This window comes from Amborella trichopoda, chromosome 8, assembly GCF_054954075.1.
Source record: "Amborella trichopoda isolate Santa Cruz 75 chromosome 8, AtrichopodaSantaCruz75HAP2 v2.0, whole genome shotgun sequence".
Classification (NCBI taxonomy): domain Eukaryota; kingdom Viridiplantae; phylum Streptophyta; class Magnoliopsida; order Amborellales; family Amborellaceae; genus Amborella; species Amborella trichopoda.
This window is the reverse complement of record NC_142343.1, coordinates 32,118,299-32,249,229: the sequence shown is the minus strand read 5'-3', so window position 1 is coordinate 32,249,229 and position 130,931 is coordinate 32,118,299. Positions and strand designations below refer to the sequence as shown.

Here is a 130,931-nt window from a genome sequence, read left to right as displayed (position 1 = left end):
GAAATCAAAATTTTTAGCTCGTTTTTTGTAGTTCTTCATAGTTTTGAAAAGTTTTGCCCGATTTTGGGCTCCTTTTTTGTTAATCTCAATCAAAATCAGGGCCTTTTGTAGATTACATAGTTGCTTAGAAGATTGCAGTCTTAATTTCTTCAAAAATAGCAATTTTGGTGCTCAATTTTTATAGATTATGGCTGCAACTGAGTGTTTATTTTTTTAGCAGATAAATGTCTACCCAACGATCGATTTTGGACTCGTTTTTTGTTGTTTCTCAATCAAAATATAGGTCTTTTGTAGATCATAGAGTTACTCATAAGATTGCAATCCTAATTTCGTCAAAAAGAGCAATTTTGGTGCACAATTTTTAGAGTTTAGGGTTGTGACTCAGTGTTTATTTTTTAGTTGAGAAATTTCCGTCAAACGATCAATTTTGGGCTCTTTTTTTATGATTTCTTAATAAAATTTTGGGCCTTTTGTAGATCAGAGAGGTCATCACAAGATTGCAATCCTAATTTGCTCGAAAGCCAAAATTTGGTGCCCGATTTTTAAAGTTTAGGGCTGCGACTCGGTGTTTCATTTCTAGGTTAAAAAATCCCTCCCAATAATCAATTTTGAGCCCGTTTTATATCATTTCTTAGTCTAGATTTGGAGCTTTTGGAAATCAGAGAGTGCATCACAGGATCACAGTGGTAATTTGGTCAAACTGAGCAATTTTCGTGCTCGATTTTGGGTAGAAATAAGATCCTGAGAAGAAAAACGGTGAAAAAACAAGGTATGAATTTCTTGTGACTTTTCATTTTATATTCTTTTAATATGTATTTTTAGTTGCTCGAGTAATTGTCTTTCAAATTATTTTGTTGAAAAAATAATAATGCAAAAAAGTAATTTTAAATTTAAAATAACTATCTTCAATTTTATCTCACTACCTTGCAATTTTTATTGGAAAGAACTCCGCTTTTTAAAATTTTGAATTTATCTCCAATTTTGTTTTAATGCTAAAAATCTAAACTTGCGGCATGTATTTTTTTTTTTTTTGTCTTTAATGATTTAATCTAATATTATGGTCATATTTTATTTTATTTTTTTGTTAATCGAAATTTGTTTTTGCGATACAATTGTTAAAAAATTTATTTTAAATATTAAAAAGTATATTTGTTCATTTACTTAGATGCATTAATGTACAATCGTGTACCCCTTATGTTCTTGTAGACATTGTAAAAAGTTATATTACCTATATTACTATTGCATGAACGTAATGTTGTGAATTTGAATGAAGTAATTTTAATTCTCTCATGACCAGGGCATGTTGAATGTTCATCTCTAAGTATCACTTTCTCACATGAGGCTCATGATTATTATACATAGATTTTAGCTGATATTTTGTGACTAGCAAGTAATGCAATTCCGCTGAATACCACATGGATGCATTTGTTGATTCAAATTCAAAGAAAATTTAGTTGGCAAGTCCAATTTAGTTGCAAGAAAATTCAAATTTGGTTGCAAGGCCAATTTAGCTTAGTTGAAAAGTGAAGCCATCGGGTGTTTCAGTTGATTCGAGGGACGTCTCTAGGCTTTAAAAGTAAAATTCTGATAAAATTCTGAAATTTAACATATATTTGCCATAAAATATTGAAAAATACTAACAAATAGATTTAAAAAATTGTTAATAAAGTAGTATTTGCCAAAAATGATAAAAATGTTAAAAAAAGTAGTAAAAAAATCTACTTTTTGAAAAATCTACATGTGATTAGGGTATTTTTTAAAAAATCCAAAAAATTGTGAGACCTAGTATTTATAGCCAAAATACTTCCCAATAATTGTCAAAAATCATAGAAACAATTTTTTAAAAAATATATCCCAAATTATAAAACATATCCTAAATAAATTTCTTATTTTTTTAAAAATATTATTTTTGAATTTTACTATTTTTTTAAACACCCAAGGAGCTTTGAAATTTTTATAACTTATTACAGGATGTACTATTTGTAAGATTGATAATTCTTTTTTTCTTTATATCCACACATCTCGAGTATTAAATGATTATTTCAAGGGTTACATGATCTTGAAACACTCTCTTTTAGAGGATTTTTGAGATGCGTCTTACTTCAATAGTATAACGTTGCAACCTTGTATAAACTTTTTTCTTATATTTATATGTACTACACTATTAGGTCAAAGTTAAGGGATAAACACATGTCGCAAGATTAAAAAAGGACCAAATCTTTAGAGAGATGGCATAAGTGTCAGACTCGTTTTCCCTAAACCCCATGTAGTGCATGCAGCCTGGTGCAAGATGTGCGGGTAGCCTGGAGCATGTGGGGTAAGGCAGCCTGGTGCGCTTGGCACAGGCAGCTTGGTGCATGTGATGTAGCTAGATAGTGCATGTGGAGCAGGTGGAGTAGCAGCATGGTGCATGTGGTGTAAGTCAAGTGGTGTGTGCAGTGTCGATGGCTAAGGGTCGAGTAACCCCTTGGTGCATCAAGCAGCACATATACCACTTTGGCAAAGTGGAACTACAACTCACGGAAATCCAGTTCTTTATGCTTAAAGCATAGTTAAGAAGGGTATGTAAACCTCTCCCTTAACCTGTGCGAGAGGCCGTGATATGTAGTGCTAGAAGCATGGTGCACGCACAGACGGTTGGTGGCTAAAGCCCCTTTGGTGGGAGGCCTTGGGCAGAGGATAATGTAGGCTGGTGGCTAAAAAATGGCTTGACATGACGAGACATGGTCAAGGGGACCATGTGTAAGAGACGAGCCATGCACTTGGCTGGACAGGTGTGTGAGACAACTATGAGGGTTCAAATAGTGTAACTGCCCAGGCATGGACTTATGTAACAGCGATAAGCCTTAATGCGTGAGTGGTAGTGCATGTGTGTGAGTGGACCCTCGTAACCGCACCATGTAGGTGCAAGATCAACCAATCCCTAGAGTAGTGGAATGACTAGGTGTAACCGAGCCCCTCCACTCAGGAGTTAGAGGACATGTATTTAGGGAGTGGGGAAGGTAGGCATAACAGCCATCATGAGTGTTAGGCAGTTACACCTTGCTGGCACAAAATGTGGGATGTGGGTGGTTAATGTCTAACTGGCCTAAGTGGTGGGCGGCTAGGTCGCTGATCCAGAGTGTGTGGTGGGTGGCCTCCATGCAACAGGTCATAGTAGTGGCATTACCTTTATATGCAATGTGTCATTTGAAATTCGAATGCAATATTGGCGCTATAATTACACTATACACATTACAATTGTATAGTGGAACACATTAGGCTGAGGCCCTTGGATGTAGTTGCTTTCGTGTGTGCGCCCTTGTGTGTGTGATTGACTCTATCTCTGTGCAGTGTGTGAAGGTTGGCCTAACCTTAGTCGTGCGAGGAATGAAGCTTGGCGTTGCATGGGGTGTAATGAGAGATTTACCCTTGATAGTTGGTATTAGAGCTTAAGGTTGGCACGATGAGATCGTGGCTGGTGGTAGGGCTGATCTACATGATCGTGTTGTACACCATGAGATGCAGTTAGAAGAACTCAGGCAAGGAACCCAGGATGGTGGGTTAAGGCAGAACCCTGCTGTCTTGGAGGCCCGGTTCAGTACTTTGGAGAAAAAGTGGAGGGGCATTGTGGTGCCTGTGATGCTCATATGGGAGGGCTCATAAACGACCTTAAGGCTTTCACTGAAACCTTCAAGGCAAATCTCTTGACCTTATAGGAAGACATGACACTTGCAAGAGGACCTTGGATAGCACTAGTTGCAGGTTAGACTCGGGTGCCAGAGCTACAAGTGTTCAAAGGCCAGCTGGACTCCAAGGTGTTGGAGAACTTCTTGTGGGACATGGAGCAGTATTTCGAGGTTGCTCATGTCCATGAGAACGATAGATTTGGCATTTGTACCATTTACCTCACCGAAGATGCGAAATTCTAGTGGAGGATGAGGGTAGTGGACACTTCAAGGCCCAAGATGAGCACTTGGGAGGCCTTGAAACAATAATTGAAAGAGCAGTTCTTGCCAAGCAATGTGGCTTGGGTGACTCATGAGGCTTTGGGAAAACTTCCCCAGACAAGTTTGGTGTGTGACTACATGAATAGGTTTGTGTAGTTGATGCTATATATACAAGCCATGACTTAGGAGATAAATTGTTCAACTTTGTGTCTAAGCTGCAAGGTTGGCCCAGGCCAAGTTGAAGAGGCAAGGCGTGTGGGATTTGACCACTGTTATGGCGACAACAAAGGGCCTAACATACCTTAATCTTCATGGGTTGGTGGGGTCAAACCATGAGAGTGTGCCATCGACTATGAATGGCGAGAGGGTGGCATGCAGAAATGGAGCTAAACCTGAGAAGGGGGATAGCCAAAGAGAGAGAGGCACCCCGGAAGGCCTGCTCAAGTGATTTCATGTGTGGAGACAACCATCGAGAGAGAGAATGCCTGCAAAAGCAAACCCTTAATGCGGTGAACCTGGTGCGGAGGACGAGGAAGCCCTAGTGCAATTGGGTACATTACAGTTGATGAATGCCATGCAACTAAGTTCAACCATGGCACTGGCTTGAGAGGAGGCTAGGTTGTGTACGGACTCTGAGGAGTCAAGTGATGACTCAGGTGGGGTCATCAAGAGAGGACAATCAGTGATGAAAGTGGGTGAGTGGGAGGGGTCCTCTGACTCAACGATGATCAAGGCATCTTTGGCTAGTGGGAGGTGTGATGGGGCAGGCCATCTATCGAACCCTAGTTGTACTAAGGGGAGATTTTTCCACCGGCACACGTATCGCATGCATTAGTCAATCTGTAGTGAGGCTGGTTTGAAGCCATCCTCTTGCTATCGCAAGAGGCCACATGAGTCGTGGTGCCAGTAACATAAATGACCATACACCCATGCATATGGTGGCAGCGCAGGAATCTGACCATGTGCATAAACGAGGGATTTGGTGACAGCAGTGGACCTAGCCAAGTGAATGAAATAAAAGGCTTGGTGGCAACAACAGACTTGGCCATGCGAATGAGCAAAGGACTTGGCCAAGTGTGACAAGGGCTAAGCAGAGGCTTGGGCAAACGAGCATGGGCGTTGCTTGGAGCTATGGTTTTATAAGGACCCAGTTAAGGGCTAGCATCCAACGAGGATGTCGGAGTTTACGTGGGGGAGGCTTGTCAGACCCCTTTTCCCTAAGCCCCATGTGGTACATGCAGCCTGGTGCATGATGTGCATCCAACCTGGTGCGTGCAGTGTAAGAAAACCTGGTGTGCTTAGCACAGAAAGCCTGATGCATGTGATGCAGCTAGATGGTGCAACTGGTGCGTGGAGAAGGTCGACTAGTAGCATGAAGCACATGGTGCAGGCCAAGCGGTGCATGCAGTGCCTTGATATCTAAGGGTCTAGTAACCCTTTGGGGCATCAAACAGCACATATGCCACTTTTGCATAACAGAGCTACAACTAATAGAGGTCCAGTTCTTTATGCTTACAACCATTGTTGAAAAGGGTGTGGGACCCTCTCCCTTGACTTGTGCAAGAAGCCATGGTGTGCAACACTAGAAGCATGGTGCATGTAGAGATGGTTGGTGGCTAAAGACCTTTGGTGGGGGGCCTTGGGCAAAGGACAATGTGGGCTGGTGGTTAAGAGATCTCTCGACCTGACGGGACATGGTGAAGAGCACTTTGTGCAAGATGCGAGCCATACACCTAGTTGGGCTGGTGTGTGAGACAGCCATGAGGGTTCAACTAGTGAAACTTCCCAGGCATGAGCTTATGTAATGGTCATAGGCATTAATGTAACGGTCATCAGCCTTAATGTGTGAGTTGTAGTGCATGTGTGTGAGTGGACCCTTGTAACAGTCCCATGCAGGTGCATAGCTAGTCAATCCTTAAAGTAGTGGGATGACTAGGCATAACCGACCCCTTCCACTCAGGAGCCAAAGGGCGTGGATTGAGGGAGTGTAGAATGTTGGCATAACATCCACCATGAGTGGTGGGCACTTACGCCTTGCAGTGCAGAACGTTGATGTGGATGGTCAATTTGTAACCGACCCAAGTGGTGGGCCGCCAGGTGGCCGACCCAGAGTATGTGGTAGCCAGGTGGCCTCCATGGCATGACTGTTACATGCGGTGTGTCATTTGAAATTGAATGTAATACTGGGGCTATAAGTTCTCCCTACCTGGTCCAAAGTGAGGGGAATGTGGCTGTATGTACATTATAGTTGTATAGTGAAACACATTGGGCTGAGGCCCTTGGCTATAGTTGCTTTTGTGTATGTGCCCTTGTGTGTGTGATTGACTTTAACTCTCTCTTGTGCATGGTGTGTGAAGGTTGTCCTAGCCTTAGTCGAGCGAGGACTGAAGCTTGGCGTCGCACGGGGTGTAGTGAGACATTTACCCCCGTGACAGTAAGGTAGGTGAGGGACTGTTCGATGTTGTGGTGGTTAATGGTTGTTGCATGTTTTTTCTTTAACATTAAGTAAATTTCATTGAGAGAATGAAAGGAATACAACAGCAGGAGAAAACAGAAAAAAAAAGGAGAATAGAGAAGAAAGAAGCATAGAAGTAGGATCACAAAAAACGAAAAATAGAGAAGAAAGAAATGGAGGATGGAGGGCTGAGGTCATAACCTACTAGCATTGCTACTGCCCCAAAGGATATACAAGGATAAATAAAAGGAACTAGGTAGCAGTGGCCTCTTAGCAACTACATCCATATCTCTATTGTGTTCCATGTTTGTGGTTTAAGAGCACCTCTCTTCCTTGTAGACCAAATGATATTTCATCCATAATTGTGCTCAAGAACCATGGAGAATAATCTAGATCTTGACACTAAGAGATCGCATTAGCTCAATCTCATTCCACAATCAAATATGTGTGACTTAGATCCAGTTTGGAAACATCAATTTTCAAAGTCCACAGCTCAGCTTCATTGATCCCACAATGGTGCGAACGACATCGATTTGACTGTTGAATAACTCCAATGGAGTCTTGCAGGAAGCCTCCATACGTAGATATCTGCTCCTCCACTCTAACACTACCATCAAATTTAAGTTTGACCCACCCTTCCGGATGTGGCTGCCATACTGTTGATCTTGAACATCTGTTCTTTTTAAGGAAGAGGATCTCCTTGAAATGAGTAAAGATGATTTCCTTTGGGAGGATTCTGTAAGTGCGGATTGCCTATGCCTAGAGCATAACAGAGGTCTTTATATCTTGACATATATGTGTGATGTCTCTCTTTCTTCCCTCGAACACTATAGTTTCTTTCCTTCCAAACATTCCACAACACTACCACAATCATAACTCTCTCTAAGATCAAACCTTGAGTTGTGAATATCGGGGACCAACCTTGCTCTAAAAATTGGTCAATGTAACATGGTTGAAGCCAACTCCAATGTGATAATTTACAAACCTAATTCTACAGCTCTTTCACAAAGGGGCAGTAAATAAAGATCAAATTGTCTGTCTCTTCATCATCTTTGCATGGTAAGCAAATATTTGTGATGATCATTCTTCTTTTGTGGAGCTGATCAATGGATAAGGTTATGTTTTACCCAAAAGCCATAAGAAGGCTTTCACTCTATGTGGCACCTGATAGCTCCAAAACTTATTAACATATTTTGTTGTCTTCAATAAAGTGGTCTCCATAGATGGTTGCATATGGATTTAACTGTGAAAGTACCACTAGGCTCTAGGTTGCAGACCAATCTATCCACTTTCTTAGGAAAATAGAAAAAGCCATACAAGGAGTTGATTAAGGAAACAAATTGTTTTTCGCACACACTATCCAGCCCTCTAATATCAAGTTTAACATCCCAAAATACCCCTTTAGCTTCTCCAATAACCATGGAAGTCATGTAGCGCTTTTTTCGATTGGACCTATTATAGAGTTCTGGATATTTGATTTCGAGCGAGAGTCTCTATAGCCACGTACTATGCCAAAACCTAGTCTTCACCCCATCCCAACCAGTAGCCTATTATAAGCCACAAATGAGGACCTCACCGATAGATTTCCTTTCCACACCATCGAAATGGATGCATTTCTTTTGCTCTAATTAGCAACAAAAGCCATCAAGATCTCTCCATTACTTCCCACATGTAATTTCCTCTTATAGGTGGCTATTCTGTCTTGAGAGTCTCCATTAATAGAAATAAAATCGAAAATAGGAAAGTGTATATTACAAGATAGGAAAGAGATATTGCTCTTTCCTTTTGATAGGAGAATATAATAAGATAGGAAAGTGTATATAGCATGTAACATGACAAGAAAGTGTATATTACACTATTATATATACCAATGCTATCAAATTCGTTTTGCTTCAGCCGAAGGGGCCGAAGCCTTCATATTTTAGGCATAAACCAAAAAGAAGCGAAGCATGGTGCTGCCCCTACTGCTTTGGGCTGCTTCGGACCGCTTCGGGTTTGCTTCGGCTAACAAAGAAATAGCTATATAAATGTATTTTTAAAATTTTTTTCCCATTATTTGTATATGTTATATATATAATTATCTAATTTATTTATATTAAATTAAAAAAAAGTCTAAAGACTTCCCACGAATCAGCCGAAGCACTGAATTGGTTCATTTTCTCGCTAAACCGAAGAAGACTCCGAAACGAATCTGACAAAATTAATGTATAAAATGAAAGAACCACGACAAAAGTAGTGTGGGGCACAATTATTTTCTCAAAGAGTTCATATCTCTCTAAAAATTCTTCATGATAAGACCTCTACAGAACATCTTTTTAAGATTCATTCAGATTTATGGGGTCATGCTCCAGTTTTATCTAATCAGATTTATCGCTTTTATGTGGTATTTATGGATGATTACACTTATTTTTCTTGAATTTATCCTTGAAAAAGAAAATCTGAATTTTTCTCTGCTTTTATGAAATTTCATCGTATGGTTAAAATGAGATTTGAGAAACAAATTTGAATTTTCAATGTGATGGAGGTGGCGAGTTAATTAAGAACGAATTCATTACTCATCTTACTGAGAATAAAATTTTGCAACAGATATCATGTCCGGGAACCCTTGAACAAAATGTAATAGCTAAAAGGAAACATAGAAATATTGTAGAATTGGGTCTTACAACGATGTTTCATGCAGAAATTCTTAAACGATTTTGGGTTGAAGCTTTTCATCCCGCAGTCTTTGTAATAAACATGCTTCCCTCGGCTAATTTGCAAATGGATTCACCATATTCTTTGTTGTTTGGCCGCAGACCAAACTATTCTTCACCCCAGATTTTTGATTGACGGTGTTTTTTGTACCTTCGAGACTATGCCGCAGAAAAATTTTCCTCGCTCTCTTCTATGTCTATTTTTTTGTTACAGTATTCAACATAAGGGTAACAGATATCTGCATCCACCTACAAGGCGAGTCTATATCTCTAGACATATTGTATTTGATGAAAATATATATTCTTATGCCGACCCAAGTCTTTGTTTGATAGTGCTCAGGTTCAGGGAGAGCTGTCCACCTAAGCAGAATGGTTAGAGTGTTATGAGCTTGATATACTTACTCATTCCCCTTCTAATTCATCACCTCCACATAAACCACCCATATGGGATGCACTTGATGTATTTGGTCCCTCAGGTCATGCTTTGCCCACCACTAATGATAGTTGTCCAACTTCTCTTATAGAGCAAGATGTCACCACTACAACATCAATCCAAGATGTCCGGGATGATGCAATACACAATCATGATGATGAAAATGTTGCCACTCAAGAAACCATTCATCTAACTTTTGACCAGCCTCTGAGCATTCGTGTCATCACATGGTCACTTAATCTCAAGTTGGTACTTAAAGACCTCAGATTCTCCCATTCATGGCAGCAATCTCAAGTGCTCTTACTTTTGATGCTAGCCCTTTTGAACCTAAGACCACTAAGTCTGCCTTGGTTCATCTAGGTTGGTGATGGAAAAGGAAATTTAAACCCTACATGTTAACTTAACTTGAGAGCTAGTTCCACATTTTTTAGGTATGGATATTGTTAATTGTCATTGGGTCTATAAGACTAAAATAAAGTTTGACGGTAGTCTAGAGATATTTAATGCCAGACTAGTTGCTAAATGATACATTTAGGTTGCTAGAATTAATTTATCTGAAACATTCAGTTCTATTATTAAGCCTGCTAATATTTGGATTGTGCTCACCATAGCTATTGTGAACAATTTGATATGAAAAATGCTTTCCTGCATGGCATTATTAAGGAACTTGTTTTTATGAAACAACCTCTTGGGTTTGTGAGCTCAAAATATCCACATCATATCTACAACTTACAAAGAACTTTTTATGGTCTCAAGCAAGCATCATGGGCCTAGTTTGATCAATTTAGTACCTATTTATTGTCATTGGGGTTTTATTGCTGCATAACTAATTCATCTCTATTTGTTTCTTATGCTACTCCATGCACTATTATTCTTCTCCTTTATGGTAATGATGTTATTGTTACTGGTCATAATTCAGATCTTCTAGATTGATTCATTTCCTAACTTGGAAGGGAGTTTGCAATGAAAGATCTTGGACTTCTTCATTATTTTTTTGGTATAGAAGTATCTTATTTTTAAGTGGGATTTTTCTCTCACAAAGCAAATATGCCTGAGATCTTCTTGATCTTGCTCATGTGCTCGATGCCAAACCTATTTCAACATCAATGGTAATGAAGATTAATATTTATGGGCATTCTGATCTATTTCCTAATCCATCTGTTTATTAGAGCATTGTTGGTGCCCTTCAATACATTACCATAACACGAGCAGATCTTTCTCATAGTGTTAATACAATGTGTCAATATATGAATGCCCTACAATTGCACAATTTCAGGTATTTAAGTTGATTCTTCGTTATCTCAATGGTACACAATCATGTGGTATAAGAATCTTATCTGGACAGTCAAGGTTTTTTAGGCTAGTGCCTCTCATGGACCTTGACACTCATTGCCTACTTTTTATTGTAAATTATTTTAGTAAGAGCACTTTTGGTGAGGTATAAAAAGTACTTTAAAAGATGACAATGACATTTTATTAGTTGTTAATAATTTATATTCTACGTGTGCAATGTTATACTTTATGTGAACAGTGTCATTTCATGTGGGTGATGTTGTTTCCCCACAATATTTTATAAATGCATATATTTTTGCCATAAATCCTACTTATCGCTATTAATTACTTAAAATACCCTTAGCCGTAAATTTATTATGTAGAAAAAGCAATGTCATTTTTTATTGTGACCATGGCTAAAGGAGGTTGTAAGTGGCACTGGAAAGAGCTACTCAATCTAGAAAGACACCGGAGCCATTAAATCTCAAACTCATTGTCATCTAAAAAGCTACCCCAGCAGGCCAAAACATATTTCAGGGTCTCACAAGAATGGTTGATGTTATCTGGGAGTGGACTCTTGACGATGCCTACTTCTTGGTCAGGGAATCCCATGCGGGTGATGTTGTTCCCCATAATATTTTATAAATATATTTATTTGTGCCATAAAATCACACTTATCGCTATTAATTACTTAAAATACCTTTAGACATGAATTTATTATATAGACAAGGCAATGCCATTTTTTTTATTGTGACTATGGCTAAAGGAGATTCTAAGTGGCATTGAAAAGAGCTACTCAATTGTGAGTGGCACCCAAAAGAGCCAGTAAATCACAAACTCATTGTCATCTAAAAAGCTACCCAACATCCCAAAACATATTTCAGGGTGTGATAAGAACAACTAATGTTATCTGGGAGTATATTCTTGAAGATGCCTACTTCTTGGTCAGGGATAGAAGTAAGCTTGATTTCCTTTTCGGTCTTTTTCTTTGATGTGTATGACACCTTTAACAAGTAGGTCTTAGAGGACATGCATAAGGCCAAGGTATTCTTTGGTGTCTTAGGCATGGTTTTGACGCCACTAGCACTACTTTGACTTATCTCCAATGTAAAGAAGTGGAATGCCAACCATATGCAATTGAACAAGCTTATGCTTGAGTAGTAATTGAAGATATTACCCATTGGGTTTTTATGGGCGGGAATTCTTTGGGCATGTTAGCTTGTATTTGCCATAAATAAGATTGATATTTGCCCATGTGCTAAGGCCATTTCAGTTGAGATTTTAGCTTGGGTAGGGTTTTTGGATTATCAGTTAAGACTTGGTTAAATCTTGCCAGGCAGGGGTTCATCATGGTCGTTATGATGTTGTTGTAATGCAATTAGTACTTGGTTTGGGATTGAAACTAGCCACGTACTCCTTTTCCCTTCCATAAAGTATGACCCTCTCAAGCATGATGTCAAAAAAGAAGGTTGTGCGACCTTTTATTGCCGAAAATTTATCCTTGGGGGTGATGCTGACCTTCATAGGATCAAATATAGTACATTCAGTGGTCAGTGAAGCAGCTCTTTTGAGCCGATAAGTGAAACCAGAAAATAGTCCACCATCATTTTACTTGATTGAAGTGTGTTCTCCTAATGAGATGGGTTGAGACTTGCTCTTATGATAGTGAGTCTCGAATTTACAAAACATCTCATTTGGAGTTGCTTGCATGTTCTCCTCATATATTCTTTATGTCGCATCAGGGGTCCCCTAACAGATAAGTAGTGACATGAGATTCTGGGTTACCCTTCCCAGAGAATCTATTTTGGAGCTTGAGGAGGATAAATCTTATCAGTTGGTCTTCAAGATTCTCGAGGGTCTCTTGAGTCTAACCTTTTGAGGTTCAGATGTCATGGACCCCCATTCGTAATGTGTTTTGAAGGGCTTTCATAGTCACTTCCATGTTGGCTAACTAAGCTATGGAAGAAGAGTAACTTGACTAGCCAGTTGGTTGTCTAATATGGACTGGTGCCTTCGAGTTCAAAGAATAATTTAGAGTGGTTGGACCTATGTTTGATAGGTCTGAACCCTTAGGCTGATTTAGTAAAGTTGTCCCAAAGGTTGAATTTGGATAACCAACTAGGTCGGGTAGATTGGTCATTGGCCAATGGGGCTACCAAGGTAGTTGAATTGAAGTTGGTTAAGCCCACGATTTGATCCTCAGAAAGTATAACCTTGTGACTCACTAAGTCTTGTAAGAAAGCTTGCAAGACGAGCTGCTCGCTGATACATGTTTGAAAATAACCCCAAAACCAATGTTTTAAAACACGGTCCGCTTGACGCCTAGACGTCCGCCTAGGCGGCCTGGACCAAAAAACCGTACACCCAGACCCAAGCGGCCCTACACGGGCGGATGTACTTGGGTAGGTGCTCAACACCCGTGGTCCCTTTTTTCGTTTTTTTAAATCGTCTAAAAGGGCAAAGTGGGTCATTTTGATCCCCAAGTTTGTATAAAAACATTATGGGGTTTATTTATGAGAATCTAAAGTAGTTTCTGAGAATCAAAAACATTTTTTGTGGATTGAAAATGGTTTCTTTTCTCATTGAAATTATTTTTAGGGTGCTATTGATGGCATTAGAAGACTTTTGAGTAGTAGCTTGATTGAGGTAACCAACATCGAAGATTAGAGATTGGGCAGAAAAAGTCAGTTTGTAATTTTTATTTGAGTTTTATTTGTCCAGTTTGAGATGTCTTCTGCGGGGTTTACTAGGAGTGGAGATCCATGATGGAAATATTGTGATAACCTGTATAAGAATGATAGGAATAAAATTATGTGCAAGTTCTGTGGACATGTTTCTAATGACGGCATAAATAGATTTAATAAATATCTTGCCGGTATTAGAGGCGATGTTGCCCTATGTAAGAAAGTCCTAGAGCTTATAAAGAAAGAAATTTTTGAACACATTGAAGGTGAAAAGAGTAAACAAATTCAAAACAAAAGGATATAGCATAATTAAAGTCAGGGGTCCATGTTTTTTATGATAATATTGACAATGAAGATGGAGAAGAAGAGATGGTTATGGTTGGTACTTAGAGCTCTAAGAGCAAGAGGGCTTTTGGGTCTAAGAAGCCTCATATGAGAGGGTCTATAGATAGTTTTTTTACACTAGCCCTAAGACACTAATTGAGAAAGGCAAGAGAGGAAGGGAAAAAAAAAAAAAAAAACAATTGAAAATAGATTTAAGAAGGAAAATAGAAGCAGAGTGATTTAATATATTGCTTGGTGGTTTTACCATGCGGGCATTTCTTTTAACACCGCTCGCTTAAATATCTTCTATACAATGTTGAAAACAATTGGGCAATTTGGGCCAGGTTTGAAAGGTCCAACTACCGATGAGATTGGAGAGCCACTACTGAAGAAAGAAGTTGAATATAATATGAATATCTTATAACCCACAAGGAGGGGTGGACTAAATTTGAGGTTTCTTTAATGACAGATATGTGGAATGATAGGAAGAGGAGGAGTAACATAAATTTGTTGGTAAATTATCCTTCGTGTATAATTTTTTTGCGAGCAATTGATGCTTCCAATGATATTCATGATGTTCATTATATATTTTCTTTCATTGATAAGGGCATTGAGGAGGTTGGGGCAGAACTTGTAATTCAAGTGGTCATAAATAAAGCTGCTCCCAATCTAGCTACATGTCATTTGCTTTAACAGAAAATGCTTCACATATTTTAGACTCATTGTGCTACACATTGCGTAGATATTATGTTTGATGCTGTTGGTGATTTGCTTACTATAAAATGAGTTATTTTTAAGGCTAAGGGGGTTACTGACTTCATAAACAATCACATACTTACCTTTAACATAATACACAAGTTTACAAAGAAAAAAGAGTTAGTGAGGCCTAAGGTCACTGGATTTGCTACTGCCTACCTTAGTCTACAAAGCATGCATAGGAGAAAGATTACATTAAGGTCTATGTTTGCTTTAGAGGAGTGGAGTAGGTATAAGTGGTATGGAGATGCCAAGGGAAAGAAGGCATGGGATATTGTTCTTTAGAAATATTTTTGGCGTGGGGTGAAGCATGCGATATTAGTATTTCTTCCCTTGGTGAAGGTCTTGCGCTTGGTTGATGCTGATAATATATGATGCAATGGAAAGGGCTAAGAATGAGATTGTAGAAAATTTGGGCAATGATGCAGCCAAGTACGACCCTATTTGGGTGATTATAGATGACAAATGGGATAGGCAGCACCATAGACCATTGCATACAATGGGGTACTACTTGAACCCCAAATTCTTTTATGCAGATGCGCATATTGAGTCAAAAGAGATAATTATGGAAGGTTTTCAAGAGTGCCTTTAGAAATTAGTTCTTCATCCACATATCCAAGATAAGATATCAACTGAAGAGCTTTTTTCATACAAGTGTTCTTTGATGTCATTTGGGAAAGATATGACATTAAGACAGAAAAACAAAGACGAACTAAGTAATATAGTTTTTACTTTTGTTTTATAAATTATAATTTTCTTTCAAGTTTCAAGTTTCTAAAATTATATAATGTTAAATATCTAAATTAATTATAAAGGTTGCCCACATATTGCAGCCCTATGGTGGAGACAACATGGGAGTACCGCTCTAAACCTCTAGAAGATGGCTATTCGGATGTTGAGTTTGACAAATGCCTCGTCTGGTTGTGAGCGCAATTAGAGTTCGTTTGAGATGGTATTTTACAATTTTATATGCTTTTCTTATTTATAAGTTCATTTTTCTAATATAAATTCATAGAATGTAAGAAGATCATAAACTCATAGTAGTTGCTTATGCATTTTTCCTTATAGGTGAATAAATAGACTTGAGCAAAAGAAGCTCAAAGACTTGGTTTTGGTTAGAGAGAATCAAAGGGCTCAATGAGAAGAAAAACCAGCCAAAGAATAATCCCATCTCTTCGAAAGGAATGCTTCAGATTGGCTAGCTGGTGACCTTGGCATAGAGGAGGTTTTCCCTGGGGAGGGTTTGACATAGGAACTGGTTGAGGAGGCTTTGGGGCAAGCTTCGGATCTTAGGAGGACCACTCGAGCAATGACTTCTGCTGGTACTTCACACTCACGGAGGCAGATAGAGGAAGATGAGGCAAATTTAGAAGATCTTTGGAAGAAGATGAATATGTTGAAGAGAGTGATGATTCTGATGATGACGACGTCAATTCTGATGCATATGCAAACAATGAAGATTATGATTCCATAGATGATGATTCTGATTCTTATTGATATCTTTTCTCTTCTTTTGTAGTAACTTTATTGCACTATCTTGGTTTGAGCTTTAAACATTTGGACTATTTTGTTATGCGGTTTATACTTTTTTTACCTTTTTGGACTATTTTATTCTGTGTTTTTTTATAGTTTTGGAAGTCAGTTTGTAGAAGACTTAGAGACTTGGATGTTATTATGGTTTATTTTATGGATATGGCATACAGAGAATATGAGAGTTGGAGACCTTAAAATAACCTATAAGACTTTAAAATGTTTTATATGGTTTGAAATTTTGAACAAGTTTATTCTCAACCTGAGATATGAGATATGTTTGTATATAAAAATTTATATTGTGAACTTGCGATAGTTTCAAATGGGATACATTACAAAATTGATACAAATATATGCATATATGTGCAATTAGATAGTAAATATATGAAAATATGCTAAGAATTTGTACTACAGGGCGCCCTAGGTTCTGGGCACCTACCTAGGAGTTGGGCGCTGGGCAAGTCACTTAGGGGCCACCTAGCGCTTTTTGAAACCTTGCCCATAACTGCAAGTATAATGGAGTTATATCTATTAGATTAAATATCTAAGTAAATGCAATGCACATATAGCCATCTAGGTAGCCACATATTTCATCTTTTATTGTAGCTTCAATATATTCATGTCATATCATGATTTATTTCTATTTTCTATTCAAAATATTCAAAGTTGGAACATGACGGTTCCCTGTAAGGATGTGTAAATAAAATGCTTGACTAGGTATGTAATAATTCTTGCTTGGGGTTTACATATACACATTGTTGTTGTTATAATTATGATTAATTTCATTTGAATATAAATTGATTATTGAATCAATGTAATTTGAATTGAAAAGAATTGATACTAATTAGTTGTGTATCAATTTGATTCTCTTGGGCCATTAAGGGAACATAGATTTGAGAACCATTCATGAATTCAAATTTATTCAATAATTAATGGTTCCAATTAGTCAGAAATTCTTTATTCTTCTGTGACTAGAAATTATTTTTTTATCCTTTTCAAACTAAAAAATAAGTGTTTAGGTGTTGTGATTGTGATAGACAACAATCGAAGAAAAAAAATTCAACTTGATCAATCAAATAAAAGGTGCATTTTTGAAAAGGGATAAGGGAAAGGAGATTCAGGATTCAGGATTAAGATGGAATAAAATAAGAAATCATTCAGTAATCCCCCCTCCCCGCCTCGAAAAACTGTTTATGTTGATTTTCATGTCGTTTTGGCCGCATGACCGAGTGGTAAGGTGGGGGACTGCAAATCCTTTTCCCCCTAATTCAAATATTTATCCCAATGAACCAGAGGTTTTTGATGTATACAAGTATTTTTTATGGAACACTGATACATAAGCAATGAAATGCTTATAGTGTCTCCATTCTTTGATACAAGGATTATTTCAATATCGGTATAAATGACCTTTCACTCGTGTTGGGCTATAGCTGAATTCCCCGAATCTAAAGCCACTTGGTGCTCCAACCCAGTTCCAACAATGCATTTCTCGGTCTGAGAAAGCAGAACTACTTGACGCTGCATATTAGAACTCATTCAAGCTTGATTAGCATCATTATGTTCGAAAAAAGGAATGAGAGAAGCTCCAATAGAAAAATATGGAAAGGGATAAATGCTTCGAAGCTCATTTGGACTACAAGATCAAATCAGATCATAGAGCAGGACCTTACAAGTAAAGTACAACAAATTGGGATTCATTTATCAATTGATTTTTTTCTTCCATTTGAACTCATTTCTATAATTCTTTTAGTTGTCTTGGTAGAGGCAATTGCTATGGCTCATGTGGAATAAAAAAAATAAGAAAAGAAATAATGTGAATTGGAAGTGTCAATTCAATCAAATATACAATGAAATATGAATATTAGAATAAATTAAATAAAGTCATGTTCTGTGTTTTTGTTGGAGTTTCGAAAACTTCTGGATAGTTATCCTTCACCTGAACTTAATTCTTTCTGGTTAAAGAATCTCTTTCTAATTGCTCCGGAACAAATAGGAGATTCTTCGAAAGAAATACGGGGTTCTGATTCTAGTGGCAACATGCTTTTGGGTGGCAGTCTCGCTTATGGGGTCAAATCAATACGTTCTAAGAAGAAAGATTTGAATATTAATCGAACCAATCTCATAAGTATCATACCAAATCCCATCAATCCGATCAGTTTTTTGATAAAATACGAGACGTTTAAGTCGTACGAGTAAAGAGATCTATTCATTGATAAGAAAAAGAAAAAACGTGAACAACAATTAGATTGATGGGAAAATAGAATGCTGGGTCGCGAATAGTGATTTGATTGATGATGAAGAAAGAGAATTATTGGTTCAGTTCTCCGGCTTAACGACAGAAAAAAGGATTGATCAACTTATGTGGAGTTTGACTCATAACAAATAGTGGTCGAGAAAGTCATAGTAGCAAAAGCCATTGGAATTTTTATTTTTTACATCGGAAGAATTTGTTTTGTTATTAATCAGGACGAAGGGAAACAATGACTGAAAGAAAAGAAATCAATTAGTTATTCATCTAAAGTTAAAGTGAAATTCAATCAAATTAAATGACTAGAGTTAGACGTGGATATATAGCTCGCAGATGTCGAACAAAAATTCGTTTATTTGCATCGACCTTTCAAGGGGCCCATTCAAGACTTACTTGAACTGCTACTCAACAGAAAATGAGGGGTTTGGTTTCCATTTATCGGGATAGAGGTAAGTAAAAGAGAGATTTTCATCGCTTGTGGATTGCTCAGATAAATGCAGCAACTCACGAGTATGGGGTATTCCATAGTTGATTAATAAACGATTTGTACAAGAGGCAGTTGTTTTTTAATCATAAAATACCTACATAAATAACTAGATACAATCTAAATTCCCTTTACATGACCTTCATGAATTAATTTTTGTTCTTTCATTCTAGGTAACCCCCTTCCTTGAAGTATCAACTAATATAGGATAAGTGGTATTAGCCAACTTGTCTCTCCTCTCTTTTTCATAAAATAACAGGAAGTTATAGATAAAATTTGTATATCAGAAGGATCACCATATATAACATAAAATCTTTCCTCTAATTCCTTATCGTCAAGCCTCTCGATCTGTCATTATACCTCGAGAAGTAGAACAAATTACAACCCCCATTCCACCTAAAATCCTAGGAATTCGTTGATAGTTGGAATAGATTCGTAGACCGGATTTTCTTATACGTTTTAAAGTATTTCTATATGTTCCTTTCCTATTCCTTCTATGTCGCGAGGTTAAACCTAGGAAATATTTGTTGTTATCCCGATGTGTTTCCTAATGTTTTCATTCTATCTCTGCTTATAAAAGGCCAAGTGATACAACAGGTATCACGATGCGAAGGTCTTTACTTAGAGAAATAGAAGGAACATGTATCACATATGCAAAATCTAATAGGGTACCACATGAATATTCTGCAATAGTAGGTATCAAGGAATTAGTACATGAAATAGTAAGTATTGAAGAATCGTCGAAAGAGGTCTATGGTCTGATATGGCTATTTATCCCTATTTTTACTCTTGTATCAGGGATCACAATAGGGGTATTAGTGATTGTGTGGCTAGAAAGAGAAATATATGCTCTTATAGAATCCCCCCCTCAAAATCGGACGTGAAGGTTTCCTCTCATATGGCTCAAGTAGTTGTACTAAATAAAGGGGTTCTCACTCCCAAATTTTACTATCGATAAATTCTAAAACTATTCCTTACTCAAGTTCTTGCTGAGGACGAATCAATATTTCATTGATTCATCTCTTCTCCTCAATGACTCATTCAATTATGACGAAGTGGAATTATTGAGTAGTCTCATTCCCTTCGAATGATGAATTCTCCTAAATTAAAAAAAACACTTTAAAATTCATAAAGGATTTACTTCTCTATGTATCTTTCCATCGATCTTTTAAGTCCCTACTTTGCCTCGACGGTTATGCCATGGTGTCCCTTGAAGTGAAGCATATATGCGATGGATAGACTCCTGTAACCACATAATATCTGCTTATTTGAACATAGTCTCTTTCTAAACTAAAAGAAATACAATGGTTGGTTTTAGTTCCATGAAACATGCGTTTTTTTATGAGGTACAACTAGAATTCCTTATCGACTGATCCGCTATGGAATCGACCATAGATCAATTCCTCTTTCATTTGGAAGTATCAAATCGACCCATAATTCTGAGCTTCACGTTACTTATCCTAAGAGACATGTCAGAGCTGAAGGCATCCCAATTGGATTGAATGGGATGACAATTTTTCATTATGAATTTGTAGAATTGTAATTTTGATCAAATCACACATCACAGTATACTAGGCCTTCTAATTCTTTTAAGTTTTGGATACGACAAAATCATTCTATTAGATCGAATAAGTACCTTGTCAGGATTGAGAAAGTCTACGGTTCGAATCTTGAGTATTCTCTTGTTTATCACCTGTGTCTACTATTTAGGCAAAATACCATCGCCTATTTTTACTGAAAAACTGAAAGATACCTCAGAAACAAGTGAAACCGAGTAAGAAACAGATGTAGAAATAGAAAGAACTTCCAAAACGAAGGGGACTAAACAAGAAAAAGAGGGATCAACCGAAGAAGACCTTTCCCTTTTTTGTTCGGAAGAAAGGGACATCCAAAAAAAATAGATGAAAGAGAAGGAGTGAATAGAAAAGAAAAAACAAAGGATCACTTCAACCTCTAAAAAAGATGATATAACAATAAGATTGTATACCGAGATCAAAAAGATAATACTGCATATGGGGATGAGATTCATGAAGATTGGGAGTTGAAAGCACTTAAACTTAAAGAAGAGAAAAAATTATTCTGGTTTGAAAAACCCTTTCTACTTAATTTTCGACTATCGACTATGTAATCAACCATTTCGATATATAGAAAATTATCAATTTGCAAATATTGTAAGAAATGAAATATCTCAATATTTTTTTAATATGGTAAAGAAATCATTTCTAGTCACAGAAGAATAAAAGAATTCATGACTAATTGGAACCATTAACTGTTGAATGAATCTGAATTCATGAACTGTTCTTGGTTCTCTATTTCCTTATTGGCACAAGAGAATCAAATTGATCCACAACTAATTAGTATCAATTCTTTTCAATTCAAATTGCATTGATTCAATATTCAATTCATATTCAAATGAAATTAATCATGATTATAACAATGACTCTGTGTATATGCAAATCCCAAATAAGAATTATTACACACTTAGTTAGGTATTTCATTTACACATCTTTACAGGGAATCGTCGTATTCCAACTTTGAATATTTTGAGTAGAAAATAGAAATAAATCATGACATGGAACGAATATATTGGAGCTACGATAAAAGATGGAATATGTGGCTAGCTAGATGTCTATATCTGCATTGCATTTACTTAGATATTTAATCTAATAGATATAACTCTTCTTATGCAGCATTCAAATGGGTTGAAATAAAAAATAAGAATAATGCTATCGATTGGCATTTGATACATTGTTGTTGGTAACGTTGGTAAATTAGGTGAAGGTATGGAAAAAGAGGGATACTAACCCTCGGTAAACAAAGCCTACATAGCAGTTCCAATGCTATGCATTGAACCACTCGGTCATCTCTCCTACGAGATCTTATGATTATGGCCCAAGAACCAAGTGAATTGCGAGTCATTCTTACAGTACAAATCCAACCAATCTATTATTATCAGTAGAATTAGAATATTCTAATTCTACTAATAAATTATAATATTCTAATTATTAGAAAATAAAAATTTCATGAAGAAAAGATCTTCTCTTCAAGGTTCAAGGGATAAAAAAAGTTGACCCATGAGATTCTCTTTACTTGTCCCAAATTCCTATTTAATTGGCATGGACATTGAATTAGGAGAAATCCCTACAAACTTTTAACTTAATCTTATGTTTTTTATCTTCTAAAACAACTATAGATTTTTATTACCAGAAATTCAATGCTTAATCTCAACATTCAATGTGTATTCCTGAATAAACTCATTTTTCAATTATTCAACCATTTCATTTTATCAAGTTCAGCGTTAGCTAGATTAGTCAACATTTATATGTTTCGATGCAACAACAAGATGTTATTTGTATCAAGTAGCTTTGTTGGTTGGTTAATCAGTCACATTTTATTCATGAAATGGGATGAATTGGTATTATTCTTTTTAATGAATAGATCCGATCACAACTTCGAATATGGAATTCAAAGGGATCAAATAGGAAATGATACTCTTAATCATATAATTATAATGAAATATACGATCAACAAACATTTATTGAATTTGAAAAAGAGTTAGAAGAAATGATTCAATCCTCTTATTTCTCGAACCAAGAGATCCATGAATCGGGATCCTAATGCATATAGATACAAATGGTCAAAGGGGAGCAAGAATTTACATGAATATTTGGAATATTTCGTTTCTAAACAGAAGAACCGTTTTTAAGAAGTGTTCGATCGATTACGTATTAATCAACATTTGATTGATTGGTCGGAATTTATCAATAAACAAGATTTGTGTAAGCCACGTCGTTTCTTTTTGTCCAAGTCACTTCTCTTTTTGTCCAAGTCACTTCCTTTTTTCTTTGTAAGTATCGTGAATATCCCCATTCATAAGTCCGAGATCCACATCTATGAATTGAAAGGTCCGAATGATCAACTTTGCAATTAGTTGTTAGAATCCATAGGTGTTCAAATCGTTCATTTGAACAATTGAAAGCTTTCTTATTAGATGATCACAATACTTCCCAAAGATCGAAATTATTGATAAATGGAGGAACAATAGCACGATTTTGGTTCAATAAGATACCAAAGTGGATGATTGACTCATTCCATACTAGGAATAATGGTGGGAAATGCTTTGAGAACATAGATTCCTATTTCTCAATGATATCCCCCAATAAAATTGGTTGAATCCCGTGAAACTTTCATAGGAGTTCATTGATGTTCTTTTTATAAAGCAAATCAACTTCGATTCTTGAATAATCCACATTATTTCTAGTTCCATTATAGATTCTCTTTTATGCAGAAAAGACCTGTATCAATAATTATGATCTTACATGTGGACAATTCCTCAATATCTCGTTCATTCGCAATAAGACATTTTCTTTGTGCGTTGTGCGTCAGTAAAAAAAATGTGTTTTTTTTGCGAGAGATACTATTTCACTTTGGTGACAATAGCGGAAGTGTGAGGAAATTTTGACATAGTTTCCCTTTAGAAATTTCATCAAATCAAAGTTCAAGGAGGTGAATTAATTGATTGATTTGGATCCAAAAGTTGCTGAGAAATCATTCAATAAATTCTGGAGAAAATTCAATAAAAACATCTTCAGAATATGATCAAAGAACTAGGCATGGAAGGCTTATACTCTAGGAACATTTGAATTCATAATCTCATGAAATAAGAAGTAAGGAGCCATAATTCCTTGTTGTAATTGGAGATTTATAACTATCAAAAACCTCCATGGATACATGGTTTGATTTGAGAATTCTTCAAAATTGAGTCACCATAGAGCTAGGTTTCGCCTCTAAGCTTGAGTTGAAGCTTTAATGGAGTTTCAATCTCTCTTCTCTCACTTATATGCCACATTCTACACCTTCCTTTCTCACTATAAAATGTTTTTACGAATGAAAAGAGAGAACAAGGAAACTAAAAAGGGGTGTGCTACGCTCTTCTTCTTCTTCTTTTTCACAGTTTAAGACTTTCATATGTTGTAAGAATAGATCAAAATGGGTGATCAAAAGCTCCAATTTATAGGCTTGTATAATATATGCATCTGCATGAGTTAGTCCAGGCCATTAATACAAGTTACTCATGGTATGAGAGAGGGCTTGATCCTAGCCATTCATCGCTTATCATGCCATCATTGTGAGTGGATAATATTCAACACTATTATCCTCCTAATAACCTTAAATTTACTTCAAATTTCTTATCATTAAGCTTAAACACAAATTCAAATGAAATTCAACTTGTTTATAAAAAATACCAATGCAATTTCATAGAAGTAGATAGTGAGTGCTATGTAAAGGTACGCCCCTCTTATAAACAAAATTAGTTTCCTAAAGAAAATTTGAATTTGAAATTCCCTCCAATTCTATGTCAAATTGATTTTGAAATTCCCTTCAGTTCTATGTCATTAAAGTGTGCATGCGCGACCAATTATATAATATCACATGGAGTAGTTGTTTATGGATGCTTAATTCCAAAAGGACTTAATGTTTCAATATTAATATCAAAATAAGAGTGGCAATTGGGACCAGTGGATCTGAGACCCGTCGGGTAGAACTGACATGGGTCCAGTATGGATCTAAGGGTCGGACCTGATGGTTTGGGTCTGAGTCCATTAGCATGGGACCCAAATTGGATCCAAGTCGGGTCGGGACTCGATCCAGGTAGCCCCGTGCTGACCTGAACTGAATTTATTAATAAATAGATTAAATTTTATTTTATATTTATATATTATTTGAATATTGATTAAGAAAGTGTTGATAAACTAAATGTTATAATTTAAATATTAACTAAGTATTAATCACTTTAAATAAATAACAATATAATATAATTTGTATTATATTATATAATAATTTAAGGTCTCTCCTCTCTCGCGTCCCAACGAAATCTTGAAAAGTGGACTATGTGACCAATTAATTTTTTTTATCTTTTTCTTATTGTATTGCCACCCCAGTCACTTACAAAGTCTCCAAATACAATAAAAATCAACTAAGATTGCCCATAACTCTCACTTACTTATAGTTAAAACAAAAGGAAAATTGTTTCATGCGGGCTGCATATATGGTCCAAAAAGTGTAAAAGCATCCATCTTAAAGATGGATGCAAGTAGGTGTTCCATCTAAAAACAGTGGAACCTTAGGGTCCAAATGTTTTCTTACAAGAATTATTATTTCTAGTTTTTAAAATTTACTAATTTTTTCAAATTCATGATCTTTATGTTAGAGATTATATGTCCTTAAAAATTAAGTCCAAAAATAAAATAAATTTATTAATAGGCCCGCATTTCTACATATGCGGGCTTGGTCGTATAGAAACTGGGTCCAAAACAAAATTACAAATATGGAAATGAAAGATGCAATGGAATAAAGAGAGTATAAACCAAGAGAATACCTTATACCTTGCCTCAGGTTACCCCAAAGGACGTTGCATCCCCTACACCGGGTTTCATCCACCAATGACACATGGGATCTAGGTTCAAGTTATCATCTCATAACTTGAGAAGCCTATGCAAAAACACCAGAGAGCATAACATGGGATATCCCTTGATCAAGGCTCCTAGGACTAGTCTATGTGGCTTGGGTGTGCCACCTTAAGGCTAGGTTTCTTTCCTAAACCCTAAGCTTTAGAGAGAGAAGAAGAGAGAAGTTTAGAGAGGGGCCTGCAACCCCTTAGAGACTCAAAGAGATAGAGAGAGAGAGAGTTGAGGTGTGTAGAGAATCAATCCCTATAGCTAGTTTATATAGAACAAGGCTAGGGTTTTGCCATTATTATAAAATTTAATCTTGACCGTTGATCTTGAAGTCTGGTGAGGTGAAGAGATCTCATATATTCAATCTTTAAATCAGCTATCATGATTAAAGAAATGAGATGGAACCATGATCCCCCAGTTTTTGTAACTTCATTCCCATCAAATATCGAGTAAAAACTCAAAACAACCCATGGCTTAATTACCATAATAGAAAACAGGAAAGTTTGGAGGAGGTGAGGGCGCACCACCGATGGATGGCCTATGTAGGCCCACGCCCCAAATATTGGTGGGCCCAATGAGCCCCAATAATTAAAATAATATTTTTAAATAATAAATTAATTTTATAAAGTCTCTAAATAATTTATTTTTCTCTTTGGTTAAAATAAATCCACAAAATTAATTTTTTATTTAAAAATTGTTTTTTAATAAAATAAAATACCTAGAGAGGTCTAAAAAATCATTTTAATTATACGAAAATTAATTAACATATATTTAAACATATCTAAGTATATTCGATGGGAATTAGATCCATAGAGTGAGGATTATGATAAATATACTAATGACTCCATCATCTCTAGAGACTGTATCGTACTGTAACTTCTCAAACTGATCCAATAGATCCCATGACCCACAACCTCTTTCAGGAGTTTATAATTGGACTGTCAAAGTCAACCAATAAAGTGTAAGATACGATTCTCGACCATGGATTACAAGTCCCCACCTAAGGAGAAGTCTATGTCCCATTTCAATAGTATGTTCTATGGGACCTTCCAATACAGTCTAATGTTATAGAGAATCATCTTTCTTTTCTATTCATGTACATGCCATACACCCATATCCATAAATGTCCGCTTCTCGAACGACTATCTCCCTTTATCCATAAATGGCCGCTTCCCGGAGGCTAACACGTACACGCCACAAACCTTTATCCATAAATGGCCACTTTCCGAATGGCTATCTAGTGTACATGCCGTATGATAGTAACGATGAAAATTTAAGCCTTTGTGCTCTCAGGCTATCCATCACACACAGGGGTCAAGTCCATATCCCCTGGCCAACTATCCTAGGCCCAACTTCGACGTCATCAAAGGATAACCCCACATCGAAAATCATTATCGATTGTGTGTTTACACGTGTCTAGGATTACAGGGTTTTAGACATTACATTAAATCATAGCCTATCAAAGCTCATGTGTCTATAAATTAGAAATGCTTTATAGTCCAATGTGGACCACACTCTCACTGGAACCAACATTTCACTATATGTTTTCAATACACACTTATAAAGCCTTTAAATGGCACAAAACCCTCCCCATCGCCCAAAACCCTATGCTGTTCCCAACGAAACCCCCAATTCCCCATCTCTCCTTTCTCTCTCTCTTCCCAACAAAACTTAACTAGGTCTAACGTCCCAAGACTCGGACCTAAAACGGAATTGATTAGGAGGAACCCAGATCCAGCCCAAACCCACCTTGAAGACCAATTCTTACATTTTTTTTTTTTTTAAATGTATATTTAACTCAAAACAAAGAGCAAAAATTTGTTGAAAACAGAGATTTTAGGAAAACATGGTTAGGGAGAGAAAAACAGAGATTGTTGATGGAAACTGAGAGAGAAAATTAGATTTTTGATGATAATATAGTGTGAGATTTGATGGAAATAGAGAGGGAGATTACGAAAATAGAGTGCGAGAGAGATATAGATTGGACAAAAAGTACAGAGAAAGAGACATTTGATGAACACACGGGGATTTATAAAAAATACAAAGATTTAACTATGAGAGAGATTGACAAAACACCAGAGAGATTTAACTAAGAGAGATTGACAAAACACCAGAGAGAGATTTAACTAAGAGAGATTGACAAAACACCAGAGAGATTCAACTATGAGAGAAAGTAGGGTTTCAATTTTCCTTTTCTTACATTTCAAGAGAGATTTCACCTTAGCAGGAGATTTCTCTTTACTTGTATTTCGTTGCCGCTAGGGTACAGTCGTGATTCAAAATCATATATTCCTTCTAGAAGATTTAACCCATGTGCACACGGTTGTGTGCATTTAGCCGTGCTCAAATTCCATTTTTATTTTCCCAAAACTCTCATAAATTAAAAACCCATTCAACAAACAATCAAATGACAAGAAGGCCCCACGTGGGGGCAAGACAATACCATGACATCCGCCCCATGTGGTGATGACATAGTGCCACATAATGCACATGTGGCACGTATTCGCTGTTTGGGCGTCAGGTGCACCTATTGGTTGTTTGGGTGCCGTGTGAGTCATGGAGTTATCCTTTATTGTCATTTTTGTCAAAATTTTTTTTTTCTAAAACTCAATTTTTTGCTCCAAAAAAATTCTAAAACATTCCCAAATATTCACCAAATCATTCTCCATCAACTTTTTCCAGTTTGGCGTAAAATAAGATTTTAACTAGGATCCGATGGAATAAGAAATCAAATACCATCAAAGCAGTCTCATCTTAGCTGACTCCGGGTGACAAACCAGTTGGCCCAGCTTCGAGCAAGGAAGCTCCCTTCATTTCATGTTATTTCATTTCCTTCGTTAATCGTTATTGCATTTTCATCTTTCATTTCTTGTTTCTTTCTTGCAATTTTCTAGCAGTTTTGATGTGAGATCAGCTGGCGTTGCTAGCAACCAATAGAGGTAAGTCCACCTATGGGTTGGAATTCAAGGGAAACCCTCTCTCTTTTAAACAATTGAATTAGAAGCAGACCTGTTGAGGGTCTATCCCGGATTCTGCTATAAACATGTTTGTCTTAAATGAATAAGTGAACTTTTGGAGAGAGAGAGAGAGAGAGAGAGAGAGAGAGAGACATAAGCGGATATGCGGTCTGCATGGAGGTGCAAGGGTACTCATGGGGTTGGGTAAGAATTGGTGTTGAATCCAATGCCATTATGTACTAGCATCTCATAATTAAAGAAGTCCCAGTCCACTAAAATATCAATAAATTTACATCATAACAGTAATGTAAGTAAAAGACATAAATTGTATAGTAGAAAGGGACCATTTACCTTTCGCAGAGATAACCACCAACTCGAATTCTTCATGCGTGAAATTGGGAAGGTATGCCATTTCTCTGCACAAGGTCCTATGGAATTTACTTTAGGGACCAAGATGAAAAAAATTACAATCCATTTGATGCGAATCTGCACAAGCCAGGGCATGTCATTTCTCATCGAAGTCCTGGAACTCTGTGAACTTTGAGCATCGTTAGTGACAAACCCCCAGCCATCCAAATGCTCGGGCCAGTTACAACAGCAGCCAGATTTTAGGCACATAAAATGGAATGAGGGAAGTTAAAGAAAATGAAAAGGCTTGGAGGATATTTACATTAATGGACTGTAGATTGTCTATGAACAGGATGATCGGCTAGTTATGAAAGGAATATATGCCCTTATAAACAGAGAACTAAGCTCGCTTTCTTCACTAGTTAAAACTTGCCCATAAGCATCTTCCTGACACCACCCGAATTAAAACCTCGATGTCAGCAAATAATTGGGTCTGGACCATAAGTCAATTTTGCAAGCTGTTCAGGCCTGCAACACAAATCTCACTCTTAGAGGAAAAGTGGGGATCAGAGAGACAGATGTGGGAGTGGAAACAAATATTAAAAATTAAAGGGCACTAATGACGAGCAACTGAGAGGCATATGTCCTGATAGTGGTAGGTGCTTTGGGTTGCGGTGAATTCGCGATGGACATTACCGTTGCTGAACACTGAGTATTCCGGTTCCAATCTGCATAGGTACACCCATGATGATGCACTCACTCACTCCTGCAATTGTGTCAACCCTCCCACGGGTTGTCGCATCGAAGAGAATGTCAGCCGTCCTCTCAAATGATGCAAGCATCAGCACGCTCTCTTTCATCTTGGTAATGCCAAACCTTTGGATGCCAAGCACCAAACCCTATTTATGATAAAAAAAAAGGAAGTAATCATCATCAAAATTATGAAAATACATACAAATTCACGCACCATAGTTACCGAAATTGCCCAAAGTGGCAATCCACTCCAGGATCTCACCCAGGCGCTTCAGAAATGGAGCAATCGCGACTAGGCTGATAGATACTGTACTTTTCTTTTCTCTTATATATAGATGGATAGAGGCTGGCATGGGTGGCGCTGCCCCAACCAATGCATGGAGGAAATCATTAATTTGCCACAACCTTTTTTTAACTCTTCAAGTTAAAAAAAAAAGAAAAGAGTGGGATGACAAAGGAGGCCAGGCCATTGCTGACGCAGGGTAGGCCTCCGTACTTGATGTTGGGGGGGGGGGGGGGGGGGGGTGTGTGTGTGTGTGAGAGAGAGAGAGAGAGAGGGAGATGTAGATCGTGCAAACCTAAGCCATTAGGCCTATATTATAGCATAGGCTGGCCAGCCCGCCATATATATAATGGATTTTGTTAAGCTGCTCCCTTTCATGGAGTATTCCCTAAACCCATACAACATATGTTAAACACTTATTACCCTTGCTTTGCAATAAAAAAACTTTTTGAGAAGGCAATTTGTGTCATCAGTGATGGGTAGAATTGATTGTAGTTGTTGCAAAGGAATTAATGCTCTATAAGGGTGATATCAAACCACATGTGGATGATTTTATCCCATATGGGTGATGTCATGGACTACTATAGTTAATAAGTTCTTTTGTTTCAACAAAAAATTTCTACTTTATCATTGATTAATTATTTAAAATAACACCAAGAAAGAGTATTAAAAAATGTTGATTAGGTCAAAGACATACTCCATAATAGAGAGTAGCCTACATCACTCACGCATGCACGCACGCACGCACACACACACACAGTAAGAGAGGTCGGGAGAAAGAGAGCTTGAGAGAGAGAGAGGGTGCGGGGTCGGGGTCGGGGTGGGGGTGGGGAAAGGGGTGAGAGAGGGACCTACCAGGGAAACCCTGGGATATCATGGGTAATCCTAGACTATTAAAATTGAGAAATGGGATTATCATACCCTGAAAGTCATCAAATCTGCAAGAAGCATCATATGACGTAGATCAATGCTCATTCCATGGCTTTTCATGGTGTATTGTATCTCATCAATTATACTCTTCCTTGCAGCCTCAATACCCAGTGTTCCCTCCACCTCAACAATATGATTACTAGTGGTATTTCTCCCGTCCACTCCTGGTGTACCCATTACAGCAAGGAGATTCGTACTACAATCATGCAACCAAATGTCATAGAAAAATCATGATATACATATTGCTTTAATTTTAGGAAGTGATATTCAAGATGATTTAAAAGATATTAGAACCTCTTTCTAAATAGGAAAGAATCATGGTAGAGTGTATCTCATTTAAATTTCACATATCACTTCCAGAGAGTATAGAAATTCTTCCAATGCCATTTCCTTACAACATATAGGCATCGAAAGGTCAAATTTTTTCGATGGGATTTTTCAACTTCATCATTACAATGGTGTATCATAAAGAAACTCCATTGATGTGTGTGTGTGAGAGAGAGAGGATATAGATGATGATTCGCAAAATTGATTGAGAAATCAAAATGCTAGTGATTACTCACTCAAAAAATATCAAAACGCTAGTGATTGCAACATAGGCGTACTGCAGCACAAAAAATGTCACAATCCAATGCACATAACAGTTATATAACCACCGCAAAGAATCCAACAAAATTATAGAAAGAAGTATTTGATTATGGTGTAAGTAGATATCTACTAGCTAAAGATTAATACTATATAAACAACATATCCTCCTCCAAGACATACATTTGACATCAGGGATATAGATGCAGCAGCTTCCAAGCAAGAGATTTAAAAACGGGCATGCCACCTTTTTAGGGGAAAAGGGCGGGGGGGGGGGGGGGGGGGGGGGGGGGGGGGGGGGGGGGGGGGGGGGGGGGGGGCGTTTAAGTTTTATTTTTAAAGATGGGAAATCTTTTGATCTTAAATTAGATTTGGTTTCCTATCATGTGGAAGTTTTTAAAATATAGATTATCTTAGATTATGGGAGATCCAAATAATGATAAGATACATATATTTTAAATTTAAATAGTAGTTGGATATGTCAAAATCTAAAGGGATAAGGTTCCTATCTTTCTATCCAAAATCATGTTGACTGATTTGTAGGATGAATGACTTTGATTAAATCTCTCAGCCCACAAATTTCCTAATTATCATAAAGGTCAAGCTGGATAATGGATAAGGCAAACTTAAATTGAATTCTATTCAAATTCGAGATAGATTTCATTATATTTAAAGACCTATTTGAACCTCTTTCAAATATGGACAAGATCTCTCTCACGCCCCAAGTTTTATCTCTCTCCAACATGCCAAAAGATTCTCCGTCTCTCTCACACACCTATTCTTCTCCATGTCACCCTCTCTCCTCTTAGAGAATCACGTGACCCCTCTTCTTGCCCAAGAGAGAGTCACGCAACCCTCTCTCTTCTCTTATTTTAAATGACTTCTATCAAAGAAAATAAAAAGAGAAAGGTGGGACTTTCAAACCATAGTTGTTGGAAACGCTTGGGAACCTGAATCGTTTTAGGAAGCGGAAACGCGGCCTGCTAGAGGATTCCTGTCTTAGGAATCATTGGCCGTACAATAGGAATCGCCAAGAACGAGATTCCTAGTTTTTGAGAATCGTGTTTCGACTGAAATAGATCCAAGTTTCATCCACATATGGAATCGAGATTTCGTCCTACTTGGAATTGAGATTCCCAATCCCCAGGAATTGACACTCCAGAATTCAAGATTCATCGCGGAATAGAGTTTTTGACATCTATGGAATCGAGTTTCTGACAAATGTGGAACAAAGATCCATGTCAGTTTGAGATCGGGATTTACAATAATATGGATTATGGAATGCATTTGATGACCCCTACCAGGAATCGAGATTTCATTTTTATGGAGAAGGAAGCCACAAGCACATCTTGAGCCTCATCAACTTTGGAACCTATATTGAATGTCTCTTATTAGAAGGTTTCCCAAATTTTAAAGTGATTGTATTGACTATTGAACTTACAGTCATTATATACAAAAGTAAAGTATTTCTAAATTGTGCTTTTGACTTCATTATTATAAAGACAAAATAGGATTATGCATATGCCATGGTTTTACTTTTTATTATATGTGGTGTATTTACCAATAAAGAAAAGGTCATCCTAGGCGGCACAAGTAAAATAATGAAACCCTGCAACCACTAGAAGCAATCAAAGAAAGATTTCTACTACAATTTGATGTGGAATCAAGATTTAATCCTCGCTGGAATCCAGATTCGACATATTTGGGAACGTCCACCCACAATTAATGGGTTCGAGTTTCCAAAGATGCGTTGGATCGAGAATCCGAAATTAAGGAATTGAATTTCCTTGGTTTCGATAAATGGTTTCTAAAGATGTGTTGAACCGAGATCGGTAACTTGATTCCGAAAAATGATTTCTAAAGATGTGTTGAATCGAGATTCCGAAATTAAGGAATTGAGTTTCCTTGGTTCCGAAAAACGGCTTCCATGGAGATTCCTTAATGGAAACGCGGAATTGGATTTAGAAACCAAAAACGCGAGGTCAGTGGAGAGATTCCGGTAAATATGTTTCAAACCCTAAGTGAAGTTTGTTGACTTTGAAGAAGAACAAAAATACTACAAGACATGAGAGAAATAAACCCTCAAGCCTTACCCTAGTTTGCTTTTTGAGCTCTCTAAAACCCTAGAGAAATAAGTATTGCCTTAATAACTTCCCATTTCATAATTCCAAGCAACACCTAAAGGACTAAAAGTGCCACAGCGGTCAAGGAATCAGGTGTGGGGTGTACCAAGACCTGTGAGGGTAACTCTAGACTTCTTCCAGTAAGTCTTCCCAGAAGTTTTAATTAATGTTCAACATTATTTCTTATTTTCTGTGAATTTTCAGGAACTTGTTTTGTACTAAATATTATAGAGGAAGTTCTTGTAAGGTCTTGGATAGTTTCAATTTCTTTTGGCAATGATAAAGAATCTAAGTTGTATCTAGGATATTATTTTTTATTTACAGCAATATTTAGGCCCATGTAACTGGAATTCAGGTACATTGAATAAAAGAATAATTTTTTTTGAATTTAATACCTTGAGTTCCACATAGCCACACCTTTCACCTTTTAGGTGTCAACAAGACCAGAAGAGCACAAGGACTCATGTTCTTATAGATGAACCCCCTATGTAGAAGCTCATTGACCTGTCTCTACAACTCATCATGCCCTTTGGGCTCATTCTATATGCGGCTTTATTCGGTAGGCTAGACCTTAGAACGAGATCCATGTGATGTTGGATGTCCCTCATGGGTGGTAACACCTCAGGTTGCTCATCTGTAATGCGGTGGAACCGAACAAATTGGCTACTTCACCACTTGGACCACTACAAACAACATCCTTAACTCCTCCAATGCCTCCATAAATTCTGCCAAAGAAAGAAGGCCGGCACACCCTTCATCGGATTTGGATGTACTTTCCTTCTTAAATGGACCTAAAACCACTTTAGCCCCATCTTTGACAAACGAACAAGTATTTCTAAATCCATAATCCATGTTACACCTATCATACTGCCATTGTCTATCCAATAAAAAATGATATGCATCCATAGGCACAACATCAACCCACACCTTAGCTTTATAATGCTTTGCAGTAGAAAAGAAAGTAGACAGCGCTTAGAAACTGTTAGCTCATTTCCCTTTTTGAACCAAGCTATCTTGTATGGTTTTGGATGGCTCTCTGTCTTCATCTTCAGCTTGTCTACCATCTCTTGAGAAACAATATTTTCATAGCTGCCCCCATCAATAATAAGATTGCAAACTTTCCCATATACTGTGTATCGAGTGTGGAAACTATTAGTGCATAACCAATCTGCCTCATTTACTACCTTGGATGTCACCATGCTGCGCCGGATAACCAAAGCCTCCCCATGGTCACTAAAGGTCGCTTCAGGCTCTTCTCCCTCAGGCTCTTCATCATAAATAGAGCCCCCATCAAAAGATAATTTGTTGTCCTCCTCGAAAAACTCCTCAACAAGGCTCACAAATTCTCTATTTGAGCATTGAGCAGAGACATGACCACTCCTCAAATACTTTTATGACGCTACTGTTTGGGTAACTAGAACTGGCTCCCCAAAACCCGCAATTTCCTGCTGTTTGGACAGACCAACAGGCCGTGAGGACTGTCTAGCCGCTAAATTTCAACCTTTTCCCTTAACTTCACTTCCATGGCCACTTGAGATACCTTAGCTTTAGCATGCAGCCACCTTGATTGGACAGCCTCAACTTCAACCTTAACTGCGAAGTTGTAAGCCTCATCTAAGATCCACTACCATTGTAAAACCACCACATCTTGTATAGACGATCTCAATCTACCAAGATAGTGAGCTAAGGACCGTTCTTCCCGTTCAATCACATCACTACGAGCCATCAACTCACAAAATTCATCAGTATTCTCCTCTACAGTCTTTTCTTCCTGACAAAGATTATTTATCTTATGATAGAGGGATGAGGGACTGCAAATAATTTTTAGGCAGGTATTTTGCTTTTAATTTCTTTTTCATCTTCTCCCATCTATTAATTTGGGGCTTCTCATTCTCTTTTCTAGCCCTATGCTAGTCCCACCAGGCTGAGGCACCCTATTTCAATTTTAATGCAATAATTTTTGCATTTTTATTTTCAGGAACCTCCTAATAATAAAAAGCCCTTACTACTCGATCTATAAACTCCTCGAGTTGAGGCTTACCGTCAAAATCAAGTATATTGACCTTCAAATCGACATCTCTAGAGTGATGCACCCCACGTCTATGTCTTCGATGGCTATCATCATCACTCGAGTCCACATGCAGAGCTCGATGATGAAAAAGGATGTATTCGAGATTCTCTTGAGTAGAAAGATGATTGTCTTGCCCATGTTTGAGACTTGCGAAATGTTGTGTCAGCTGCCGAACTTGTCTTTCAAGTTCCTCAATCCTCTAATCGCTGGGATCACAAAGCGGGTCCACGAAAATCCCCCTTCTATGGTCCCTTCTCGCTATCATGAGTTCGCAGACATCACAAACCCTAGGCAAATATTCAACAAAAAAACTGCTGAAATCAGCAAGATCTAAGTTGCTTTGGCATAACTTGGGCCAACAGCCAACCAAGACCATGTTGTAATTTGGCTACATTGTTGATCTAGGGCACCAAAAAGCTCGCTACAGTACCGTCCGTACAGTGCTATAGTACCTTTTGTACACTGCTACATTACCATCTATGCAGATCGTCGGGTTCTGATACCAATTTGATGTATAGAACTTAAGAACCAATAAATTCAGCAAGAAATCTCAGCCAAATGCATGCAAATTTGAGTCAACATTTAGGTTTTCTCCTGACCTAGGCTCAAGCCTTAGGTTTCTTTTCTTTCTTCTTCAATAGAAGTTTGTTTTTCTCTTAAAAACAAGTGACATGATCCCCCCCTCCAGCCATCCACGCCCCACTTAGATATTAATGTTTTGAACAATATTTGTCCACACAATGAAACTTTGAGCAAAAGGTCCTAACTTAAGTATAACTTGAAATTAAACTCCTTAACTTTAATTAAAATGCCTAAAAAGAACCTAACTGGTCCAACAATTAGATGAAATAATAAAAAAATCTAAAATAGTCTCAAAATAACTAAAAAAACTATTCAAACTATTTCTTGCGCTTCTTGTACTTCTTGGAAGCCCTCCTAGGGTTTTCATCCTCCAAATATGAGTAAGAACAAGAGGAATCTGTCGCTCCCAAAAAAGATATCTGTGACTATTGTTTGTGCTCTGATTAGCATCAATTGTAAAGCACAAAGCTGATGGTACCACTGACAGGTACAAAGTGAGATTAGTCGCCAAGGGGTTTACTTAGACTTATGAAATAGACTACTAGGACACATTTACTCCTGCAGCTAAAAGGAATTCCATTAGAGTACTTCTGTCTTTAGTGGCTAACTTGATGTGGCCCTTGCATCAGCTAGATGTCAAAAATGCATTCCATCATGGGGAATTACAAGAAATATATATGGTACCTCCACCTGGATTCGTGCACCTAGATGTGAAGGGAAAGTGCGTAGACTGAGAAAGTCCATCTATGGATTGAAGCAATCGCAATCTCCTGGGGCTTGGAATGAGATGTTCAATAGGGCTATCCAAATAATCGGGTATACTCGAAGCCATGCTAACCATACCTCAATTATTTAACATATGAAGACCAACACAATAGTCCTAATTGTATGTGTGTATGATATTGTTGTAACTGGTAATTGTCCAAAGGAAATTCAGCAACTTAGGATTTTATTGGCAAGAGAACTTGAAATCAAAGACCTAGGCCCACTGAAGTTCTTTCTTGGAATCGAAGTAGCAGGGTCAAAAAGAGGAATTTTCATCTCTCAAAGGTAGTATACATTGAAACTACTTAAGGAAACCGAAAACCTTAAGGAGAAATTAGCAGACACACCCATTAAACAAAATCACAAGCTTGATGACAAAAGGGAAGAAGCTCTCGAGGACGTTAGTATGTTTCAAACATTAGTGGGTCGACTAATATACCTTTTGCTTACACAACTAGACATTGCATATGTTATTAGTGTGATTAGTAAGTTTATGCATCCCCACGAACTATCCACCTTGAGGCTGCTATTCGAATACTCAGGTACCCAAAATCATCATCCGAGAGAGGATGGTTCTTTGTTTATCATGAGCATTTACGAGTTGACGCCTAAACAGAGGCAAACTGGACTGGTTCTATTATAAATCGAAGATCGACATCAGGGTAATATACTTTTGAGGAGGGAACCTTGTGATTGGAGGAGCACAAAGCAGCCAGTGGTAGCAAGATCCTGTGCAGAAGTTGAGCATAGATCCCTCGCTCATGGTGCATGTGAATTACTTTGGCTAAAAATTCTCCTACGAGAACTTGGTTTTCCAGTGAATTCTTTGTGCCGTGACAACACGGAAGCGATCAGTATAGCCCATAGTCCAGTCTAGTATGATAGAACGAATCATATAAAAGTTTATCGTCATGTCATTTGAGAAAGGGTTGCTACCAAGGAAATATGCCTTCCCTATGTGAAACCGAAGACCGGCTAGCAGACATTCTTACCAAAGTTTTGGTGAAACCTCAACTAAAAATGAGTTCAAGCAAGCTGGGCATGACAAATATCGATGCATCAGCTTGGGGGGGAATGTTGTGAATAATTAAGTTTCTCCTCTATGCTTTTATGTTTTAAGTCCTTGTGGACTGTTTTGCCATTTCACTTGAGGGGATTTTTGTAATTTATTTTTTTCAACATTAATAAAAGCACAATAGAGGAGGGCGTGAGGGTCAACTGGCACCACATAACTCTCTCTTTTCTCTCCAACCCCCCCCCCCTCCCGTTCATCATGTAAATCTCTCTCCTTCTTCCCCTAATTCTTAATCCTCGCACATTCTTGATTCTCAACCAACTCGAGTTTTATATTTTCACAATTTTGACCAAACTATTATTTTGACTTCATACAATTAAAGATAAATTAGGAAGTTCCAAAAAGTTTTTAGATTGGTCTAATCCTAATTTAACTAGAAGCGGATATGGCTCAAATATTAATAGGATAAAGTTCCTAATATGCATCCCAAAATCATGATGGCTAATTTATGGGATAGATGATTCAGATTTATTTCTCTCACAGCTCATAGATTTTCTAAATTCGTATTGGTCAAGGTGAGTCATTGGATAGATATACCTACTGGGAGGGGGTTGGAGTCTTAAGGCCAATATAAGGAGATGTATCCTCTTCTCAAACACTCAATTGGAGCCTCTCTCTCTCTCTCTCTCCCCCCTCCACATTTCAAAATTCTCTCTCATCTCTTGTTCTTATCTCTCTCCTCTCTTTCTAGGTGGCATGCCACCCTATAAGAAATTAAAAGGGGGTGGCACGCCAACCCTAATTAGGGTTTCATTGTAGAGAGAGGTGTACACCTAGCCTAGAAAGAGATGTGCCTTTATGGTATGCCTTAGTTTGTTTTAAAGGGGTTTTCTAACAAACCCTAAGTGTTTTTCCTGCTATCTAAAACCCTAGTTTAAGAGGTATTGCCTAAGAAAGCTCCATGGTTCTAAAACTCAGCAAGACTAATAGGATTGAAGTGTACTATTGGCCAGGAAATTAGGTGTGGAGTGTACTAAGTCCTATGAGGGTGACCCCAGGCATAATCTAGCAAGTCTTCCCAGCTATTTTGTTTTATTCTTCAGTCTTATTTGCATATTTATTTTGTATTTCTAGTAACAATATTTTTGCTTATAAATTGATAGTAGAAGCTCGATTTTTATTTCTGGATTGTGTCTACTTATTTTGGCGGCAGAAGAAAAGGTCCTAAGTTGTGTTTATGGTTTTAATTTTCAATTACAGCAGTGTATTGTGGCCCTTGCCAGTGGAATTCAGATTCAATATAGCCTCAATTCCACACAGCCACATCTTTCACAACCATAGGTCGGTCACACATCATACACTCCCACTGAAGTGCTACAATCCACTGTAATTATTATATTTACATGCTCTCACGGCCTTTAAAGGCCACAAACCCCAACACTAAAAACATAAGAAACATGCCTAGGGCTTCAAGTTGTCCCCTGAATGTGCCTGCCCTCCCTCTCTTGTCCTTTGTAACTTATATGGTATAGAAAACATAAGAAACAGGACTAGGTCTTCAAGTTGTCCCCTGAACATGCCATCTGACATGTATTTCAAAACATAAGAAACAGGCGTAGGGCTTCAAGTTGTCCCCTCAATGTGCCCTGCCTCCCTTCTTATTTAAAATTTCAGAAAAGTAGCCGCTATTATTCAAAATTTTGGAAAATATACCTATACTTTGAAAAACTATTGTTTTGGATTTATTTTATGATTTTTTATTTTTGATTTTTAAAAGTATACTTCAAAGTTCTCCTGAATTAGCCACAGGGCCAAATTGCTTTCCTTCCTTGCCCCAAAAAAGAAAGAGCCTAAAAAAGTGCATCCCATAACATTGAAGCGTCCATCCACCAAGATGGCGATATGCTTTAATATGTATCAGTTAATGGTGAAATATAGGGTTTGATGCAGACCGAATAGCACTGACATTGTAGCTACACAGTTCTAGAGAAGCTGCTGTCCTGAAACTTGATGCAAACAAATTTGAATAAATTGAAAGGAATCCAAAAGAGATACTCAAAGAGCCGACAAGCTGAAAGAGTTTATAAAACACACAATTCTTTTCAGAGGAAACTCCTTTCCATCTCATATTAATAGGGATTATATAGATAGCATTGGCAGCGAAAGTTCAATTTTCAACTTCAGCCTTTCATAATTCGTGAACATAGCCATTCAATCAAAACATTCAAAAAATCCAAAAGCACCACTAAATTTCAACATTTCATAACTCAAACTACCCAAATTATTGAATAAAATGACAAATAAGCCGGAATAATCAAAATCTCAAAGATATCCTCCAAAAACTTCTAATATCGGATAAAAAAATTGTGTCCCCAAAACTCATACAACTGCTGTCGTTTTCCACCATCTGCTGCAGGCAGTCTGATATTTGTATGTTATCATGATGACGTCATCATCGAAACCAATGACTAGGATGCAAATGCTTCCTGTGATTTTATAGATGTGAGACAAAAACCTCTTTTATTTCCTTTTCCACTTTGCTTTCCTTACTTTTGACCACCATTGGCCACCCAGAATTAGCTTTTGGAGGTCACACCAAGTCTATCTCAGCTGTTCATTATACTGAATGGCTACCCAACGCGCACAAAGCTGTGTAATCTCATTGCGAGTGATGGGCATAAATTAACACATTTCTGTAAATGACTGGCACATGCATCTTGTTTCTTGCTCCTCCAAGAATACAAATTACACTGCAGGGAATCACCTAGTGCAAAGACTCCAACCGTATCGGTTGCTGGAATATAGTAGGAGCTTGACACTTGATTATGAAGATATTAGAAGTTCTTATTTTGGTGATGAAAATTGTTGAGAAAATACAGACATATACTACTGACATCACACGATCTTGTGAAAGGCTATAATAGGTAGTAACTAGGATTGCCAAAAACATAACTGAGCATGAGTGGCATATACATACTTTAGGTCATGTAGCAGAAATTTCATCCAGCAATTGATATTTAAGTCTAAACACTTCTTGCCCCATACATTCAGACAACACTCAATTAAAGGAGTATGATACCTTTGTTACTATCTATTAGTTAGAGACTTCACCTGTGGACTGTTAAGATACTTAGGTATTTTACATTGTTAAGCCTATTCCTTGGCATTCTTTCTTTATTATGAGGAAATTTCTGTCATATTTAAGGAGAAACACTGACATGGGATGGAAGTAATTCTTGGCCTACAACTATCTCCTCTCAAAGTTAAATTACAATCAGAGCAAGTTTAAAATAAAATCCAGGTAGGCCTAATCCAATGAAAGAAAAAACATAAAGGCTCATGAAGAAGACAGGAATGAAGAGGCACAGGCCAAAAGCTGGAGACGAGGACTGTCAAGACAATCTCTTGACAGACAGTGCTACACACTTAAAAACAATCCCCAACCAGCTAACCATCATGACACACAAACTAACAACTACTCATGTCATTCTAGCTAAATCAGGCACCTGGCTTCATCTTTGAATTGGACAAAAGGGCAATTTGACGCAAACAGGTATAAAAGGTAAATCTTAAGTCTAATGATAAGGGTAAACCAGTGGCATTCTGGGTAAATTTAGGAGCATGAGCACAAATTGTAAACCAATGCCGTGAATTCCATATAGATCCAATGAGTGTTTTCTTTATGAGGATTTGAATGAGGACATACACGCAACCTCTTCTGTGGATGATTGAGTAAGATAAGTTTATAATATCTTATCTCAAGAAGGTACTCACACTCAAACAAACTCAAACTCATCAGGAGTGACTATAGAGATTGAAAGACACAACGGTTGGAAGTCAATGTTGTCAAAACTACTGTCCAAGAATTGCAGGATTAGCTCTAGTTCTCTTATTCTCAATTGAATAATTCACTAAATAGAAAATTAATATTCTTTTTTAAGATATCTTCTACTGTTCTGACCACAGCCCAACCTTACTTATCAAGGAGATGGAGCTAATGAGCCATATTGCCCCTTTACATGGGTATTAAACTCAATCCCAGAACATTAGTGAGGAGTGCACAAGCTAGGTGCCTTACCTATAGTGGACCTTCCACCCTCCACATATTAAATACAATTTTAAAACATGGGGGACAGTTCGGCCCCATTGAGATGGACTGCGTGTTGCACTCTAACCTTCAACCACTTATTAAATATGAGTATGGGATGGGATGGGACCCTGATCTTTTTTTTAAGGGAGTGTGGAATAATTGGCCCTTGTGGCCATAAAAAAGGGAAACTGGCCACTATCCCCTACTGTTAATATAAAAAAGATTATTATATAAGGATAGTTAATTTCAATAAAAGTAAAGGGATTACTTTCCAAAGAAGTGGACAACATGTTCTTTACATTAACTGGCTCCGCTCCGGGGACCATAACACTAGTTTATTCCACAGAATCGCAAATTGCCGAAGATGGAACAATTCTATCTCCATTATTAAGGTTGGAAACAGGATTTTGGACCAACCTATTGAAATCGAAGCAGCCATCCTATCCTTCTTCCAAAATCTGTACTTTGCTCCCGCGGCTCCTAGGCCAAGGATGGGCGACATTCAGTTCCTCACAGCTTCTGCTCATTGGGTCCAGTGGTTGGAACATCCCTTCTCTGAAGCAGAGATCCTGGCAGCTATTGTAGGCCTGAGTAAAGACAAAGCACCAGGCCTGGATCAGTGTTTCAAAAAGCGGACCGCTCAATGCCTAGGCGGTCTAGAAGGCCTGGGCGACAACCAAATTAGGCGGGTGGTATCCTCGTACGCCCGCCTAGGTGCCCAGGAACCCACTTAGGTGCTTGCTTGAACCTGCTTAGACCGCCGCCCACGGCTTGCGCCCACCCAGGGGCGGAAATGCCACTCGTTGAGGCCATTTTTTGGTCATTTTTGTAATATTAAAGGTGCAAAATTGTGGGTTTTAGGTTTTAAATGAACCTAAAGCCCATTAGAGGCTACTTTAGAGAGAGGAAAGCCCATAAAAAAAAAAAAAATTTACCGAGCCGCTCAGGTTCTGAGCGCCTGCCTAGGCGCTAGGCACCCTGGACCACCCCGACCGCCTAGGTGCCACCTAGCGCTTTTTGAAACAGCACCTGGAAGGCTTCCCAGTAGCTCCCTTCAAGTTATTATGGGAAAATTTGAAGCCCGATTTCCTATGTTTCTTTGAAGAATTCTTCCATCGAGGCATCCTCCACAAAGCTATGAATGCGACCTTCATTGCTCTTGTCCCAAAGATTGAAAGGGCAGAAGAGCTGAAGGACATCTGACCTAGCAGCTTGGTCAACTCCACCTACAAGATATTGTTCAAAGTCTTGACTTCAAGACTTAAAGAGGTCCTCCCCTTTGTAGTCTCTTCCTCTCAGAGTGCATTCATCAAAGATAGCCAGATCCTTAACGGGGTCTTGGTGGACATGAATGCTTGCACTCTAGACACCCAACAAAAAAAAACCCGGGCCCGATTTTCAAGATTGATTGGGAAAAGGCGTATGACCACGTTGATTGGTCGATCTTGGATGAAACAATGGCTAGGATGGGGTTTAGGTAACACTGGAGAAAGTGGATGAGGGGTTGTTACTCCCACCCATTCTTCTCCGTTCTCAATAATGGATGACCGAAGGGCTACTTCCCTACTTCTAGGGGATTCCCTATCTCCCTTCCTCTTCGCTATCTCGACGGAGGTGTTCAACCAATATATCTCTCGAATGTACCAGTCAGGTCTTCTCTCTGGCTTCAATAGTAGTACTTGAGGCCCCATTGTTTCCCATCTACAGTACGCCAATGATGCGCTCCTCTATATAGACGGCGTTCCGGAGGAAATGGAGAACATGTGAGCCTCTTTCTCAAAAGCTTCGATTATGCCACCGGCTTCAAAGTGACTATGGAAAAATCCAAGATGATTGGGGTCGCTATTAACTAGTTCGGAGACTAGAAGCCTTATTCCAGATTGGGAGTGCAAAGTGAAAGATCTCCCTACAAGCTACCTCGGTCTGCTGTTAGGCCTAGGAAAACCTAAAAAAAGGCAGTGGTCCCACATCATATACAAAGTCGATTGACGCCTAGCAAGGTGGAAAGGAAGACTCTTATCCTTCGCAGGAAGGATCACGCTCATCAACGCCACCCTGGCTAACTCCCCGATTTATCTTATGTCCCTGTTCCACATCCCTACGGCGGTTGCAAGGCATTTAGACTAGTTGATGAGGAACTTTCTTTGGTTAAAGGATGCTGAATCCAAAAAATTCCACCTCATTTAGTGGGATAAAGTAGGCCAACCAAAGCACCTTGGTGGGCTGAGGGTTCGAATCATGAGAAAACAGAACACGACGCTGCTTGGGAAGTGGTGTTGGCATCTCACAACCCAGAAAAACTAGCTCTGGTCACAAGTCACTCGCTGCAAATACAGGATTCCAACAAACTCCGGGCTACAAGAAGGGAGATCACCGAGTAGGGGCTCAAGGGCCTGGAGGTCTTTCCTATCGTCTCTCTCCCTCTTCTAGCAAAACATACGCTTCCACCCAAGGGGAGGTGTTAGAACTTGTTTCTGGTTAGATCTATGGGTCCGCCACACTCCATTCCGAGCCTATTCCAATCTCTTTATACTCTAGCTACCAACAAGTCCTCCTCTATTGCCGAGGGGATGAAATCGTAGGGTATGGAACTCTCCTTTCAGACGGCCTCTTTCTGATGTTGGACTTCATCTCCTTGTCTTCTATATTGCATTCTACATTCATCGCCCTCTCTGGCCTTGACAACCTGGTGTGAACTCCCTCCCCTTCGGCCTCCTTCTCGGTAGCCTCTTTTTACAAAAAACTTCTACAACCTCCTACCTTCCCCCACGCTCCAAGGTGTCAAGAGCGAAGCTCCAGCCCTATTCCACAAAATCACCTCTCAGGTCATTTTCTGGGGCTTCCAACCATAAGGCTTTCACTGGCATTTCGGCTTTGACTTTCCTATAAAATTGGGAAGAGATTCTCCATTTCCACTCCCCTTGGGTCTCACGAGCTAACAACTGGTCTCCTCCCCCGGCAGGCCACACTAAACTCAATTTCGATGGGTGTTCCCTACGAAACCCAGGACCAGCAGAAGCAGGTGGGGTCTTCAGACACCACCATGGCAACATTCTGGCCTCTTTTTCCAAGCATATAGGCCATGCCAATTCCCAGATTGCTGAGTCGATGACTCTCCTCTTAGGTCTCAAATTGTTCAACCCCAGGTGTGGACTACCACTGATCGTTGAAGGAGACACCAAAAACATTATCACTTGGGCTGCTGGAAATTGCCCTCCTCCCTGGTACCTTGCTTCGATTTATGATGAGATTATGCACATTTGCAGAAATATACCCATCTTACGTAGGCATATCTGGAGGACGTCAAACACCTTGGCAGATCAACTGGCTAAGGAGAAGCGGTGACACGTGTCGCAGGTTCATAAGAGCATGGGGCTTTGTGGCACATCTTTGTTTATGTTTTTCTAAATCCTCTGTAGATGGGCAACTGTTATAAACCCCACCCAATTTTTGTATAGGGCTACTTTTCTGAAAGCCTATTTTTTGCCGAGAGGCCCAGCATGTGGGCCCTCTCAAAGGACTATTGCATTCTTCCCCTTTACTTAATACAACAGTTAACTTCATCAAAAAAACAAGCTCTCTACATGAGGGAAATTGATCGTCCTGTGGTTCTTCTAAAGCACACAATATTCTGGAATGGAAATGCGACCATTAGTCAAAGTTCCTGCCACTAATGCATTACGCTTGTAAATAGTTCCCTACCACTGATGCATCATTGTCCTATGCTTCTGACGCTAAGGCATTTACGACCATCAAAGTCTGTAAATAGTGCCAGTCAGTGTCTAAATTGACACCATTCCCACGGATTCTTTCATACCTTCTACTGTAGATGCAGACCTGAAGTCACCATATGCATCAATGGAACTAAGGATAACTTCAAGAAGGGATCTTAATGTCAAAAACAACTGGCATGTTTGGGTGCTTTGACATCAAATTGCATACCTTGCTCAGCAGGTCTAGCTCAATAAATAAGGACTAGTTTGGTGCTTAAAAACAATGTTACGAAGGTTACCATGAGAAGCTCGTTATATATATATATATATATACATATATATATACACTGCTAGGAAGCTGTGAATGAGATCCCATATCTCCAAGGAAAACTTTCTAAAGCATATGCAAAGCAAGTAACCTACAGAATCAATGAAAATCAGAGATATAATGCATAGAGTTATCACACTAACCCTTCCACAAGCAGATTAAGCTTGCCCTTGACGTTGTTAATGACTGCACGCTCAACAGTCGGAATGCCCTGTAACAGAAAAACAAGGGAATCATACATCAAATCTCTTTGTCAAGTAAAAAAACACATGGCGAAGATCCTTTGAATGTTTTACATTGTGATTCCCCACATCAATTGACTCACCTTTACTATAATCTTTGGAAGCAAGGATTGCAACAAGTGAAGAGAATACAGAACCTCTTTTCTACCAATTTCAGGAAGAAGAATCTTCAACTTGTCTGGCAGGGTAAAAGTAGGCTGCAAGAAAGCAATGATGAAACTGAGAGCCATTACAAGTAGACAAAACGAAAGGTAATCATGGTCATCACAAATTAGGCAAACCTTCACTTTTAGCTTTGTCCGCGACACTTTTGCCTTTAAATTTTCTGAAATGGAATCAGCAACAGTCTTTGCATCAATAGCCATTTGCAAAGCTTCAATCCTCTTCATATCAAGTGTAATATTTATGGATGCTTGCGTGGGTGTTACAGAAATTTTCACCGTTTTAGCAACCTAGTGTTACAAGGAATTAACTAGATCAGTGTTTTGCTAAAACATTTTTGTTCATGACCAAAAGCCCATAACGAGCACAATAAACTTTAATAGTATAAAATGTAAGCAACAAAAGAAAAGAAGAATGACAAATGCAGGAAAGAAGTACAAAGATTTTAAGTTTTCAAAGTGATATTCATGGTTTGGAAGACCACACACTCCTGTCCACTGGCAGAAAGTACAGAAGATCAAAACATCACAAACAAAGAAGACTAAATATGGGAGAGAAGTCCCAAAATTTAAACTTTATATAAGTGATACATATTCGAAGATTGTGCACTCCAGTCACAGTGGAGGTAATCCTAGTTACTCATCCTGACATATTTCAAACCTATTGTGCATCAATTCTCAATAAGCTATTTCCAAGCGACTTATATATTGTGGCCATTATTTGTGTTCATTAGTATCCTACATCACTCATAAGATTCAACTCTCCATAAGACACTGATGTCAACTCTCCATAAGCCGCTGATGAGTGATGTTATCTTCCAGGTTGCCATCCTTTTTTGGGTATTAAACATTGAACTCAAAGGGGATTTATCATATCATTTGGGAAAGCCTTATCAATGAAGCATTGAGCATATTTTCTTTAATTGATCAGATATTTCAGAAATGATTTGGTTACCTCAAGTCCAAAGATATATGTCATACAGCAAAGATCTGCAAAACCTGCTGAAGCTATCATACACCCTGATTCTCATTTGCAGTTAACAAGATGAGTAATTACCTAATTCAAGCACACTTTTAAATTATATTTTTATGTAACAAGAAAAAGGGAACAACATTAAACTTTGACAGCTTGCAGTTATTGCAATCTAATTGCTATTAAAATCTTCAAGAAAACAATGAAAACCCAAACTAAGAACACCAAAACCAAATCACTTGTCTAAGTCTGTCCAAGTCATATGTCCTAATCCCACAGATAACAATAATGCATAGACGTCAAGGATGCTATTGGGGCTGTTTATATGGTATCAATAAAAGTTAAATGTTAGACCTAATTAAAATCAATTTTCCCTCTCCCATGTCTCTGTCAATCCACTTCCTAGGTGGGAAGTCCTAGATAGCACAGACATTGCAGAAGAACAAAATTTATAGTTTGGATGAGTGATCCTTCCGATATAAATCAAGTTCAGGCAAAGTGGAGGAAAACAAACAAAATTACACAACAAGGGTACAAATATACCATGTGGTGTTAATACATGGCAGTGATCTGTTAGTGGTGTAGAGACAGCAATAACCTTCAAAGGGATCTGGAATATACAACAAAGCCTGATTCCACCCGTTACAAGACAATGGTACCATAGTCAAAGAAGCCAAATATGACTAGAAATATGGTCATTGGGTGCAGGAATAGGAACATGTGATTGTCACTTGCTAGAAGCTCTCTAATTCGAGGAGCCGTTCGTACAAGAAATATACTTAAAAATTTAATCAGAAATTTGAGAAGAAAAATGCAAAAATCCAATCAGTTTACATTACTGGTTGTATTAAAAAACTGATCATGTTATATTACTAATTGTATTCGCAAAGTGCAGTTTATGTAACAAAAATCGCACCAAAAAAAAAGAATGGATTGTTTGTAAGTGCACTCCTGTTAATTGCCTATGTTCATTCCTTCAATGGATTTCTCATTCAAACCTCTTGAGTCACCTATAAAACTACTAATTAAATGAAGTGGATAAACACAATTAGAATACCCTAAATTCAATATTTAAAGAAATTAAATGGTCCTTCCATTAAACAGTTATATTGTCATTTGAGGCATTAAGTTCATTATTGTACACTTGTACTTTTTATTAGAAAATTACTATATTTTCCATTTACTTACTCTCGTATTTGTGCATAATCAGACTATTGTGGCTTACGCTTCATAATTGCACAGCCCACAGACCATGAATTATGCTACACTTATTTCTTGGTTTCTTAAATACTTTTTAAAACAAGAAAATAGACAAAAATCCCATCAATGGCAAAAAAACTTGTGTATCAAGTAAGGCTTTTTATAATATCAAATTTGCAGTAAAAAAGTAAGAGTACAACCAACAAATCATAGCAGAAGCTAAAATCTCAAGTAAGCTCTTTAGAATACAAAATTGTTTTCAACACTTTCTAAACACTATTTCAGTTTATTCTTAACCAAGTTCTAATACAGTTGCTGTAGCTGTATTGTTCCAATATGGTTTTTGTCCCCAATACAGTTTGATTTTAGGAGTCTCTGCTGCCATTGGCTCTTCCTTGATTTAGGGGCTCTGCTGCGGCATCTCCCATTAAGCACGTTAGGCTCTTGATCCCAAACCAGGAGGGAATGCCCTTACCTTCTCAAAACCATGCTTGAAGACAACTTAGCAATCAAGACCTCAGCTTCTCTTTTATCTTCAATGGGCAGGTGAACAGTAGGGCAGCTCTATTCTCCTTCTCTCACTGGAGTTTTGAGAAAGGGATTAGTGTTCTAAAACATGGATCGGTTGGGAGTAGAGCGGGCAATGGGCCAGTCCTGGGCTCCTTATTCCTCTGAGGGCCGCCGTTTGGCAGTGGCCCTATCCAAGACAGAGCAGGCCACGCCAAGAAAAATTAAAGGAAAACAATGCAAAAACAGATGAAAAAATTAAGGGCCAGGATGAGCCTATATTGGCCTGGCCTAGCTCCAGCCTTCTGGCCACATTATGTGGCCCTGGCCCTAGTTTTTTTGGGGCGGACCACCCCGCCCATTGCCACCCCTAGTGGGAAGACCCACCACATATCTTGATCCAGATTGGCCAGATTGGTAATCCGGATAAGCTGGATCAACAATCCGGGAATCCAACAAAATAAAAGAAAAAAAACAATTATATGAGATATAGTGATCGGCTACACCTTGTGGTTAACAATCACAAGGTTCCTTCTTCTTAAGGTTTAAAAATTATGTATACTATATGATATAGTGTGTTTGTGTATATATATAATGTAAAAAGACAATCGCATGGGCATTCGAACCTCCAAGCTTCTGGCAGAGGTCAAAGTTCTCTAGCCAATGTTGCTTGTTAAACTTTGTGATATCATCTAGATATATTATATATTATATATTAAATGGACTGCCGATTCCAAGCAAGAATAGGCATGTTCGCGAACGATTTCTGATCTAGATCAGCAATTTCCGATCGGGATCGGTGATTTTTCAATCATTAGAAGGGGTATGAGATACTTCTGCAACTTCAGGAGAGAGTGGACTAAAATGATTGGGGGATTTGAGATAAAAGAAGAAAAGATTGTCCATCTCATCCCTAAATCAAGTGGTGAAACCAGAGGTGGCGCCATTGCCAACAGGAAAATAAGAGTACTCTAGGGTTTTATGGTCATTAGAAATTGAGATTCCAGCAGGGGATCCATGGCCACAAACTATAGGCTTAGGGTTAGGTTACGAGCGGGAGAATAAGATAAAGCGTTTGCGGGGGGGAAGAGAGGATCAAGCAAATGAGAGAGAGAGAGAGAGAGAGAGAGAGAGAGAGAGAGAGAGAGAGAGAGAGAGAGAGAGAAAGACCTCGGTTCACCAAAAAAAAGAACTCCAACAAAAATTCTAAACTCACATTGAATAAGCATATTTGTGAAAGTGATTAGGTCCAAAGAAAAAATCAAACAAAAAGTCCATAACAAGTAAACTTGTAAGAGACACTACCAAGCAACATATAAATATTTGCAATGAATATTTTTATTGTTCTATGAATTATAAGTGATAAGAGTGCATCCAAACATGCCCTATGTTTGCTACATATTTTAGAGGTAAAATAGAATACAACTAGTGGGGCTTTAATGGTCAGTGTATGTGTATTCTAGTTGTCATTACTAAGGTTCAAATCCTATCCAATGAACTATCTAAATGCATTTTTATAAATAAAAAATATATCTAAATGCATTTTATTCAAATCTAAAAAAAAAAACAATCGCTAAGGCCTTGATCCAGTCCAGGCTCAGGGCAGGCGTCTATGGTACTTGGGCTGGACCAGGGCCAACTCTGACCCAGCCCTTTGCCAGGTCTAACTGTAGGCCAATAATCTTATTATGCTATCTCACCTTAGAGATCCAAAGGTGGTTGACAGACCATCTTTGAAGCCAAAGTTTTACTCTAAAGACGATGGCACTCCATTTGATGAGTATTGTATACTCCACGACTCTCCTGGACAAGGCATATATTTAGCCCATCTGTACTAGTTTCTTAGATCAACAACCCATTCCCCGTATGCCGCATCAACTATTGCACACCTCCTCTAATGTAGCCCCTTGCATACATCTCCCCTGGGCTAAATGTTAAAAGCTGACAGTCCGCCCCAGACTTATAGGCCTTTCAAGGACCAATTAGTCAGAAATTGGAAGCATTTGATGCAGTGTAACATATCTATGTCAAGAACTGAGGAGGAACCAACCTATGTCTTTTGTTGGTAGGAAGACAAGTTTCAGACTCCTTTTCCCCGTGCAGAAGTTATAGCCCCAATGGCATTACATATTGATAACTCTAGTGCCAAACAGATTGTTTGTAAGTTAAAAAGTCCATATACATACCTAACATATTGAAAGTTTGAAATTCCTGGCCCTCCATTAGGAGGCTGATTAAGATTAGACAGATCACATTGCCATATCACTTTCTAAGTTCCAATTAAAACCATGGCAAATCACCATATCATTTGCTGATGAAAAACTGATGCTTAGAACTTCACCACAGTGGAATGAGGAGGGGTGCTACAGGGGAAACTATTGGCAACTGTAAATGTATATTAACAACAATGTTGTACAAAATGAATTGTACATTAGCATTGTTTTATCATTTGCAGTCACCTATGTTATTCCAAAACTATCCAAGGCAAGTGTGGATATGATTATGAAACTCGAGAAAAAAATTCATTACATTTAACAAAGTTTTCTTCGTCAAGCCAGGCAGGGTTTATTTCTTCAATCTCTTCAAAGTATGTCTCCAATTCAATTAGGCTTTCATAATAGCTACCACTTCCATAACAATGCCATAAGTTCTCATAATGCTGATATTGGAACAATTTGGTTAACTCATCAAATTAATATAATAACCTTGCATGTTACATTGAATATCACACAACAGCAAGAACTAATGATGCATTTGTCCTAGGAGAAAATGAACAAGAGATTCAGGGAATACAAAAGCAACTAAGGAACCCCAGTTTAATTAACCAAGCAAACCAAAACTTCCCTTGATCAGACAGACAAAGCATGACTCATACCTCACCAAGAAGAGTTTTCTCGATACGACCTTTCACGATTCGCGCTGATTTTTCATCATTATCACAGACAAGTGTTGCAGTAATGATTGGGGTACTGATTTTTTTTGATGCCCCTAATATTTCCTTGATTCGAGGAACACCAAGAGTAATATCTGGTACATGTCAAAGAAGCTAACCAAATATATCTAATAACTTGTACATGTCAAAGAAGCTAACCAAATACTTCTAATAACTTGTATCCACTACCAAGTTCATTTCAAATATAAAATATGCATATATTTACAAACTCATTTTACAAGTGAATCATTAGTCATTAAGCATCCAGCAGTTCTATGTAACATGATTTCAAATGGAAAATTTGTTCAAAGTGATAATTTCCTTGAAAAATTTGTTTAAGGTGAGTTGTGCCTTGAAACTTGTGCCGTTTTTCATTGCTCTTAAAATATGTATAGTTCAATCTTCAAACCTCAGGTTGGGGAAGAAACATTTATTGACCCAACTATATACATAAAAAGCAGTGCATAAAAGAATCCAACAAGCAGAAAGCAGTATATATGTTTTCTTATGAAGAAAATAATAATAATACTCCTGCTAACTCAGTAAGGATACTCATGCTTGCAACCCCAGCAAAGTGGAAGGTTTTCAATGTCATCTGTGTCCCAGGTTCTCCAATACTTTGTGCTCCTATAGCTCCAATTGCAGTACCAGCTTCAATTCTCTTCAAATGATAACGAGATATACATGTTTCCAAGAACACCTAAAATTAAAGGACAAGAGTAGCAAGTAAAAAACAAATACGCTACTCTATTGGAAATACAAAAAAACATAAATTTTGCGGTAAATGCATCCATTCAATAAATGCACACTTCGTTTTCTCCGACAACTTTTTTTATATGTTTTACCAAACAGAAAAGAAAATGTTGGTGACCACCCTTAATATTAGTGCCCATAGGTTGACGAAAATTTGACATTCCCATATGCTAACATTTAAGTGTCTTTCGTGCATGAATGTGCTTGAAGAATAGTTAAGTCACAGGCATAAATGATTATCTCCAAATTCAGTTTCTGCGAACAAATTTTATCTGCATAATCTTATAACCTGTTATATGCAATTACATAATCCTTTTCTAGAATTAAATCAAGTGAATCCAATATCAATCGACAACTCTAGCTAGTTGACCAAGCAAAACATAATCTTGAAGTTAGAAATCTGTAAATATTTAAAGCCTTGAAGGGAAAGATCACAACTTCACAATAGTTTTGGAGTTTGAGTTTTTTAGTCTGAATAATATAAAAAATTAAGATTTTAAATTAATCCAGAAAACAACCATAAAAAAGACAAAAGTTAATTTTTTCACAGCTAATGCGTCTATAGCTATACATGGACTACAAGACAATAAAGCTAATGACTGTAGCATATAAAGGGTAGAATAAAGGAGTAGAGCACGAAGAATACCCGCAGCTGTTGACGAGATATACCAGATATGTTTGCTGCTACATGTTCTAGACCGGAAAATTTCTCTTTGTCGACACAATCCTCATCCAGTCCTAGCATGTTCCTGGTTTTCTTTATGGCATCCATGCGTTTTTTAATGAAGTTAGACAACTCCTCTTTGAAAGCCATAGAGCAACCTCTTTCAGGGGTCATATCATGTTTTGATAACCTGTCATTCACTATGGTTGAAATTTCTGAAGGAGACAAACTAGCAGAAACACTTGCAGGGCATGTAGCCTACAAACCAATAGCATGGAGTGTTAGATTGAAACTCATTAGATAAAGTTTACTCAAGCAGCAAAGTACAGAACATGAAAAGATACCTTGATCTTCATGAATAAACGGTCCAAATTCAATGGTACACCACTCTTTCCTTCCATTTTTGCTGGATCCATACCATCATCACCATAAGAAAACTGGATAATAGTACCACTAGAATTACGCACTGTATCATCATAATGCGTCGAAAGGTCCTCCAAGGATTTAATTAATCTCCGTGACAAGTATCCCGTATCAGCAGTCTTAACCTGCAGCAATCATAAACATCCAGAAACGAAGATGAATGGCCTCCCATATGATGGCTTCTGCTTAAAGATTATAGTTAACGCTTATAGTAAATCTACAAAGAAAGCATAAATCAAGCAATGTAGCATGCTCCCCAATGATTACAAATGTGTCTCATGAAAGGTGTGGCTATGTGGAACTCAAGGTAATAAATTCAAAAAAAAATTCTTTTTCTTTTATTGATATACATAAATTCCCCTTACATGAGCAACAATACAGTGCTGTAATCAAAAAAAAATTCCTAAATACAACCAAGGACCTTTCATTTTACCGCTGAAGCAAATAAACACAACCCACGAACAATATCCAATCTTCCACTATAAATTTAAGTACTGTATATGTCCCTGAACAATTACAGAAAGTATACAAATATAACTGAAAAATAAATAAAAACAGCCGGGAAGACTTATTTGATCATACCTAAGGTTACCCTCATAGGACTTGTTACACCCCACAACTGATTTACTGACCAATCACACATATTTGTCCTTCTGATCTCGCTCAAATTTCATCGATGGGAAGCTTCCATAGGCAATACCTCTTACTCTAGGGTTTTAGAGAGCATGGAAATCTAACTAGGATTTGTAGGAAGCCTTTAGGATGAAATTAGGGCTACATTTAAAAAATTTAACTCTATTAGGCTGGGCGTACCTTCTTTTTCTTCAGAAACAGCAAAACCCTAACCTAAAATTGAGAGAGAGAGATATCGGGGCATGGAGGAGAGAGAGGAATAGAAGATATAAAGAGACTCAAATGTATTTTAATTTTGGAAGGAAACACCTCTTTTATAGGTATGTCTTATCCAAGGACACAGCTTAACCAATAGGAACTTAGAAATTTTGTTGGATGAGAGAAATTATTTAAATATGCGTCATCCATTCCATAAAGGGTGCAGTTTGTATAGAGTCTGGGCTCTAAACAATGAAATTAGAGCCTACCTTCAAATAGTATCGAGAAATGTGGTTTCAATATTGGGAATCTTTGTGATAGCCTCAAAATACATTTTCATCTTTATTTATAAAGTTTAAAGCTTTAGAAATAGTGTAGACCGACATATCTATGAAAACCTGAAAATCTTGAAAATTAACCGTCCAAAAGTGCATTACAAAATAAACTATTTTCAAAACTTGAAATCGATTTTTTTCTAATGTCCATGCATCTTGATGTCGAGATGATCAATTTGATGATATTTGGGCATCAAAACAACCTCTTTTAGTGAAACTTTTGAGGTAGGCTCAAATTTGATTGTTTGGAGCCTCGGCTCTATATAAACTTTTCCCTTTCATAAATCAGCCATCATGATTTAATGAGGATAATTAAGAACTTCATCCCCTTATAATTTGACACAAGTACAACTTCCAATTGAAATATGATTATAACCACTCTAGTATTATCTAGATCTTCCTATTATCTCTTACCAAAAGTTTTAAGTTGGTAAAAACGAACTCTCACAAGAATAATTGACAAAATCTTTTGTTTTAAAAGATTTTCTAATAAACAACATTTAATTAGATTTGGCACATGAAATAAGAGGGGCATGGCACACCTGTGGTCCATGACTGGGCCCCATATGCCACACGTCCCACCCATAGGGAGTGGCACACATGTTGGGGCTGGATCAAAGGTACCCACATGTGCCCTTCCTTATTTACTTAATTACAAAAATAACCTTTTCAAAGATTTTACAGCAGAAATAAATGTTAAAAGTTCTGAAAAAAATTTAAAATTCATTGAAACATTTCTAATACCAAAAATAGAATATCTAGAACTGGACTGGACTATAAGGACACTCCACCCAACCCAGTAACCACAATGGCACGATCCACAACTGTCTTCTCAAACCAACCCAACAAAGACACATGACCCATAGTCTTATGCATGGGCTCATGATTGGCTCGCCAAAGTTGGCCAATAAACAATGGTACCCTAATCTCGTAAATGTGGATTTCAATTCCTCCCCCCCCCCCTCTTTCCCAAAAGTAAGTCTAGCACCTGTTACTCTATACTATAGTGCAGGGGGGCTCTTTCTATGCACATATACACGTGTCCCTTTATAAGGATGGTACCCAGTAAAGCGGTTGTCATATGTGAGAGCATATAGAAACCAAATCTCATACACTTGGAGTACAACCATGTCAAAACTCAAGATACTAGGGGCTGTCACTTGGAGTTCAATATACTTGAAATTGAACTTAAGGGGATGTCACTTGATGTGACGGTAAAAGGCTCAGGTAGCCATCGCAAGAGCACGGGTTCGAGTCTTGAGAGTGGCCACTTTGTGCATAAAAAGCCAAAGGTTAAGATCATTTCCAGCTCACCCCTCTCGGGGACCATGCGTACGAGGGACCAGCACCAGGTTATGGCCCTTTTTTATACTTGACATTGAACTTACAACTTGAAATTACAGTAAGGTTACTGTGATTACAAAGAACTTTTAACTTCAAAATACATTAAAAAATAAAGGATACAATTAGGTCCCTTGTACATCAACAAAACAAACTACTTAAGGAGAACATCAAACTACACATTTATGAGGTGCTTTTGAATATTCTGCACCACTAAAAATTACAATGCAAAATTATACAACAATGGACTTCATAAAACTCAATATAACAAGAACTCCAATATAACAACAAACATATGCTCATGTGTATAATGCAACATGTTCATGGGAAGCCCATTAGAGCTCTCAGGTGCCCGATTTACAGCATTAGGTCTTCGTTATGTACCATTGGGTGACAAGTGATGGCATAACACAATTCGAGCAAATTCAACATCTCATGAGTGGAAAGCCTAGAATCTACTAATATATACTTAAAACATGGAAGGATTTGCAGAAATCAAGTGATCAATCAAATGGAAAAATCGTAGGAGAAATCAAAGCTCTTAAAACACCAAACCAGTTCAATTGAGTTCACAAATCGAACCACATAAATTCGGCATAATCCCCTCTTTTGAAAACAACAATTAAATGCACCAAAATGAAGATCTAATTGACTGATTTTGTCATGAAAATCTCAAAAAAATATCAGTAAAAAATATTCCAAAATTCATGGGTAAATGATCATGAAAACTAAATCAATTTGTGCATGGATGATGCCTTCAACTACATGGATAAAAATGATCTAGGTAGATTTAAGAAGATCAATGATCTAACATCAAAGTGATGAAGATAGCTTGTAGTAATTAGGAATTTACAGAAAGAAGAATCAACTAGAATCAAGGAAAATTGAAGAGATCTTGCTCAATTGATGAAGGTCATAAAACTAGATCATCTATGGCTTGAATTTGTGCTTTGGATCACCATTAAAGGAGTCATCAAGGAGCTTCAATGGAGCCTTCTCTCACATCACCTTCAATCTAACTTTTAAGAGAGAGAAAGAAAGATGAGAAGGCCTAGGGGTTTGTCACTTTAGATGCCTAGGGGTTTGTCACTTTAAGTGTATAGATGCTTCTAAATTGATTAATCTTGGCCCTCCATATCACCATCTAATGGCTATAAAGAGAACTTTGATCCTAGCCCACCATCCACCATCATGCCATCAAGATGTATAATATGGATTTAAACACCTTTATCCTCCTTTAATTCACTCTAATTTCCCTTGTTACTGCTATTTACATTTATTTTATTTATTTTTACATAAATTGCTCTTTACATTTAATTCAACCAAGTTGGAGGGCATACCCTTGTGGTAATTTGTCAAAATTCCAGCAAAAAGAAAATTTTGAAAGTTCCCTCCATTTCATAAGAGCATGTGGGGCTAATAAAATCATGCCACATAAACTAGGTCGTTAATTGCACAATTAGCATATACGCCTTGAGTTAGGCTTGTTATTACAAACCCTATGCCCCTTCTAGAAGCCTCACACATCTGCACAAACCCCTTGTTTTTCACATTTAGCATGTGCTTAAGACATTTTTCTAAAATCACAATATTCCACAAAATACCAAAATACAATGCCCCTCACTTAATATAACAAAGTACAAAAGGACACGGGGGTCTCCAAGGGGGGCTGACATAACCCCCATGTCATCCTCCACATGGGGTGACGCGGGACCCCCTAGGCATCCACGTGGGCACCCATTGGACATTTGGGTGTCCCGCGTGGGTCCCGGAAATGTCTTTCATTGTCATATGATCCAAAAAATTCCAGCAACTGCATGTTCTTGCTCAGAAAAATCCGAAAAAAATTCTCAAAAAAATCAACAAAAATCATTTTAGTGATTTTTTATCAAAATAAATCATTTTAACATTGTTTAAAAATATTTACAAAGGAAATTAGGATCCTCAGAGTTGAATATGAATTGGAACACTTCACTTGGCTAGACCCGACATCCAAAGCCACCTTCTCGATATGACACAATAGACTCATAACTAACAGTGTATAATAAGGAGCTCATGATCTTAGCCTATCAAAGTCAAACCAATGAGTGACCCTGAATCCATAAGTATAACGGGATTTCAGGTGGAACACCTAGAGGACATGTACACATATGTTGAGGGGGTTTCTCTCTTGGAATATGGCATACCTCTTACTGGTGGATCCTTGAAAAAGCGACTTCCCATGCATTGCGACTGTATATGCATATGCTACGAGAACGTTCTATGAGTCAAAGATTTAAGCCAATGCCCTCTATTGGGCCTAACCTTCCCGTACAGGGTTATCTCATCATCAAGCTCATATCACATAATCATATAAATACAAAAATTGTATCGTCCTAGCCCATCACGCAATCATGAGGCACAAACATAGTAACCGACCTTGACTAAGAGGTAACTCTCAACCCTCTCAGTACTTCTCATGCATTTAAATCCTCCTCATGACTCACTCGGGGTTCCATGACTCTTAGTCCAAGTGCGCCAAGATCCTACAGTCATGTCGCTCTATTACTCCCACTGAAGTTAAGAGCTATCAAAAATGACGGAATTTAAGGCCTTGGAAAGCCATAATTTCAAGAATATCTACCTGTCGTGAGGGAGTTTGTTGAGGTTTTGATCCTCACTCTCACAGGCCCACAACCGCATATAGGAGACCACAACATGCTCCTAGCCTACAAACATCAGCCCTAGGCATCACTTCGGTTTGAAAACCCTACTCCATATTACCACAGGCCCAAGAGTTAACGGTTTTAAGGTATATCAGGGCCATAAATTGTCTAACACTCTTGCTTAGTCAACACACGCACTCCCATTGAAGCGCATAATTCGCTATAAATATCATTTTACATGCACTCACAGCCTTTAAATGCTACAAAACCCCAACATCTCGCTGAACACAATGAACTTCCTTTCCATCGCCATGTACTGGTTTATCTTTCTTAATGTTGTAGGACAATCATGAAATTTGTGACTTATGATTAATACAACATTTTGATGGAGTTTAATATTATAAGAGTGAAGCATTTTTTCTTGTGCTACAATAATAGGTGAAAAATTGTCAAAAGATTAATGTGTTGGATCTGGGGCCTATTAAGACCTTGTACCCTGATATTTCATAGCTCTTGATTGCAGTAGAGTGGGTGAGAGTGATATGACTAAAGGATCTTGGCACACTGGGACCAAGAGTCATGAAACCCCAAGAGTCATGTCGGTGTTTGTGTGAGAGGCTCCAAAAAGGTGAGGGCTACCTCTAATCAGGGTAGTTTTGTTTTATGCCTCACGACTATGTGATGGCCAGGGAATTGTTTGTGGAAATGGATGTGATTAATTGATGATGATATGACCTCGAGTATTTTGTGCGATTTCATTCTCGTATGAGAAGATTAAGGTTTTGAAAGTGATGCAAATAAAAAAAGATTAAATCGGTTTTTTATTTCTTAGGAATTAGGTGGGTGTGGCATGAGTTTTTAGGAGATAGTTAAGGATTAGGTTGATTGAGTAAAAGTGTGATCCTGTGAAAAGATCTTAGGATGAACTCCCTTGCAGACCAGAGAGAGGGTATAATCTCCCAAAATTCGTTTTATTTTAATTTTAATTTTCCTGTTATTATTTCTCCTTGCATCAATTGGTATCAAAGCAAAGAAGATCCAGCCATCGCAATGTCACCAAAACCTAATCCTGCAATGGATGATCGCATAGGACAAGTTTTAGAAAACCTAACCACAGCCATGGAAGATGTTCAAAGTGAAGTTCGTAAAATGAATCAATGGACGCAACGGTTTGAGATTACTATTATTCGAGAAGAAGGTGCTCGCAACCATGAAGAACTAACACCAGATTTCACCATAGAGATGAATCGAGTATCACAACTGACTAGGGGTGCCGAACTTGAATGTGACACGCACATTGTGATGCAAGAACCACGATCTGAGGAGCATCCACATGATCTTGATATTCAGCTCGATCTTCCAAAGTTTTATAAGGAACTTGAAAAAGCAATCACAATTGAGCTCGAGATCCTAGTGTTCGACTTAAAGATGAGCACAAAGTATCCTATGAATCGGTATGCTGAAGAAAAAGTATCGAGACGCAAGGTGGAACCACATCCAATTACTTATTGGCTTCAAACTCGAGGTCGAGCTTCTCCCAGCCCCAAAAGAATGATGCAAACAAACAAAAAGAAAATTATTTTTTAAATGGGTTTTATGTTTTTTAGGAATTACGTGGGTGTAGCGTGAGTTTTAAGAGATAGTTAGGGATTAGGGTGATTGAGTATATGTATGATCTTGTAATAAGCTCTTGGGGTGGACTCCCTTGCAGACCCAGAGAGAGGTTATAATCTCTCAAAATCCTTTTTATTTTTATTTTAAATTTCCTATAATTATTTCTCCCAGCATCAGAGAGGACATGAGCCTAAATCCCTGACCTCATCACCTTCTCATGGTATGTTCATAAGTAGTCGCAAATAGGAAGCCACACTTCCGTGTTAATCCACCTGGAAGAGAGATGCACGTGCCGAAAGAGGACCCCACATCTATTCCAATGCACGTCCTCAGGAATGCACTAGTGATCCACAACTGGAGAGTGCCAAGCTACATATTGGATTGACTTTGATAAGCAAGCACGAGCCAATGTCTGACATTATGGTTCATGGGTTCTTGGGTCATTCAGAGAAGGTAACTTTGGATTCTTGGTTTAGCCGAGTAGAATGCTCCGATGCCTAATTCATTTCTACAGGATCCTAATTGCCCTCATTAATATTTGTTATGATGCCAAAATTGTGTTATTTTATTGGAGGATGGTTTGGAGAATTTTTGGGAACTTTTGGAGATTTTTTTGAATTTTTTGGAGCTCAAAATATGGATATGAAAATCTGTTTTGGGCAAATGATAATCAAGAACTGCCAACTTGGGTCCCACATATAACACCCAAGTGGTGGATAGGTGCCACGTAAGACCATGTGGAGTCCACGTTAGCCCCACATGCACGTGGGGGTGATGCTGACGTTACCCCATGGTGGATGCCCTTGTCATTTGCATGTTTGTTGATATGGTGCTTTATGTTGTATTTAAGGGCACGTTTGGATGGAAGGAACTTAGGAATCTTGGGTATTGGAAATCCAAGAAAATCCATGGATTTTCAGTACTAAGGATTCTTGTCATGGAATCTTCAAATCACTTGTTTCGATAAACTATACAAAATTTTATGGATTCCTTACGATCATTTACATGTCCATTGTTTGGTAAAAAAATTTAATACAATTTCTCTCTCTAAAATTTTAGTATACTTTTTTGATCTAAAACTCAAAATTTCGGATAGATATACTTTCTCTCCAAAACATAAAATTCGAAATTGTTTCTTTAAAAAAATTGAGATAGTTTCTCTCTAAAATTTTTAGGTGTTTTTTCTCACTAAAATTTAATATAGTTTCTCTTTCTAAAATTTTAAGATTCTCTAAAACTTAATATTTGAGATAGTTCGAGATAGTTCCTGTCTCTAAAAATTTTTTGGCAGTTTCTCTCTCTAAAATTTGATATTTACTCTCTTGCATTTTAATATGTTTTCTCTAAAACTTAAAATTTGAGATAGTTTCTCTCTCTAAAACTTTGAAATAGTTTCTCTCTTTAAAATTTGATATGGTTTCAATCTAAAATTTTAATATACTTTTTCACTCTAAAACTTAAAATTTGAGATAGTTTCACTCTCTAAAAATTTTGATATAGTTTCTCTATTAAGTTTAGGTGCTTTCTCTATCTAAAATTTAATATAGTTTCTCTCTCTAAAAAAGTAAGATACTCTCTCTCTCTAAAACATAAAATTTGAAATAGTTTCTCTCTAAAAATTTTGCGATAGTTTCACTCTCTAAAACATTTTAGGTAGTATCTCTTTTTAAAAGTAGATATAATTTCTATCACTAAAATTTTAATATATTTTCTCTCTAAAACTTAAAATTTGTGATAGTTTCTCCCTAAAGAATTTGAGATATTTTTCTCTAAAAATCTTCCAATAGTTTCTCTTTCTAAAATTTATTATAGTATCTCTCTCTAAAATTTTAAGAATACTTTCTCTCTAAAACTTAAGATTTCAGATAATTTATCCCTCTAAAAAATTTGAGATAGTTTCTATTTCTAAAAATCTTTAAGCACTTTCTCTAAATTTTAATATAGCTTCTCTATCTCAAAATTTCAAGTACTTTCTCTATCTAGCATTTGATACAGTTTCTCTATTTAAAAATTTAAAGTATTTTCTCTAAAATTTTATATAGTTTCTCTCTCTAAAATTTTAAGATATCCTCTCTAAGAATTTTGATATAGTTTCTCGCTCGATAAATTTTTCAGGTGGTTTCTATCTCTAAAACTTGATATAATTTCTATTTCTAAAATTTTAATTTACTCTCTCTCTAAAACTTAAGATTTGATATAGTCTCTCTCTAAAAAAATTGAGATAGTTTCTATCTCTAAAAAATTTTAGATACTCTCTCTAAAATTTTAAGATGCTCTCCCTAAAGCCTTAAATTTGAGATAGCCTCCCTTGCTAAAAAATTGAGATGGTTTCTCTCTCTAAATATTTTCATGTACTTTCTCTAAAATTTGATATAGTTTCTCTCCCTAAAACTTAAACCTAAAAATTTTGAGATAGATTCTCTCTCTAGAATGTTATAGGTACTTTCTCTCCCTAAAATTTGATATAGTTTCTCTCAATAAATGTTAACATACTTTCTTGCTCCAAGAGTTAAAATTTTAGATAGTTTCTATCTCTAAAATTCTTTGGGATAGTTTCTCTCCTTAAAAAATTTAAGTGCTTTCTCACGCTAAAATTTTCGTACATACCAATTGTGCCCTATGTTTCGGGTCGAGGAGGCCAACAAGTGGAATCCATGGGCCTTGAAAATTCAAAAAAAAAAAAAAGGTTTTAGTATGGAAATGAAATAGTGGAACTATTAGGTAATTTTCCAAGATTTGATTTCCATGGAATTTTAATGTCCTAGCCATTGAGTAAACCAAACGGTGGATTTTAGTAATATCCAAGATATTTAAAATCCATGAACCTAAATGGTCCCTAAGTGAATTTTGAGAATTATGGAAATTGAGAAAATTATTTTAGCACATGTTTAACGTATTGGATTGGTGGTTAAGTGCACATGTGGGGGAGAGCTTCTAGAAAGGGCAAAAGGTTCGAAATTATGATTGAAACCTTAAGCCAATATATAACTATGCAAATGACCACCAATCCTACGTGGCATCATTGGCTTGGGTGCACATGCACACCCATGTGACTTCACATTGGAGGAAATTGCTTCTAGAATGTGTGCATGATTAAAGCAATTGATGGAACATGTAATGCACCAGCCGCAATCCAATCATGAAGATGGATAGGTATAAAAGGATCCCGAGGAACCAGTGTCTGAAAAACACGGGCTTGGGCCAAGACATGTCAGGCTCCCGAGCTACAGGACCAATCCGGCTCGGATGAGTCCCACATCGGACTAGGTATTATTTTAACACAAAAATTGGGAATTTCCTTTTAAAAAATTGGAGAATCAGGGTGAGTTCTAAGGCCTTGCCTCAGGTGCTGACCTGACTAGGACAAGTCCCAAGCCAGGTCTCAAATTTTCTAATTGTTGCACGGAACAATGTAAATCCCTTCCATCATCATGCCCCGCAAGCAATGCTGGAAGAAGAGAGATTCGAGTATCTAAACATGGTAAGGACCATTAGATAACAATAGATATGCTAGAGTTCCATGGCCACCTTGATCTCAAAGCTCCTTTTTCTATTAGATCAGCACGATAGAGAACTTCTTCAAATGGAAGGATCTCTAGGAGCATAAATAGTTGAAATTTGTGGCTACTAGATTCTGCGGTCATGCATCAATTTGTTGGTCAAAGTTAGAAACATTAAAAGAGCGAACATAAGAGCAACATAGAAGATCAAAGAAAATGAGGAAATATGTGCACACAAAGGTCTCACCAAATGATTATGTTGGGGTTATGTAGCCATTTAAAGGCCTTATGAGAGCATGAACTGAAATTACATAGTGATATATTAGCTCTAGTGGGCATGTGGTCCAGTTTGGACTTTGAGGCATTGCTAATGCCTAAATTCACCTGAGCTTTGACTGGTTGTGGCTCAATGTGATGTCCAAAAACCCGTAGTCCTGGGCATTGTGTGAGAACAACCGATGACGGGTTTCGATGTGGAGTTATCCCTTAATGAGGTCGGAGTTGTGCCCAAGACAGTTGGCCAGGGGACATGGATTTGACCCTGTGTGTGATGGGTGGCCTAAGAGGACAAGTGGCCAAAATCCTCATCAATGCTATCACAAGGAATGTATACTACATAGCCATCCGAGAAGCAGCCCTTTGGATAAGGGTGTGTGACGGGTACACTTGCGGAAGAGATGACTCCTTGTAACACTGGACTGTGCTAGAAAGACTCATGAAGAATAGTGCTGAAATGGGGCCTGGACTTGTCCTCAGGAAGGGAACTGTAATCCATGGATTAGGATTGTATCTCTTTCATTTATTGGCGGACTTTGATAGTCCAATCATGAACCACTGCAGGGGGTCATGGTTCATGATAACTATTGGGCCAGTTTGAGAAGGTGTAGTGAGATGCACTCTTTAAAGAGGATGGAGTCCTCAATATATTTGTTGTAATCCTAACTCTATGGATCAAATTCCCATCAAATCTTCTTAGATACGTTTAAATATGTTATAATTATTTTCAAATGATTAAAATGAACTTTTAGACCTCTCTGAGTATTTTATTTATCGAAAAATGTCTTTTTAATAAAGATAAATCAATTTTCTGGATTTATATTGATTAGAGAAAACAACAAAATATTTAGAAGCTTTATAAAAATTATTTTATGATCTGAGAAGTATCTTTAAGGTATTGGGGGCCCATTGGGGTTCATTGGGTCCACCATATTGTGGGGGGTGGGGCCCACATGGCCACCCTATGGGTGATCCACCCAATGTTTTAAAAAATGGTCCGCACGGCGCCTAGGCGCCCTCCTAGGCAGCCTGAACAAAAATACCGCATGACTAGACCCAGGCGGCCCTACACGAGCGGATATACCTGGGCAGGCGCCCAGGCAAGCCAAGGGGCTGCCTAGGCGAACGCCCAGGGACGTCGGTTTTTTTTTTTTAAAATACTCAAAAGGGAAAATGGGGTAATTTTGAGGTTTAAATAGGTTTTGGGGTGCCCAAAGTTAAAAGAAAAATTTCATAAACCCTCAATCTCTTAGCAATACTTGTTTCTGAGAATCAAAAGTATTTTTTGTGGTTTGAAGAACCTTCCTAAACATTTTCACTTATTATAAAATATGGAAAGTTGGAGCCATTACTAATACATATCCTATTAGACTTTTAAATTTTGTATAGTTCGAATTTTGAAATTTTGAACAAGTTTATTCTCATTATGCGATATGTCATATTTTTGTATATACAAAAATATGTTACAATATTTTCAATTGTAATAAATTCTAAAATTGACACAAATATATGTATATATACTACATATCTATATAACTTGTACAACAGGGGGCCGAAGGTTCTGGGCGCCCACCTGGGCACTAGACTCTAGGCCAGCCGCTTAGGAACCGCCAAGCGTTTTTTGAAACCTTGGGTGCACCCCACCTCCTCTTTACTTTCCTAGCTTAAATTATGGAAATTAAGCTATGGGTTGATTTGAGAATTTTAGGAAAGTGTTTTGTATAGAGATTTTGATTGTTTTCAAAAAGTTAAGTGGAAGAAAATAATTGAAATAGATTTAAATTTAATACTTCCTCTACACAATATTTGATGGGAATAGAGCCATGGAAACAGAGGGATAATGGTTCCACCTCATTCCATTAATCATGATGGTTGATCTAAATAATGAATGATTAGATCTTTTTACCCCACAGGTCTCCAAGATCAAAAGTCAAGATTATATCTCATAATGATGGCAAAACCCTAGTCTTTGTTCAATATAAACTAACTATGGAGGGGGGGTTCATTCTCTACAGCTCAACTCTCTCTCTCTCTGAGCTAAAGGGGTGGCACGCCCAAGCCACATATTCTAGCCCTGGGTCTTGGCTTTATGCTCATGTGTTGAGCCTTGGTCTAGTTTATCCCATGTAATGCTCTTTGCTAGTTTTGCCTAGTCTTCCCAAGTTGTGAGACAAGTTATTGAACGTAGATCCTGTGTACCGTTGGTGGAGGAAACCCGGTGTGGGGTGTACAAAATCCTTGGGGGTAACCTAAGGCAAGGTATACAGTAATTTCCTGCCTTATGCTCTCTTAATTTAATTGCATCTTTTATGTAATTTGCATATCTAAGTTATGAATGCGATCTCGTTTCAATAGCAAGCGAGAGTCCTTGGTAATTTTATTTGGTTCATATATTGTATTCGGACAGTTATGAGTGATTCAGGTGGCAATACATAAGAAAAGATATAAAAAATTTAATCGTATTGAACTTGCCAAGTCACATAGTCCACCTTTCAGATTACACCCAAGCTCTTGTCAGAAAATTTCAGAACTTGCAGTTAAGGAGAAAGGAGTTTATGGGGGATACACGAATGAAGTTCTACAAACTCGATATGAAGAATGGGCTCCAAGAGATTGAGGAACAGTCCATAGCTTGCTATATTAATGGGCTAAAATTCCAAATACAAGATGAGGTTCTGTATATCTCCTTTGGAAGTAGATGAGGTGTATCAACTTGAACTTAAGGCTGAAGAGAGTTGGAATGGACTAGCAGTAGAAAAGGTACTGATTTTTGTGGAACAGTTGCACTTAAGGGTCGCGGTGGCAGCCAAATTTGTAGTGGAAGTCAAGGATGTCGCTTCCATACTAATCCCCTTGCATCCAAGATTTTGATGGCCCAAGTTTGGATTGTAGGGGGCTTGATACAGCTGAAGGATCGAGTAATCGAGTGCAACCAGCAAGTGCTGTATCAGTCATCTGGGTCACTTCCACACAAGGTCCCCATCGAGGATTAGATGTAGCAGCTTATCAGAAGACGAGAAATAATGAAATGGCTATGAAGGTGGGCCCATTTACCAAAGGAAATAGAAGCGGTCGGTGAAGTACCAACCCCCCTCCCTATTTTCCTTCGGGGTGCCTCAATCATGGGGCACCTGTCTGGGCGGGCAAGGACCCCTGGCCTACTTTTAAACATCTAAGAGACACGAAAACACAAACATGCATGCACATGCATCGTCAAGCATATAAACACATGCATACCCACACAAGATTATTATTAGAGTCACTTCTACAACCAGTAGATTGCCCATATCCGCAAAACAATGCCGTGGAGAGGCCGAGGTATTAAGGTCCCATCCAGAAATATTAGAGATCTGACTGTGGTAGAAAGAACTCCTAAAAATTCATGTGAAGTCTGTCCTACATGACTATTACCTTGTATGCACATGCAACACACACAAATGCACACATGCACACTCATCCGCACAGACACACAAATGCATGTGCTCGTGCACATGCACATGCACATGCAAATACACAAACAAACAAAGAGACATACAGAAGAAACACAGGCATTAGCTTAGTGAATGTGATTTTCAAGTGAGCCAGCCTCTCTCACCAAGGCTAGCATCACATCTTTATCTACCCTGACATTATATCGTAGATTTACCCACACTAAATTTCTAAATGTGCTTGCTACACACTCCCATCAGAAATTTATATTTCAAAGGTATCACCTCAGAATTGAGTTGGCAATTTTCCTGAGAGATTGAAATCCTCTAGGTGTAGGACAACTATGCACTTGGCTTTCTTGAACAAATGGACCTTAGAACTGGCTTCCATATCTTGAATCATGTCCACTCGAAATTTCCATTGCTAAAGTCCCCCAAATCACCAGGTAATTGCGTCTTTACAATGTGATACATGTGATAGAATATCTTCCCTGAAGTCAAAAGTTGGGATTTGATATGGTGAGATTAAGATTTTTTTTTTTTTTTCGAGGCAGTGTGAGATAAGTGAGAATTAGAAAAGATGATTGCTTTGGGAAATCTAGGCGGGGTTCCTAATTCGTTCTGCTATATAACAAGATACATATGCACACTTTCCTGTTCCTAATCTGAACTGAAAATTTCAATACAAATATAGAATTTGCCTGTACCACATCAAAATTTTCAACTGTGTAGTCAACAACTTATTACAATCCTGAATAATCCTTGAGTTCAATAAGAAACACTACAGTCACATAAAGATAAACCAGAGGTACCTTCAAATAATATCTGAAAAATAATGAAGTGAAACCTCATTGAAACACATGCATATCCAGTTAATTTAAATATATTTTGAGAATGATCAGAACGCAATGGTTACCGCAGTATCAACAAGGCCCTCCCGGCCACCCATTGTATGAAAGAAAAACTCAGCTGCTGTCAACCCAGTGTAGAAAGAATTCGCCACAAACCCCTTAGCCTGAAAGCATAAAGGGTTAACCATAATATGGTGTCACTAATTATATCATCAATATCATACTTCAAAGATGAACACGCTAGCGTTTATGCATGGACAATGCATCACAAAAACATAGGTGTATGCATGCATCCATGGGAACATGTGCTGGATATGCAGGGAAATATACATGTGAAAGGAGTGGCTATGTGGAACTCAAGGTATAAAATTCAAAAAATTTCTTTTCCTTTTATTCAATATAACCTGAATTCCACTTAAAAGGACCACTATACACTGTTGTTAACTTAAATTTAAAACCCAAAACACAACCTGAGAGCTTTACTTTTATTGGCAAAGCAAATAAAAACCATCCAGAAAAAAAAAACCAATCTTCCACTGTAATTTTAAGTACAAAAAATGTTCCGGGAAATTCACAAAAGCAAATATGAAATATGACTGAAAATAATAAAAACTACAAGGAAGACTTACTAGAAGATGCCTAGAGTTACTCTCACAGTGCTTGATACACCCTACACCCAACTCTCTGACCGATGGCGTGCTTTTTGTCCCTTTTGATCTTCCTGGAATAGTAGAGATGGGAAGCTTTCATAGGCAATACCTCTTTCTATATAGGGTTTTTGAGAGCATGGAAACCTAACTAGGGTTTGTAGGAACTCTCAGGAACAAATTAGGATTGCACTAGAAGGCATAGAATCCTCCTATGTTGAGCATACCTTTTTTCTTTTTCAAACAGAAAAAACCCTAATTAGGGTTTCAATGTGCCACCCTAGTCTTATTAAATTTTGGGTGGCAGGACCCATTTTGGAAGGGGGGGAAAGAGAAAAGTGAATTTTTAATGAAAGAGGGAGAGACTTGCGCATGGAGAAGAGAGACATATGTGTCTTGAAAGAGAAGGGCCCAATGGTGTTTAAATAGAAAGAATTTTTTTTGATAACTGTTAACTGTTGTATTGATATGAAGAAAGAGATACAAGGTTATTCCAAGAGAATCTAAGAGAGACTCCTTGTAAAAACGATTTGGTCAAATGACCGTAAACAAAATGGGGTTATAGAATTATCCCCTTACATCGTATTTGGCACATGTACACGAGACTTACAAAAGAGAGAGAAAGACAAAGCAAAAAACTGACGTAGGAGGAAAGCCAGTAGTGAGGGCCGAAGATTAAGGGAACCAAAGCAGCAAGCAGCCAAGAAAGATAGGCGTGGCTAAGCATCTTCATGGGCCGAGGCTCCATCTTTAGCTAGCAGATCGGCGAACCCGTTTGATGTCCTCGAGATATGAGTCCCTGATACTATCATCTCCCTGCATAGGTAGTTAATCTCATCAAAAAATGGATAAAAGATGCCAGGGTGGGGTCGTAGTCCCAGAAGCCCAAGAGATAATGTTTTTTGCATCACCCTACACCGAGAGGGAACTGCCCCAAGACCGATCGAAACATTGTAGGCCTCTAAGGAGAGTCATAGATTCTGTGAACTGGGAGTCATGCTGACCAAGATATTCAGAATAGGTGAAGAGAATGTTTTATTGATGGTCCCTGAATACCCCACCAGCCCCAGCATGGCTTGGGTTGTCTAAGGAGCATCCATCAAAATTCAGTTTGATTGAGACTCGGGGAGGAGGTGTCCAAGGGGATTTAACCTTGTTTTTCTTCGGGTTTTGTCGGAGGATGTGCTCCCAGTTGGTGAGGAAAGAGTCCCTGGAGATTCCATTGAAGAGGAAGAGTTGGGTCGCCCAGAAGGTTAGTAAGGAGGTAACCTTGGCGAAGAGCACTCTGCCGGGTTTGACTGTCCCCCTAAAGATACGGGCATTTCTTTCTGTCCACAGCGTCCAAATTGTAGCAGCCACGGTTGCTTTCCAAAGGATCCTGCCGGCCTTAGGCTAGTGATCAGCGAAATTTACCGCCAGAAGGTCCTTGACCGTTGAGGGAATCACCCAGTACACCCCAAACAGTGGAAGGATAAAACCCCCATAATTCGTGTGCCACGTTGCACAGCAAACATAAATGGTTGTTTGATTCCTCTTGGGACAAACACAAAATGCACCTATTTGGAAGGAAAAAACCTTTCCTTTGTAGTTGGTCCACAGTGAGGGCCCTGCTAGATCCTGCTATCCAGTTGAACATTTGCACTTTAGGGGGTGCGATTGACCGTTATACCTGAGAAAAAATCGAGGTGGGATTGAGAGGGAATGTAGGAGGTTGGGTGAGAATTTTGTAAAAAGATAACACAGAGAAGTCCCCAAAAGGAATCAGGGACCACACAAACTTGTCCCTTCCCTGAGAAGGGATAAAGGTCTTAGAGAGTAAGGACGAGAGGGAGATGAATTGAGAGGTTTCGGGTTCAGACAGGCTCCTTCTAAAGTAGGGGTTCCAATGCCCTCTACGTCTTTCCATCAAGAACTCGTCCTCTACTGTAGCCTCTCTATTCCTAGCCAAAAGGAACAATTATGGTAGCCTTCTCCTACTTGGATCTTGGGCCCCACATGTGCCCTTCAACATTTCAAAATTATGAAAATGCCCATTAGAAACATTTTACAGCATAAATAAATTTTTAAATTTCTGAAAAGTTTGTAAAAAATCACAAAAACATTTATAGTACCAAAATAAAATAGGGTACTCCACTTGACCTAAGAATCATGATCCACTATGTTTTCTTGCTCAACCTAAAAAATACCCCATGACCCACAATCTCGTTGCAGGAGCATATGATTGGCTTGTCAAAGTTGGACAATAAACAATGGAACCATTGTAATGAAACTTGGATTTCAGTTTCTCCTTTAAGAGTAAGTCCAACACTTGTCATTACAGTGCAAAGGGAGCTCTCTCTATGTATAGTTCGGGTTCCCCAACTATATACGTGTCCATCTATAAGGTTGCTTCCCAATAATGCGGCTATCATATGTACATATTATGCGAAAGGTTGTTGATGCTTTGGCCCTTGCTCTCACAGGCCTACAATCGCATACAAGAGACCACACAGTTCTTCTGGCCTACAAACATCATCCATGGGCATCTCTCCGACCTCAACAAGGGATGACCCACTGTAAACCCTTCTCAGTAGTGCCACATGCCGATGGGTAAGCGTTTTGGACATAACCAACGCCATAAACCGGCCAAGCCTTGGTCAGTCAACATACACACTCCCACTTAAGTGCATATTCCACTAAAAATTTCATTTTTACACGCTCTCTAGGCCTTTAAAGTCTACAAAATCCAACATCCACAGCTTACTCCCATGCAACTTGAAAATGAACATGCCTAACTGTCTTTTCATTACACACTTCCTCTCCTCTCCCCCCCCCACCCCCCCACACACACAGTCACACACACAAAAAGCATTTTTTTCGTTCTTCTGCCAACACTACATCTCAAGACTCCTTTTACCTTCTTACTTTTTTACAGGTGTATCACTTGCAGATTTTTTATTCCTTTTCTCTATATGGCTATAGCTGCAACTTCTTTTGGATGTTTGGCCCTCATTATTTTGTGGATTTCCTTCATCATTATTTGACCTTTCTTTTTTTTTGTAGAGCACCCGAGATGGGATGCCATCCTCACCCTTGGTAACAAAGATAACCCATATCCTCTCTTTCTCCTAATTTAATATTCTTCTTTGCAAACAAGTCATGGATGTTTAATTTCTCTGGCTGTTTATGTATTGAAGACCATAGGAGGCATCAAGGTTTCTCATGGTTTCCATTATCACAACTACAATTTTTATATGTTAGCTAATACTTTTCTAGCTAGACGATAAGGTAATAACTCTGGGGATCTTTTCAATTATTCAAGTAATTTATTCTAGATATTTTTAATTCTTAAAAATAAATAATACACTCAATTATTTTTTAAAACTCTTTTTCTATTATATGTTCACATATCCGTGCAATGTACGTGCCATTAGCAGTGTGTATACTTGTGTGTGGAGAGTAAACAAAAGTGGACATCTTAAATTTCGCTACTACCTAATTTATCCCCCCTCATCTTTTATTTGGATCTTAAGTTTCATCCCTGAACGTTCTTATAGCCTAAAAATATCTTTTGATTTGTTATATAAATTCGATGATGAAGGTGCCAACAATGTTGTATCCATCTCTCCTAAAAACTTCTTTAAGTTTTATCAAAAGAAGTAATCTGTGAGGAAAAATAGGAGAGAATAAAAAAAATTAATAGAGAATTTAGGAAAGCATTCTCATACTAATTATGCGTATCCTTCAAAGCTTCTTTTAGGTTTTATCAAAAGAAGTAATCTGTGAGGAAAAATAGGAGAGAACAAAAAAAATTAATAAAGAATTTACGAAAGCATTCTCATACTAATTATGCCTATCCGAAATAGGAATTACACAAATACATATTTCAATAATAGTATTAAGCTTATTAAAAAAAGAAAACTCAAAAAGAAATCAGATTATACAGAAAATTAAACATCTCCAAAAATAAAACTAAAAGAATTATAAATGAAACAAAAATAACAATTTTACTTTTAAATTAAATATTTAAAAAAAAAAAAATTTATCTGGTCTCTCCATAGGAGCATCATGCAACATGTGCCATTTGCTTTTGTCTGTGTGGTTGTGTGTTTCATGAAATCCCAGTAATTCCAATGAAAGAATGTTCATGGTCGCAAACTTTAGCTGTGGAAGGTACATACAAGTGCAGCAAAGCAGACACTCAAGCTTTGATGGAAGCAATAAGAGTTGTCTATATCCATTTACTCACAGCAGGTGTTTTGTCATTTCGAGGAAAGTGAGGAAGACTGCGGTCAATAAATCCATTAGGGGCACGGCGACCTCCTACAGATTGCTGGCCAACACAAGCAATCATTTGACTAATATTTATGGGGGAACCCTTCGAACCACATTGTGACATAATCAATGGGCTATTCCTCCAATGTAGTTCTTCCATACAGACCTGAAACAGAAAAGAATCAATCTACATGTGAACTGACAGTTCAGTAATAAAATATTTTTCGAGTATGAACTTGAGATCCAGAGCTACAGGATACATACAAGCAGTGTTTCAAAACTCTCCAAGTCCAACTCGAACCTGGTAAGGTGCCAGGTCTGAGTGGAATCCTAGGCAACAGATCGAATCTCAACAGTTCCCAAGGTTTCTTTGTTGTTCTTTGGAAAACTCGACTCAGTCCGACTCAGACCCAAGGTTCCAGGCCTGAGTCCAAGTTTAAAGCACAAATATTATAATTGAACAAAAAAAATGCAAACTCATCAAGGAGAGAAGAACCACAAAATCCCTATCCAAAATCAAAGGCCTAGTTAGCATGCTTATTGAACTTCTAAGTAGCCTTAAGAGAAGCAATTACTTAGAAAGCATCAATGGAACATCAAATGTTTAAATCATAGACTTGAAGTGTGAAATGACACACACACATGGCGATGCCTCCAAAAAGAGAGAACACAAAATGAAGGCAAACATAGGGTTCAAAACCAATGTTTTCAAAAACAAACACTCACCGATGAAAGAAAAAAAATACAGTCCAGAAATTACCTAGGAAATTCTAACTCCCCCTTATTCTCATTCCCATACACATTTCATAAACATTTTGCTTACTAAGAATCCATCCAAAATGTCAAACAATCCAATAATTGTCCAAGATTAATCAAAAAAACTCAAAAAAGTATAAAAATATACCTTTACCTCTTGTTGCTTCATCCATTACACTTTTACTTGCAGTAGCAATCCCTGCAACCCAGTCTCAGTGTCGTATAATCAAACCAATCACACTTAAACTTCTAAATAACAAGTCAGTGTGTTCTATCTTTTTGGCCATGGAGATGTACACAATTATGTCCTTGATAAGGAATTTTCGAACAAAAAAAGATATTTCAGGGCCGGTCTTCGACCTCATGTCATGGCTACCGATAACCCTTTCCCACCTCCACCTGTGCCATGCTTCCACCCTTCCCCTATCCCACCCCTACCCTTAATCCCCTCAACCTGGCATCAACCCCCACCCCACCCACCTCGTCCGAAACTTGCCACCCTCAAACTAGCCCATCATTGCCCTCCTCTACACCATCCCCTCTTTCTACCTCTTCTCTAACTCCCCCATCCTTAGATGCTCCTCTCATCTCCTCTTCGATCCCTTGGGTGAATCAACCCTCTTCTCCCATCAGTTAACCATGACCCTAACATAGAATTACCCTCAACCCTCACATTCCGCACTTCTTGTTCCCAATGTTGTTCTGTCACAACCACCAGCCTTGTAATCTTAATCATGTTGGACACCAACAAGCTCGAGAGGAATGCCAGAAGAGATCCACATATTGGAAATACACATGACATTGTGTTTTTCATAAGAAAGCCCGACCAATAATATTGCTGATATTCTCAGGTCAAAAGCGGATCAAGTAAAGTGCAATAGGTCAAGGGCAGTGGTTGGATTGCACTTTGAGGCTATCTCAGAGGTGTTGATTGTTGGGGTTTTTTGGCCATTTAAAGGCCTTATGAGCATGTAAAACTATGACTATAGTGATGTAAAAACTCCAATGGAAGGACCAAAGGAGGCAACTTGATGCCGTGACTCACCTGAGCTTTGACGAGCTAAGCTCAGGTTATGTCTAAATCCCTGAAACCCTGAGCACGTTGCACAACCATAAAGGGTTTTTAGAGTCATCCCTTGACGATGTCAGGAAGATGCCCAGGGTGGTTGGCCAGGGGACAATGCAAAGCCCGTGTGTGGCCTTAGTGGACAAGGGCCAAAATTCTCATCATTGCCATCATGCTACGTACACTAGATAGCCGTCGAGGCAGCAATCCATTAGGGCATGTTGTGTACATATGTGGAAGAGATGACCCCCACGCACCATTGTGATAGTGTGTGAAAGTCTATGTGACATGGACTTGTCCTTAAGGGGTACTTGCAATCCATAGAGTAGACCATGCTTTCTTCATGTAGTGGATGACTTTGATGGACCAAGCATGATCCCCTGTAATGCTTGTGGGTCATGATCTTCGTTGGGGCAATTTGAGAAAATGATTGTAGTTCACAGTTACTAAAATAAATGAATTGCTTCAATGAATTCACATGATTCTTGACCTGATGGATCCAACTCCCAATGAATAATATTTGGATGCGATTTATGGAACATTAAATTGAATTTTTAAAATGCTATATATTTTATGTTATCAAAAAAAAAATTTGGATAGATAAAAATTGATTTTCAGGCTTCTGCAAATACAAAGCTATTGTAAAAATAGTTAGAGGCTTTTAAAAATGATTTGTTAAGTAATTTAAAATTACTAAGGGAGCGTAGGGCCATTCGGAATAAGGCCCACCACTTGGAGAACCACCTTAGTGGGGGGTGTGGGGCCCACATGGGACCCACATAGCCTCCATGCCCCACCTCTTTGTTCTCTCTTTGGACTTGTTGTACAATGCTTCTAGAAGAAGTCAAAGGTTTTAGAAAATATTTAGTGAATATTTTGATTGAGAGAGAGAAGGGATTGATTGAGTAAATTTTTTGTAAGTTGTTTCATAACTTGAGATATTTGGAAACTATATCATATTTTTTCTAAAATCTAGTATTTGATGGAAATGGGTCAAAAAAACTTAAGGACAATGGTTTTTGGAACTTCCCCTTAATCATGATAGCTGATTTAGAAATTGGGTCACTGAGATCTCTTGACTCTACAAGTCTCTTTAGATCGATGATCAAGATTAAGTCTCAAACAGATTGCAAACCTTAGACCCTAGAAATCCTAACTTGTTTTTATAAGTACCCTCTTTAAGGTAGCGTCTAAAGATGTATGTCTCTCTAGATCTCTCTCTCTCTCCTCCCTAGGGTTGCACGCCCCATTCTCTCTATTTTATTTTTCTGTCATCTAATCTCTTTCTAAATTAGGGTTAGAAGGGGGTGCCAACCCCCAAGCAAATCAAGAAGGGTGGCACTCCCCAAATTTTGTGCGAACCCTAAAGAGGTAGAGAGGCCCTATTTCTTAAGTTGATAAATGCTCTCATAGAATTACGGTTTACCAGCGCTTCCCATAGTGTGAGATATAGTGAAAAGACCTTGAATCCATGCCATCGGTGTAGAGATCTGAAGTAGCGTGTAACAGATCCCTGGGGTTAACCCTTGGCAATGCAATCTTGCATTTTAATCCATGTTTTTTGGTTCATTCTTATATATCGAGTTTTGATTTCAATTAAAAAAAGTTCTTTTTTTTTTGCATGCAAGTAATGATCCTAGATTGTGTTAGGGTTCTATTCTATGAATTAAAGATGAATTTTGGACACTTGTAAGTGTTCTAACCAATACGAATAAAAGAAAGAGCAATTTTTAACTGTATCTTCATAACTAAATCACATTGTCCATCTTTCATTGGTATCAAAGCGAGATCCATTACTGGCATATTTTTATTGTTTTTCGTTGATTTTTTGGTTTGGAAGAAGAAACTTCGGATTCATTTGCTTGGTGTTCAAGTTAGGCACCATGGAAAAATTATTAGCATGATTCGAACACCGAAAAGCACACTGCAGATAAGGGCCTTTTTGTGCTGTATTGGTGCACTGATTTGGACCTATGGATGAGATACTTTTCTTGGACAAACCATATTTTTATTTTGCAGTTTTGAGAGAAGTGTCACTCAGCAAAATTTAAGTAGGAGATCATGTGAAACTTGGAAATTATGGACTCATCAATGAGAGATGTCATTCTAATACCGCAGAAACCAAGAACTATATACTTTGTTTCGTGGAATTTTTACTAAGTAACTACTATTATTTTTGGAGGGGATCTAACTTTTATTCACTTATTTTGAGACTACTTTCAAAGAAATAAAATTTAATGGAGAAATCCCACATGGTTTGGGAGATACGATTATTTTATTGAAGGGTGCTCAGACCTATTTTCTGCCATGAAGGTTGTTCTGTATGACACGAATGTCTATGTTTTATATCCCTACTCAGTTGAAGGATCAATACCAAGTTAATCTTTTGTGATTTTGAGCCTACTTTTAAACAAAAAAGATTTGAAAGAGAAACCCTATGTGGATAGAGATGAAAAATCATTTTGTTGAAGATGGCTCATCTTATTTATTCAGCAGCACCATTTTTTGTGATGTGAATGTCATTGATTTAGTCTCCTACTGAAAATTATTATTTGGGGCTCACACAATGTTTTCATATTGTGGTTTTCAGTATAATTTTGACAGAAACTTTTGCTGGAGAATTCCTATGTTGATTGAGAGAAAAAGCCCATTTTATTTAGAGGTGCCATCCTGAGTATCAAAAGTGTGAATTGAAGGGTGACATTAATGTCATAATCAAAAACCTATGAAATAGTATGCTTTGGGGTTCCTCACTGAGTCTTTACTTTGTATTTTTTACTCTATTTTCAAACCCAAAAAGTTTGGAGAGAGATATTCTTTGTAACTTGAGAGAAATTGTGAATTTATCAGTCTTTTCTGCAGTAAATCTAAAAGTGTGAAATGCTAAGTTACTAGTTTGACTCCCATTGAATAGAAGGTTTTAAGGCTCATTCTAAGTTTTGGTGGTCTGCTAAATGGAAGTAAAATTTCAGAGGGAGGTCATACAAGTTTGGGTAGATATGAAACATTACGTGAAGGTTGCTCGATCCAATAACTGCATAAAGTCAAAATAAGGCAATACAAGTTGTATTAGAAAAAGGGCATCTAGGTTCTTCTTCATTGCATTGAAGAGGCATGTAGAGAGACCTGGAGGCAACCTAGAATCTCCATGATCAGTTGTGAACCCAAAGGTTTTACTTCTAAAGTGATGGCACGGAGAGGAGAATTCCCCTCATTATGGAGCAAGGAGAATCTAGAGGCCATAAATTTTTGAAATGTTTTTTTTTTTCCTTGCATGGACAAATAGTGATCAATTGATTTTGTATCGTTCGTGACACCCGTTTCTAACACCAAAATGTTTGTCAGCAAGCAAAGCAATGATCAAGGAACGCATTGTACCATACCATGCAGCTGGACCGGTTAAAAGGTAAAAAATCTATCGCCCTGCCTTTTCTCCTTCGCCCATAGAGACAAAATTGTAAAACTGATGCCAACAGTTCATCACGGAAGAAAGGACTCACTGAGGGGGGATTACTAACCAAAACTAATATAGCAGTATCATAAATATAACAAAAATGAACTTTCTCTTCTGCAGACTTTCCCAGGTTCCGTTGCTACCACTGGCCTTACACAGTCAATTGGATCTCAGAGATATCCCTTCAACATAGGTCATCTAGGTCATATAAGGAAAGAAGATTCATCAAGCAAATAGCCATATGAGAATTTCTCCGATATAAGGAAAGTCGATTCAATCAAGTAAACCCCTCAATAAATTGGTCGTTTCTCTCAATCCACAGAGAATTTCTCCCTCATTTTTTTTGTTGAATACCAAAATATAAAAACATGATATGAGCCATTAATAATAATTTTCATTAGGAGAATAAATCAGTGACCTTCATGTCACAAAATATACGGTACTGCAAAAAACTAGGATGGCCTTTCTTCAATAAAATGACTTTCTCTCTATCCGCAAGGTCTCTCTTACAAAAAATTTTTGCATGAAAATATACTCAAAACAACAATAGAAAGACTTAGTGTGAACACCAAAACATTTTGTCAGGTAGGGATATAAAATAGAGACATTCAAGCCTACAAAAAATAGGTTTGAGTACCCTTTAATAAAATAATCATATCTCCCAAACCATGAGAATTTATTCTTCAAATTTTTTTTATTTGAACTAGACTCATAATCGTGAATATTAGTTAAATTCCTTCCAAAAGTAATACTAATTATTGGGTCAAAAATGCCATGAAACAGTGTACATAGTTCCTGGATTCCATGGGATCAGAACTGGCACCTCTCAACGATGAGTCCATAATTCCCAAGTTTCACATGATCTCCCACATAAATTTTACATGATCATACTTTTTCACAAGATAAAGGTGTGGTTTGCCCAAGAAAAGTACCCCATCACAGATCCAAATTTGTGCACAAAAATAGCACGAAAACCGTAATCTACAGAGTGCTTTGCGGGGTTTGAACCAAGCTAATAACTCTTCTGGAGGTGCAAGACTTGACCACAAACCCATTGGCTCCCAAGTTTCTGATTCAAAACCAACAAAAAAAAGCAAAAACAAAAGAAACATGGCAGCAAGAGATCGTACTTTGATACCAATGAATGTTGGACTAGGTGAATTAGCTAAGTATACACAATTAAAAATTCTCTTCTTTCCTACATTCATACAAGCTAGAACACTATAATTCATAAAATAAAACCCTAATACCATCTAGTATCATCACTTGCATGCAAAAAAAAAAAAAAAATTTCTCAATTAAAACCAAAATCTAACATGCAAGAATGAATTAAGAAACATGGAACCCTAAAATACCAGATTACCTTCCCAAGGGTAACCCCTAAGGGCTTGTTATACCCCACTCCAGGTCTACTCCACCAATGGTGCACGAGATCAAGGTCCCTAACCTTATCTCACACTATGGGAAGACTTTGCAAAACCCTAATCAATTTAAGAGAGAACCATAACATATACAATGGGAAAGAGTCACTGTTTAACCTAGATTTTACTAGGCAGGACAGTTTCTAAAAGTGATGCAGCCCTGAACCTATGCTCCTAGTAAAGCGCCAAGGTGGACGCCTAGTCATTATGATTGTTACCTTGGACTTGAGAATTGCATGATGCATGTCCATGGGTTTATTTTACTTTGGAAAGTATGGAAAATAGGAGTCTTGCATTAAAGTCAAATGTATTTTGCATTGGAATTTATGTTGCATGCATAATAGGTTCATTTTGCATGTAGTTATTGTTTTAAGAGTTGCAAAGATGAGTTTTGGTCTTCCAATATATGAGGACTTGATTAGGGGATCTTTAGAAACATGTAGACTTAGGTTTTGAGTTTATAACAGGGCTATACAATGGCTGTAAAGATGGATGACAATTTTTGAATGAAAAATATCACTTGTTGCTAGCAATTTTCTGCAGCACTTGGAGTTGAGTAATTCCTCCTTTCCGGCATGAGTAATTCCACCCCTACCTTGTTGGTGGAGATATTCCCAGCAACATCTCCCAAGTCCCGGCCTGCATCGAGTTGGTATCAGTGTAGGTTCCTTCTGAGTGCCCTAGACATTGCAATTATGTGCAATGGTTGCCAAAGCCCAAAACAATCCTTTATTCTCATGTTCCATTTTACAAAGTTTAGAAGTCGTAGATTGGGACTTACCACAAATCTTTGACGTGTATCCCGATGAAGGTTCAAGTTTGGTAGAAGAATTAATCTATGACGAAGAAGTTGGTGATCCTACCTTTGATGAAAAGAAAGAAGAAAGTCCTATGTTCAATGAAGAATTGGGCATTAGCAAGGAAGATCATATTGTTGACGGTGATTATGATGGTGAAGATGGTGGTGATTACATTGGGCTATAGCCAACTAACCAAGTTCTAATAGAAATAGGTTGCAGTTGAAATGCATTTTCCTCTTAACCCATTTTAAAGTTCGTAAGCGAGTTATCTTAGGTCTCAACAAAATTGGGAAAAAGTGCATATTCCTTGATGATGACAGACATGCGATTCTAGCACTATTGTTGATGGCAGTTAAAGTACTGCTCATGTTGTTGGCATGCAATTCAGTGCTTATAGCATTCCTGTCATACATGGCCTTGTACATAAAGGATTAGAACCACTGGCAATCTATGGAGAAGATGGGTTATCTTTTGAATTGTATGGTGCACTTGAATGGCCTTTCCCTATTTGGGCAAAGAAGCATGCTCTTGATAGAAGCAAAGCAGTAAATTGTGTAGCAAAGCATAATGAAGGGGGTTTTGTAAGCAGGCAGTGCCGAATATTTTACAGAAAGGTTGCGATGTGTTTGATCTTTTATTTGTTCCAAAACAGGTGATTGTGTTTTTTGTTGAAGACAATTTATTGGAACTGTGTATTCACAAACTCATGGAGTATAATGCCGATAAAATCAGAGTGGCACTTCGGAAGAGGATTGGCATTGCCTTCATCTTAATCCACTTCAAAACATGAGGACAATTTTGTTCCAGCAAGGGGAGTATGATGAAGCCACAAGCAGACTGACCCCTCGTTGAAGCAACTTCGGAAAGACCTCACCATAAACTCCAGGTCGAGTTCCTTTCAAAAAGGGGGCAATGATGCAGCCCTAGGCCTACGCTCCTTGTAAGCACCAAGGTGGACGCCTAATCAGCGTGATTGTTACCTTGGACTTGGGAATTGCATGATGATTGTTACCTTCGACATGGGAATTGCGTGATGCAATTGCATGGGTTTGTTTTACTTTTGAAAATAGTGTGTGTGGAAAATAGGAGTCTTGCATTAAGTAAATGTATTTTGCATTGGAATTTATGTTGCATGGGTAATTGGTTAGTTTTGCATGTGGTTATTGTTTTTAAGAGTTCTAAAGGTGGGTTTGGTCTTCCAATGTATAGGAACTTGATTAGGGGGCCTTTGGAGACATGTAGACTTAGGTTTTAAGTTTATTAAAGGGCTATACAATGGCTGTAAAGATGGATGACGAATTTTGAATGAAAAATATCATTTACTTTTAGCAATTTTCTGCAGCACTTGGAGTTAAGTGAGTCCTCCCTTGGAGTTGAGTGATTCCTCTTTTCCGGCGTGAGTGATTCTACTCCTACCTTGTTAGTTGAGAGGATCCCAACAACATCTCACAAGCCCCAGCCTGCATCAAAAAGTCTTCGGGCGTGCCCCCCCCCCCTTTTTCCTTTTCTTAACCTAGAGAGAGAGATGAGAGATAGAAGGGAAGAGAGAGAGTGGTGTGCCACTTTAGAAGCGAGAGAAAGATAGAGAGAGAGATCTAGAGAGACATCCCCCATATAGAGGCCACCCCAAAGAGGATTTTATAAACACAAGTTAGAGCTTCTGGAGCCTAGGGCTTGCCATCTATTTTAGACTTAATCTAACTGTCAAGCTAAGGAGACATACGCAGTGAAGAGATCTCAGTCACCCAATCCCTAAATTAGTTATCATAATTAAAGGGAAGGTTTTAGAACCATTACCCCTCAGTTTCCTTGACCTATTCCCATCAAATATCAGATGTAGGAAAATATGACAGTTTTCAAAAATCTCAAGTTATGGAACGGCTTACAAAAAATCAACTCAATCAAGTTATTTGCTCTCTTAATCGAAATATTTTCTAAACCTTTTATTTCCATCTAACAAGTCAACCACACCAAGAGACAAAAACAAAGAGGTGGGGCGTGGAGGCTATGTGGGTCTGGTCCTCACGCCACACTAAAGTGGGCATCCATGTGGTGGGCACCTACTCCAAACGGGCCCCCACTAACCCCTTATAACTTTAAAATAAATAAAATAATTTTTAAAACTGTAAGTATTTTTAAAATAGCTTTGTATTTGCAGAAGCTTGAAAAAACAACTTTTAGCTCTCTAAAAATTATTTTTCATAAAATAAAATATGTAAAGCATTTTAAAAATTCATTTTAATGTTCCATAAATCAAATAAAACATATATAAATATTAGTCAATGGGAATTGGATCCAGCAGGTACAGTCAAGGATCATGCGAATTTACTGAGGCAATCCATCTATTCTAGTAACCCCAAACTTCAGTCACCTTCTCAAACTAACCCAATGAAACCCATGACCCACAGCTCATCACAAGGGCATGATTGGTCTATCAAAATCAGCCAATAAATGAAGAGAACATGGTTTTAGTCTATGGATTATAGGTCCCCGCCAACGACAAGTCCACGTCACAAAGACTTTCGCACACTATCACAATGGTGCATAGGGATTATCTCTTTCACGTCTACACGATAAACCCCAATGGGTAGATTCCGGAATGGCTATCTAGTATATATGTCATGCGATGGAAATGATGAGGATTTTTTGCCTTGTCCCCTCAAGTTAGCCAATCACACAGTCCCTTGGCCAATCACCCTGAGCAACTCTTTGACCTCATCAAAAGATGACCCTATGTGCCACATGCCAAGGGCTACATGGTTTTAGACACCAACCCAGCACGGCATCAACATGTCTCCCTTGGTCCCTCACTAGAGTTATCACATTAGTATAGTTATACTTTTACATGCACCCATAAGGCCTTTAAATGGCCACATAACCCCAACAGGTCATACCAGCTCCAAGGCCCTATCAAACTCATGAATTCTTCATCCGCCCTTTCTTTCTCTCCTAATCTCTTTTCTCTTACTCTTCTTCTCTCTCCCCTTTCTCTATATATTTTGCAGGAGCTAGCCTTTGGGCCTCGCTATTGGGAACAAACTGTAGGCAAACTAGGAAACAGCTGTTTTATGGGCTGCACCCCCCTCTTCTTTGCAGTAAACTTTCTGAAACCTACCCCTCCCTTCCCCCAAGAAAGACAAAAAAAAAAAGAAACTCTCTTTCTCTGTCTCTCTCTCTCTTCTCTTACACTTCAGTGTTTGAGGAGATTTCCCCTCCCTTTCTTTTCTATCTTTTTTTTTATAGAATATTTAACTGTATTACTTAAAGTACAACAATTAAACGACAATAATGGCTTCCCACAGACCAGGAGCTCTATACAAAGTATGCCCAACTTATAAAGAAACTTGTTTGGGGAAAAAAAGGAAATTGGCCTAAAACCACCAACCGAAAACAGGGGCCTACATACAGGAAATACCCATAGGGTCTATAGATATGAAATGAAACCAAAAATAAACAAACAAAACCACCGAAAAGAGACAGATTGAGTCCAAAATTGCTCCAGCAGGCAGTTCATAGGGAAAAGGCGAAGAAGGTATAGAAGAGGGGTTGGAAAGGGAGAGTGAGGACGGGAGAGGGAGAGGGAGAGGGAGAGGGAGAGATTGGGGAGGCAAGGTAATATACTACAGAGTTCTAGGGCCGTCCACACCACCAGGCCACCACTTTGAGTCCATCTACGAGCAGTCCACCCTGGCAGTCAGCCTCAGAGTATAACCACACTCCCGAACTCCTCATTCTACATATAAAAGTGAGCACACACTACATGCACAGGTTGTGGCAACATGGAAAGTGGTTAAAAGGGTAGTGAAGAGTTGGTAAGATAGCGAGGAGGTACAGTGAGAGGGAACCGAGTTGAGGACGTAGAAAGAGAGTTATGTTAATAGAAGCCTCAGAAGAAGAATAGGAGATGGGAAGGGTGGAAGAAAAGAAAGAGAGTAGGTGAAAGGAGAAAAAGTATAGACACAGAGAGAAGGGAGAGTGCATATATACGGAGCTACATAAAGCAGGGAAGCAAGAGAAATGCAAGGGATTAAGAAGGTCAGAAATGCAAGGGATTAAGAGGTGACCTTCTTACCTTATCTTATTTCTCTTCTCTTATCCCACTCTTCCACTTTCCCCCCTTTGTTTATATATTTTGCAAGGAGCAGAATTTTGGGCCTCTAGATTGGGGACAATACTGCGGGTAATCTGAGCACCTGGCATTTGGTGGCTACCTTCTCTCTCCCCCTCATTTCAGAAATCATTCCGATATACCCCCCTTGTCGCAGTCTTTTCTCTCCCCCGTCCCCAATCTTTAAGTCTCTCTGGCAGGCCAGTGTGTGGATCGCCTTTGCCCTTCTTTCTTAATACCTTGCACTCTATCTCACTCTCAAATTTTTTATTGAGAAGTATATCCAAAAAAAAAAAAAAAAAATTGAGAGTAACTTGACTATAATTACTTGTTATAATGTTCTATAGGGAGACCATGACAAGTGGTTAGCAGCATCCCATAGGCTTGGTAATCATACTCTACATCCAAAAATGAAGTAAATTAAAGTCCAAGAAAACCGTTATACTAGGGGAAGAAAGAATACGCAAAAACAAATACAAGAGGGAAGATGACGAAGAGAGAGTGTGTGGTAGGAGAAGAGGAGTAAGAGAGCTGTAGTAAAACATGGAATAGAGAAAGAACCAATGAGGGGAGTGACCACCCAAATCCAAGAGGTTGAGACATCTGGGTGAGAACTTGACCTATGGGAGGCCCTCCATTTTTTATTAAGCAGCCAACCAGTATGGAGGCCTTCACTCCATTTGAAATAAATAAACAAAAATAAAAAAAAACTAAGTGTACTGAGCACCCAAGGACATGGGCTGCCTTCTGCTTACTCCTCGTGAGGACATCATTTCAATATTATTACTATAAATATCTTGTCAGCTTCTGGGGGGAAGTAACTGCGAAGGAATCATATTGTTCCAAGGGCATGAAAGACAAAAATAAATTCCCATTGGTTGCAAAGGATAGCTGGAATTTCAAAAAGAAAAAATGGTTAATTCAAGGATTCAAGGTGTTAATTCCCACAATCCCGATATATATGGATCTAAGTGGTGGGAAGGTTATAACTTATAAATCACCAAGAATCTTTACATTTCCCGCACTTATTGGGAGAAGAATTAGAGAAAAAACACCCTTACCTAAGTATGGATAATTTTTCTCCAGTGACCAGGTGGTGGCCTGGCATTTCCGCTGGAACTGGTGATTCACATGGCAAGGGATGGCCGTCAATCATTGAGGTGGCTCTTTTGAAAAATATTTTTTCTTATTTTTATATTATAAAACCTCCATCAGATCCCAAATCCTATTTCCAAGGAAATTTTCATTACCAAGCCTCTTTCGTGACATAGAGTTATTAATTTTAAACATTAGATGTTGGAAAGCCCTCGCAACGCCTATAGACGAAAATGAACAGTATTTTCACCTATAGGCTCGCCACCTGTTTTTCTTGGACAGTGGGGATTTGCACTGCCACGTATTGCAACAGACGTAATAAGTCCGTAGCAATCAAATTTCATGTTAAACCGCAACGGACATAATAGGTCGGTTGCAGGGTCGAAAACATGGTTCATTTTCTCCTATAGGCGTTAGAAAGTGTTTTCCTTAGATGTTATATTTGAACTCTCAAATGGTCAACCCATATCCACTATGACCGTAATGGACAGGTATTACTTGAAGACAATGGACTTTGGAGTAGGTTCCAATCCTTCCCCTTGCCCCAGCAAAATACAGGGACCTTCAAAATTTAATCGACTTGGCATAAAGCCATTGCACTATTTGTAATTAGGAAAAATGAATACTATTTAGTACCTTGCAATCCTCAATTTTGAGTGCATAAGGTTTGAACCATTGAAGATGAGAAATACAATATTGTTCTGCCTAAAAGGCGTGTTCTACTTTCATTTTACACCTGTCGAGGCCATTTTTTATTAGAAATGTTGGGCTCTGCACAGCCTATGTGGCCTCACTTTCCCATGTATGAGGAAAATATGATATTCATAGTCACACCCAATCATGGAGGCCTGAAGCTCTGATCGTCATCACCCAATGACCAATGAAATTTTGGTGCAAAATTAAGGGGCCATATGAGATAAATATGTATTTGATGCACATGCCTAAAACCTTGTTGGACACCTTTGTTTGGGTGATGTATCAAGAAGGTCGTCATTGAAGACTAGCAGTAACATACAGGGATTAACCTAGTTGAAGTACCACATGTGAACCTCAAGCATCATCGATCATGGGCACTAGGCCAATGAAGGACCAAGGCAAATAAACCATAAACTCTCAACCATGTCTACTAAAAGATACCATCAGACATGCTTAAGGAGAATTAATACCATGTGTGTGACAGGTGCGGAAACCATGCCTTTGCTAGTCCAAAATCATGAATCAAATCAACATCGTTGGTTCACTGAGTTTGACTTCATGAACTATGGATTATAGAGCATTCTCATACATTTTATAAGTAACAAAAAAGTACTAGTAAGAAGACATGAGTTCCAAGATAACCAGTCAAAAGAAATCATGACAAAGCAAAAACAAAAACAAAACATTATGTCACCACTACTGCGCCACTGTTTCATAGACTGAAACCTGAACATGTTTCATAGAATTAGCGCATTACTGTTTCATAGACTGAACCCTTGACATGTTTCATTGAAGGAGATGGCCAACAGTGTTGGGCTCGACTTGTAGAGTCTAATTTTGACTTGGCATACTTTATGCCAAGTCAATACTAGTCTCCATAAAAGATGATCAAAAATACCACTAGATTAAAGAAAGATTTTTCAAGCAAACTCAGGGAAAATGAAGAAGTGTGCCTGGTGGACCAGGTTCTACCACTCAAGGCCCAACCATACATAAAAAAAGTGTTTAATCCTGTCTCAGAACAAACATAAACCATATGGTTAACACATGCAACTCGAACATGTTTTTAAGGGACCTGGGAACAGGGAAACATAGCTAAATAAAGGTATATCGTCCATTATAACCATCTCAGCTTACCTTTGCAGCTGCATCTCGAATTCCATTTAGGACACGAGTTATTTCAGCTTCTAGTGTTTGAGCCGCGTTACAACCAGGCTTCAAAGAGAGCTTTCCCTTATCATACGCATCTATGAAGGCATCACAATTAGAATATCCTCCTTTTATTTGTTCTTCTTTCTGCTTTGTGAGATGAGATCCTGGTAGAACATCGTCTATTCCAATCGAGAACCCATGGTTTCCAATCCATCGAGCACTGTGGAACGGAAAAAAAATCAAAAAGGAGCAACAAAAGAATTGTTAATGAATTACAACCAAACACCCAAGACAGGATGCAACAAGGAACAAGGTGTGCTGTTGGCATATCTAAGCATGAACAAACACTACTTTAAAGTAACACAGCAATGCACCAAAAGTAATATGCCTGAGGAAACACAGAATTTTGAAGAGACAAAGAAATCTCAATTACAAAACAATGAAATAAGCATTCATGCCAACTTACATATATCTAAGCAGATAAAATGTAATCGAGAAGAAGTTCTCAATTTGCTTGAGTGAGTATATAGAATCAAAAGGTATCGACGCATCTATCTATAGAACTGAAGACGACACTTCCTTCTAGTCAAGTCAACACCAACCCAAACTTGAAGGATTGATGAAGGATGCATCACGACAATTGGATACCTGATATTATTAAAAGACAAACATCGGAATAAAAAACTGTAGGACAGCAGTCCAACAGAAACAACCAGTGTTTCAATACCTAGATTGGCGAGGTGGATCGTCCATCCACAAGTCGAAGTCAGATCACAAATCTGGAGTGATCCGAATCAGCAATCCAGTTAATTTCAAAGTTCAAAAAATAAAAACAAAATTAAAATATGGGTGTATGGGGGACCTAAGAAAGCATTAGATAAGCTTGAAAGAAAAAGAAAGAAAATATATGCCGAGTGGGGGGGGTTTGTTTTGAGAGGGACCAAACCAATACTAATACCTTTCCGAAAACTGGCACAGTCCCGGCCGATTCCCAATCTGGATCACCGGTTCTTGATCTGGATCAATGTGTATTGAACATTGTTTAAAAAATCGGCAGACTAAATTTTCCCAATTCTGACGGTCATGTATTCTAAAAACAAATTCAGTGCACTAATAGGCACAAATCGGCCGATAGTGCACTAATCGGCGATTTGTTGTAAAGATCGCCCAATTTGTGCACAGTTACAGTGCAGACTTTTGTCAAAATATATGTATCTTTACTCTCTCTTTCTCTCTCCCTCTCTCTCTCTATCTGTTTGGTTGGGGCAAGTCCCTGCCCCAAACTCTCTCACCCTCTCTCTCTCTCACCCTCTCTCTCTCTCTGTTGGTGCAGGGGACTGCCCCAACCTCTTCCTCACCTCTCTCTCTCACAGACACACTATTGGGGCACGCCTGCCCTAATGTTTCTCTCACTCTCTTTCTCTCTATATCTCTCTCTCTCTCTGGAACTGTTGGGGCAGGGGACTACCCCAACCTCTCTCTCCCTCTCTCTCACCTCTCTCCCTCTCTCTCACCTCTCTCTCCCTGTCACCTGTCTCTCACTCTCTCACTTGGGTTCTCTCTCTCTCTAACTGTTGGGGCAGGCCTGCCCCAACATCTCTCTAATATCTCTCTCACCGCACTCTTTCTCTCTCTTAAATTGTCGGGGCAGGGGACTGCCCCAACGTCTCGCTCACCTCTCTCTCCCTCTCTCTCTCACCTCCCTCTCCCTCTCTCTTACCTCTCTCTCACTCTCTCTCTCTCTAACTGTTGGGGCAGGGGACTGAAAAAGTATTGCTTCAGGTGCCTAAAAATTTTATCTGAAACCTAATTATGCAACCTAATTATGCCTATAATATTTTTTTGTTTTGCTTTTTTATGTAACTATAAAAGAAAATGTAAATTTTAAACCTTTTTTACAATTTTTTTGGATTTTTTACCGAAATTGCATTTTTCAGGAAAAATCGGGGCACTAATCGGCTGATTTAGTCGGAATCAGTCTGACTAATCGGATCGGGACAGGACCGACTAGTCGGCCTAATTGTTTCTTTTGAACACTGGTTTTAAACACTCGAAACAACACAGAGGGAAAACCATTTTAAAAAGCCATTTGAAGAAAAAATATGGTAGGAATGTATTCCAAGCTAAGAGATCAGTTACTATGTTGCATCCTTTCAGTCTTTCCGTTACTAATAAAGGTTTAACAAGTTCCTATTTCCCACTGCCAACAATTTCATTCCATTGTGTTCTCAAAGACAAAACACAGATGCACACGCTCGAGCGTGTTGCTTTCAATCTTCCCTATCTTAATATCAAAGTTCCTAGTGCCCAAGTAATATTTTTTATCTACCATGTTCGTATAGACAATGCTCTCACTTACATGCACATGCATGCAGGCTCACACACACATAAACACAAACACACACGCATGCAGACACACACGCACGTGCCGACACCCACACACACACTCTCTCTCTCTCAATGACAAACTGAAATATCTATAAAAAGCTTCACTAATGTTGACAGAAGTTTTGGCTCCAAGATGATTTCTGCAGGAAACTTTACCTTAGTTTGGCAAGCCGATTCATACAAGAAGCAGCAGCATGAGAATTGTAGTCTCTTAAAAGAACAGAAAACAGTCCATCTTTATTGCCATTTCCTGCATCAAAATATAATAAATGGTAAAATTACAAAAACTCCAAAATGAAGTGTTAGCAATCACAGGGGAATGGATTCCACTACCTCTACACCTATATAAGAAACGAAATAGAGAGTAAAGACTACAAGGAAAGAAACCAGATCTGAATCAACAATAAAATAAACAGCATTAACGATCAAGGAAATACATGATATGATATATAGGATTCGAGATCAATTATTTTCTTTTTTTTGCCTGTAAACTATACTTTCATTAAAAATTGAGTTTACATAAATAGTTTCTTTACAAAATTACTTCATCCAAGAGATGAACAAAAACCATCAAAAATGTGTAACCAAAAAACAAAACTTGAATAAGAAACTCGTTCTCTAGCCAAACAGTGCCTTACTTGTTGGCCCCCCTCCATCCATATCTGAAATTTCAAAAAATCCCTTGAAAGATGAAAGATGAAAGATTTGGCAATGTGAATTCAAGACAATAAAATCAAAACGATTTCTCCTTTTGTTTATTATTGAATGTTAATTCAACATACAAATGCCACAATACACAGCTATAAATGAAAATTAAAACCCCAAATACAACCTAGGACCTTTCCTTTTATTACCAAATCGAGTAGCCACAAATCTTAGAATGAAATTCAAACTTCCACTAACAATTTTAATACAAATAATGTTCCTCGAAATTGATGAAATTATGCAAATATGACTAGAAAAAACAACTACATAGCCAAGAAGACTTACTGGATTATGCCTAGGGTCACCCCCATAGGACTTAGTACACCCGACATCCGATTTTTTGATAGATGGCGTGTTTCAATCCTAATGGTCTTGCTGAATTTTCAGAGCCAGAAAGCTTCCTTAGGCAATACCGCTTAAACTAGGGTTTTCGAGAGCCGAAAAGACAATTAGGGTTTCATTAGAACCCAAAACCCAATGCCTACGCACCCAATGGTCGTAGGGCACAGCTTAGGCCTGGGCATTCCTCCCTAGGCACCAATACCCAAGTGGGTGCCTAGGCACAAGCCAAATGCACAGTTCTGAGTGGGCACCTAGGGCTGTGGGCTGTTTCCGTCTTTCTAATAGCCCCTAAGGGCATTTTATGTAATTTGGACCCTGAATTTGTTTAAAAAGAGTATTGGGGAATATTTTAAACCCCCCAAAAGTAATAAAAATAAATAAAAATAAAAAAATCTATAAGCCCTACATCAATTGATTATACTTATTCCTATGAACCGAAAAAAATTTCTGAGGTTAAAAAAGCATCCAAAAACTTATCTTTTCTTATTAGAAGTTTTTTAAGGTGCTAGTAGAGATATTAGAAGACTTTTGAGGTGAGCAATAGCTCAAATGACATCATAAACATTGAAAAGCAAAGATCAGGCAAAAAGGTTAGTTTATTGTAACTGAGATTCTTTTTCGGTATTTGAGACTACTAGGAATGTGGATCTAAGATAGACGTCTTGTGTTAACCCACATAAACCTGACAAAAACAAAATTATGAGCAATTTTTGTGGACATGTTTCTAATGCCAGCATAAATAGATTCAAGAAACATCTTGCCAGTATTAGAGGTGATGTTGCCTCATGTAAAACGGTTTCTGAGCTTGTAAAGAAAGAGACTTGTGAGTACATAGAAACTGAGAAAAAACAAAAGATTAATAAAGGAAATGGATATTGCAGAATTGAGGGCGGGGGTCAAAAATTTTATGATGAAGACACTGGTAAGGATGCAAAAGGGGAAAAGGAGATAGGCCAAGAGGCAGTTTCTCAAATTTCTAAGAGTAAAAGGAGTTTTAGGTCTAAAAGGCTTCGCACGAAAGGGCCTATTGATACTTTTTTACATGTAACCCCAAAATAGTAATTGAGAAAGGGAAATGTAACGAAAAAAAGCAAGTAACACTTGAAAATAGATTTAAGAAGGAAATATAGATTGGATAATTCAGTATATTGCTCAGTTGTCATACCATGCAAGCATTTCTTTTAGTATTGCTCGCTTGAATAGCATCCATACAATGCTGAAAGAAAGTGGTCAATTTGGGCAAGGGCTTTGAAAGGAACAACTCCATATGAGCTTAGCGAGCCACTACTAATAAAAAAAGGTTAAGCACGCTAAGGAATATCTCAAGACCCATAAGGATGGGTCGCTCAACCTGGGGTCTCCATAATGATCAATTTATGGAGTATAGAAGTACCATGAATTTGTTGGTAAATAATCCCTTGGGTACAGTTTTTTTGTGTTTTATTGACGCTTCTGTTGAGGTTCATGATGCCCATTATATATTTTCTTTTATTAATAGGGGCATTGAAAAGTTTTGGGAGGAGAACATAATTCAAGTGGTCACAGATAATGTTGTTGCCAATTTAATTGCAGCTCATTTGCTTCTCAAGAAGAGGCCTCGCATATTTTGGACTCCTTGCGCTGCAAACTGCATAGTTCTTATGCTTGAGACCAGCGTTTTAAAAAACGACGAGTCGAACCGGACTCGCCCGGTTCGACTCGGAAATAGTGAAAAAGGAACCGGATCGCCTAAAAATCGGAAATCGTCCGGTTCTAGAGAGAACCGGACGATTCTGTACAGTGAATCGCCGATTCACTGTACGGAATCGGCGAGTCCGAACAGTGAATCGGCGATTCCGTACGGTTTTTTTTTTTTTTTTTTTTTTTTTTTTTTTTTTTTTTTTTTTTTTTGGGTAATCCATGATATATTTTTTTGTAATCCATGATCGAATTTTTTGGTTTTTTGTAACCCATAATAGAATTTTTTGTAATCCATGATCGAAATGTTTGTTTTCTTTTCTTGTAATCCATGATCGATTTTTTTGTTTTTTTTTTTTTTTTTTGTAACCCATGATAGAATTTTTTGTAATCCATGATCGAATGTTTTGTAATATATGATCGAAATGTTTGTTTTTTTTTTGTAATCCATGATCGAAATGTTTGTTTGTTTTTTTTTAATCCATGATTGAATTTTTTGTTTTTTGCTTTTTTTGTAACCCATGATAGAGTTTTTTGTAATCCATGATTGAATTTTTTGTAATCCATGATCGAACTATTTTTTTCTTTTTTTGTAATCCACGATTGAATTTTTTGTTTTTTTTGTTTGTTTTTTTTTGTAATCCATGATCGAATTTTATGTAATCCATGATCGAATTTTATGTAATCCATGATCGAATTTTATGTAATCCATGATTGAATTTTTTGAAAATTTGTGATTTTTTTTGTTTAATCCATGATCGAATTTTTTTTTGTAATCCATGATAGAATTTTTTGAAAATTTGTGATTTTTTTTTTAATCCATGATCGATTTTTTTGAAAATTTGTTTTTTTTTTTTTTTAATCCATATAATTCAAAGAGAAAACGAGAGAGATGATGATTCTGAGGCCACCCTATCCCAGCCATATTATTCACATATCGAGTCCCAACAGCAACAGTGTAGGGATGAGCACGAAATACTGTAAATTAAATGTTGAATGGCGGTTCATGCAGGGAAAGAACATATCAATATTCGCATATTCATTCAAAAACATGAAAATTCTTAATGGAGTACCCTCATTTTTTATTGAATTCCTAAAAACTAATATTTATAATGAATTTTAATAATTTCTTCGGATTTTTTTGAAGCTTTATTCTGACCGATTCACCCGATTCCGATCCGGATCGCCGATTCGCCGATCCGGATCGGTTTTTGAAAAGCCCGATCCGGGTCACCGATCCGGTTTTTAAACCATTGCTTGAGACCATTGGTAATATGTCTATTATTAAAAGAATTTTTTCTAGGGCAAGCTTTCTATGCTTCCCCTACAACATAAAACTTATATACTTCCCCTTATCCAACTGTCCATTCTGAATGGAGGGCTAAGATTGCCCCAATCACAATGTCACATATCCATACTATTTTATTTTTATTTTTTTTCTACGAACTATTTTGACACCAAATTTTGTATGTCTAATCCTCTATTAAACTCACACGAGCGAAAAATATAAAAAAACTATTTCCAATAAAATAAAATGACCAAAATACCCCTGAAATTTTCAAGGAGTATTTTGGTCATTATATTTTATCGAAAAATTATTTTTACTATTTTTTATAGGTTCGCCCCAATGAAAAGATGGCACATACCAAATTTCTTATTCATAAATTTTGTATAAAAATAACTAAAAATAAAATACTTTGAGAAATCGGATCTAAGATCAAACGGTGAGTGACTCTCTTGATCAAAATTTGACGGCTGGATGGTAGGGGAAGCATAGATCTCCTATGTTGTAGGGGAAGTATAGAAACTTTTCCCTTCTTTCTAAGGCTAAAGAGGCTATAATCTTCATATACAACCACACCATTACCCTTAGTAGGATGCGCAAGTTTACAAAGAGGGACCAAGTGAGGCTTGGGGTTACTAGCTTTGCCACTACCTACCTAGTCTTAAGAGCAAGTATAAAAGGAGGGCCACATTGAGATTGCTTCAAAGGATTGGAGCAAGTGTAGGTGGTCTAGGGATGCCAAGGGAAAGAAAGCCCACAATATTATTTTTTCTAAATATTTTTGGTGTGGGGTAAAGCAAGCAATAACAGTATTACTATACTTGGTTAAGGTCTTGCGCTTGGTTGATGCTAAGAAGCCCTCTATGGGGTTTATCTATAATACACTTGAAGAAGCTAAGAAGAAGATTGCAAAGAATTTGGGTACCGCCCAATTTGGAAGATTATAGATGACAAGTAGGATAGGTAGCTTCATACACCATTCATGCAGCGTGGCACAACTTAAACCCCAAGTTCTTTTATGTTGACCAAGATATTGAGACAAAAGACAAAATTACAGACGGTTTTAATCAGTGCCTTGAGAGATCAATTCCCGATCCAAAAATCCAAGATGAGGTATCTACTGAAGAACTCATTTTGTATAAGTGTGCTTTAAAGCCATTTGGGACAGAAATGGCACTAATACAGAGGAGCAAATTAGATTCAGGTAATATATTTTGTTTGAAAATTTTCTTTCAAGTTCCTAAAAACTAATATTGTATTTCATATTTGCTAAAACTTTTTATGATAATATTAAATACTTAAATTAATTATAAAGGTTGCACATAAATTGCAGCCCAAAGGAGGAGCCAGCATTAGACTAGAGCTCCAAACCTCTAGAAGATGTTGCCCAAAAAAGAAGTTATTTGGGTCTTGGGTTCGACAACTAGCTCTTTTGAATTGGAGTTTGTTTGAGATGGTATTTATGTTCTTTTCTTATTTGGAAGTTCATTTTTCTATTATAGAAAATATAACTATATAATACATTGCTTATAGATGGGTCAATTAGTAGTAGTACTCATGCACTTTCTCTTATGGGTGCATACAAAGAGAAGAAATAGGCTTGAGCGAAGGAAGCTCAATGACTTGGTATTTGTTAGAGAGAATCAGAGGTTCAAGGAGGAGTTCAACCAGCAAAAGAGGGATCCCATCGGTTCGAAAGACAAGGAAAATGCTTCTGAGTGGTTAGTTGAAGAGCCTGGTACTGAAGAGGTCTTCGCAGGGGAAGGTTTGACCTGGGATATGGTTAATGAGGGCTTCGTCCAGCTTCTGATCTTAAAAGGGCTAATCGAGCAACAATTGTTGCTGTACTTCACAGAGGGCGAGGGATATAGAGGATAAAGAGGCAGATTCAAAAGAAATTGAGGAAGAAAAGCAATATGACGAGGGTATTATTATGATGATGACAGCCTCGATTCAAATAGAAATGCAAGTGATGACTTTTTCTTTTCTTTTTTTAGGAAAAGGTTAACTAAGGCAAGTGATGATGATTATGACTCTGATTGATAAGTATTGGACAAATGAAGATGTCCTCTCCCTTCTTTTTTATTTCATCTTTATTGCACCATCTTGGTGTGGAAATTTGGATTTTGGAGTTTGTGCCTTTTTGGACTATTGGTTTTATACTTTTGTAAGTTTGTTGAAGACTTAGAGTCCATGTGATTATGGAATGTGTAGAGTTGAAGACTAATACAATCATACACTATGGACTTTTTTAAGTTTTTTTTAGTAAACTTTCTATGATCTAAAGTTTTGAGCATGTTTATTCTTAACATGGAATATGTTTATATGGAAAAAGCAAGTTGAACTATATATAAATGTAAAACAATTGCAAAATTAAAACAAATATATGGATATATGTGTTATTCAAATATATATATCTATGGATGTATGTGTGTTTGGACAGCATATATATTTGAAGAATTTTCACTATAAGGCACCTGAGGTTCTGGGCACCCGCCTTGATGTTGGGTGCTGAGCACCAAGCCAAATGCCTTGGGTTTTTTGAAACCTTGGTTATGCCTATCCAATGACTCACCGTGACCAATACGAATTTAGGAAATCTGTGAGTTGGGAGAGATAGATCTGAGCTATCCATCCCATAAAATAGACATTATGATTCAGAGAGGAATATTACGAACTTTATCCCCTTAATATTTGGCCCATATCCACTTCTTGCCTAACTAGAACTTCCTTATTTATATCTTTAAAAATTGTAGGAAGTCAAAAATAAAATATCTTGATCAAATATATCTCAAAATAAGTACGCATAATATTTCCTTTTAAAAGAGCATCTTTAAACAACTTAAAACATTTTTAATTAAAACATAATCAAACATAATACCATGTCGTGTGGCACACAAGTGCGGTTGGATCTAAGGGCCCCATAAGCGCCCTTCCTCATCAACAAAATTTTGAAAATACCCTTTTGAAAAATTTCACAACAAAAAAGAATTTAAAAATTCTGAAAAATTTCTGAAAATTAACAAAAATATTTCTAATACTGAAAAATAAATAAAAATAAAAAAAAGGAAGCGGACTGATACCAATGGGTCAAAATAAGTGACTATAAGGGCACTCCATCTGACCCAGTGGCCGTGATCTATAATTGTTTTCTCAAACCGACCCAACGAAATCCATAACCCACAGTCTCATACATGGGGTCATGATTGGCTCATCAAAGTTGTCCAATAAACATTGGAACTAGGATCACGAAATGTGGTTTACAGTCCCCCTCCTCCCCCCAAGAACAAGCTAAGCACATATCACTATAGTGAAAAGGAGGACTATCGCTTTGCATATGTACAAGTATTCCTTTTCGGGGTTACTTCCTGATAGCGCAGCTATCATATGTTCATGCAATATAGAAGTGTGTTGAGGACTTATCCCTCACTCTCAAAAGCATACATCCGCACATAGGAGACCACACGCTCTCCTAGCCTACAATCCATCAATGGGCATCTCTCTGACCTCAACAAGGGATGGCCTTGTATAAACCCTTTTCAGTAGTGCCATATGCCTCAGGGTAAGAGTTTTAAACATATCCATGACAATAGACCGCCTAACCTTGGTCAGTCAAAAATATCACACACTCTCACTGAGGTGTGTTATTTTATAGTCTTCAACCTCCACCAGTCCATGTAATGTTGGAAAATATGGAATCGGCTGCCTAGGCAGTCAGGCGGGCGCCTAGTTCACTAAGCAACCCATCTAGGAACTTACGGGTCTATGCCTCAAGGAAGCCGTTTAGCGGGGTTTGGTTGCCTCCAAATGATCTTGGAATATAATTTTTTAGAAATATTGAGTAAAATACACTATCTAAGTCCTAGATACACCATATTTCATAGATATCTCAAATATGAACTTGGCATTGAATTACTTAAAGTGTAACAGTCAAATAAAAATAAATAAACAAAAGAAAAAGATGGCCAATCGGCCGAAACCCATTTTCCAAAATCAACATTCAACAATATCAGTTCATCATAGCCAAGTGAAACAAAGAAAAAGAAGAAACAGTCCAACTCCATACACTCAACATTACATTAGATGTGATCATGATGAACTCAGATCACAATGATGTCATGCCATCATCATCAGAGTTGTCTCCCTCCTCTATATAATCTTCCTCTTCCCCAGTCTCCTGTGACTCTGCCTCATCCTCCTCCTCCTCCTCCTCCTCCTCCTCCTCCTCCTCTCCCTTTCAAATCTCTCCCCTTGAGATTGAGATCTTATGGCCCTCTTGGGGCTTAATTGACTTCCAGCCGCCAGTCGTACTTGGCTCCAAAAAATCTTGTTTATTAGTAGTTCTTCCCTCCCAAATGCACGCAAAGTAGGTTTTGAGGGGTCACAATGCCCCCCTTCTTTGAGGGGGGAAATGACATTTTTTGCCCTCAGCGAAGGGCATATTCACACCCTCTCGCCGAAGGGCACTGGGCACCGCCTAGGCACCCGCCTCCCTAGGAACCTGCATAGACCCTTATGCAGGCGGGAAAGGCCTTTGGCTGCCTAGGCAGCCCACCTAGGTGGCAGCAGAATTTTTTAACACTGTAATAATCGACTTAGTTACATGCTCTCACGGCCTTTAAAGGCCACAAACCCCAACAAAAGACATCTGAAGATCCCATGGGTTTTATCCATCCTTTTGCTACCCCACCAGATTACATTACTGAGTCCCCCTTTTTCCATTGATCCCCAATTCTGAAGATTGTTCATCGATTTTTGTGAAGTCACATTTGCTAGATTTTTTTTGTTGAGAACTCAAGTCTGAGTGTCTCGCACCTAGAAGTCATATTGTGTTGACTAAATACAGCCTGGTTGTGAGAACTACACTTCAGAAAGATGCCTCAAAAAGGTGAAAGGGCCAACCCGTCCAATATTTAGCTACATCCAAGGAGATCAAAAGTGAAACTATATGGCACGGAGAAGCTATTGTCTGAACTAGTGCCTAAGCCTTCTATCCCCTATATATATTAAGTTTTGGCAGATGCTTCCCTCTTTCCATACTTGGATTTTTCACTCTCAAATATTAATAAACTTCTATTAAAAGTAAAGTACGAAAATAGGGAAAAAAAAATCAAAGGCAACAAATCATCCCCAAATGACTACCACAGCCATGCACCTACATGAGCCAGACCATGTGCCAATGGAGTTTTTCTACCTAGGCACATAATACTCATATATACCACAAGACCTCACAATGGAGACAACAAATTTCCTGGGACCTCAAGTGTCCATCGTTATCCATCTAAAATCACCAAGAGGCATCCTCAATGTTGTTGGGTATTATCAAAGTTGATTGCCAAACAATCAATATTCTAATCTTAACTTGTCAACCTTGTCCCCGCCCATGTAGACCAGCCATAGCAGTTAAAAGACCAAGAAGCCTGACATGATCAAGAAGATAATTGCTACTAAAGGAAGAAGGAGAACAACGGCAATATACTCAAACCAATTCCACGGTCAGCAGTCAACAGTAAATCATGGAAACAATCACCTCAAAAAGAAAAGAGGTAAAAAAAAAAGATTAAAAGCTTGGAGCTCATAGGGGCAACATAAGCTCAACTAAAAAGTAGATCTTGTCGACAATCAGATAGATATCCCTCATACGAAAGATATAATTCAGGATATCATCCAAATGGACGACTACAACTCTCCTAAAAATGGGTGATACTACAGGAAAGAATGAGAAGTTAAAGCCCTTATAGGCCATTCACTATCTTAGATAGGCATTTATATTTTATGAAGTAATAACGATATACAACCAGACAAAAATGCCCTTAAACATATGGGGATATTACACAAGTTACATACGACTCCAAGAAATGAAGAACAGCCAAAGTATTCCCACAATCAAACAGTTTCAACATTCCCTTACAGCTGGAGCTTGGCTGTCAACCAAGCCCAGCTTGTCTAATAAGTCATGCGACCTTTTCCTTCCAGGAGCCATAGTAAGCATGTTAGAAAATTGGTTTATGACTTCACATATGCATTTCAATTTTTTTTCGCACCAGCTTTCACTCTAATAAAGTTACAGCCAACCTCAATATGGGTGGTTGCCTCGTGACTACTACATTTGAAGCTATAGGAATAGCAACCCAGTTATCACAACACAATCCCATCAAAATGATGAAACCTTAATTCAAATCTGTCACAAAGCTCTCAAGCCAACTGAGCTCCCATGATGTGTGAGCCAAAATCTTATGCATCTACACTTAACCTTGTCACCACCTGTTGCTGCTTATATCCCCATGCTGCCCCAGGTGAGGGAGAAAAGAGGATCATCAATGAAGGGGGACTTATGTGAGAGAGCCGTGAGAGATACTGATCACTTAATACAAAATGGCTGCCTGCAGGGTTGCCAACTATTTCGATGGGTATAAATAAAGTCCAAAATGAACATTTGCCATCATAATACTGGCTACTGCAATCATTGCCCCCACCATTTCATGCACCCAAACTCAAACCTTTGTTGGGACTCACCAAAGTTTTTGGATTGCTTAAAGTCATGAAGATATTGCAATATTGGGTGGTTCCATACCAGGCACTACAGAAAAATTGGGTGCATCCAAACCTAGTCCTGCTCTTTAGTACTCAAATGATCCTGGCTCTGTTGCTGACAATTAACCTCAATAGAATCCATAAATCAGAAGGATCATCTCCAATTCATATAAAGAGAAAGACATAAGCTTTGTATCCTATCACTCAAGAAACCTCTCCATACAAGGAATCCTTGCAACAAGACTGCAGGAACATGCATCAGCCAGTTTGATAAGATAAATGAGATCATGTAAACTATTGCGCATCACTGAGGATGCAAATAATAAATGAATGAGGTGACCCATTTGAAACGCATGAAATAACAGCAGGAACCGCTCAAAGCACAGGAACTGCCAGATGTAAAAATTGATTATTCCTCAACTCCTCAACATGACATAATTCGCATACTAGATCTCAAAGCTGCTTAAAACATTCTTTCCTATCTATACATGCTAGAAAAGAATGTGCACAAGTTCCGCAACACGACAAGACCATGCAGCCTTTATTACAGCCTTAAGATATCTCAGTCAAACATCCCAACGGACAATTACTCAGAAGAGCCATTAACAGGATTCACTATGTGAAACCCACAAAAGGCAAGAGGCTTCAGAAAGGTATATATGAATTCTATGACAACATAATTGAAAACATGAATGTAATACAACCAGCTTATCAATTGACAGGAATTAAACTGAGCAGAACCATGTTCCTACATTGTGTAGAATTATATGTTACAGTTGTATAAGGCGACTTAAAGTAAAACACAGGAACGACGAGTTTCTATTTACTTATAGTACTATGCCCTTAGATACAGATTCCTTTCTTTGCTTTGACAAGAAACTCTCTTTCGGGCATCAAATGTAAATGCATAAAGCTAACTTAGCCGTTGGCTAAAACGCACAAATTATGCAAACTCTAACAGAGATCACACATCAAAAAGAGAAAGCATGTGTACCTAAGGTAGCTTTTCCAAGTTGACCAGAAATGAGCTCACTATTGCGAATATAAACAAATCCATCATTAGCGCACATTGTTTCACCTCCCTTACTGTAATTTTTCTCCATGAGGCTAAGATTTACATAAACCTTCATGTGTGCATGTGGACGAATCAGAACACTAAACAGTTGTTTCCCAGTCCAAAGCTCCACTGGCTGCAAAATATATATAAACAGAGATATGTAACTTACACATACCTAGAGGACAAGTGTATATCTTTCAATTCCATAATGCCACATAAAAAGAGAACCGATTTAGAAAAGACACAAGGAAGCAGAACCAGCCAAACAACATGAAATTTAGTTATTTCAACAATTATACGAAGATCGCTATCAAATGAGAAAGGATGGCAAATGATAAGGCAGACTTTACTTGATATACACAACAGAATATTAAAAAGGGAAATTATCAGAAATATACCTTAGTTTGGGCCTAACTAGAAAAAAACCCTGAACTTTCATAAAGCTCGTCCATACCCCTTTTCCTTAATTTTGGCTTTTTTTTTTGACAAAAATAACCTTCACGGTATCTGTATTACCGTGAAGCCTATGCATCACAGTACTTAAAGTACCGTGATGACTAAAGCTTATATTTTGACAGGTTATTGGAAGGTAATGTCTTGAGGACATTACGGTACTTTAAGTGCCGTTATTCATAAGACATCTTATACGGCACTTAAAATGCTGTAATGAGCTAAGGGGCGCGTGGGATTGAAGGAGGCGCCTCCCATGGCATCCCCCACCAATGTGAAAACAAATAAAAGATGAATAGAATGCCCCTATAATATTTTCATTTATCTTCTCTTTCATGTCTATCTTACAAATTAGAAAGATATTCTATCTGTTTTTTTACAAATAATTACAAAGATATTCTTCCTATATTTTATCTCTCATTGCACCACTCTTTTCTTTCTATCTCTTATTGGATCATATGGGGATATATCTTTATACTATTTTTCATTTATCATGTCTTTATCTTTTTAAATTTTAGAAGATATCTTCTTAAATCTTTCTTTCTCAAAATTTTAGGGGATTTTAAAAAATGGAAACTCCCTCTCTCTCACGTAACTCTCTCCCTTACACTCTTACATATCTCTCCCTATCTCTTAAGCATTATTTTTAAGAATCTTCTCCTATCCTATTTAAAAGGCACTAAAGAATTTAGGGCTTTTGAAAAGGAAAATCCTTCTCTCTCCTCTCACATACCTCTCCGTACCTTTATCTCCTTCATGCAATAAAGGAAATAAATATATAAGAAATCCCCTAGCAATTCTCTCTAGGTGTAGAGATAAAGATGAGGAACAGATGTTGTGATTCTAAATATAATGATACAAATCAAGAGGAAAAGGATGGGTTATCCCTACGATGGATTTGGTTGCAATGTTTCTCTGGTCACCCTCCCGATTCTTCCGCATTCAAACAAGGGAAAAATATAATTACCATACTTTAAATGCCGTCGTTGATGATTAATTAATCACGGTACTTAAGAGTACCGTGATGCTACAGACGACCTTCACGGTCATACGACTACGGTGAAGGCTATTTTAGTCCAAAAACGTCTAAAATTGAGGGAAAAAGGTATGGACAAGCTTTACGAAAGTTTGAGGTTTTTTACTAATTATGTAAAAATTAGGGTATATTTCTAATAATTTCCCTATTAAAAAAGGAGAATTGAATAAGGAACTAGAAAACTTGGAAAGAGAATTCCAAAAATTGTTACACGTTTATGATTGCCCGAAAAACTATTTAGCAAATCCCGCATGACCACCTCTCAAAAGCAAAATGAGAGAATCAAAACCAACCAATGAAAATAAGCAAAAACTAAGGAGACACCAAAAAATAAATTTTAAATAAAGTAAAGCGAGAAAATCAGATACCTAAAAATAAGATTGTACATTTATTTCTCTTTGGAGCATAGAAGAAAATTATCATTTGACATATATTTGTACCAAATGATAATCATGTAAGTCACACAAGTCTTTAAGACAAAACAAACTTCACGTCATACAAACAATCACTAAAGGACCCAATGTTTAAGAAAACGGAAACGGGTGCCCCAGTGGTTGGGATGCCCAACAACCGCCACGGGGCACGCAGAAAAGAAGAGAGAAGGGGGGAAGAGAGAGACGGGAAGGGGGGGGGTGTTAGGGTTTATTAAATTGGACGGCAGGATGAAGCGAGAAGTATATATCTTTTATGGTGTAGGGGAAGCATGGAAACTTTTCCCTAAATATATTACAATCACAACAAATTAGCAAACTAAGAAAAAAAAAACGAAAAAGAAAGAAAACCACACATGAAGTTTCATCATAAATGTAAAGCCAAACTTCAAAAATAATATATGAAAATGAAAAAAAAAAAGCATAACGTAACACAATACGTACAATAAATATGAAACCCTAAATATGAACAATTGAATTTACAAACCTTTCAAAAAACCAATATAAGTAAGCTTGAATTGGTCACTTTCAGTTGCCAAAAAAGCACTCAATAGTTACAATAAATATGAAACCCTAAACATGAACAATTGAATTTACTAATCTTTCAAAAAACCAATAGAAAAAAGCTTCAATTGGTCACTTTTGGTTGCCAAAAAAGCTCTATTTCGCAACCTTTTCAATCCCTAAAAAGTTTCCAGTGGAAAGCCTTTCGATTCCGCAAGGATCAGAAACTACAAATTCGGTTTCAACCCTTAACAGAATACATTTTAGAATAAAAAAATTGTGTTCTTTTTTTTTTGGATAAAATAAGGTTGTTTAGGGTTTTGGGGGCCAAAATGCCCCGCAAATGCAGTTTCCCCCTTGAAATTTTCTAGCAACGCCTATTTTCAGGCCTCGCTAAAAGGGCCATATCAGCCGCCCAAGGCCACCATCCCACACTCCACCCCATAGTCCCAGCGCAGGGTGGTGAGGCCTCCCAGCCACCAGGGCAGGTACTTTTTGAACATAGTACGAATCTCATTTATATTTTGACATCAATAAAAATCCACTAAACGCTAGGAACTGTCATTTTCCTCTTCCTTCAACAAAGATGAATCCCATAACAGCAGCCTATTTACCCCGTAACAGACTTCTTGCCAATACATAAAAGAATGTTCTTCCCGTTAGGGTACACATGTGCTATTTTGTATTAAGTACGATATATATTTGGCGGTTTACATCCTTGGGATATGATAAGCAAGGGCTAAACTCCATCAGGAACACCCGGTTACAATTAGGGTTTCAGGGATACGAATGCACAGATGGTTCAATCGATATGAACGCACCTGTTAAGTTCTCCAGAAGTTAATAACATTTCTGGGTGAAATTAACATTAATTGAGTCATGCTTTAACCAACTACCCAGCAATTTCTCATCATTCACAACAATCACATGACATTATGAAATTATGATTAGACAAATATAATATCCAACAACCCACCGCTGAGATATCACGTACCAATGAGAAGGAATAATTGAAATATCTATTTTTTGGGGCAAAGCAAGACTTCAATAATACAAAACCTTTGAGATATCAAGTATAAGACATGCTCTACAATTTCTCACTTTTCCTTAAGAAAGAGATAATAACGTTACAGTCAATTCAGGCTTGAACGATGGTGTCTCAAGTCACATGAAGACCTTCACAATATTATTTAACAAATTTTGTTTTTGGGAAATTGTTGACTTGTATTAGATATGAGCTTTACAAGTATACAAAAATGGCATCACACAGGTTATACAAAAAAAATGACCTTCACCAGTTCACCATATCACTTAACATCATGATTTAAAAACTAGATATTTGCTTGAGTGCTCACATCCAACAATTGACAGATTACCGTAGATATATTCATGATAAAATGGAGGTTGTTTTACTAAAGGCCAAGTAATGGCCGCCATAGTTATGGGATGTTGCAAGTCATAAAGGAGTAATTAAGTCAGTGTACATGGGAATGTCTATGTTCAAAGGGCTCATCTAGATGCGGCACTAACCATGGTTGGCGGCATTTTGGGTCATGACACATTGGGGGTCGGTGACTTATAGGATACTGCTTTTGCGCCCTTTTTATGCATGCAACATGTAAAGGGCCATGACTAGTGGGATAAAAACAGAAAATGCCTGCTCTGATCTAAACCACAAAATCAGCTGCAGCTCATGTCAATGAAAGTTAAACCATGTGATTTCCAAATCACGGATTGCAGGCAAAAGAGGCGATAGGATACCCACATTTAGATAATGGGTAAGAATGTGCGAAGAAAATTTGCAGGCCAAAAGAAAGGCATCAAAGGGATTATGACAAGATGCTTAAGTTGGCTATTTAGAGATTTGGGGACAAGTTCCATAAATTGCAAACTGAGAGACTTGTCAGAAATTTTCCTTAAATTTGCCTAAGATGATTTTGGAAAATCCCAAACTTTGTTTGTGCGCTTGAGAAATCCAAACATTATTACAATATGGAAAAAGTTTATATAAGGTTGCAACCTTATAATGTAGAACTACAGATGCACCTCAAAAATCCATCGGAAAAGGTAGTTTTAATGTTGAAAAACCCTTTGATTGAACATTCGACATCAAGATGTATGACCATGAAAAATAAAAAGATTTTAAGCCTCAGAAATTGTTCATTTTACAACATATTATCTACACTATCCATTTTCAAGATTTTCATATGTTTATAGATCCACTTGATTTTAACCATTTTTTGAAATTTAAAATTTTATAATTAGATATAAAAATAGATTTTGAGATAATCCTAAGAACATTTTACATCAAAATTATATACCATGATAAAATTTGACGGTGCACCTTACCTCTACAGCTACGGATGCATCCGTATGCCAACTGCACCCTTACAATTTTTTACAAGAAAGAAATCTCATAGAAAACAAAAACAAATGATTTTTAGGGTATTTTTGTAAGAAATTATTGAAGATGGTTTTTTAGTCCCACAGAGAAGGTTAAAAGCATTCACAAGGAACTTTTTTCTGGCTTTCAAATAAGTCAAACAATTGAATCAAAAATATAAGGGCTAAAAGAAACCATTTTTTTTTCTTTTTGAAAATAGTTAACTTGCTCAAAAGAAACCAATTTATTTTTGTTGTTTCACATGATCAAACTACTTTGGGACTTGGGAGGAACTATTTTAAAAGTTGGCAACGGAATAAACCTTCCATGATTAAAATCTAATAGAAACTGCATTTTTGGTGTGAAACATTCTAAAACCAGGAAATCCTTTTTTCTTTTTTTCAAACTGTAAAACCGGGAAATCCTTAAGCGAAGAAAAACTATGATATTGACAAAGAGAAGCCTAGGATGAGCGAGATCTGTGGAGTTCGGTTGAGAAAGAAGAAATCCAAGAGGCAACTACATCTTACTCTGAATTGAACAATTTAAAAAACTAAAAAGCAAATGAATGTAATAAAATAGAATTATGAGGCATTAAATATGCTTTCTGGCTTTTATTGCATCTTTCTAGGTGAGAACTTCTATTAGAGGCTTGGACAGAAGCCACCATTTATTCACAAAAGTGTATTGTATAATTATAACTAGTGAATGGGATTATATCAAATCCCTGTTTAAAAAACCCTAAATTCATTAAAAATAAAGAAACCTTTGTCACCAGTAACTATAGTCAACCTAATGTATTCCACAGTGTGACAAGTCACTCTCCCACATTATTGCACAAATTCTACATGGACAAAAATTCCAAAATTAGCCAGACATAAAACGAATACTGATAACTGATGGAGAAAAGAATACCTTCAGTAAAGCCGGTGTTGGTAAATCAATATTCTCCATGCCATCACCCATATAGGAACACATAAGCGAGAAAGTAGCACGATCATAAAAAGTGTCCTTCCTTGTTATAAGATATGAAGACGTTAGAAAATCTTGAGTGGAAGCAACCAAAATTTCTCCGTTCTTTGGTGTGCACAAATTGTGTTGTACCTGCAAATTTTCATGTGAATTTCAAATTTCATTTTGATTGTAATGACATTAAATAAAAGAAACCCATATAGAAGTCTTCTAAGTTCCAGTAATATGAAGCATACTCCAGTTTGTTATTTGAAGAACATTTCACAAACTCACAAGACAATCCAATTTACATGAACTTTTTTTTTTTTTTTGAAGGGTTCCAATTCACATGAACTTGACAGCCAGAATTTGTCGGCTTAGCTTGTAGCATGCGTCCGTCAAGTACATGTGAAACTTGTGGAGCTTCATTTGAAATAGATGTTAGTAGCATAGTTTCACCATAATAAATAATACACGAAAATATCAAAATGAATGAAAAAATAAAAGGAAAATATCTCCATACCTGGTATTTTTAAGTTTCATTTCACAATAGATCTAAGGTTTTAAAAGATATATTGGGGCATAAAACTTGTAGATTTTATTTCTTCTAACCGCCTAAGTTAATTTAAACCTGTTTTTTTAGGCCAAACAAATCTAAAAAGACATGTATTTTCTAAAAGTCATCCTCCCAAACTTCTAGAGAGAGAGAAGGGATTCATGGAGGTGAGAGGTTACCGGGAGGAGAGAGGGGTGTTTGGAAAAACACGGGAGGAGAGAGAGACTGAGAGAGACACAAGAAGAGAGAGAAAGAGAGAAATTTGGGATATATAAGTGAAGAGAGAGAAAGGATTGGGTTTAAAAATAACATGTCTTTCTCACACTTGTTTAGGTTAAAAAATAGGTTTAAATTGGCCATGGGGTTAGAAGATATCTTTTGACACCTTGGGTTTATCAAGAAATGAAACCTAAAAGTAGGGGATATGGAGATATATTCCCAAAAAAAACACACCAACCCATGCATACCAACGTACAAGAATCATTTATTCCTTGTATCATATATTACACACTTCCTGACAATCCCTCAAATAAACTCCAGAATACCACTCAAACTTGTCAAGTAGAATATATGTTGCCTTTAGAGAATGCTCTAAAGAATAAATCTTCAACACTATCCAGCATAAATATCTCCAACCTAAAGTTCCCCATGATAAAATACATAACTCCAACTCATATTTACCAGAAACATCAAAGGACAGTCCCTGTAAGTGGCTTTTGGAATAAGAAAATAGATGATAATCCATCAATAATCACTTAAAGATCACCATAGAAGTATTATTATTGGCAGGGAGAATGCACCTAGTACAAGGTTCTTAAACTAAGATTCAAATATAACCTCAAGCCTAAAATAGATAGGTTTTGAAGACAAAAGCATTTTGGTTGATTGAAATTGCTCCATTCCACTGACATCAGCTCAAGGTTGAAATCACTTTCAAAGCCGCAACATGATCAAAATCGTGAATTTCATAAGCAATCCTGGAAGCTCCACAATACCTCCCCATCAAAATGAATTACAATGTCTATGTATCTTTCGCCACAAGATTTTCTTTCTTACAGGTTGATCTTTTACAACAATAACAGCATAGAGCCAAAACCAAAAGCATATTACCCCCATGAGCATGAGAGCTTCCGTACGAGCCTCTTCAGTCTGAGGAACATGTATGTTCATCTCGTCACCATCAAAATCAGCATTATATGGATTGCACACTGATTCATTGAACCGCAATGTTCTCCAGGGCATCACTCTTGCCTACAAGACAGATAAATCCACCATGGCATTAGAAAAAAACTTCTCTTTTTTCACCACAAAAGAGAACATTTTTTTTTCTGTGTCTACAGAAACAATCATGTCTGATGCATTAATAAGTGTGCGTACATGTGAACAAACGGAAGCATCCACGGACACCAAGACTTCCAAGAAGGAAAATAAAATAAAAAATCAGTTACAAAAGTTACAAAACTGGTACCCTATGGCACATAATAGACATTCTGTGCAGACTGGGCTGTCGATTAAAAAGAACAATTTCTCCATCCTCTAAATGACGCTCCACAAAATCACCAAATTTTAGTTCATCCGCTTTACGTTTTTTGTTACCATACCTTAGCGATCTACAAAAGAAACACAGATTAGTTGACATGTATATAAAGTCAAATGTCCTAGGTTGAATGAAGACACAATGCATAGAACATACAGTGTGTCACCACCAGAGATCACAAAGTTAGCCCCAGGGTATTTCACAGGTCCATTACGAACACATTGCCTTAGCTTCTCGATATTGTGAATGGTGACACGTTCCTTATAGGTTAAGATCTGAGCCATTAATCTGGGAATTGCAACCTACAATCATGAAAAAATGGCAAGCAACTTTAAAATATATTACAGATAAAAAAAGAATGGTATCCAATCAGCTTCTCGTCATGTATGAATAAACCAACCTCTGTAATCTTAAGATTGGGATCTGGAGAAATAACAGTCCGGCCAGTAAAATCAACACGTTTTCCTTCTAAGTTAGAACGAAAGCGCCCCTGCTTGCCCTTAAGGCGCTGTACAAGCCCACCCTCAAATTTGCTGGGCTGATAGTTAAGTGGAAGACTAGGAAGCTCGCTATTTATGTACAAAGCCACCCGAACTTGTAGCAACACCCAAGTGTCCTGGTAACAGCAGAACGCCACAAAAAATAATGAAAATAATAATACAAATTTAGAACACTGGCAGAGGAGAAAACATGCCGAACCCTCCACCTCACGTATTTTGCAGGAATTTCTTTTAGAAAAAAAGACAAAGAACCTGATGAATGTCCAATATTTCTCATGACAAGATCCATATGTTGAAATGACAGCTCAGTCTTGCTCTTGTCTATAAAAGTGCAAAGTAACAAATTGAATGTACTGGTACATCCAAAGTTGCAACAAACAAGGAAGAATGTGCAATAAACATAAATGGGTGTGTGGTTTGTATAAGTCTGAGGCCCTAAACGATCAAACTAAGGCGCACCTTCAAGTAGTATCGATAGTATCTTTTCAGTATCAAAAATATTTATGATGACCTAAAAATTTATTTTCATCGCTAATTGTAAAATTAAAGCTTCAAAAATAGTGTAGATCTATGAACAATTTAAAATCTTGAAAATTGACTGTCTAGATAGTAATACATCACAAGATGCACAATTTCCAAGATTTAAAATCCGTTTTTTTTTTCCATCCATGTATCTCAAGGTCGAGATGATCTGATTTGTAGGTTTTTCAGCATCGAAAAAACTTCTTCTAGTGAATTTTTGAGGTGCGCCTACTTTTAATTGTTTAGGGCCTCAACCTTCTATAAACATTTTCCAACATAAAAATAGAATATGTAATCTATCGCACGCTGTTCTGTTTGACATTTGCAATCATAGATTCTTCTATATTTTATGTAAATTATATATACTATAAATGATAAATAATATTCAACATTTAAATATTATCTAAAAGAAGTTAGTGATTACAATAGCAGTAACAGTAATACAACTAATGGAGAAGGTCTCATTCAATCAAGCATCCGTAGCAGAAACATGAACACAAGTTCCTGCATGACAGATCATAGCCACCAGAAGTACCTATGGGGGTGGGAAGTGTGACCCCAGAGCAGAAGCGACTCAAACTTCAAAAGATACATGAAGCACACGCGAATTGTATGCAAAATGTGTGACAGGTATGTGAAGCACATGTGAAACAAGATGAAACACGCACGGAATGCGAGTGAAACTTATGTAATGTGGAAATTTGGGAAACAATGGTGAAAATAAGGACTTGAATGGTATTTTCGAGTCATTTAGTATTATAGTCATAACTTTCGAAAGGGGTCACTGATGGAGGTATTCTCTAAGCATTGAAAAGCACATGAAATCCTCTACGCCATGGGATGTTTTAGGTTCATACATATTTGCCCATTGAAGAATATGGAGAACTATTAAGTTATAGTGCAAGAGAGCGAGAGAGATGATAAGCTCACGTGAGCTAGTACCTTCAATGTATATGTATTTGAATGTGGGGGGGGGGGGAGAGAGAGAGAGATGGTAAGCTATTCCGTAAGTGAAATCTATTTTACAATAAACATTTTTACACTTGTATATTGTTTGATTCATATATTCTATTTAAACACTTCTAATTCGTTGGCAAACCTATCTTAAAAAGTTTCCCTACACATTTCTTAATTGCTTCTCCTTTGCTTCCCAGATGCACTCTAAATACTTCCTAAGCCTTTTTCCACACATTTTTCTCAATGTGTTTCTCTTAAGCTTGTCAGTCTTCTATTACTTCTTGATTCCTTAAATTCTTTGAGCTGTGTTTATCGCTTTCTCGTATCGTTTCGCTTCTCGCATTCATTTCCATCACGGAAACGTGTGACGCACAAATGCTGCCCATGTGCATCCATGGAAACTTTGCCTAATCAAGAGTAAGACCCAATCTAGAGTCTCCAGTCCAGGTTAACGGTTAACGCATCATAAGTTTCTAAGCTACCTGCAAAGGGATTGCAATGAGGACCCCATAGAGCCTACATTCACATTCAGATGCCTCCACAACGAGAATCTCATCAATCACAGATCACAGTACGAGAATCTCCTCTCACTCTTTAAATACAAATGACAACTGACTTGAAACATAATTCAATACAAAGCAACGACCTCATCTAATATCATGCAATCCTCAATGCACTAATCGGCTGTATAATCAGCTGTAAAATTAGATAAACACCTAGATACCTAAAAGTCAAGAATACAAAGACCAAGGTACTCCTCTCAATAATGAACACTACAGAATCAAGTGCAAGATTCAAATAATTTTTTGGGGGAAAGGCAAAGTATTCAAGTTAGTCGCAGATATGATGTCAAGGTATTATAACATGGGATCAACTAGTGCATACGTTGCGAGGCTAACTGGATTAAGAAACTAAAAGAAGTGGCAACGTATAATTCCAGGCTGTAAATTCAAATTTTTCTTTCTTTTTCTTCTCTAAATTGCCGGAAATTTGACTTACATGTGACACAATTGCAATAAAATAGGCCTACTACAATCTAAGATCGTAATAACTTACTGCCAAAATAGAAGTTTATTTAAACTGAATAAAATTAACAATTTTAGGAAATACTTAAACAAGAACAGCAATAAATAAAGATAAAATAAATGTCGGAAGGCTTACTAACTTTTGCCTACGGTTACCCCCTTAGGGCTTAGCATACCCCACACCTGATTACATGACCAATAGCGCACTCGATACTAGAACCTGCAAAATTCACTAATCTAAACTGGGAAACACTTCTAGGACTCCCTTTTTGAATTTTATGTGGCAAGAGAGCAAGGGCCACAATTACAGTTTCACTAAGAACCCTTTTTCAACCTTGGGGCATGCACCTATCCTTAAAACTAAAGCTAGGGCTGAGGTTGCTCCCTCTTTTTCTCTCTCTTTATGTTGGGTGTGCCAACAATAGGCACTTAGGAAGAGTCTCATGCCCCTTTTAGAGAGAGAGAGAGAGGGAGAATAGCATGGAGAGGTGGGAGAGAGAAGGGGGAGAGCACCCACATTTAAAGGCCTCTAGAGCATAGCGAGTCTCATTCAGATTAGGAGTACGACATTATCTAGGATTATAAGGTAATATGTGAGGTTAGAGAAGATCTAATATGAGTCATTCATATCCAAGATCAGCCATCATGATATAGAGTGAATCTTCAAGAACCTTATACCCAGAGATTTGACCCATATCCACATCTAATCTATCTAGACCAGTCAAACATAATATTCTAGAACTCCATTTCTCTCACAAAGGGATAATAAGGAAATTCAAATTAATCCAAATTTGGCCAACAAAATACAACAAAACAATAAAATATTTTCTTTTAAAGAATATTTTCAACCAACTAAAATCTCTTTGTTAAGAAATTATTTCTAAACCACAATAGGATAATTTTCCTTAACTAAAAATAACATGTGCCAAAATAATGTGGGGCATCCCATAAAGTGGGCCATGTGACCCTAGTAGGCCCCACATGACACCCCATGTGGGGCAAGGGCTGGGCCCTTAGCCCTCCACGTGAGTCCCACACAAAATTTATAAAATTTTCAGGATGCCCTCGCAATTTTAAAAAATTTCAGAAATACCCCTTAGAATTTTTAAGCAAATAACAGTATTTAGAAGTATGACAACTTCAAAAATTCACAGTACCTCATTTTTAGTTGAAAACAATATCTCTAGAGTTTCACAAAAACATAAAATGCACAGAAATACAACTTAGAAGTCGATAGATACCTTCATCATCATCAAAACCTTTTTCCAACAAATTGAAGTCAGCAAGTGGATAAATAACTTATAGGTCAAATAACAACTGACTACCAGGGCACTCCGTCAGTGCCATGATCCATGATCCACTACTGTCATGTCAAACTAACCCAACAAAACCCATGACCCACAGTCAAGTGCAAGGGCTCATGATTGGCCTGTCAGAATTGGTCAAGAAATAGTGCAACTATAATCCCAGTAAGTTGATTACATGTTCCCCCTAGAACAAGTCAAATGCACACATCATTGTAGTGCTCTCTATGCAAATGTACAGGTGTCCCTCACTCCCTCTATATAGGGTTGCTTCCCAAAATGCGGTTGTCATATGTACATGCTATGTAGAAGTTTTGTTGAGGATTCAGCCCTCACTATCACAGGCTCGTCCTCCACACGTAGAAGACCACACAGCTCTCCTATCTTACAAACAACGTCCCTTGACATCTCCCCGACCTCAACAAGGGATGACCCACAATGGTAGTGCCACATGACTAGGGAAAGGGTTTTGGACAAACCCGAGTCATAGACCGCCCAACCCTAAGTCAATCAGCCACAATACACTCCCTCAAAAGTGAAGAAATCACTATAAATAATTATATTTACAAGCTCTCTATGCCTTTAAAGACCACAAACCCCAACAAAAACTGCCCCCTAAAGGAAGTGAGCAGGATGATAGTGCATACTGATGACAGTAAAGTTCAAAGATGACGATAATTGGAAAAACGTTCACGCAGGTAGACAGAAACGAGGTATTCACATGTTCCGAGGTATTCACATGTTCCACTAAAGACATCAAAAAAAAAAAAAAGGAACAACACCAAGACAGCTGCAAAATGTCAAACAATATACTAAAAGATCTACAAAATAAGTACCTCATAGAAAAGAAAGTTTTCACATATTTAGAAAACATATTGATTCGCTAGAACTTGGAATTAACAAAGTAATTAAAATCAGCAACAAGACCCAAAATGGGAATAGGCAGTAGAGAACATAAAGTTAAAGCACTATTGAACTCAAATAAGTATGCACATGCAAAGCCAGATTCGGAAGATCATGCTAAAACCAAGCTAAAAACGAAAACCAATAGAAATTCTAGTCAATATACGCAAATAAAATTTTGATGGAACCTAGGTTGATAGTCTTGATACAGCAATTTTATGTAGTTGCAACTCCAAAAGTTCTGTCAAAATTATAGGAAGCAGACTGTCAAAGTGCCAAATGAGATAGAGAAAAAAAACCAAAAGCAGCATTGCTCTAACATAAAAGTACGTATAAATGAACTGCAAGAGTTGGACATATCGCAGAGAATAATATGTTAGCGTACCATGCCCTTCGCAATATATTACATAAATGTACAATAGACTGAATCATCCTCAGACATGTATATAATCACATGAGGTGTCTTAGAGCATGACAATCCAACAATAATAAACAAAAAGACACACCGGGTCCTGTCAAATGCTTAGCTAGAGGATATAGGCATCAGAACAAGCCTACAAAGCCAGGGACCTATTGAATCTCTCCGCATTCAAGCCCAACATATGGTTTGTAAGATTAATTGTATGCAGGGGAGGTTATGTCTTACTGCATCAGGTGAACTGAAAATCAAAGACATCAAAGGCAACGTAATATTTGCAAATATGCAGGACGGTTCTCTTAAATAACAAATATCAAGATCAGATATCGTGTGTCAAGAGTCAAGATAAACTCAAATAGTAACGATAAAACAGCCTATCTTTTTTAAGCCAATGCACAGCTTACTGGTGAGAACAGCTCTCACGTTAATAAAAAAAAAATACCATTCAAGATTCAACTAAATATTAACAATACAATCAGCAAGAAATGTATCTGAGACATACAACCAACTAAGAAAGTTGTTCTAGTAAGCATCATAACAAGAAATTCCACAAGGAAACACAAGCCTCACAAGTACATCAATAACATGAGAGATCAATATTGTACCATATAATACTGTGGAAGATTTCCCTTGTTCACATGATCAATCAAAGTATGATTTATCTGAACGATTTCCCATAATTTAGTAGTAAGTTCATTTTCATTGCTGCAAAACCAGAAAATCAAAACACAAGCCTTAGCTCTGACAAAAAATATTCTTAACTGAAGAAAAGAGCTAATACAAGATCAAACATACAAACATAAAAAATACAATCAATTTATGAAGCATATAGACTCCAAATGCGCTGTTAAGGACAAAAAGGAACCTACAGTCTAGAACCTGATTGATAAGTAGGACGAATGCCTGCAGGTGGCACTGCAATGTGTGTTATGATGAGTTTCTCAGGCCGATCATATAGATACAGCAAATCACAATCCTACAGTAGAATAAAAGAAACAAAAGCAACCACAAGTCATCTAAATTAGAAGCCTACACCAGCTTTCAAAATTTAAGCAGGAAACTAAAGCTAAGACTACTAGAAAAAGAATATACCTCATCCACCATTCTTTCAAAAAGAGCAAGAGCACGTTGAGGGGTAAGATTTTCAACCATATTAAAGTCTGAATTTGAATATTTAGTTTGTGAGATTGCCGTTTTACACTCTTTAGTTAGTTTATCATAATTTGCCTTGGATCTATCATGAGATATGCGAAAAGTTGGACCGGCCTTCTTCACAACACCTGCATACAAAAAAAGATTCATATTCAGTAGACATTCATGATGAAGGAATCTCAAATTTTAATAGCAAAAGGTCATGATACACCAAGTCGGCATAATGAACATGATAAGGAAGAGTAATAATACAAACTTCAGAGCCTTGACTCTCAGTCCTCACTATGCCACTTCACCGGTTAAGCCCTTCCAATCAAATGAGATTAGGGCAGCTATGACTTCTCTTGGCAAAGACAAAGCCCCAGGCCCTGACAGCTTCCCAATTTCCTTTTACCGTCATTTTTTACGGATTCTTTTCCCCGACATCTTACCTTTCTCTACGAATTTTACCATAAAGCATCATAGACAAAGACATGAACAGCACCTTTATTGCCCTTATCTCTAAAGTTGAGGGAGTTGACGACATCAAAGATTTCTGGTCCATCGATCTTCTGAACTCCTCTTACAAAATTCTTTCCAAAATCCTGGCCTCCAGACTTATGATGGTTTTAGACCAAGTCATCTTCCAAAAAGCAGTACTGCACCTTTGGTCGTGAAATATCGATTGCTTGTTGAACTCTGCGAAAAGCATGAAAGTAGGATACTCCAAATTCGGGGGTCAAAGAGTTCCATAAAACGTTCTTTGTTGAAAAAAATGTGAGTGAAAGATCCCACTAAATCAAATTTGGTCCATGGATCTAAGTCTTGGTGGCCGTAGAACAACCTAGGCAGCTTATATACGCTTACTAACCGGCCTGGCATGACCACACGCTTAGCGCGGCTAAGCTAAGAAAGCGTGGCGGTTCTTTTCTTAAAGCATTGTAGTGAAGAAGGCCACCATGCGCTTCGCTTGGTTCGTAATAAAGAAATGGCAGCAGGTTCTAATTCGATACCCTAAGAGAAGAGCCCCCTAAGAAATGGCAGCAGGTTCTGAGACAAGACTGAGACTAGAGGTTCTGATTCGATACCCTAAGAGAAGAGCCCCCAACTATAATCTCCCCGACAGTACTAAAAAAAAAAGGAGTTCTTAACTATGTCTCGTTCACGTAAAAAAAATCCTTTTGTAGCTAATCATTTATTATTAAAAATTCATAAGCTTAACATGAGAGAGGAAAAAGAAATTCTAGTAAATTGGTCCCGCGTATCTACCATTATATCCACAATGATTGGCCATACAATTGCTATTCATAATGGAAATCCTTCTTTTGAATTCTGTTTATTTGTATAAAGATGAATGAAATAGAAAATGACGAAAAGGTCGAAGCTCCATGGCTATGGAATGATAGTGCAACTCTATCTGTTCGGGTGCTCCCTCCCATAGCAGCCAATAAATAAACTCTGATAACAACCCATCCTCTTCACTACGGTGGCTTCATCCACAACAGACAAATTCTTGATAGTGCGGCTGTTTTCCATAAATCCATTCACTACCATCACCATTCCAAGAAATTCGGTCTCATTCTCAAGCTCGACTGGGAGAAAGCTTACGACCATGTTGATTGGTCCATCTCCATACTTCTCCTGGTCCTCTCTAAGACAGACTTCCACCAAAAGTGGATCCGGTGGATCCATGCTTGTATCTCCACCACGTCTACCTCTATCCTCATCAATGGCACACCCAAAGGTCACTTCTCTCCTACTAGAGGCCCCCACTATCGAAACCCCTTGTCATCCTTTCTTTTTGCCACTAAAGCTGAGGTCTTTGGTAGATCTTGTACCACATAGGTACCTTGGAAGGGTTTAAGACCTCCAAACTCAAAGAAGACATTTGTCACTTACAGTACGTAGATGACACCCTTGTCTTCTTTGATGCTTCGACTGAATAGAGTGACAATCTATGGATATTCTTTAGATGCTTTGAACTCGCCACCGATATAAAAATCAACATGTCCAAATCCAAACTCATAGGCATCCATGTCCCAAAAGATCATCTCCATCTTTAAGCAAATAGGCTTAGATTGTATCGTAGACAACTTCTCGACCAAGTATCTAGGCCTTCAGCTTAGTGCAGGGAACCTAGGCCAGCCCTCTAGGATTCTATAGTGGAGAAATTTCAGAGAAAACTGGTTTCTTTGCAAGGCTGGTTTCTCTCCCTTGGAGGTAGGATTGCCTCATCAATTCCATCTTATCCAATATCCCAATCCATACCATTCCCTTTTCATCATGCTTTCTTCCAATATCAACCTTCTCAACAAAATGATGTGAACTTCCCTGTGGTTCTCTGATAGTTCTAAGAAAAAAAACTCCTCTCATCTCCTGGGACAAGGTCTACCAACCCAAAAGAGTGGGTGGTCTTAGTATTCATGACCTCAAGCTTACCAACAAAAAGCCTTGCTTAGTAAATGGTGATGGCGCTTTTCCACCAACCACAACTCTCTCTGATGTCGTGTTCTCAACAACAAATATGGCTCTGATAATGTGGACTGATTTCGCGCAGACAACCTTAAGATAGCGGCATCTTCTACTTTTTCAAATGCCTCTACTCTTGCCAAGATACCTTTATGCTGCTAATCGATACAGAGTTAACTCAGGTAATAAAGTCATGTTCTGAAAACACCTGTGGATCGAGCACTCGACACTAAAAGACCTCTGCTCCAACCTATACTCCCTAGCCACTGATACAGATGCCACCATTGATACCTACTTCCCATTAAACAAGAACCAATAAATGTGGGCACCCATCTTTAGAAAAGCCTTTCAGGACAAATTTAACCACTTGCTCAACCTCCTCAACTTCACTCCAATTTCTGAAATCAAAGGAAATAGTCCGACAAACCCTTCTGGTTTAAAGAACATTCTGGGACCTTCTCAGTCGCTTCCTTTATAAAGCCATTCCTCCACACCAACCTTCTACCTCCTCTATCCACCACAAAGCTTGGATCATTGAAACCCTCACAGGATTCAAGCGTTCTCTTCACTATTTATTTCTCAAAGAAATCTCACTTTAGAACAACTCCAAAGAAGAGGTTTTAACCTTACCAATCGGCATATGTGTGAGGATGAGGAGTCTCACTCCCACCATTTCATACACTACCACTTCTCATAACAGGTTTGGAGCAAAATGTAAGGATTTTAATTACTGGTTAGTCACTCCTCTGAATATCGAACTTTTGTTCTCAGCCTACTTCTCCCCAACTTTTTCCTCCATGGGGATTTTCCTTTGGAGGGCATCCATCCAAGTGAAGCCTATGGTCAATTTGGAAGTAGCAAAACTTTTGTGTCCACCATGAACAAGGAGTAGTGCAATAGAAATAGCAGAAAAGGCGAAAACAATCACTATCTTCTGGGCCTCTACCTACAAATTACTCAAAAGTTCCGACATGGGCATCACAATCTTCTGAACCTCCTTGGCAACTAATCCACATTTTCGACCATGTCCACTTTCTTTGCAAGCAACTACGAGTCGTTTTCCAGCATATTTGGCAGGAGAAGAACTGGGCCACTAATGTGCTCACCAAGCAAGGGGTCGAGACTACTACAACCCACACACAACAATGAAAAACACCCCCCTTTCTTCTCTCTCATGTACGTCTCTCCTCTATTCTCTCTCATCTATGTCCCAACATTTCTATTTTCTCACTTTATGCTCTTATCTACATCATCTCTCCCTCCAACTTCCATATTACTCTACTATCTTTCATGGTTATATGAACTTTGCCTTCACACCCTCTTGTCTTTTAAGCGATCATACGAGATTGGTTATCTGAACTTTGCCTTCACATCCTCTTGTCTTTTATGTGAGTGTACGAGCACCCAACTTGTGGGATGTCGTAACTCACAGCTCCTGAGATTTTGTAAAATCTATATTATTAAGAATATATAATGTTGGATTCTTCAAAAAAATAATTACAAAAACTTCAAACATTTCCTCACAATAAAGATTCTAGAAACCCAAGACAAACTCAAGGAATTGTGCTCCACATGCCTGTGTTTCACTCAATCATAGGATCATATGGGCAAACCAATATGGGCAAACCAAGAAGTGTGAATAGAACACAAACATGCATACTATCCCCCCGATTTCAGCAGTATCAAACAATGTTACTTCAAAGGCCTAATTTGATGGGGACCAGGTATTAATAAATAAGGCATCTAACCCTAGCTCCATTCTACCCTTGCCCATTTAGAAGTGTAGAAGGAAAGGGTTGGTCCGCTCCTCCATTCAAGGGTATTAGCCCTTTCCATCCCCTACTCGAAAATACTGCAAAATTTAACCAAACACCCGCCCTCCCCCTCGGTCCTTGTCCCTGCACACGCAGATGGGGGCATGGGACTATTGCTTTCACTTGTTTCCAAATAACTCCATTCTTTAATGGATATTTTGGATCACAAAAGCAGGCACTAAAATGTTTTCCTATTAGATTTTATTAGTATTGCATATACACCCCTACTTTAAAAAAAAGTCCAAATAGATATAATATGAAGACTAAATATAACCCCCGACAAGTTCTCTCATAAGAAGTCATAGAAATAATATTAATATCATGCATGTCAAACGAAAGAACCGCATGCATACTTTCATCTTTTTAATCAATTATGCATTAAGAGAAAGAAGTATACATCAAATGGTAATCAGTCGAGTATATACAACACATACAACAACAGAAGAAGAAAATATAGACAAGAACAAAGAGCCAAAAGGATAACTGGGAAAAGGGAAGACAGCACAAACAAGGATGAATGTAAGGATATTGTAGAAGCTATGGATTCTCAATATGTAAAGAGCTCATCCCCTATCCTTCCTAGGAGGGGCTAAATGTCATCATCTCTCAGTAAATGTAGTGGAAGGTGCACCTAATGGATCCACTAAAGAATAAAACCCTTCCATAAAATATGGCAGGCACAGGGAAAAGGGGACTCTTGCAAGGAAAAACAGATGATAATAGACCAAGCATAATAACCCAATAAACATTTGTCCGGATACACGCAGATTAGTCTCTTCAACTAAACATCAGTGTTGTGATTTGTGCCCTTTAAAGGCCTTAGCACTTGGTTTTCTGTTCATAGTTTTTGCCTATGCCCCATGTAATTATGTATTCTGTTATTTATAGTAATAAATATTACTCTGTTTGAGTGAGCGTGCTGCACTGTAAGGATGAGACAGGCCATGTAAGTGGGTTGTACATGATTTAGAGCGGCATGGCACAAGTGCCATATTTGAGAGGGCTCTGAGAGCGGACTCTATAATGGGACTTAGCACTCTATCACTCTTGTATTGGTTCGCGGTCTAGGCCTTGGCTCGATAGAATGGAACCCGCACCCTGGGTCGGATATATCTTATTTCTGGAATGCATCACTAAGGGAGATTATGCATTTGCCATTTTGTCAGGGTTCAGATCGACCCAATAGTGGATTTAGCTAGGAGATGCAACAAGCTTCTATATGCGATAGGATGATGATCTGAGAGAACAAGAGCCGAAAATTCTCAATAAAACATCCTACAAAGCATGAGTGTTGCTTTGTTTTGCACCAGTGATGGATCAGGAGCAAGTCCACACAATCTCTGGGATGGAACATGCATGTCCTTGGAGAGACACCTGGAATTTGTGGCTCTCTGCCTATCTTATGGTTTCTATGTGCCTTAGCCAGCTTTGACAAGCTAACCATTAGCCCCTTGCATGGAAGACGTGTGGGTCATGGCCCTTTGGGATGATTCGAGGTTTAGGGAAAATTATAGGCTTAGTCATGGAGCCTCTAGTTAAGGTTTTATCCCATAACATTCACATTCTTCTGATAGTAGTTTCCAAAGGTTTTCAAGAGTTTCGCAAGAAATAAACTATGCTTTATTTTCTTAAATTAACCACTTTGATTGTGTATAGTAAATTTAGTTTTCAGAACAAGGGCATTTATGGAAATAAATTACTGCTTGAAAATAGGAGCTATTCTGGAATTAAAATCTTTTACTCTTTTTTTTTTTTCTTTTTTCGTGAAAGGGGGGGGGTGCTAGGTGTTCAAAGCAATGAGTGCATAAAAAGGAATTTAAAAAAAAGGCAAAGATCGTTTATAAGGCCCACCTAACCATGCAAAAGCTCATAAGAAGCAAATTTATAAGAACGACCATTGAACCATATTGTAGACCTTACAAACCCTTACATAAACTCCAAAATCCAACTTCCTTGATCACAAACTCATTGTACAAAACACATGAACTTAGTCTGAATCACATTTGTTGATCAAGTTCGACCATTGACTAACCCAAGCCAAGATGGCACAGTTGATTAGGCCAAATCAGGACATGCATCTGTCCAAGCAAGTAGCACATATCAATCAACTCAATATTGGAACGAGTTAAACTGACTTCAGTGAAGCATGAGTTGGCTTCGAATTTGCACAGAACTACAAGCTATAACTTTAAGCAATATGTAGAGAGGCCACCTTTTCTAAGGACGATGAACCCACACATTTAGCATGCATAAGAGGTATTAATGAATGGCGTTAGCACGAATAGAATAGCTTATAATGAATTTCAGTTGCAACCGAAACAATTTAAGTCATCCTACACAAAAGCGAACACGTCTACTACCATTACTTTGATGTTGAAGGAAAGCAGTTATAAATGATGCCAGCACAAGATAAAGTTGCATAGATTTCAGTTTCAACCAAGACAATTCAAGTTGTCCTACAAAAGAAATAAACATGTTTAACACTGCGCTTTTAATGTTGCAGAATGTGGAGGTTGAACACTAGCTAAACTTAAACGTGGACGACAAGAGGCAAACATGGTTCAAATTCTCCCACATTATTCATGAGAAATAATGATTTCCATATGGGACAGAAAAGTTCAGAGAATTATTTGGGTCATAAGACGACAAACCATTATAATCTCCACAACGAGGGCAGATGCGCACACGTTTACATTTATCAATTACTTTTTTCACAAAGTCATTCTTTTGATGCAGCTCTGCTCTAGGATTCCGTATCTTCTTCAGAAATTGTTTGCGTTCTTCCTCAAATAGAAGTATACGTGCACATGACTGCAAGTGCAAAGTGTTAATATCTGAAAACAAGTTGGTCAACTAGCAATCACAACCAAAACGCATTTCAAATTATTATAATTTTAGGAACAATCATAGACCAAAACCATGAATTTATCGTAATTCTACTCATAATCATAGATCAAGACCCACATAACTATTATAATTTTACTTATAGTCAAAGATCAAAACCCATAAAATTCTAATATGTTCTTCTTTTTTTTTTCTTTTTGGATCAAAACCCATAAAATTCTAATATATTCTTCTTTTTCTTTTTTAATGCTAACAAGGTAGTATTGGAACTTTTGATAACACTTTGTGGCATCGCCATGCTGACCATTGTGCCACAGCCCCGTTTACTTATAGTCAAAGATCAAAACCCATAAAATTCTAATATATTCTTCTTTTTTTTTCCTTTTTGGATCAAAACCCATAAAATTCTAATATATTCTTCTTTTTCTTTTTTTAATGCTAACAAGGTAGTATTGGAACTTTTGATAACACTTTGTGGCATCACCACGCTGACCATTGTGCCACAGCCCCGTTCCATAAAAATTTATTATATTCCACTAAAAATCATAGACCAAAAAAACTCATTATAATTTATAATGACCTCCAAAGTTTCCGATCTAGATAAACCCAAATGGCCTGGATAACTCTCTATTACAAATAAAACATTTACAGACCATATCTGCATATTTCACCTATTTACCATTGAATGACAAGTAAATGTTTTCCATACCTTGCAAATGCATTGCAAAACGATTATCGTGGTCCTAAAGTAGCCAACATGAAAAACTGGTAGAGCAAGCTTCAAGTATCCAAAATGGCCTGGACAGGTTTGGAAATCACCAAAACAGGTGGCACATGAACCAGATTTAGTTGAAAAACCCTGTAATTAGCAAACGAATATGCTTAATTAGAGAACAAACCAGTTGAAAAGCACAAGAAAGGCAGCTCACTTATAAGCTCACTTATAACAATTCAGCTTGAAACACAATCCTTATTATTACATGTAAAACACATCCATCTTAAAGATGGATGCAAGTAAGTGTTCCATCTAAAAACAATGGAAACTAACGGTCCAAATGTTTTCTTACTAGAATTATTATTTTTAGTTTTTAAAATTTATTTATTTGTTCATATTCATGATCTCCATATTAGAAATTACATGTCCTTAAAAATTAAATCTTAAAATCCATCTCATCAATAGATTTATTAAGAAGCCCGCATTTCTACATATGCGGGCTTGGCCGCATAGAAACTGGGTCCAAAACCAAATTATACCAAGACACCACTGAAAGGAAACTCAAATCATAATAAATAAAAGAGCAATGATCCAATGCAACGGTTGTATCATAGTATAATGCAATGACGTTTTTAGAAAACCATGTTTGTGGTATTTGTATGACCCTAAATTTTGCACACACACTCTCTTCATCTCAATAATCAATCCCCAAACAAAAAAAAGTTCAATTTGAACCCTAGATATGGTCAAAATGAGTCATCTCCAAAAACGAATCTAGACCATTCATTTTGTGAATTTCAAGATCTTAGCCTTTATAAACTCAAAATCATTTTTTTATTTTTTAACATTGTTCATCTAATGATAATAAAGCCATCCAAAAAAATTGGAAATGAAAAAAATCCTTCTAAGGCCTAGATCTAAGCATCTCACCAAAATGAACGGCCTATGTTATTTGGGCTAAAAAAATACTTTCTAGATTGTATTTTCAATTTTTTCTTGTTTTGTGATTATTCATTAAAATGAAAAGAGTGTATATTTCAAAAATTGGATCAAACAAATGCCCATAAGATGTTTTTTACGTTGTTGCATCATATTACTATACAACGGTTGCATGATATAATTGCTCTAAATAAAATTCAACAAAGCAATACTAAAAATAAATTCAAAATATTAAAAAGATAAACAGATTGGCACCGTACCATACGAGTGTCAAGTACACCATGTTCGGCAGGCTTAAGATCGGTCCTATTATAGTAATCACGCTTATAAACCTGCGTTTCTGCAGCTTTCACAATTTCAGGTCCAGATAGCATGCAAAACTGGACGCTCTTTCTGCAAAATTAGGAACAAAAACATAATAAATGTTGCAGTTTCGAATATAGTGAGTTCAAACAATCCTTGAAAATACAGCAACTCTTTACAATAAAAGAAAAAGAGAAAGGTAATGAAAGTAAACTCCAAACACCAACATTTTTCGTGGTCCGATGTCTTCGACAAAGGGCTTTTTTGTGAAGTTGAATGCTTCCTTCTCGGAATCCATGTTGCAGATTTACTGTCAGAGAGAAAAACCCTACAGAATTACAAAGAGAATACTACCCCTGTATCTTGAAAAGCTAAACCCTGTTATCACAATAAGGTACGCTGTAAAATCCTATAACGGGATAAACCCTAAATTGTGAATGAGTTATTTGGCGGGATTTCCCGCACGAGTCTCGTTTTTCTTTTGCGGTGCTGCCGAGGGGCATACGGTAGACTCGCTCCCTCCGGTAAGAACTAAGAACCCCACGAATAAAGTTGAAGGGAAAGTACATAACGATATTTATTTTTATTTTTCTACAAGGTGGTCACAATTGATCTTGACCTCTAGATATAAAATTGGGTGGTATTGATCTTGACCTTTAGATATAAAATTGGGTGGTTAGATTTATTTTATTGATCAAATTTAAAATTCACAAGAAAAATTTTCTAACTTTATGGTACATCCAAGCTAGAGATATCACTTAGACGTAAATAATTATGACCTTTCAGTATAAAATGTAAATGGTATCATCGTACACCATCCCATGACAAAAATAAGTAATAGGGTGTAATGGGATAATTAAACAAGGAAAAACTTTACATAGAGCTGAGGCTTTAAACAATCAAATTAAAGCACACCTCCAAAATTTCACTAGAAGAGGTTTTGATGCCCAAATATCCTCAAATTGATCATCTCGACATTAAGTGTATGGACATGAGAAAAAAATGGATTTTGAGTTTTGGAAATAGTGCATCTTGTAATGTATTTTTTTATTGTCATTTTCAAGATTTTTAAGTTTTTATAGATCTGCTCGATCTTTACAATTTTTGAAGCTTTAAATTTTATAATTAGAGATAAAACTATATTTTAAGGTTATCACAAAGATTTCCATTATAGAGACAATATTTCTTGACACTATTTGAAGGTGAGCTCCAATTTGATCGTTTACAGCTCTGCTCTATACAAACCGCACCCAATGAAGAAATATACAATTAAATATTGGATGTGAAATTGGATAGTTGCATTTATTCTATTAACCAAGCTCCAACTTCAAATGAAAAAAAATTTCAAACTATGTGGCACACCCAATCCATTAGATTTCAAATCAAATGGTTATAAATAATTGTGACTTCATTGTATTAAAGGTAAATGGCCTCATTATATGCAATACCTTAAATAGTATTATTAGAGTAAGATGCACTTCGAAATCCAGTAGAAAATAGTGCTTTGAAATTAGAAAACCTTTCAATTAATCATCTCGCCAACGAGATCATGGTTATCGAGAAATCAATAAAGAATGTAACTATAAATTATTTTTTTTCGCTTACCTAAGATTTACATAAATCACTATCCCTATTAATAAAAGTATGATTGTATTTCAAGTACTAATGAAGCATTTAAGATTTCTCCTTCTCCATGTCATAGATCCATGGAACTTTATCTCACACCTTCTCCAAAGTTTACCTCTTCCCTTCTCATTTGTCATGTAAGATCTTTTTAGTTGACTAACTTTATTTTTTTTGTCATTGATGGCATGAATCATATTCTACCCTAGTTTTTTAATGTAGCATTTAGATCATTTTGATTGCATTATCTTAGCACTTGAGTTTATGAGTTTTGGATGCCCATAGTTATATGATAGCCTTTAAAATTTGTAGTACTTTTGCCTCAAAAGTACAGAACTTGCCCTAGTATCCATTTTTTAACATTAAATTTTTTTAATAGCTTGCATTCATGCATAACAATCTACGATTGTTCACAAGGAGGCAAGATACTTGTAAATCCCATCCATGCAAATATTGGGATCTGGGGATTAATGAAATCAATATAGATGGACTTACTAAAATTAACATCGAGAATATGGTGTATGATAAACCAATCTATTGAGGGTGCAATGTTGGCTATGTGGTTTTTCATAGCCTTAAAGCTATGAGTCTTTCGCTCAGTGAGAGTTAAAGAGATACTGAATCTGCGTGCTTGACGCACTGGAGCCCAGATTCATATACCCTGAGCATTTGAAGCATTGAGAATATGTGTTTTGAGAGTGTAAACTCTGAGGGAGGTGTGAGGGTCACCTGCCAGTCAGGACTATATCGATTAAAATGCCTCATAGTTTATGTGATAAGCCAGGGTTTGAAAAATCCAATCCAGAATTATAGAAACCAACTATTTAAAAAGTATTCACCTTGTATAGAATGGTTGGCTCATGGGACTTGTGCCCGTATCTTAACACGAGACCGTTCTATGGCATGTGCACCTACAATCGTATGGGGAAGCCACTCTTTTATAGTATTGTCTGATTTAAAAGATCTAGTGCACATGTGTTTTGAGGTGACCCATGTATTTGAGTAGGAACACGTCCTACAGGGGTGCACTAGTAATCCAATGAATCTCAGGTGACAGGAAGCTCTGGCTCAACGACTTTAATGTGACTAATTATATGTCATTGTCATAAAATGTGGACTATAGGTCTGTTGGGTCAGCTTGAGATGCCAATGGGACATCATTCGGGTTAGCCCAATAAAAGACTCTGACTAATGTTATAAGTCTAGAAATCTTATTTACCTTTAGTCCAAATTAATATAAAATTGATGAAAAAAGATTTGTATTGATGAAAAAATGTGTAATAATGTTGAAAAGTGATTTGGAGATTTTTTGGGATGTTTGGATAATTTTTCAGAATTTTTAAAACACTAAAAATTATTTTTTTCAAAATTTCTTCGCCAAAATAACAATTGAAGACAAGCCATGGGGATGCCAAGTGGGTCCCAAGTGGCCATAGGGATGCTACGTGGTACCCCCACACCCCCTTGGGTGCTAATGTCGTGTTGACATCATGCCTATGCGTAGGGGACAATGTTGTCTTTTGTTATTTAGTTATATTATGTTTTATAATGTTGTGACTTAAGTGAGTCATTTTGTCACATGGTGTTTTGTTCACACATGTGATTTATTTGGCATGTGTGAAGTCATGAGATTTTGAAAATTAATATGATTTAAATATTAATATCCACATATGATTCAAGGCATGTGTGTGCATCTTATGTGGTACCACCGTATGGGCTTGACCCATGTAAAACTTTAGCGTTGTTGAAATCCTATTGATGGTATCATAAGATATTTTAGTAATATGTGTGGATGTCTCATATTACCTTTATGTCTATGTCCTTGTTTTTTATTTACTCTCACAAATTATTTAAAAACCATGGGCATAAGTGTAAATATGAATTTTGGTTTCATGGAAAATAAAAGATAGAGCCAACGACTTTAAGGGAAAATGACAATAACCTAGGTTTTAAGGAGTGAAGGGTATCAACAGTTCATGCATTGATCTTAGTAATAAGATATGGATGAGTGACTTGGATAAGGGCCTATTACGTGCGATTAATCTAAGGCATCAATGATCATGATCAAATTCACCTTTATGATTTAAGTATAAAAACAACTTATGAGATCAATTATACCCTAAATATAAGTTTCTCTTAAAAGAGAGAGAGAGCCTCCTTAACAAAAAGGTGGCCACCATGGCCCTCTTGAGATCAACACCTCATTCTTGTTTTCTTTATTTTTTAAACTTAAGTTGAAACATTTTGATGGGGTAGTCCCTCATATGTGAGATTAAGCCCATAATACTGCTTCACCAATGTATCGATTTGTTTTCATATATTTCATTTTCTACCTCATTTCTATTATCAAAAGTTACTGTAATTCTTAATTTACCATAGCTTTCTTCATCTTTTGGTCATAAAAACTTGATATTTGAAGAGTCTCAAGGCAATATTGTAGTCCATACACATGATATATATAGACTAACTTCCTTACTTCATGATTTGAGTAATTTCACATTGATTTTCTTGATCTTATTTTTCTGAAATTTTTACTGAAAATATACAACTGATGAGAGATTTATTTCATCATATTTGAGCATATGAAATAGTCCATTGAGTTCTTTTTTAATGTTGAAAAGTTCGTATGGTGCCTTATGGACTATATAGTATCGTTTCACCACAACTTCCTTATTTTGTGTAGTACCTCTCTCAAACTTTGAAGGCATGTTTTGATACATGCATCGCTTATGATTTGATCCACATTAAGTGAAATAAAAGTAATCATTTACTTCTCATTGGATTAATCTTCTTCAGTTATTATTATCACCCGTGCTTTAGACAACGAGACAAATTAAGTCCTCAAAAGGCCCTTTTGTGGCCCGGGCTCAAGGAGTTCGAATCATAGCCTCCCCCACATATGTTTGCATGTTGATTTTACGTATTTACAATTATCGAGTGATACAGGATTGATCAAATTGAGTATGTTATGTGAATATTGATATTATTGTTTAATCTTACGGTATGAGCTTTAATGTTGCGGTTTATTGTTTATGTGAGTTGAAATCTCATTTGATTATTATGATCAAGTGTATGATGTGTATGAGACATTGTGATATATGATGAGAATGAAGAATGAAGATAAAATTATCATGTAATTTTGATATAATTAGGAAATTTGAGTGCAAGTCATGTAATATGTCATAGAGATGTATATTGTGAGTATTCGGACATTGTATTGAGTTTTTTTTTTTTTTTTTTTGTAAGGGATTTGTAAGAGACCTATTAAGTTGATTTTTTATTATTTAAATGTGTATAAACTATATTTGTAGGCTGAAATATATGAATTATGGTTTTGTATTGAGATATCCATACATTTAAACCATTGAGTTTTAAAACAATAGAAATTTTTTAAAATAATGTGTTTCTAGCCTATTGGTCTTATACCACCAACATGCAAGTGGAATTGATCATATGATTTTAGATAAAGACACGTGCAAAAAGGGTGCTACATTTTTTGAATTTATTAACTAATAAGTTTTTAGAGTTTTATATGTTGTTATAACCTTATATTAGAATATAAGAAAACTTTAATGAATAAAATTATGGTTAACGAAGTGACATATTTTGGATTACTAATTTATTTTTTGTGATGTGTTCTTATTGTTATAACATATGAATCATTGAATATGCAAATGCAAATGAAAACTACAAA

General features: G+C 37.5%; 1 protein-coding gene across 7 annotated transcripts; it reads right to left on the bottom strand.

The window, feature by feature from the left end:
• Positions 1 to 28,423: 28,423 nt before the first annotated feature.
• Positions 28,424 to 126,168, bottom strand: NRPC1 (nuclear RNA polymerase C1). Of its 7 annotated transcripts, none has more exons than XR_016060679.1 (27): positions 125,842 to 126,168; positions 125,572 to 125,704; positions 124,367 to 124,516; positions 123,465 to 123,624; positions 116,492 to 116,679; positions 116,269 to 116,375; positions 116,005 to 116,104; positions 110,171 to 110,386; positions 109,927 to 110,072; positions 109,702 to 109,843; positions 109,344 to 109,484; positions 107,642 to 107,830; positions 101,860 to 102,055; positions 90,479 to 90,572; positions 87,920 to 88,154; positions 73,361 to 73,552; positions 68,551 to 68,649; positions 53,586 to 53,789; positions 53,247 to 53,499; positions 52,377 to 52,524; positions 51,768 to 51,919; positions 46,333 to 46,503; positions 46,135 to 46,248; positions 45,953 to 46,020; positions 30,529 to 30,733; positions 29,268 to 29,470; positions 28,424 to 29,099 (listed from the first exon to the last, which is right to left on the bottom strand). XR_016060679.1 is itself a non-coding variant. In XM_006828186.4 (27 exons), the coding sequence occupies exons 1-27, from the start codon at positions 125,910 to 125,912 to the stop codon at positions 29,048 to 29,050; spliced, it is 4,152 nt and encodes a 1,383-aa protein (XP_006828249.1). In that variant the 5' UTR covers positions 125,913 to 126,168; the 3' UTR covers positions 28,424 to 29,047. The 7 variants fall into 7 exon arrangements, 4 of the variants coding, with proteins under 4 accessions (XP_006828249.1, XP_020530803.1, XP_088729834.1 ...); XM_006828186.4 differs by having other exon boundaries at positions 53,224 to 53,499; XR_016060680.1 differs by lacking the exon at positions 73,361 to 73,552.
• Between the last annotated feature and the right edge of the window lie 4,763 nt (positions 126,169 to 130,931).

Bases quoted from the DNA above. Each gene is read 5' to 3' on its own strand.
- NRPC1 (XM_006828186.4), bottom strand. From the start codon at position 125,912: ATGGATTCCGAGAAGGAAGCATTCAACTTCACAAAAAAGCCCTTTGTC. The intron at 53,790-68,550 runs GTAACCATTGCG...TGATTGCTGCAG, and splicing joins AGGGCCTTGTTGATACTGCG to GTTAAGACTGCTGATACGGG. The intron at 53,500-53,585 runs GTATCTTTTCAT...ATTGGTTTGTAG, and splicing joins GTTTATTCATGAAGATCAAG to GCTACATGCCCTGCAAGTGT.